The 135656-nt window shown below is 57.6% G+C and overlaps 8 protein-coding genes across 10 annotated transcripts; 4 read left to right on the forward strand and 4 right to left on the reverse strand.

Moving 5' to 3' along the window:
• Nucleotides 1–21422: 21422 nt before the first annotated feature.
• CRYBA4 (crystallin beta A4) lies at nucleotides 21423–22584 on the reverse strand. The gene is made up of 5 exons (XM_066199889.1): nucleotides 22546–22584; nucleotides 22318–22436; nucleotides 21982–22123; nucleotides 21736–21878; nucleotides 21423–21570 (listed from the first exon to the last, which is right to left on the reverse strand). The coding sequence occupies exons 1-5, from the start codon at nucleotides 22582–22584 to the stop codon at nucleotides 21423–21425; spliced, it is 591 nt and encodes a 196-aa protein (XP_066055986.1).
• A 4253-nt stretch (nucleotides 22585–26837) lies between these two features.
• On the forward strand, nucleotides 26838–30286 carry CRYBB1 (crystallin beta B1). The gene is made up of 5 exons (XM_066199661.1): nucleotides 26838–26978; nucleotides 27752–27870; nucleotides 29445–29577; nucleotides 29704–29846; nucleotides 30103–30286. Exons 1-5 carry the CDS (start codon nucleotides 26838–26840, stop codon nucleotides 30281–30283), a joined length of 717 nt encoding a protein of 238 aa, XP_066055758.1. The 3' UTR covers nucleotides 30284–30286.
• Nucleotides 30287–37685: 7399 nt separating this feature from the next.
• Nucleotides 37686–46412, forward strand: TPST2 (tyrosylprotein sulfotransferase 2). The gene is given in 8 exon segments (XM_066199944.1): nucleotides 37686–37827; nucleotides 38998–39063; nucleotides 41943–42381; nucleotides 42383–42846; nucleotides 44307–44505; nucleotides 45202–45252; nucleotides 45367–45415; nucleotides 46217–46412. Coding segments are annotated over 5 exon segments (1116 nt in total). The 5' UTR covers nucleotides 37686–37827; nucleotides 38998–39063; nucleotides 41943–42009; the 3' UTR covers nucleotides 45397–45415; nucleotides 46217–46412.
• A 523-nt stretch (nucleotides 46413–46935) lies between these two features.
• TFIP11 (tuftelin interacting protein 11) lies at nucleotides 46936–56147 on the forward strand. Its single transcript, XM_066199532.1, has 12 exons — nucleotides 46936–47283; nucleotides 47689–47842; nucleotides 48536–48692; nucleotides 48988–49115; nucleotides 49568–49720; nucleotides 50428–50937; nucleotides 51740–51846; nucleotides 52079–52247; nucleotides 52438–52681; nucleotides 53261–53403; nucleotides 53876–54041; nucleotides 54658–56147. The coding sequence occupies exons 1-12, from the start codon at nucleotides 47087–47089 to the stop codon at nucleotides 55011–55013; spliced, it is 2484 nt and encodes an 827-aa protein (XP_066055629.1). The 5' UTR covers nucleotides 46936–47086; the 3' UTR covers nucleotides 55014–56147.
• On the reverse strand, nucleotides 56090–57934 carry SRRD (SRR1 domain containing). Its single transcript, XM_066199536.1, has 7 exons — nucleotides 57789–57934; nucleotides 57668–57708; nucleotides 57451–57587; nucleotides 57277–57375; nucleotides 57033–57187; nucleotides 56767–56812; nucleotides 56090–56484 (listed from the first exon to the last, which is right to left on the reverse strand). The coding sequence occupies exons 1-7, from the start codon at nucleotides 57932–57934 to the stop codon at nucleotides 56278–56280; spliced, it is 831 nt and encodes a 276-aa protein (XP_066055633.1). The 3' UTR covers nucleotides 56090–56277.
• A 104-nt stretch (nucleotides 57935–58038) lies between these two features.
• HPS4 (HPS4 biogenesis of lysosomal organelles complex 3 subunit 2) lies at nucleotides 58039–71161 on the forward strand. Of its 2 annotated transcripts, XM_066199534.1 has the most exons (14): nucleotides 58039–58100; nucleotides 58876–58966; nucleotides 59639–59782; nucleotides 60766–60873; nucleotides 61261–61377; nucleotides 61501–61595; nucleotides 62832–62904; nucleotides 63598–63631; nucleotides 64179–64275; nucleotides 64602–64963; nucleotides 65087–65481; nucleotides 67798–67930; nucleotides 68217–68325; nucleotides 69906–71161. In XM_066199534.1, exons 1-14 carry the CDS (start codon nucleotides 58066–58068, stop codon nucleotides 70075–70077), a joined length of 1965 nt encoding a protein of 654 aa, XP_066055631.1. In that variant the 5' UTR covers nucleotides 58039–58065; the 3' UTR covers nucleotides 70078–71161. The 2 variants fall into 2 exon arrangements, with proteins under 2 accessions (XP_066055631.1, XP_066055630.1); XM_066199533.1 differs by having other exon boundaries at nucleotides 64602–65481.
• A 2023-nt stretch (nucleotides 71162–73184) lies between these two features.
• ASPHD2 (aspartate beta-hydroxylase domain containing 2) lies at nucleotides 73185–81343 on the reverse strand. Its single transcript, XM_066199624.1, has 4 exons — nucleotides 81265–81343; nucleotides 77809–78871; nucleotides 75472–75585; nucleotides 73185–74602 (listed from the first exon to the last, which is right to left on the reverse strand). Exons 2-4 carry the CDS (start codon nucleotides 78686–78688, stop codon nucleotides 74493–74495), a joined length of 1104 nt encoding a protein of 367 aa, XP_066055721.1. The 5' UTR covers nucleotides 78689–78871; nucleotides 81265–81343; the 3' UTR covers nucleotides 73185–74492.
• A 3768-nt stretch (nucleotides 81344–85111) lies between these two features.
• SEZ6L (seizure related 6 homolog like) lies at nucleotides 85112–121364 on the reverse strand. 2 transcript variants are annotated; one of them, XM_066199782.1, is made up of 17 exons: nucleotides 121241–121364; nucleotides 99413–100156; nucleotides 98639–98772; nucleotides 95146–95338; nucleotides 94449–94634; nucleotides 93919–94084; nucleotides 92742–92908; nucleotides 92038–92232; nucleotides 91814–91952; nucleotides 89953–90149; nucleotides 88633–88827; nucleotides 88261–88452; nucleotides 87830–88024; nucleotides 87476–87508; nucleotides 87240–87351; nucleotides 86977–87079; nucleotides 85112–86698 (listed from the first exon to the last, which is right to left on the reverse strand). In XM_066199782.1, the coding sequence occupies exons 1-17, from the start codon at nucleotides 121308–121310 to the stop codon at nucleotides 86669–86671; spliced, it is 3051 nt and encodes a 1016-aa protein (XP_066055879.1). In that variant the 5' UTR covers nucleotides 121311–121364; the 3' UTR covers nucleotides 85112–86668. The 2 variants fall into 2 exon arrangements, with proteins under 2 accessions (XP_066055879.1, XP_066055878.1); XM_066199781.1 differs by having other exon boundaries at nucleotides 87240–87354.
• Nucleotides 121365–135656: the final 14292 nt, after the last annotated feature.

A 135656-nucleotide genomic window follows, 5' to 3' on the forward strand; every position in this document is an offset into this window, starting at 1 on the left:
TACCATGGCAGAAGCAGCAAAGGTCTCCCTCCCTGCCCCCTCTCTCAGGCCCTCATCATCCTCTCAGCCTGAAACTGAGCCGAGTTGGGGATTAAACCCTGGGGAGAGCTGGCCGTGCCCTGCTGTGCCCTCGCTGTGCAGGAGGGGTGGGGGAACATCCCTGGTACAGCTCTGCAGCCATGAGGAGCTGCAGGGTTTTTACCAGATCCCCCAGCTCTGTAAAATAGGATCCATGGGCACTGCCAGGGGCTCGTGCCAGCGCTGACCGGAGGGGAGGGAGCCGTGACATTGCCGGGAATGGTTTTTTCTCCATCTGAATTTGTGCGGCCTGTCCTCTAATCATTTGTACGTTATCCATCATCCCCTGCCTCCCGTCCCTGCTGTCGCACAGCTCCAGGCAATCCATCTTACAGTTAAAAAATTGTCTCTCTTACACAGGGGCTTTCAAACAAGACAAATAGAAAGAATAAGATCTGGTATTGAGATGCTGTGTACAGGGTGAGATACATAAAGCGGCGGGTAAAAGATCCCATCTGATTGTCGGGAGCAGATCTACGGCGCTGTCAGCATGGCATGGTCCCTCCACAGGGGACAGGAAGGATTCAGACTCCTCTCTGTCACAGTCCCGGGGATCCAAGCAGGGTTTGGACTCAGCTGAATGGCACCATCTCCTCTCTGGTACAGTCCTGGGGATCCAAGCAGCCCCACCAACGCCGGCATGGGAACCATGCAGTCACTCAGCCATCCTCAGGGCTAAATCTGGCACCCTGGCACAGAGCCTGGCACTGAGTCCTCCTGTCTGACCTCCTAATCCTCTGGGATTGAGGCCATTGCTGCTGCTGTGCCTGTGACACCCCTCAGGGGTGTGGATTGGTTGGTTCAGGTTGTGTCGGGCAGCAGAGGCAGGAGGGCAGGGCCTGGAGCTGTGCCAGAGCCAGGTGGGAACTGGGACACAGGCAACAGCACAGACCTGGCTGCTGGGGTAGAACCAACCTGCTCCTGCTGCCTGTAGAGGTGGCCCTGCCCTGTGCTAAACTATTCCTGAAGAGGCTGAGTGCTGCCTTCAGAAAGTCACTCTGATTCCCACTTCCCCAGGCAGAACACTCCTGGCTGGCCAATGCCACGGGCAGCGGCGCCCTTTGGTGAAGTGGCTGTGCCACGCTGTGTGTGCCAGGCTGACGGGAATCTGTGCCACAGCCTGCGTGTGATTCCATCCATTATCACGTTATTAAGATGCTGATGAGCCCATGATCACCCCAGGGAAGAAAAAGTTGGGAGATGGTGCCTGCCAAGCACCCCCAAGACCCAAAGGTTTTGTGCTCAAACACTCCTGCTTTAGGCAGGGTGGAAAAATCCCGGCTCAGAGCCTCCCAGTGCATGTGCACACTCAGGGTGCTGAAGAATCAAGATGAAACAGCCGACCTTCCCCTCCCAGGCTGGCTCCTGGGGGTTTGGGTGCCCAGGGAGTCACAGTGGGAGCCATGCCAGTGCTGGTCCTGGGCTGTGCCGGTGGCAGGGGAGTGATGACACTGCGGCTCTGTGGCCATGCAGAGCTCGCTTCTTCCTTGCTCCCTAATGAGACCAAATAAATTTACGTGGTGCTACATCCCCCCCCCCCCCCCCCTCGCTGAGGCAAAGGCATCTGACGGTGGTTTAGACAACCCCAAGCCGCCACGCTCCGAGCTGCCTGCATTTTTATGAGCTGACTTGTTATATGGGGTGGAAGTATGCAAAATATGTCAAGCCCAAGCAGAGATTTGAATCAAAATGACTCTAATTACTTGTAATAATTTTTTGTATTCCAACATAAAACAATGTTAAAAAAAAATCCATTACAATAGTTAAAAGACAAATCATTTAGTGAGTCCCTCACTTTATCGCTTTATTAGACAATTTCCTTTGCCACATTTGGAACATGAGGCTGGGTGATTGCCCAGGGCTATTCCAGTGCAGGCAGCACTGACAGAGAGTTCATCCTGTCATTAGTCAAACACCATCACTGCAGGACCAACGGCCTTGTCAAATTAGACACCTTCTCCAGGCGTCAGTGTGGCACCAAATTGGGAGGAAAATTGGGTTCTCTCCCTTCTCTCCTCCCTTTCTTCATCTCTAAAATAAGCCAGTTTGATTCTTCCTTTGGGTGAGCCCCAGCGTGGGACGTGTGAGCAGGGATGGACCCAATTTACTGTCACTGGTGTGATCCCTGGGGATTCTGTGCAGCTGGGAGCTGATGTGGGCGAGAGGAAGAAATTCTCCACTAAGAGGAAGAAATTCTTTACTTTGCACCAGATCAATTTACTCCAAGCCCTGTCTAGCCTGGCCTGGCTGGGCTGGGATGGGACAGCCACAGCTTCTTTGGACACCCTGTGCCAGGCCCTCACTGCCCTCTGAACTTCTTCCCAACATCAAATCTAAACCTTTCCTCTTTTCATCTAACACCATCCCCTCTTTTCCTATCACTACCTGCCCGTGCCACTCTCCATCTCTTCTGCAAGCTCCTTTAGGCACTGGAATGCCTGGAAAACCACAGGGGGGGACTCTGTGTCAGACCTGGGGCAGGACCCACAACAGCAGCACCTTCCTGGGGTCGGGCACCCTCCCTGCGCCCCGGGGGCTGCTCGGGGGATGTCACCCCGATGTCGCACGGGGCAGGACGGTGGGGACAGAGCTGTCCCGCGGTGACCCCGAGCCGCCAGCGCGTGTCGGCGCCGCCACCCCGGCCGTGGCTTTGGGCAGATGAAGCAAGTTGCTCATTGCCTGTGACATAATTTAGATGAATGGGGTGGGTAATCCATCAGGCAGAGCCCCGCGCAGCCGGGGGGGATCCCATTACCTTACACGTGTTAACAGCCCAACTCCTTTGTACAAACAACAAAGTGGCGCTCCTGAAAAGCCCCGATTTCCCCTCATTGTCTGCGGGAGGAGCGGCGGGGCGGCGGTGATGGATGGAGGCGCTGGCGGGGCGGGACGCGGCCGTGCCGCGGGGGAAGAGGGACACCGTGTGGGGACACACCGCGACACCTGCGGGAGGCAGAGCAGCGGGATCTGGTGCGAGGGTCTGGAAGCCCGGAGCCAGCCGAGGATTGCTGGGAATAGCGCGCTGTGAGAAGGTGCTAATCCTTCCACAAGGAGGAAGGGGATGTGGTTGGAGAAAGAACAGCAAGGAGGGGGGACAGCACTTTCCGGGACAAACATCCTTGTTCTGGCTCCTGGAGACAAGCACAGGAGAAGGAATTGGGTCGAGAAGCAGCAGGGACTGCAGAGGGGAGAACTTTTAGCTCTCTACAACTCCCTGGAAAGGGGCTTAGAGCCATGTGGGGGTCGGGCTCTTCTCCCTACAACAAAAGACAGGAGAAGGGGAAGGAGCCTCAGGAAGAATTTCTTCATGGAAAGGTGGCTGGGCATTGGAAGGGGGTGGTGGTGTTCCCATCCCTGGAGGGGTTCAGAAAACGCGTTGGACGGGGACAGAGGTCTTGGGGACAGAGGTTAGTGGTGAGCAGGGTGGTGGGCCTGGGCTGATGGTTGGATTTGATGATCTTGATGACCTTTCCCGGGCACCCCAGCTCACAGGGACTCCCAGACTGGCACCCCTGGGCACCCCTGCTCGTGGAAACACCCCCAAACATCCCAGCTGAAACCATCTCCAGGAGCTGAGGCCTCTCTGGGGTCTCAGGGCAATGTGATCCCTGTGCCAACAAAGGATGCTTCCCCCGTGCCAAGCCTTCATCCTGTGAAAGGTCATCTCCATCAGGAGAGCCCTTAAAACCAGCCTAAAAAGCCATTTCTTGCTCCTCAACTCCCCACCAGGAGCATTATCCCTTAATTGCAGCATTTATCCAGACTTATTCTGTATATCTCCCAATAATGAGTATTTTAGAGATGTAATTATTGCTGTCATAAATGTAATAGTGACAAAACAAGAATTGAAATAGTGGCAATGAGAATAATTCACCATTGCAATTAATACTGCCCCGCTTAGTTAATATGTCACCGCTTCCAATAAATGCTGTCATTATCCCATTACTAATTCCGTGGTATAATAATTATTGAGGTCATAATTAAGTGTCTGTAGTCATCATGGGGTTGGGATGGGTGTGAGGACACATAGAATTCACAGGATCTTTGCTTTCCCAGTATGCCCAGGGGGCAGCTGGGCATTCCAGGAAAACGTGAACCATGGGATAGGATGGCAAGAGACTGGGAATTGCTGGGTGAGGCTGGATTGATTCTCAGCTTGACTTGTTGCTCCCAATGGATCTTTAAAGCATCTGGTGCTGCCAATATCATCAATTCTTCCATTTTTTTTAACTTTTTTTTTTTTTTTGGTATGGAAACATCGATATGATCCCTGTTGCTGCTCCACCCCCTTTCCCACCCTTTCCTTTCATCCCTCAGCCAAGTGCATTTCCTACCCAGCACAGGTACTTCACGTTAACTCAACTTTTACTGGAGTTCAACTCAATTTTCCTCAGATTAAATAAAATTTCCAAGTGTCACTCAGCAGCCAACGATCAGTGGGAAGGGGGTGGATTTTTCTAACCCTATCTCTGGTCCAATTACAATTTTTAATCTATATGTAGATAATGGTGAAGAAAACCCCTGTAGAAATGTCAGGAGTGAGGAGGTTATTAGCTGAGTTTTAATTACTGTCTATCATTTGGAGAAAACCACGGTGCCCTGAGAAATTGGGTGACAGCTCTGGCTGTAAGGATTTTAGGTGGGTTTCAAAGGCAGGTGGGTTTCAGCAGAGGTGTTGGGGGGGGGGGTGTCCTTCCAGGTGGGCAGCACCGATGCCAGCAGGTTTTTAATGTCTCCTGTCAGCTCCCCACCCCTGCAGCATGTCCCAGTCCCACACACAACCCTGATAGCTGGGAAATCCTGGAATGGCCTGGGTTGGAAAGGGCCTTAAAGCTCATCCAGTGCCACCCCCTGCCATGAGCAGGGACACCTTCCACTGTCCCAGGGTGCTCCAAGCCCTGTCCAGCCTGGCCTGGGACTCCTCCAGGGATCCAGGGGCAGCCACAGCTTCCCTGGGCACCCTGTGCCAGGGCCTCACTACACTCACAGGGAAGAATTTTTTCCTAAAATCTGGAGCTGGAAGGGACCCACAAGGATCATCAATACAGCTGCTGGCCCTGTTCAGGACACTCTCAAGGATCCCACCAGCAGCACAGGTAGAGCAGACGGAGCAGTTAGAACACGGCACCAGAGGGGAAAACCTCACTGGGGCCCAAATGTCTCCCAGGTTTTATTCACCAAAGTAAGGGCTAAATCCAGCTCTGGGGGTACAGAGACCTGGCTGGGGCAGGAGCCCATTGCCAGGAGCACAGGGGAGCTGTGCCCAGACCTTGCACTGTGACTCCCCACTCCCTGTATTCCATCCCTGGGTGTCCCCTCGGAGCACGGGGTGACACAAGAGGTGAGTGTGGCCATCCCTGCAGCTCCAGACCCTGCTCCTCCACCTCCCAGGAGCTCTGGTGTAAATAACCAAGAGTTACAGGCTGTGATCTGCCACCAGCTCTGCTCATGTGCCTCCTGCTGGAATGATGTCTGTGTTAGAGCCGACCCAAATGCCAGCGGAGATAATTCCACCCTGCAATGAGCTGTTTATTGGCTGATGGATACAACCCTGTCAGGAAGGGGGATCCCCACAGCCCTGCCAGCCCCTGCCTGGGGACAGGAGCGTGGGACAGGAGCCGGAGCATCCCCTGATATCCCTCAGCAGCACTGGCAGCCCAGCCCCAGGTGAGGAGTGGAATGAGATGGGCTTCAAGATCCCTTCCAACCCAAACCAGTCTGGAATTCCATGGTTCTGTGATTTATGAGAAGCACCCCAGTGGCCAAGCACCCACTGGCACCTCCGCCAGCCAGCACAGGTGGCTCAGCTGGTGCTCAGGAAGTCAAGAACCCTCCAGGAATTCCCCAACCACAGCCTCCATGGTGTTAAGTCCCATTTTTCTCTAAATCCAGCACAAATGACCACGTGCACGCTGCCCTGAGCCTCATGGGACAGCAAGTGCCCAGAGGGGTCAGGAACCTGCTGCCACCCGGCCACCTGCCATTGTCATGGAAATCCTGACGCCCTTCTGCGCTTCCTGAAATTAAAATGTGCCTCCGCTATAAGTTGTTATCAAAAATAGAAGCATTTTATCTATCTTTAGTGCAGAACACAGATTGCATGGAGACATTCAATTTGGAGTCAATTTAAATTTCAATTGTCTGTGAAATCTAAATCAATAGGCTATAGTTCAATGGTGCTTTAATAAAACAGGACATAACGGAGGAATCATTAGGGATTACATATGATAAGAGATGGAAAACAGAGTCTGGGTAATGGTGGAGGAGCCATTAGAGAATTACCTCAAGCATTTGCAAGTAAACCAACAGCCTCCTTCTCCTCCTGAGACTAACGAGAAGACTTAATTGTGCTGCAGCAGCTAAAAATACATCTCTGTCAGCCCTGGGATTGGTGGGTGGGTTACAGAGAAGTACAAACACCAGGATGTTCTATGGCTCCTCGGTGTGGGTTGGACACCTCCAGCCACTTCTGTCCCCATTGCCACCCCTTGCCCCCCTGCCCACGTCACTGCATTGTTCCCAGGCTGTGTCAGAGCTGTGACTCCCCTCCACATCCCCCACGGTGTCATCACTGTCCCCATTAACAGGGAGCTAACGAGGGTCTGGACAGCTCTGGACACCTGAGCAGGAGTTCCAGAGTTCCGGTGACAAATTTTCCCCTGATTGATGTGGATGGTCCATCACAGAGAAGCTCCCAAACAGCTTTATATAGCTTTTATTTGCATTTAATAATAATTCCCTTTTGCTTAGCTCATTGTGAATTATCCCGATCAGACTGAAGAGGAGATTGGATTTCATCAGCCTCAGCTTCCTGGATGAGGGAATCACCTGCACAGAAATGACATTCAGGGGTGTGCAAGGACTGAACCATCACACAATCTCCATCCCTGCAATCCCCTTCCCTGCAATCCCCATCCCTCAGTCCCCATCCATGTGGAGCAGCTCCATGGCCTTGGGAAGGCTCCAAGCTCCAGGGGCAGAGAGCTCTGCAGAGCAAGGAAGGGCCAGATTTCCCTGTTTTACCCCAATCTGATAAGGACAACCCCTCAACTCAAGGTAAATAATTTCAATAACGAGCCACGCAAAGTTAAGGGGTGCTAGAAAATTGTTTCCACAACCTTTGGTTAACCTGCAGTAACAGCTGGTGGAGTGTGGATAAATAAAACTATTCTGTGGAGGAGACAGGAAAAATTGGTTTGATTTTAAAGGACACTGCCTGGCTCCTGCAGTGCTGTGGCATCCCAGGAAATATTGCGTGGTGGCGGCTGCGCGTCGTGTTTAATACTCAGGGATGCAGCCATGAGAGCAATACATCTGCTGCCTCCTGACAGCTGCAAAGCTGGGCTGGGTTTTAACAGCAGCTTTTCTCTTGGAAGGAAAATTCTGGGAGGGATGCAGATGGGGAAAAAAAAGAAAAAAAAAGCCCTTTGGAATAGTCAGGATGTGTGCTGCCAGGGAGGGGTGAAGGGGTTTGGGTTCTTGGGGGCACAAAGGGGCCTCGGGGTGGGGGCTGCCACACTCTGCCCTTCCAGCCATCCCATCCTTCCCCCACCCTCTGGCACTGCTACCCACAACAGCCCCAGGAAATGCATCCCCTGGAAAAACCCGCTATAAAATGCAAATAATCCCCATCACCCTTTTCGTAAGAAGAGCTCCTGGCCCGGCTTGGAGCCAGAGAAATTCTTTCCTCCTCCTGAAAATCCAAGTGTCTCAGCACTTCCAGCCTGCTGGGGAGGACCCGGGAGCCTACTAAAGAGGAGGCTTTAAGCCTTGCCATTAAGAATTCCAAGAGATCCGCTGGGCAGCATGGAAATGCAAGAAATACTACAATGCCAGTGCTAAAACCTAATGAGAAATGGAACAAGCTGAGACAGAAGCTTAACAAGAAATACTGGACAAGTCCCCTAAGAAAAACTACAGGCAGCAGCAGCAAGGAGCTGCCAGTCGACTCTGCAGCTGTATTGATCCAGGCCAGAGAAATAGGGGGAGGCCTTTGGAAAGTAGATAAACAGGGAGATATACAGCAGGAGAGGGCCAGAACTGATGAAAACAGGAGAAAATGCAGCTTAAATCAAAGGGCAAATACATGGAAAGAGAAAAGGCAATAGGATTTGTGTTCATGGCTAAAGAGGAGAGTTGTGGGGCGGTGATCCACCCTGGGTAATTGAAAAGAAATGGAAAATGGAGCTCAGGATAAATATTTTCTTCAGAGAAAGTGGACTGAAAGCTTAAAATAGGCCATTATTAATATCAGCCTGAACCTGGGGAGAATACGCATGGAGGGGGTTGTGGGTGAGGGATGTGGAGTGAAAGTGAGGGATCAGGGTGTAGAACAGCTTCTCCCTTCCCAAGGTGCCCCATCTCTGAGCTGGGCTGGGGCCAGCTGGGAAAGTCTCCTCTGGCTGAGGACAAGGCTGAGGATCTCCTTCCTCACCTGCTCAACAGCAGTGGCCTTGTGGCCCTGCCCCAGGCTGTGTGCACAGATCCCGGCCTGCCCTGCAGCTCCACAGCAGCTCCTGGGGCAGGGATGGGATGAGAAAGGGATGGTGTGGGGTAGGGATGGTGCAGGACAGGGATGGTGTAGGGCTGGGATTTTGTCCAGCAGGGACACAGGATCCTCTGCCCACCCTGGGGCAGGAGATGGGCACATAGTCTTGTCCCTGACCCCTCTAACCATGCAGGGGGACACAGCTGGCTCTGGTGACCAGACTCCAAAGTTGGGTTCCAGGGCTCAGGACCGACTAGAGGATCCCTGTCCCTCATTCAGGGACACACGGGGCCAAGGGGACACAATGCCAGTAGCTGCCTCCTCCAGCTCCCAGCCCCTGGTGGCACCAAGCAGGGAGCCTGCACACAAATTCTCCACCTCCTGCCTCCTAAATCTCCCCTGTCTGTGCCTGCTGCAAGAAGCTCTCTCCAGCAGGCAGGAAATACGGGCTGGCTGCGGGAATTTGCAGCCACCCAGCTCTCTTCATCAGCGCCAGGCAGGGCAGGGGGCTCTGTGCAGGGGGGTGAGGGGCCATGGCACAGGGTCTGGGAGGCTCAGCCTGGCACCTTGCACACCTTTCCCAGGAGAATGGCATGCAGCCAGCTCTGCCTGCTGTCCCAAAGATAGGTCTCCCACCTCACCTGGCTGCATGCAGAGGGTTCTGAGCCCCAGCTGGGCTGGATCTGGCTGATGGAGGCCCTTGACATCCCAGAGGGTGCAGCCCATCCATCCCTATCCCAGAAGGGGTTTTGGGGTGTGTCTCAGCAGCCACCCCCACCGGGGGTCTGTGTACCAGGAGGGATGCACCCCCCAGGCCCCTCGGCTCTCCATCCCTGTGCACGGTTGCCATGGCAATGAGGGATGAAGACTCCGTGGCGTTCCTCCACACGGCCACGGCCGCTGCTGAAATACTCAGAGTTAACTACCAGGGAGCCACCAGTGTGCTCTGTGCCAAGTGTTGTCCCCAGCCCATGGCTTGTCCTCCGTGGCACTGCGCTGTCCCCAGCACTGTGGGCTGTCCCCAAACCTGGCCCACACCAGAGCCAGCATCATCAGGCTGGTCCCATCACTCCTAAACATCGCCAAACCTCCACACACCCTCTGCCAGAGAGCCGAGGCATCTCCCACATCTTAAAAAAAAAAAAAAAAAAAAAAAGGTAATTAAATGGAAAGGTCGCTCTTATTTATTCTTTTGTCACACAACCCCCGAGCTACCAAGTAGTGAAATTAAGTCTTGGAGTGTTTAATGAAGGATCAGGGAAAACAGTTCATCAGTTCAAACAGCCGTTCCCGGGGCAAAGGCACCACACGGAGCGGGGCTGCTCCGCTGGGCTCTGCGGGGGAACTCGGGAAGCTGCCCCGGGGCACCGGGCAGGGCTGGGCACCGGCAGCGCCGCGGCCGCAGCCCGATGCTTTCCCTGTTATACTCACAGGGGAAGGATTTTTTTTAATAGGGCCCCATGGAGACATCAGAGCAATTTTCAAGGAGGTTTGAAGCCACCGGGAAGCTTATTAGATCCGTTCTGCAGAGTTAATTTGATGTTGGTAATCAGCGAGCAAGTTAAGCAGTTAAGGAGATGGTGGCTGCTGAAGGGTTGGGCTGTTTAGCCGCCTTGTAAGCAGTGGTTACTAATGAGAGGCTCATGAATATGGATGAGGGATGATTACAGCATGGAAAGGGCAGTCGGCAAGCCATAAACCTAATTTTAATCTTTTTATTATCAAAGTCACGTTATTAATAATAGACTTTACCTTGAGACTGAGCTGCATCAGGCGATTCCTGCGCTCAGCAATGCCCAGCACCAGGCCCTGTGAGGGGACAAGGATGGGACACATCCCGGTGTGATGAACCGCCATGATCTCTTCCATCAGCACAGGATGGACCACCAGGGACCCTCACCCACCCTCCTCCCCGGAGTGGTGCTTGGAGAGGGACACTGAGACCTCCCTGTCCCTCTCCCTGCCCCAAGCACAGCAGCTCTGTCCCACCAGCCATGAGTGTCATCACTGCCACCATGGGGGTGGCACATCACAGCTGGGCACTGTCCCTTATTCCTGGCAAAGGACAGTCCTAATTGTCTCCGTGTCTAATTAGTTGTAATTATTTTCTTATGGCACCACTGATACGGGCACCCGTGTAACGAGGCAGCAGCTCCTGTGCGAAATGCTGAAGCAAGGGATGTAGAACATGTTAAAAGATATTAATCTACAAATGAAAATGATTTTAATTGGATTCTGCTTTTGGGGTCGGGTCACTGCTCCATTTTCAATCAGAGTTGTCCAGTCAGCAAAGCAGCGGCACAGCCCTTTCATAGGGAAACGGCGAGTGGCTCGCAGAGGTTAATAGGAATGTTGGAAAATAAATAGGTTATTGATTGATAATAACAATAAGCTGACTCCAGTCCTACCTTGGTGACCTTCCCTCACCCAACTTAGAGAAAACTCAGTTAGCATCTAATTATGGATCGCCTCACAATCCCACATATTAATGAGAGTGTGGCAGCCCAGGCCTGGAGCTGCTCCCGGTGGAAGGAAGAGTCCAAACACAGTTGATCCTAGAGAAATCAGGATCTGGGACCCCTTGGCATGATATGGAATCACAGAATGGTTTGGGCTGGGAAGGACCTCAAAGCCCATCCACTGCCACCCCTTGCCATGGGCAGGGACACCTTCCACTATCCCAGGTTGCTCCAAGCCCTGTCCAACCTGGCCTTGGATACTTCCAGGGATGGGAAGATTTTTACTTCACCACCCTCACAGGGAAGATTTTTTTTCCCGACACTCAATCTAAACCTGCTCTCCGTCATTTGAAAGTTTTATCCTGGTGCCCAACCAAGCTCCAGCCTGTGCCTTGTTCTGCAGGGTGGAAGAGGGAAGGAGGGTGGCTCAGAGCTCTGTAACTGATACTTTAATTGCTTCAAGACCTGCCAGGATGTACTGCCTTCAGCTCCAGCTTCACTCAGTGTTCTGCATGTGACTTGGGCCTGCTTGCTGCAAGATATGGAATAGACAGAGCTAGCTGGGAAAAAAAGAGGGTTGCAGACGATGGGCACGGATGGAGGTAAGGAGGCTTTTCCCTGCCCAAGGTGAGCAGGCGCACTGACTGCCCCGGGCACCTGCTCACCGGCCCCACAGGGAGGTGCTGGCAGGGTGTGATGGTGGGTGTTGCCCGCAAGTAGCGAGTAAGGTGGACCAAACATCAGCTCTGTCCGTGTGAGGTGCTGGGGGCAGCAAACACTTGATGCTTCCCGGGATAAAGCTCCAGGATCTGAGAAAAACCTGGATAAGGGTGTGACTGTGGTGAGCACAGCTGCATTTATCCTCCTGGCTGAAAGGGAGGGAGGGTGGAATGGAATACCTGTGGGCGGGGTTTTAGCATCCTATTTGCACAATGGGAGCAGAGACACTGAACCTCCCCGTGCAGTGAGGGGCAGCCGGGACTTGGGCAGAGCTGTGGACATGGATCTGCTCCCTGGGCTGGCTCCCTGCCTGCTTCTCTGACTCCCTCGGCAGCTCCATGGCCAGCACTGGGGCATTTGGGAAAGATGCTCGGAGCATTCACAATCTCTCCGGCAAAGCCCTTCCCTCCGTGGCAGAGAGCCCCGCGCTCGCAGCCGCTCGCCAAAACGCTTCGGATCCATTTCACAGAACCGCGGCGCAATTTGATGTAAATGAACATCATTTCCCCTGCTCGTACGCGTTCCCTGTCAGCACGGGCCGGGGGCACTCGCTGTGACACGTCAAAATGCCAGGAAAATAAACTCGGCAGTTTTGGCTGCTGCCCTCCCGCTCCGCAGGGATCGGCCGGGAGGGGACGGAGCCGGGACATCTCCCCACACCCGGGGCTGTCCAGCCTCCCCCTCCGGAGAAAGGCAGGCGGGAGCCGTGTCCTGCTCACTGTGACCATCGCATCCCAGGCTGGAATGGTTTGCGGTGGAAAGGCGCTCAAAGTTCATTCGTTCCATTTCCCGGCCGTGGGCAGGGACACCTTCCACTCTGGCGGGCTGCTCCAAGCCCCGTCCAGCCTGGCCTTGGATACTTCCAGGGATGCAGCCGGGCTTTCCTGGAGCACGAGCTCCACCTGCCGCCGCCCTCCGAGCCCGCCCCGGTACCGGCGGGTGCCCCTCGCCCCCCGCAGCCCCCTCCGCGCTCCCGCGGGGCTGTCCCGGCTGAGCGCCCCGTGGGCTCCGTGCCCGCCCTGCTCCCCTCGATGATCGCTGCCAGCGCTGGGCGATGGCACCGCGCCCCCAGAGCCACCACCCGGAGGTCCCCGGGGCGGACCCCCTCCTGAGCCCCGCGGGGCCCTGTCCGGCACGAAGCCCCTTCTCCCCACCGCCCACCCAGGGCCCCTCCCGGTCCTGCCACACCCCCGGTGACCCCGGTCCCCCCGCAGGATGAGATGGCCACGGTGAGAAGGGCCTGTCCTGGCCCCCCCCCACCCCCATGGGAGCTGGGGCACCCCCAGCCCAGCCTCACACGGTTCCCCCGGCCCCCCACACCGCACAAAGACAAAAGACAGAGAGGTGGTTGCACACTTGCCATGTTCACAGTAGACATTACAGGCAGTGGGGACATCCTCAGGGCTGTGGGGATGTCCTCGGGGCTGTGGTGACTTATGAAACTCCTGGCCAGTGCCCAGCCCCATCGTGGTTGTGCCCACAGAGCAGGGACAGTCCTGACCAGCTTGGGCTGGAGCACCCTGGGCGGGACAGTGCACCCAGGGCTGGACCTCTGCCCGTGTCACTGCTGGGGCGCCCTGGCCCTATGTCCACAACCACAGCTGAAGGGGGGTCTGCACATTTTGCCCCTCTCCAGACAGCTCTGGGGACACCAGCAAAGAGGGATGGCAGACAGAGAGATCAATTCCTGCCGGCCATGGGAACTGGGGAGCAGGGACAAGGAGCCCTGAGGTGCAGGAGCAGAGCAAAGGAGCAACCTGGTTGCTTGGTGGAGCCTCGCTGCCCTCCTGCCCTGCTCTGAGGGGGGAGCAGCCTCCCACAGGCACTGGTGGCCTGTCCCCACTGAGGGGCCTGTGCAGGGTGACCCTTGCCAACTGCGTCCTCTGGGACATTGAGGTCACTTGTGGTCCCACGATTCCCCTGGGTGACCAGCCTGGGGAGGTCCCTCCCCTGTGCAGGGGGGCTGCTCTGGAGCAGAAAGAGGGCGTCTGTGGGCCAGGGTAGAGAGTCCCTCACAGTGGTGGGCTCTGACAATTCCACCCCAGTGCTTGTGGTGCTCCTGCCCTGTGCAGCAGCCCTGAACCTGATTTGTCCTACTGTCCCATTCCTGTGCTCCCCACTCTGCCCACAGCAGGGCCCTGTCTCCCCCTTCCATCAAACACAGGAGCATCAGCCCAAAAACCCACCCGGGTGCCAGCCGTGTGGAGGAAGGGCAGGTGGGGGATTAGTGGAGTAAGGTGGAGGTTGGACAGACACGGAACTGTGTGGGGAGGGGACCCCCGTCAGCCTGAGAGAGACCCCCCAGCTAAAGGAGTAGGCTGGGGTTAGTGCACAACAGGGATGCCCCAGGGAGGTGGCAGTGCCATGGGGCCCACCCAGGAGGCTCCATCCGGCTCTGCCTTCCAAGGCAGGCAGGAGAGCTGCCCTAGGGTGACAGTGACATCAACCAGTGACAGCAGGTGGTCTGGGGAAGCCCTCGACATGGGAGCAGTGAGCACAAGGCAAAGCCAAGAGAGAGGAGTCAGAGCTGGACCCTGTCTGGACCTGCTCCCCTGACAGAGCTGCCATGACCCTTTGGTTGAGGGGGGCCATGTCCCCCCCCAGCAGCCACAGCCTGGGATGTCCTCATGAGCCAGCCTGTCCCTGCCAGCAGCACAGGGCCACCATCCTCTGCTGGCACACAGGGCTTGGCTCTGTCCCAGTGGTCATGGCAGCCCTGAATGCTATTGGTGCTTTGCCATGTGCCAAACCCTCACCAGAGGGCCAGGGCCTGGATCCTTCACCCTGGCAGGATGCCTGCAGAGGCTGGGGACACTCGTCTGGCTGACAGAGGGACAGAAAGCAAAGCCCAGGCTGTGCCCCCATCACCCCTGTGACACCCAGTGCCCACCCCTGCCCTTGGCTGGGGCCAGGGGACCCTGCAGGTACCAACCCGGTGGTGACACAGAGCTGAGTTAGTCAGGGCCACGCTGCCAGCCATGGCTTCTACATGCACCAGGCACAAGATAAACTGTGGAGAGACAAAGGGGGTGAAGAGAGGAGCCCAGGAGCACCAATGCTGGGAGCAGCACGAGAGCATTCCCCATGACAGGTGACCTGGGGGCTTAGGAGAGCCCCAAGCTCAGGCTCGTGGCTGAGCTTCACTCTGTGGCTGAATCTCTTTGCAAACTGGGTTTGCTGGGCCTCTACAGCCATAACTGGTCATGATTAATGGGTTTGTACTGTTCTGTTGCCACTCATCCTCTTTTCCTCATTGTGCCACGTGAAATTTGTTGGCAAATGGGCCAAGAGGGAAATATTCAAAGTGCCCCAGCCTGAGCAACTTCTTTGCCACGGTACCAAATGGGAGCCAGGGATGCTCAGCAGCACAAAATCGGATGCTGCAGGTGAGTAAGTCCAGGAGGAGCCACTGTCACTTGTCATGGCAAACAGCACCCGAGAGGCAAAGTGCAAAGAGAGTTGTTAGTAGCAAGAGAGAAACAGTCAGGGAGGATTAGTACAGTGGGAACAGAAGTACAGGTTAGTAACAGAAGCAGGGCACTGGTCTGCCTTAGAGGACACACACACTGGAAGAGAAATGAAGAGAAAAGCAGCAATGGTTAGTTTGTTTAATTCAGTTCAGGAATGTGTTAGTAACAGAGATCTACTGGCTTAAAAAGGAACTGAAAAGCTTCTGCTGATAAAACCGTTTTAGGCTCCTAGTCAGCAACAGGCTCCACAGGCAGAGCTGGGCAGGGCGTGTGGGGAGCAACCCTCTCCTCGTGCTGCGAAGGGCTGCCCGGGGAAAGGGCTGCTGGACCCTCTCCTGCCCAGGACTGGGCTGCTGGTCCCCTCTGCTGCCCAGGGCAGACAGTGCTGGTCCCCTCTCCTGCCCAGGACTGGGGCTGCCTGCACAGGCAGGAGGTGCTCCACACCACTCCCGCCCAGTTCTGGGCAGCCAGTCGTCTCTCCTGCCCACAGCCAGGGCTGTCCCTGCCTGTCCCTGCCTGTGCAGCCTGGCACTGACACCCGGCACTTCCAAACCCCTTTTCCAGCTTTTCTGTTCCCCTTTAAAGGCAGCGCTGCTGCCGTGGTTAGTGGGAGCGAGGCGAGGCCGCTGTGGGTTAGTAGGGCATGCGCTGGGCTGGTTAGTGGGTTAGTCCGTGTGCCAGGGGCTGTGGCAGCCCCAGGGAGGGCACAGGGGTCCCAGCAGGTTAGTAGGTTAATATTGGCAGCATGCAGAGCCAGGCCCATCAGCAGCAGGGCTCTGGCTCACGAGAGCAGGAGGCGTTTTTGGGCTTTGACATTTGGGAAGGTGTTAGTGGAGGGTTTAGCCGGTGTAACAGAACCAGTCTCTGAATGAAATGCTCAGCAGGCATCTGCCCCTCTGATCCCTGCCAGGGAGGTACCAAAGGCCCCAGCAGTGTCCCCTCACAGCATATACTTCCCACCCCTGGGGCTGGGAAAAGTGAGAGACAGGAAGCATGAAGGACACAGTCCCAGCAGTGCCTAAAGGACTCTAAAGGAGCTGGAAGAAGCAGAGAAGGAGGGGGTGAAAGAATCGCTGGCAGTGTCTGGGGTAAGGCTCCAGGCAGCTCTGCAAGAGCAGAGCTCCAGCAGAGACCACGACAGCTGCTCCAGGTCTGCACCAAGCTCCCACTGCACGTGCAGGGAGGAGGAGGTCCAGCAGGGAAAACCACCCTGGAGCAGAAGAAAGGTGGCCCACAGCTTACCTCCTCCCCTCTCTGCCTCTCCATGGGGCTGAGCAGTGCACCAAGGGCTGCAGGAACACTGTGCCTCAAGATACAGGGCTGGACCAGGAAAGCCTCTGCCCTGTGTCCCTTTGGGTCACCTCCTCCCACAACACAAGCTCCTCTAGTCCCCAGGAGGACACTTCTCCAGTTTGGACTTCAAGGCTGTAACACCTGCCATGAGCTGTGTCTGCCCTCAGCCCCCAGCCCACTGCACCCCCTGCCCTTCTGCCTGTGTAGGGACATGGGCCTGAGTGGCTGCCTGGGGAGGACATGGTCCCACCTGCTAATGGGGCCACTGCAGGGGCCGTGGGAGGAGGATTCACTGCCCATGTTCCTCCCCGAACTCCAGCATGCTCCACAAACCAGGTGTTTCTCCCAGGGGAGCAGAGGGAGGGTCCGGCCAAGACATGGCACCTCCAGAACAGAAAGCACCAGGACTTCACCAACAGCCAGAGGGAAGGACAGGATCAGTGGGGACAAACAGTCCCTCTGGCCATCATAAGGAGCTGGCACAACTGTCCCCCACTCCTTTTTCCTTTTCCCTCCTCCTACACTGTGCCCAGGGAAGGGGACAGGCCTAGGGGAGGAGCAGCAGGAGGCAAGGACACCCCAGCACCTTTGCAGGAAAACCACGTGCATGCGCAGCCCTGTGTCCTCAGGTGTCACCACCGCTGTCTCCTGGACTTCGTCCCCCGCAGTAGCCGGGCTGGTGGCTCCACACCGGGGCTGTGGGTACCAGGGTGCTCTGCTGGGGCCAGCCTGGCTCTGGCATCATGTGTTGGTCATCATGGGGGCACTTGAGCCTGGCTCCCCTCTGGACATGGTCAGTCTGGTTAGGCAGGAGCTGGGGCCATGCCCCTGGGGTGGTGGCACTGAGGAGCAGAGATGCTGTGAGACCCTGAGCTGTGGCAGCCACCCCCTCCCCACTGCTGGGCACAGGTGAGGGACACATCCTCTCATGCAGGTGGCCCTGGGGATGGTGTGAATCCCTGAACCCTGCTGGGGCCTGGGGACAGTCCTCCAGGGGATGGGGCCCTGAGGAGGAAGGCTGGTCCTGACTGCCCAGAACCCTCCCTGCTCGCGAGGGGTGGAAGAGCATGGGGCTGGCACTGCCCATGTCCCCTTCCCGGAGTCCTACCTGTGGTCTCCAGCTACAGGAGTGCTGTGCAATGTCCCCTGTTCCACGTGGCTTTGTGCCATGGAGGCAGCGAGGGGACTGTGTGAACAGACCTCAGGTCAGTCATTAGTAGCTGCAAAAGAAACAACCAACGCAGCAAGGGAGAGAAACAGGGCACCGTCCTCAGGCACAGCCCAGCCAAGCTGGCAGGAGCCTGGCAGGAGGGTTGGGCACGGACCTTCCTGTCCCTGTCCCCTTGCAGAGTGGAGGAGCTGAACCAGGCACAAGGGGGCATCGGAACCACCACACCAGAGATGGTGGCAATGCCCCAAACTGTCCCTGCCTGTTGCTGGAACACTCGTGCTGGAGGCAGGGACTGACTGCCACTGCCACTTCTGCTGCCCCCTCTGCCCCTGCCATGTGGTGAAGCTGTGTCACTGGGACCCTGTGGTCCCACAGGCATTGGTTAAACTGGGGTGACTGGCGGTCACCCTGCAGTTGGTGCTGCTCCATCTCCTCGGGGATTTGGGGACACATGACCTGCGTCAGCAGCCAGCCCATGTTGTGGCCTGCCCTGCCCTGCCCTGCCCTGCCTTGCCCTGCCCTGCCCGCCTGGGCAAACCAGGAGGGCAGCAGGTCCCGGGGGAGCGGGGCCGTGATGACTTTGCAGTTCAGCTGCGGAGCCGCTCCTGCTTCCTGCAGTTCATTGTCACCACAGGCCGCGGGTGCTGCCGACAGGACGGTCCCTCCCATGGGGACAGCATGTCCAGGCGACATTTGCAACCCAGCTGCGGCGAGGCCGAGCAGCGGGAATGAGCTGCAGAGATGCCACAGAGCATCTGGCAAATGGATTCCCCGCCTGGATCCGAGCGGGACGTGCCTGTGATGGGGCAGGAGGGACGTGACGGTGGCAGGATGGCCTCTCGGGGCTGGGAATGAAGCACATCCCAGGAGACAGGGAGGGAAAAACGATTTTGGGCTGTCAGGACTCACCTTAACACTCGCCTTGAGGCGCGAGCTTGAGCTGCCCCTGCCACACGCGTGGGTGGCACATACAGTGGCCATGAGGGATTGGGAACCCGAATTAAATGGGGGCTAAACCCCCTCCTCGAGTGAGGAGGGAGGGAGAGGAGCACAAGCTCCACTGCAGGCAGGAGCAGGAAGATGAGGGCACAGCAGGCATGGCAGAGATGATCTCTGGGATGTGGCATCCGGGCACCCTGACCCCCCAGATCCCAGCGGGATAGCCAGACCCCCCAACCCTGTGCCCTGCCAGCGCTGCTCGACCCTCGCTGCCACCCAGCAGAGACCAGGCTCTGGCACAGCCCAGGCTCCGGTGCTGCTGCAGTGGTGCCGCTGCCTTTGTCTGCAGCTCTGGGGGTGGGCAGTCCGGCAGAAGGGGGGTGCAAGGGTGTGAATGGCTCCTTGAAAACCCACAAAGCCTAAAAATCTGATTATTTCTGGGCTCCTCCTGGCTTCCCGGGCAGGACCAACCCGCGCACACAAAAGGCTGCGAGACAATGAGGGAGAGAAAATGGCTCCGCAAGAAGAGCATCTGCCAGGTTAACTCTGAGGGGGAGGAAGGGCTGTGCCCAGGGGCTGCTGGCCCCAGCCTCGCCTCTAACCCCCGCTTAGGAACATCAGCTTTAGGAGAAAAGGGGGGCTTCGAGACAAAGCAGTAAAACAGCATTTTGGCTACAAAATCCTCCCAGGAGCATTGAAAATCAGGCAAGAATCCATTTACCTGCCAGGAGCCCTATTCTTGATGAGGATTCTGAAAAAAGAAAAAAAATACAAACAAGCGGTGCAGCAGTTAGTTCTGATTTGGGCCGGGCGATGTCCGAGGGGGGGGCCTGGCTACCCAGTGCTGCCTCCGGATCGGGATCACCGGGATCGCCCGCCAGGCCGGGATGTGGCCGGGAACACGCTGCGGGATGCGCGGCCGCTCCTGCCCTAACAAAGGGAGGGGGCCCGGGCTGCCCCGGCCTGGCAACCCCGGGGGAAGGGGTAGGGGTCCTGCCGGGGGGGAGGCTGTCGTGGGATTATTTATAACCAGGGAATAATATATTGAGAAGGGGAGTATTTTATGGGCATGGAGAGGAGGGAGCAGCCGCGTCCGCCAGCTCCGCACCTTCCGGAGCGATGCCCGTAGAAACCCCCGAGTCTCAGGGCGACGTCGCCCCCCACACCCGCCCGGAGGTGGGGGCGGCTCCCGGGCTCCCCGCGCCCCCAGACCCCGCCGGCGCCTCATCCCTGTCCGCAGGGAGCGGAGCCATGTCCGCGGTGTGTTACCTGCTCCCGGGGAGCCGGGCTGAGGCTGGGGGGCGCCGGTTCCGCTCGCTCCTGCTCTCCGCGCCGCTCCTTTGTGCTGGAGCTTTCCCAGAGCATCCCTGAGGAAGAGGCGGCCAAGCAAACTCCTCCTCCAGCAGCCCCCGGCCCCCCCCGGCCCTACCTACGGCGCAGGAGGATGCTGCAACTCGCATTAAATTTTAATGCTGGAAATGCGGCCGAGCCACCTTTTCCCCGCACCGCTCCCGCACCGCTCCCTCATCGCTCCCGCATCACTCCCCGCGCCACTCCCGCACCATCCCCGCACCGCACCCGCTGCGGGAGACGCTGGGGACTATTTTGCCACGACAGTCGCTGCAAAGGCCACTGTCACCCCCCTGCCATCGTGTCACGGGCTCCCCACAGCCACGGATGTGACCCAGGGGACACGGGACGAGGGGCACAGGGCAGGGGGTGGCGGGGACACACCCCTGGGAACACGGTGGGCAGGATGAGGCCGAGTTCGGTGGGGACGGGTGGCAGACAGACCAGCCCGGCTTGGGGACACAGCCGTGTCTGAGGACAGCCTCCCCGCCGTGCCGGGGACAGCTCCCCTCCCGTCCGGGGGTTGTGACAGCGCTGTGCAGCTGCTGGGCTCCCGCATTGTTCTCCAAGTCCCCGCCGGCTCCTCGGGGACCCCTGGTCTCGCCGCCAGCTGCCCACCGTGCCTGGCCATGTGCTGGCCCCACTCCCGGACCCCGCGTGCCCCCAGGGCTCCGAAGCTGCGCAGGAACAGGGGGGTTCCCAGGACGGGGGTCCCCCCCAGCTGAGGCCGTGGAGGTGACGGGAAGCTCCGCTGCTCGGGTCTCCCTGGCTGCCGGCCCCGGATGGGTTTGCCCTGGGGCGCAGCAGAGTTTCACTCAGCCCATCCCAAAACTTTTTGTTTCTTCTTCTATTTTGCCTATTTAATTGTGAATTCCTGCGGAGAGAATCCCTTGCTGGGCAGCATTCCCTCCGCTGGTGGCCTTGCTGCTGCAAATGTCATGGATGGGACATTTTCACCACATCAAACCTTTTCTCCAGAGCTCTTCTGAAATTAGGAATTTTTTCCAGAGCAGTCTTTCCCTGCTGCGTTTCCAGCTTCGGCTGCACACTGGGTGTGCGGGAGTGAGGGATGGGTGCTGGGATGAGTGCAGGGGTGTGTACAGGTGTGTGAGAGCGCTGGGATGGGTACAGGGTGTGCATGGATGCGGGAGTAGGTGCACACTTGCTTGATCTTAGAGCTCCTTTCAGGTGCTGGAAGAGCAGATGGTGTCCGTGGGGTGGTGGGGGTCCTGCAGAGCCCCTGCAGCCGGGCAGAGAAACTCCCCTCCACCTCATCCCTGCCCCCGCAGAGCCGCGCTCTGCCCCCGGGAGTGGCGTCACTCCCGGCCACGCACCCCCATGGCCCCATCCCCAACTGCCAGCGCCGCCTTGGACATCTGAGCCTTTATTGAGCTTTGTCCCCGCGGCCCCGCGGGACAGTCGGAGCCCGGGGCTCGGCGGCTCCGGCACCGCGGTCACTGTTGGACCCTGCGGATGGACTGGACCTGGCCCGTCTGCGCGTGGGACCCCCACTCCCGCACGTGCTTGTACTCGCCCGCGGGACTGTCGCTCTCCAGGAGGTACTGGAAGCCCCGGTACCCCGGGTACTGCGAGCAGACCCACCTGCGACAGAGAGCAGAGAGCGGCGGTGGCTCGGGGCTGGGGGCACCGCGCATCCCCCGCTCTGCGGGCGCCGGGCAGCGGGAGGGTCCCGGCAGCTGCCGGAGCATCCTCGGCTCTGCTGCGTGCCCCGGCGGTCCCGGCAGGCTGCAAGCCCCGGGTACTCACGCGCCGGAGCGGACAAGGAAGGAGCCCACGGTGCTGCTGCCCCAGCCCAGGGCGGGCAGCGAGGGGCAGTCGTCGCTCATCTCTGCCCGCTTGCCCTGGAAGTTCTCCTGCTCAAAGAGCATCAGCCTGCTCCGTCCGTGGTCCTGCGGCCGAGACGGGCACGGCTTTGGCACTGCCACCCTGCCCGTGGCCAGTGGTGGGCTCCGGGGGCCGGCCCGCGGGGGGAGCCGGGGCAGGGGCACTCACGGCGCAGGCGATGGGGCGGAAGGAGCACATCCTCTCCACGTGGTAGGCGTTGCTGCCGCTCCACGCCTCCCAGCACGGGTACTCGCCGCGCTCCAGCACGAACTGCTGCCCCTGGAAGCCGCAGTGCTCGAAGCCTGCCCACCTGCCGGGGCGGGAGGGGTGAGACCCCCGGGGTGCCCACCGCCCCACTCACAGCCGGGCTGTGCTCGCTGCACCCAGCGGCGCCCAGAGGAGGCAGCTCGGGTAGCAAAAGGCACTGGAGGCCTCCAACCCCCCTTGCTGTCCGTGGGGTCCCGCAGCACCGCGGGGTGGCAGTGCCCCGGGACCCCCACTCACGCCCCGCTCTCGATCTTGCAGGAGCGCACGGTGCTGAAGCCGTGCTCCGAGGTGCTGTAGCAGTCGGTGGTGAACTCGTGCTTCTTGCCCTGAAAGAAAGGCTCATCCCACACCACCATCTGGGGGGAATAGAGGGAGTCAGGGGGCTCTGGGGGTGCCAAGGCCCCGAGCAGCCCCATCCCAGGGTGTTCACGGGGCATGGTGCTGGTCCTGCCCAGGCTCCCGTACCTTCCAGAGACCGGAGGATTTCTTGCAGCGGTGGGTCATGGTGGGTCTGCCAGAGCACAGGGGAAGGGGACAGTTAAAGCTGCCTCTCTGCCCAGACAAAAATGACCTCAGGAGTCCATGCACACCGCTTCACCAGCAGTGTGGGGGACAACAGAGGGGTTACTCTGTGCTGGAGCAGATGAAGAGCTCTATGGCTCTGTCTGCACAGCCGGAGCTGCCACCAGGGCCATGTGGAGCAGCGGGCACCTGGCCCAGTGGGCACCTGGCCCTGGCAGACATCCCTGCCCGTGCCCAGGGAAACTCCTCCTCCCACTGGCAGCTCCCTGAGCCAAAGCCCCAGTGCTGGCAGCCGGTGCAGGCAGGGCCGTGTTGAGCTGGGAGCGCTGCAGAGGCGGCTGTGTGCCCACACTGAGCATCAACACCCTGCCACAGCCAGGGACAGCCCCCAGTCCCCTGAGCCCCAACCCCCCACCACTGCTCCCTGTGCAGAGGAGAGGTGTAGCCCCGGATCTTGGATGCTCCTCCACCTGCTCCTGCAGCTGCTCACTCCCAGGCCCCAGCCATGGGCACGGGGCAGCTGACCCAGGCTCCAGCGCTTACCTGGGGTGAGGCACTGGTGCCCAGGGAAGTGACATGTCCAGCAGCCTCCAGCTGGGTTTTTATAGCCTCCAGATAGAGACAGAGCCCAGGGGAGCATTACTGAAACCCCTAACTCAGCACATGGTGGGGAGGAGGGACCGGGCAGAACAAAGGCGCCGTGTCAGAGACGCTGATGAGCCGGGATGTCGAGCTGGCCCACCGGGCACAGGCTCTGACCCCCACCCCACAGCTCCAGAGCCGGGGCATCACCCCCAGGCTCTGCCAGCGCTTCTGCCATGTGCCCTCCCTGGCGTGGGGCTGGGTTGGGGCTGTGTCCCAGCTCTGTCAGCACTGTCCCTGCCCCCAGGCAGCACTGCCTGCACTGGGGGCGTGGGGAGGTTTCCTCACCCGTTTCTGGGAAGTGGGAGGAAGGACACGTCTCCTCTTGCTCTCCCTGCAAGGGCAGAGCAGCTCTCCCCAAAATCCGGGGCAGCTCGTTGCAGGTTGGGCACACAACAGCCATGGACACCATAAGAAATGGGGACCAGGGGCATGGAATGTGGTGGTGGGGGGTTGAAAAGGCATGGGAGGGACTGGAGGTGCAGATCATGACTTGGGAAGAGCTGCAGCAGCCTCCTGCCTCTGTGCACTGGAAAGATTCTGCTGCCACCACATTTTGGGGACCTAAACACCTCCCAGTTTTGCTCACAGTGACCCACACACCTCACAAATCATCCTGGGGTGATGCCAGGGCTCCAAAGGCCCAGCAGAGGCACCCACCCAGCCTGCTCCTCAGAGAGGGCAGCAGGCCATGGAGGCTCCTGAGCCCAATGGGAAAACCAGTGTTCCCAGGGAGTGCTGCGTTTTGGGACAGAATTTGCCAGAAAACTGCCAGGAGGCTGAGCCAGAGTCCCGCTCATGCAGCTGCAGCAGCCCTGTGAGCCCCGGGCACCCTGGGGGAGGCAGAGCAGGGCAGCTGGGGAGGCTCAGCACAACCGGCTGCCCCAGGGCACAGCAGGGCTGCACGGGCTGTCCCTGCCACCTGCAACCCCAGCAAAAGCCCTCTTGGCACTGGCACAATTTGTCCCCGGCCTCTCACTGTGGCCTGAGCTAAACTCAGCTTGTGCTGGCCACCAGCACAGTGACCACCATTCGCTCGTTGTCCACTCCATGTCCTGGCAGCAGGACATGGTCATCGCAGCCCAAGCTGTGCCCCCCACAGTGCCACTCAGTGCCAGGCAGGGATGTAGCAGCAGGAGATCCGTGGGCAGTGGGACTCACCAGGGCAGAACAAACCCTGGTGCCCGTGCCCTCCCTGGCCACGCTGTGCCAGCTCTGGCCATCTGCTGCTGGGGCAACTCTTTGCTGTGCTGGAGCTGTGCATCCCACAGGCTCACCCATGCCAGGGAGGGACGGTGGAGTGAGGGGCTTCACAGGGCACAGGGTCCATGGCAGAGATTTTGTGTCTGGGGGGCTCGGGAATGGGCAAGGATCAATCCCTGATGTCAGCCTTGCCACAGCACTGGCTCAGGGAAACCCACTGGGATGCTGAATGCTCAGTAATGAGCAAAGCGGCCATCAGAGCAGAGCTCAGCCCCTCCGAGCTGGTTTTCCTATGCCCAGGTTCAAAGGTGTTGGGGATTGGGAGAGGAAGCAGAGTGAGGAGCAGGGGGTGGGTGAGACCTGCTGATTAATGCCCAGGAGACACAGGGGAGGCAGCACAGGGAGAACACCCACGCTGGCTCTGGGAGGAGGAGAGGGCAGGTTAAATTAGAAATCTGGATAAAAACCATGGAAACGAGCGCAAATTGAAATCATGCATCATAAAACACTGCCTGGAATCAAGGTGAGACCCATACTGGGCCAGTGCCCGGGGTAACAGGGCAGCAGACCCCGCACCCAGCCGTGTCACGGGCACTGCACACCTCCTGAAAAACCTCGGGAAAAGAAGGGATCAATACATCCTTTTTGTTCGGGGTTTTGCGCAATAACCCAGAGGGTGCAGCCGGGATCCCACCACTGCTGGGTGACGCATGAGAGGAACAAAAGAGGAGGGCAGCACACGGGGCTCTGAGCCCTCTGCCCGCACGCCCTCGGGTGAGGCACGGCCAGTGCTGGATGCTGCGGGAAGCTGCGGGTGTTGGACACGGGTGTGGAGGTGCAGAAGAGCTGATCAGAGGCCCAGAGAGACTCAGGGGAAGGTCCCCCCGAGGTGCCATGGGGTGAGGGAGATGTGGCACCAGAGGCTGAGCTGTTGCGGGGACTGGGGCCAGTGTGGCCCCAACTAGCCACCCCACGACCCCCCTGTGGCAGTCAGGCAAAGCTGATTCCCCAAAACCATGAGTGTGGTGGTGGCAGAACCAGGGGTGGTACAGGGTGACTGAAGCACGGGAAAAATCGGTTAAAAAGTAAAGGAAGAGCACTGACAGTGAGCAGGGACGTTCCCAAGGTAGAACAAACACTATTTTCAGGCACTCAGGTGGTTCGGAAAGTATCAGCTTCAATTACACATCGTTTGGAAAAAACCCTAACTCCTGAAGCATTTCAGAACGCTCAGGTCTCCCCTTCTGGCATCTCCAGGGCAGCACCGCCGGCGCTCGCGGGCACGGAGTGATGTTCAAAGCGAGAGTGTTTGGAGGGGAGAAAGGGGCACAGCGCGGCTGCAGGCCGGGCACGGTGGGGCAGCGGCCGGGGAGCGGGGTGTCACCGCGGGCCCGGGGCCGGGGCGCTGGGCACGGGAGGTGTTCCTGTGCCGGTGCCGGCGCCGGCCGGGCCGTGCCAGGGCTATATATGCCCTGCCGGGGCGGCCGCACGCGGGTCAGCGGGTGCCGGGCGCGCTGCAAAGTGGCACGGTCAGGTCTTCTGTTGTGCCGGGGGCACAAAGGAAAGTGCTGGGTTCAGCGGCTGGGCACGGGGCCGGGGAGAGGCTTCCAGCTCGCCCAGCGCTTTGCAGGATGTGATGACTGGGCGGCCGCGCAGACACTGATGAGCTGGCAGTTCCTTTGTGCGCCCGCCCGGGGGTCTGCCCTTGCCAGGCTATAAAGTGGGGGCCTCGCGGCGCCCCGAAACACAAGCCCGCTCACTCCAACAAGAAGCAGCAGCTGCCCAGGTAAGAGGACAAAGTCCCCGGGCACCGGGCTGCAGCCGGACCCGAGGTGGGGAGAGGGAAACTCAGGGTCTGAGTGTAGCCACAGCTGTGGTGGTCACGTCTGGGAGCGCCTCTGTGCTCAGCATCCCACCACCCTCCACTCCCCGGGGAGCTGCTGGTGACACTCACCTGCGGGGCCACAGCAGGGTGCCAGCTGCAGGGCCTCAGCAGACCAGGGCTGTCCCCTTCCCACCCCTCATATGCTGCCCCACTGCCTCCTGGGCTTCCCAGGTGCACCCCGTCTGGGATTGCCCTGGTGCCTGGCACAGCATCAGGCCCCATCCCAGGGCACCCCCAGTGCTGGGACCATGCTCAGGTCTCTCCTGACCACAGAAGGAGCATGTGGACTCCCGGACCTCCTGTGATCCCCCTGGTGAAGGCAGGACCCCTGCCTGTGCCTGCTGGAGAACCTTCCAGCAGCTCCTTTCCTGGCCCTGCCCACCCACCCCATTGAGAGTCCCCATCCAGATGTTACCACTCCTGGGGTGGGTTGTGGGTGCCCACATCCATGCCTCCCTCTAACCTGCTGCTGGTGCCCTGTCACAGACTTGAGCCCACCACCGCGATGTCTGAGACCACAAAACCCGCTGCTCCCGGCCAGGCTGCGGATGAGAAGGAGAAGGCAGCTCCTGCACCAACTCCATCCCTCGACCCTGCTCCTGTCGCAAACAGCAAGGGCGAGGAGCCCTCCCCAGAAGCCTTCAGGGTAAGCCCTGGGGCTCCCCACGCGCAGGGACACGCTCCGGGCTGAGGGACAAGGGCAGCACCTCTGGAGCAGGAGGAGATTGTTCCAGGGGGAAGGAGTGTGGAGGTGTGGGTGATGCCATCCCTGCTCTGTCCCTCTGACAGCAGGCATGGGATTTTGTAGGAGGAACAGTCTGAAGGTCCCTTGGCCAGGACAGCTTGTTGGGGACCACAGGCTTTGGAAGTGCTCTCCCCTGGGTTGTGGTGTCAGGGCTGGCTGCTGCCACCTGCTCCCTCTGGTCATGTCTTGCATGCAGGGGTGCTGTGGGGAGGCGGAGGGGACACTAGGGGTGACAGGGCCAGCACTGAATTGCCACGGTGATGCCAGGTCAGCATGCCATTGCAGCAGGGTTGGCATGGGGGGAAAGTGATGCCAGGGATCTGGTGACACCATGCCAGGCTGAGAAGGCCACAGTGCAGACAGAGCACCTGGAGAAGCAGCTCCTTCCCACCAGGGTGGGCACCGGCAGCAGCAAAACAGGGGCAGGATGGGGCCATCTTGGAGCAGGAGCAACTGTTGGGGGGAGCCTTCCAGTGCTCAGCCTGTGCTGGGCATGCCCGTGAACAGAGCCCAGCTCAGCACGGGTGGGCATCAGATCCGAGAAGGGGCAGAAAGGCTTGGAGAGGGGAGGGGGACACATGGAGCAGTGGGCTCAGGCATGCAGGGTCACACAGCACCAGCCTGCCCTCCCTGAGCATGCCTGTCCTCATCCAACCCTTTCCTTGCACCTCCAGATCATTGTCTTCGACCAGGAGAACTTCCAGGGCAGGCAGATGGAGTTCACTGCCGAGTGCCTGAACCTGGCTGACCGTGGCTTCGACCGGGTGCGCAGTGTCATTGTCACCTCTGGACCGTAAGTGACCCCAGCCATGGAGAGGGCCATGTCCCTGGGGATATTCCCGGTGGGTGGGGACAGCCCTGGGGGCACCCTGGGCACAATGTGATGTGCAGGGGCATTTCCCTGCCGCCTGGGCAGAGCACAGCGGGGCCAGCACGGGAGCAGGGCAGGTATCCCGGATTTCCTTCGAGGAGGATGGGAGGGCCAGGTGGATGGGAAGGATGCCAGGGCCACATGCAAAGAAATGGCACCAGAGGCGAAGCCAAGGGCTGAGGAAAGGTGTCCATCATTTCAGCCTCTTGGAGCTGTCCATGGAATACAAGAGACCTGCAGATTTTTGATAAGTCAAGGTGAAATGAGGTGGGATCCTTGGACCAGGCTGGAGCAGGCAGGGATGGGCAGGGACAAGCACACGCCTGCACCCAGGCAGCCCAGCAGCAACAAGGGGGCTGGGCAGGTCTCAAAGCTGTGGGAACAGTTGACACAGGCAGGGACAAAAACGATCCCCAAAGCAGATAACTGAGCAGACGGATGATCTCCATGTTGAAAGAGCATCCCACCGTGCCGTGCCTGGCTGGAAACAGCATGCCCAGGAATGCAGGGGGGTTGGTAGTGCTGTGGGGAGGATGCACAGGACATGGCTTGTCCTGACAGCATCCCTGAGGGACCGGGAGGGTGACCTGCAATGACACCATGCAGCACCCATGACTTTTTTATTAGGAACCCAGAATATCCAAATCCTCTTGAAACAAATGGGGGATGGAGCAGCCTGGAAGGAGCTCAGATGTGATACCTGGGAAGCTGCACTAGACATAGAAAGGGTGAAATTGGGAGAACAGAGAACTTGGGTGTCATTTGGGTCCTTAAAAGCTTCTTGCGAGTCACCGATGGGACTCGGCACCCAAAAATGTGCTGAGGGAAAGATGAAAGCAAAACAACCAAGCTGAGCTTTAGCAGTGAGCTAGAGACTGTGCAGCCTGGGGTACCTGAACACATCTCCTGCCAGCAGGAAAAACCCTGCTGGCATCTGCAGGAAGAGCTGTTTCTGCAGGGAAAAGGGAAGCAGCAAATGCAGGACTACTGTGGTGCTGGGGGCTTCTGAAGCCCCACACCCATGACATTCCCAGCACTGCAGCACCTCGTGGCTCTGCTAAAGAGGTGACATTGCAGTTGAATGAGGCCCATGCCTGGCAGTGGGACGGGTGCCAGTGCTGGCTGCTGCTGGAGCAGTGAGGCGTGCCAGGATTACACAGCCTGGGCAGGAGGGACAACAGAGTCCTGAGCTGACTCTGCGGGGTCATCAGCTGTGCCGGGATCCTGCTGCTCCCCAGCTGAGGAAGAGGAGCACTGTGAGTGCTGGTGCCTGCTGCAGGTTTAGACGCTCACACACCAGTGAGCTTCCAGCTGGGAGTCCATGGATCAGCATTGGCTCTGCACAGGCCACAGTGCCTGGGCTGGGAGAAAGGTGGGAACAGGGTGGTGGGGCCACAGCCTTTTTGGAGACCCCTCTACTGTCCTGCAAGCTGGCTGAGCAGGAAGGGAAAAGCCGGGTGGCACTTGACCCATTCTTTGCCCACCCCTCTCCCCAGCTGGGTGGCCTACGAGCAGGCCAACATGCGTGGGGAGATGTTCATCCTGGAGAAGGGCGAGTACCCTCGCTGGGACACCTGGTCCAGCAGCTACCGGAGCGACTGCTTCATGTCCATGCGTCCCATCAAAATGGTGAGTGCTCAGGAGCAGAGAGCCCTGGTGGGGTCTGCTTAGGGCTGGGCTGTGCTGCTCGATGCCTCGCTGCAGCAAAGCTCCAGAACTTTGGCTGCACTGCCCAGCATCCTCTGTCTTCCCCAGGAGGCTGAGGACCACAAAATCTCCCTCTACGAGTCTGCTGACTTCAAGGGCAACAAGATGGAAATCCAGGAGGACGACGTGCCCAGCCTCTGGGCTTATGGCTTCTGCGACCGCGTGGGCAGCGTGCAGGTGCCCAGTGGAACGTAAGCTGGGCTGCAGCGGTGGCTGCCTCATGCCAGACTCCCTGTCCTCCCCAAGTGGCTGCCGTGGGCTCTCAGGCAGACAGAAAGCTCTGCATGGCTGGTTTTGGTGGCATGTTGGTTTGGTGGCATGGCTTTTTTGGGTGGTGTGCCTGTTTTGGGTGGTGTGCCTGTTTCTGGTGGTGTAACCTGTCCCGCACCGGCCCCCTGAGCTCACACCCGACCCCGCTCAGGTGTCCTGTGTTTGCTTTCCCTGCAGTTGGGTCGGGTACCAGTACCCTGGCTACAGAGGCTACCAGTACCTCTTTGAGACCGGAGACTTCCGACACTGGAATGAGTGGTCTGCCTTCCAGCCCCAGATCCAGTCCATCCGCCGCATCCGGGACATGCAGTGGGACCAGAAGGGCACCTTTGTCACCCCCGACGCGCCCTCCGACTGAGCGTGCCGCCTGCTAGCTACGAGTCCCGGGCCCCATGGGGCACCCCCGCCTCCCCTCGCGCTCGCCTGCCCAGCACTTTCCTTGTACATTGCACATTCCCTGGATGTACTCTACCTTGTGAGGCAAATTAAAAAAAAACCAGAAGATTAGAACTGCTCGGGGGTCGGTGGTGCATGAATACGGCTTCGCTTGCCCGGGGTGTGCCAGCCTTGCGCTGGAGCCGGGTGGGACACAGCAGAGGGTGGTTTTGCCAGGGAATTGGAGGAAGTCCCCGCCCTGGGGCTGGGACACAGGAGACCCTCGGTGTGGGAGAAGAGGGTGGCAGAGGCCCTGCAGCCAGACCCCAAGATCCCCCGTGGTGATTCTCTGAGCTGGGGGCTCAGGGTGCCCCGGGAGCGGCGGAATCAGGGCGGGCTCCTGGCTCTGCCCCCACCTGCGGGATCCGGGGGGCTGTGAGGGGTCCCGGGGTCCTGCCGGTGGGATCCACCTGGGCACTAATCAACAGCCGAAATTGCAGTCAATCAAAGACCAATTCACTTTCAAGGAGGTTTTTTTTTCCCCTCGGATGCTGTCCCTCCCCACCGGGCACTTCTCTGCGGCCTCATCCCCCCTTCCTCATCCCTTTGCCTCCCAGTGGGGCACCTCGGGCGGCACTTCCCTGCGCTCCCACACCGCTAATTAGCGACGGCGGTGATTAATTACAGCGATAGCAGTGACGGCAGCGCTGCCGGGCGCTGCACACAGGCACATCGAGACCGGGGCGGGGACCGGGGATAACGGTGAGGCCGCGGGCAGCGCGGCGCGGAGCGCTCCTGACAACTCGCGGGGACGGCTGCGCGGCCGCGGCCGGTACCGGCACGGGCAACAGCACCGGCACGGGAACGGGCACGAGCAGGGACACGGACACGGGGAGGGACACGGGGTCGGTGCGGGCTCGGTCCCCCCGGTGCCGCCCGGTGCCCAGCGCGCGCGGCGCACGCGCGGAGCGGCGGGCGGGGATCCCGGCCCCGCGTGCGCGTGACGTCGCCGCGTCTCGCGCCGCTCCGGGCCGGCGGCGGCCCCGGTGAGTGCGGGGAGGGAGCGGGGGAGCGGCCCGGCACGGCCCGGGTACCGCCTGTGCCCCTGCCGCTTGTCCCCCCCAGCCGCGCCGGCTGGCAGGTGACAGCGGCCGGGCCGCGCGGCGGGCGGCGCCTGGTACCGGCGGGCGCTGCCCGGTACCGGCTCGGGGCTCGGTGGGTGGCGCGGGCGAAGCGAACGGGGAGCGGAGCGGCGGGGGATGCTCGGTGCGCAGTGCGGGAGATGCGCGGTGCGCGGCGCCGGGGACGCCGGGCGGTGATGCGGGATCGGAACGGTGCAGGGTGCTCGGTGCTGGGGACACAACGGCGCTGGGTGTGCGGTGCTGGGGGCACAGAGCGGTCCTCGGTGCTGCGTGTTCGGTGCAGAGTGCTCAGAGTAGTGCTGGGTGGCCGGTACAGGATGCTCGGTGCAGGATGCTTAGGGCAGGATGCTCAGTGCTGGGTTCACGAGTGATGATGGGCGCAGGATGCTTAGGGCAGGATGCTCAGTGCTGGGTTCACGAGTGATGCTGGGCGCAGGATGCTCAGGGCAGGATGCTCAGTGCTGGGTTCACGAGTGATGCTGGGCGCAGGATGCTTAGGGCAGGATGGTCAGTGCTGAGTTCACGAGTGATGCTGGGCGCAGGATGCTTAGGACAGGATGCTCAGTGCTGGGTTCACGAGTGATGCTGGGCGCAGGATGCTCAGGGCAGGATGCTCAGTGCTGAGTTCACGAGTGGTGCTGGGCGCAGGATGCTCAGGGCAGGATGCTCAGTGCTGGGTTCATGAGTGGTGCTGGGTGCAGGGTGCTCCATGCAGTGCAGGGTCTGCTGAGCTGGCCACAGAATGCTCAGTGCACAGAACACAGTGCAGGATGCATGGCAGGTGGGACAAGGTGCTCACCCCAGGGTGCTCCTCGTACTTTTGTCCTCCCATTCTGCTCTTTGGCACATGGTCTCCTCTCCCATGGCTCCCATGGCTCCCCTCTGGCAGCCCAGCACCAAGTCGTGCCCCCATAACCTGAGCACTGCCATACACAGAGGCACCCATGGGCTGGGGCTGTCCATCCGTCCAGGTGTCCAGAGCTCAGCCAGGGTTGGAACTGCCCTCCTATACCAGGATGAGCGTGGTGGCCTGGGCAGGTGGGTGCCCAGTGAGAGGCTGTGCCTGCAGGTCTCGGGCAGTGTCAGCCTCTGCTGAGGCTCAAGAGGTGTTGGCAGCACCGAGGTCGGGGTGGCTGTGGGTCCCCCCTTGGCACAGGGTGCAGATGGGCTCCTGAGCAGCTGCGTTGGCACTTGGCAGCCCACCCAAAGCACTGGCATTCCCCTGGCAGTGCCCATCTCTTACTCGGCTGTGCCCTGTGTGGCAGGGATGTAGCATCCACGCTTTGTCCAGCTCAAGTTCCTTGGGACTCGTGTCTGGAGTTGCTGGCAGCAGGGCTGGCAGTGTGAGCTGGGCTGCCCTCCTCTGCAGGCAGGGAATGGTTTGCATCACAGAGGCCTTTGCTCTGTCCCTCGCTGTGTTTGTTTGCATGCTCGGGCTCTGTCCAAAAATCATCTCACAGCTTGAAACCCCTTCAGACGCCTCCCTCTGCCAGGCCCCGCCAGCTGCTTGGACTCGGTTTCGGGAGGCGAGTCCCCCCCTCAGCACAGCCATGCTGCTCCCTCTTCCCCGGGCACTGGGCAACGGTGAGTGAGGAGATCCCGATGATTGGTGCTAACAGGTTTCCAGATTTGCCGTGTGTTTGGTGGGAATGCTGCAGGGTGCTCGTGGGGAGCTGTCAAGTGCCAGCACGGGCGCCTGCAAGCGGGGTTTGCCATCGCGTGCCGGTGGCAGCTGGTGCCCCGAGGCTGCTGCATGTGGCACCGCAGGAGCAGCTGTGCTGCAGAGCCCAAAGGGAGCCCAGGGTCTGTGCAGAGTCACACGAGAGAGGCAGCCCGGAATTTGGGGGACAGCAGCTGAACTGGGCACTGTGCGGGTCCTGCCCACAGCAGCTGGCACTGGGGGGATTCACTGGGGGGGGATGTGGTAGGCTGGGGCCTGGGGTCTCTGCGGGACGCTGGTGGGCTCACCAGCATGGGCAGGCTCGTGCCACTGCCGTCCTCTGCCTGTAGGTTTTACAAACTGTATTAGTAATTTCTGTCGCTATTTTAAGGAGATTTTTTCCAAAGGCAGTTTGCATTAAGGGTACGCTGAGCCTTTGGGGATGTGTGGGATGGCAGGAGCGCTGTTAAAACGCGGGGACTGTCAAGAAGATTTTTGGAGAGAGAAAACAAACCCCCAGCAGGTGGTTTTATTTGGCACCGTGCAGATGCGCCTTGTGATGAATTTGAGATGCCTTGAGGAACCTCAGCCTCATGCCTCAGCCGAGCACGTTTCCCTCCAGATTCCACAGGCAGCAGGCACACAGAACCCAGGAGAAGCTTGCCTTGGTGTTGGCTGCCTGCTTTGGTTCACTCTGTTTTCCAAGCCTTTAGTGCCCTGTCTGCCTCCAGAATTCCTCCAGGAATTCTCTCAAAGATTTCCTCTCCTGAGGTGAACAATGCCTTTTTTTTCCCTCCCTTTTCATCCCCAGTCCATGCTGTGGTGCCTCACAGTGTGGGTGCAGGCAGGAGGGTGGCCCTGTGCGGGAGCCTCTTGTCCCCTCCAAGGGACAGCAAACAAGAGCAGCAGCAGGGGTTGCTCAACACACAGCGCTCGGAAGTTGAAGCAAGCGACTGCTTCCCACCGTGCATTCCCAGGCAGTGACCCCAGACTGAGACTGGGGGCTCTGAAGGGGCTGTGAAGCATCCAGGTGCTTCTCCACGGAGAAATGACCACAGGCATGTTGTCTCTGGAGCCACAGGCTGCTGTGCTGGGGCAGGGGAAGCTTTTCTAGTGCTCCTGTTCCTGCTCAGGATCCTGTGGTGCGAGTGCCTGTTGCTGGCAGTGGCTGAGCTGCCACCCCCGTGGGCAGCTGTGCTCACAGCTGGCTGCAGGCCAGCGTGGCCAGGTGGCACTCAGGGCACAGGCACAGGCCTTGGTGGCCCAGTGTTTGCAGAGGCCAGTGGCAGCAGGGGAGGAGCAGGGCTCCCAGCTGGGCCCGTGCAGACAGGAAGGCGCTCGGATGTGCGGTGCAGGGTTGCTGTGGCTGATGAGGCAGCCGTGGCGCAGGCTCGGAAGGACCCGATTCCGTTTCTTCCATCTGTGGTTTCACAAGGGCTTCTCCCGTGCCAGGGCTTGGGGGTGGTCACTGCCCATCCTCGCTGGGGCTGGAGTGGGAGGATGCAAACTCTCACATTGCTGAAGCGGGTGCTGATACTTCCCAGAGTTTCTGGCTTTGTGGAGTCGCCAAAGGCTTGCTGGTATGGCATGCGTTGTGCCAAGCGTGGCTGGGCATTGCTGGGCATCCTGTGCTCGGGACTGTGTTCCTGAGGGAAGCTGCAGGAAACGGGACAAGAATGAGCAGAGGAGCTGGGGAAGATGGGGAGGTGCAGCAGTGTCCCCTCTCCCCTCCCTGCCTGCCGGGTGAGCAGTGGCACCTCTGTCCTAGCTGCCCTGCCCTGCCCTCAAGCAGTGCCTCCAGGCCTGCTGCTGCTGCTGCTGCATGGGGAAATAAAACACTTTGATTTTTGTTTCTTAAGCAAATTTGAGGTTTTGGGGTTTGTCTTGCAGAAACAACTTTTTATTTGCAGATCCTGATCTTTATGCGTGCAAGAATGGAGCTTGTTGAGACGTAGGGTTTGGCGTGTGGATTGGGAAAATATTTTTTGAAGATACTTTGTGTTTTTTCTAGCAGTTCCTCTGACTTCTCTTTCTCCCTGTTGTATGGCAGGCTCTGACCACCCACATTCCTGCAGGGAATGTTCGTGCAGTTTTGTGAGGAAAGAGCTGTGCTTGCATCAAGCGTGGTTAGCAAACAGAGGGGCTGCAACCCCCAGCTCCCCTTGCCCGGTGCCCCCCTGACATACCCTGGACATGGGGTGAGAGTTGGAGGAACCTGGTCAGAGGCATGGAGAGTAATCACAGAATCATCATAGAATTATAGAATGGTTTGGGTTGGAAAAGATCTCAAAGATCTTCTGGTTCCAGCCCCTTTCCATGGGCAGGGACACTTTCCACTAGACCAGGTTGCTCAGACCTCCATCCAAGCCTGGCCATGGACACTTCCAGGGATGGGGCAGCCACAGCTTCCCTGGGCAGGAGGAGCTGGGGGAGAGCTCAGTGCTTTCCCAGAGCCCCATCCTCCAGCAGGACAGCGGAGTCACTGTCAGGGCACAAGAAGAGCCAACGTGGCAGTGTCACCGTCAGTGGCACCTGTGCTGGCTTTGCCTTTGTCCCCCTGAGGCAGCAACTGCAGATTAATTAAGGAAGGGTGAAGCTCTGTGGGTTAATTAAAAGTCAGGAGCTCCCTCTGAAGTGCAGAGCTCGTGTCCCATTTCAGCACAAGCACGTCTGACGTGCCAGAGCCTTGCTTTGGTGTGGTGCCAGGTGCCAGGGAGGGGGTAGGTGCTTCCACCCCTGTGTGCTGCCAGCAGCTTTCCCCTTGGGCATTCCATAATTAATTTGCCACCCTGAGCTGAAGGCTGTACTCCTGCGAGGTTGGCAGGGTGAATTCTGAGCTTTCCATCTTGGGAAGATAAAACACCGTCGCGGTGCTTGGAACAAGGGACGGACAGAGGGGACTTACTGTAAATTGGTGGGATTTTTATTGTTTGAGGAACACTGTACCATTGAGCAGGATAATAAAATATTTTGCTAATCGTAACAGCCTTGAGGTGATAAACCAACAGTCTGTTTGTGCTGTGCAATGTCTGTGGATTCTCTGCGGATGTGATTTAGAGCCTGCTGGAGCTGGCTGGCACACAGTGCCCGTAGCCCTGGCTGGGCTCTCTGGGATGCAGGGCAGGGATGCTCGGCTGGAATGGGTGGTGTGGCTCAGGGCTCACACCTTGCAGCTTTTCTGAGCTAGAAAGTGTTTGAAGCTGGCACACTCCGTCTTAATCCTCAGGGCAGCAGGTTCTCCTGGTTTATTTTTCTAGGTCCTCGGCAGTGAGAATTAATTCTCCTTTGCCCCCTGAGCCTGGTGGGTGCTAAGATGCAGCTGCAGCAGCCTCTGTGTGTGGTTTAGGTGCTGAGGTGGCTGCTTGAACACTCATCCCTGGACGCTTTTGACTGTTAGTTTTCGCTGGGATGATGGCGGCGGTGCAAGTGTAAACCACAGGGGCTGTCCGTGCTGTTTGGGGACTTTCCAAGGGACACAGAACTCCGAAGTGCTCCAGACCACAGGTGTTTTTGCCAGGATTGGTCGTGTTTTCACTGGAGTTGGCCTCTGTTCTAGTGGATGCCCTGGGTTCATGACCTGCAGTGCAGCTTCAGTTTTAGTCACCAAACCCGTCCTGCTCTCAGCGGTCCTGCTCTCGCCACGTGGTGGCTGACAGCAGCTTCTTTTTTGTTGTGGGGTTTCTTTTTTGGAGTGCAGCAGCTTAATTTTCATATCTTCTCTCCGAGGCTCAGGGCCATGGCTCCCCTGCAGCAGAGGTACATGCAGAGCCCCTGTCCCCCCCCCACAGGGGTGGGTGGGTTGGACCCTGTTCCCTGTGGGATCGATCCCGGTCTGGGCAGTGCTGGGGTGGAGGAGCACGAGGATTGTGCAATAGGGCTGATGCTGCACTCAGTGACCACAGCCGCCCTTGTGGTGCCTCTGTGGGCTCCTGGTGGAGATTGGTGCTGGCCCCATACCCCATGCTCACTGCATTCCAATCCTGCTAAAAGAGATACTTGGGAAATGTTTGGAAATGTGCCGTACAAGTAGCCAGCAGGAGCATCCAGGAGGAGCAGAGCTGCCATCAGCAGTGCCAGCATTGGACTGAGCTCAGGTTGAGATGAAGCGGTGGCCCTCAGGCAAGCTGTGTTTATTTTTGTAAATGAACTGGAGACTATCAATTCAGTAATTAAATATTGCTGATTTGTAAAGATGTGAGTTGGATATGTTGGGACATTTCTTGCTGACCACAGTTTCTGCTGCTGTTCTGCCACAAGGGTGCCTGCAGATCCTCATCCTTTTATTAAGCACCAACAAATTGAGCTCAAATTTTCCAGGCCACACCTACGTCTTTTGGGGAGGCTGCACTTTATGACCACTGTTTCTGGGAATGGTTTAAAGAAAAATGCAGCTTTTGATCCTATGGGGCTTCTCATAGAAACTGTTTTTGTGGTTGTTTGTAACGCTTCAGCAAATGGTGTTTCCTCACTGCTGAGGGTGCTGTGCCAGCACGGGGGCTGTTCTGGGGGTGGTTTTTACCCGTTCCCAGTGCAGGTGTCAAGGTCAGGGGTTTCACTGTTTCACTCAGGGGTTTTGGTTGGGGTTTTGGTCGGAGCTGTTGTTGGAGCCCAGCTGGTGGTGACGCCCTGCACAGCATCAGGAAGGAAGTCACAAACAAGTGCGTGTCCGTATGTCTGTCCGTGTGTCTGTGCACGGGGAAGAGCTGGAGCCATTTCTGGAGCAGGGTGAGTCGGGTGGGTTGTTAAACCACCTCTGTCCCTGCACCTCAGCACTGCAGAAGCACATCCAGGGATGTGGCAGCTGCAGCCTGGTCAGGAGCGGGAATCCTGCGGTCCATGGAGGCTAGGCTGAGCAGGAAGCCTCTCAGGGAAGCGCCTGCACTGCGGATAAGCCCTTGCAGAGTTCATGCTGGGTGGAGTTTCCCTCTGGTTTCTCCTTAGTGCTGAGGCGGAGGGGCCGGTGACACGCGATGGCACGAGGAGAGACTCGGGTGGCTGGAATAGCCATTAGTGTCACTACTGGAAATGTTCTCAGCAACATCCTGTGGGGCCAGGACCTGCTGTGCAGCCAGGGGCAGCTGACTGGAAATGTCCCAGCAACAGTGACCCCAAGATGGTCCCACGTCGTGATCCTGGGAGCAGAGTGACATCCCGTGATCCTGCTGGGTCCTGGCCCCTCGGCAGGCTCTGCTCCCAGACTTTCCTCAGGATGCTCTGTGCTTGCAGGATGGCTTCAGCCAGGGCTGCTGGGCTCCCTGGCATGGAGCAGTCCTTGTGGATACAGGTGCTGTGTGCTTGTGGGAAACCCAGTGTCCAGGGGTTTGGTTCCCAACCTGGAGGCATTTCCATGCTGTGAGTGGCTGATGCTTGGCAGGTGTTGAGGCTGGAGAGAGCTTTGTTCCTTGGGCTGGAGCCAGGAGGTCCTGCCAGGCCTGCAGGTCCTCTGGGCTCTGTTTCCTTTCACTGCCACTGATTTGGGGGCTCTGGTCATCGTCTGACTTGTGGCTGATTTCAGCATTTGCAGCGGGCGAGTCTGGAGCTGCTTCCTCTGGTCAAGGCTGTTGTGCCGGTCGGTGTGTGCTGGAATTGTGCCCAGTTGATTGTCATCCCCTGGGCTTTAATCATCCCGGCTGCTTGGGTCTCCCTGACGCCTCTCCCTTCCAGGAGGCTGCATTTCCTAAAAGAGCAGCTGCCATCCTGCTTCCCTCTGTGTGTCCTGGCTTGGCTGTGCTCTGTGAGCAGCACTGACCATGAGCTGGGACCATCAGCTCCTCCAGGAGCACCTTTCCCTGGGGTTCAGAGGAGGCTGTGGGCAGGAGGGGAAGGTGTTGAGGAGGAGAGCAGATGCCTGTGCTAAATAAACAAATTAATACTGTGACTTCTCTTCCCCATCAGGTGTTTTGGTGGCCACGGGTTCAGCATGAAGCTCAACTAGCAGCACAATGACCGTACGGGGGAAAGGTAAGAGCAAGGAGCTGGATGTGTGGTTCTCCTGGGATGCTGGGTGGCTACTGCACATCTGTCTGATGATGTTGCACATCTGTCCACACCACCACTGGTGCCCCCTTGAGCCTGTGTTGCTTTTACAAGCTGGCAGGACACAGTGTCAACTTTGTTCATGCTCAAGTCCCATCAGGGAATAGGGAAGACTTGCTGCCTGTAGGACCTCTTGTCACTCCGCTGTCACTTCCCTGCCGGTTCCCATCCTCCCCCATTCTCTGGGTGCCAGCCTTGCCCTGATGCTGGCCAGGGGCAGAGCCCCTGGCCCTGGGTCACATCCCTGTCCTGCCGTGTCCAAGCTCTCTAATTCCTGCTGGAGTGGGAAGCTCTCAGAGCCAGCTTGGGCATCTGAAGGGGTGTTGTCTCTGGAAGGGCTGTCTCTGCTCAGACAGCCCTGCACCTAATTACACCATGATTCCAGCACAGTGTCTGCTGGGGAGGAAATGACCCATCCATCTTCCCTCACAGACTAATGAGGCCCATAAATTGTAGGAAATTCTCAGTGGAGAATTGCACAAAAGAGTGGAGAACCAGCTGGGCCGTTTGTGGTTGCCCTGGCCCAAGGCCAGACACGCTCTGGATGTTGTTCAGCCCTCCCAGCACTCTGAGGTGATCCCAGGATGATCCCAACAGAGAGGTTTGTCGCATTCCAGCCCTCCCAGGGCCAGGGGCTGCCATGCAAGGGCAGAGCCAGAGTCCAGAGCTCAGCAGTGGGGAGAAGCCATGCTCCTGTGGGCACCTGCCTTTCCCACTCCCCACACAGAGTGGGACCTTTCCTATGCTGGTGGCATTGGGTGGGAGCAGTGGGGGCTGTGTCCTGCCTGCTGGACAGGCAGGGTGGTCCCCAGGGACTCACAGAATCCCAGGATCATTCAGGTTGGAAAAGCCCTCCCAGACCATCCAGCCTAAGTCCAACCTGTGCCCAGTCCCCACCTTGTCACCAGCTCAGGGCACTGAGTGCCATGTTCAAACATTCCATTCTAGGGATGGGGACTCCACCACCACCCTGGGCAGCCCCTTCCAAGGCCTGACCACTCTTTTCATGAGGAAATTCCTCCTGATGTCCGACCTGAACCTCCCCTGGCACAGCCGCCCTCCCATCACACACAATATGAGAGTCCCTTTGTTCCCTCCGCAGCTCAGCCGGAGCTGCTGGAGCATCTCGGTGGGAACTGCTCCCTGTCAGCTGGTTCTCCTGGAGAACAGAGCACTTCTGTGCTCCAGCCTCCTTTCACGATGCAGCCTTTGCTGCTAATTAGCCTGTCTTGGTCTGCATCGCCCTAATTATTCCAGTTGGCCCTAAACCCTGCCTGCTCCTCTGCCATCCATTGAAATGGGTCTTGGGGCATTTGCAATTATTTTGGGGCGAGCATTTGAATATATTTACATGACTGAAACAGATGAAGATAGCAGGAAGGAGCAGCACTTGTCTTGTTAATGGCTCTGACCCTGCTTGGTGCCACAAAAATGCCAGAGCTGTTGGGTGTCCCTCTGATCTACATCCCAACAAATCCACCCACTTTATCTCATACCTGGGGATGCAGTTGAGGCTGTTTAGCTTTGTTTTGTTACCAAGCAGCTGGTCAGGGTGGACCAGGGAGTAAAAAGCCACAAAAATACTTTTGGTAGTGATGTTGCCATGCTGCTGGGTTGGGGAAGGGCATCCCTGGGCTGGCAGAGGGGCACTGCCTGGGCAGGAGTGGATAAAAGCCGGTGGGTGGATGGCAGCAGTCCGGGATGGTGCAGTGGGATGTCAGGGACTGAAAGGGGGGAGCATGGTGAGTCCCTGAGTGCCTGGCAGGAAGGGCAGGAGCAGGGAAGCTGCCCAGCTCCAGGCTCTCTCCTGCCTGCTCCCTGCTCCGCATGGGCTGCTGCACAATGTGTTCCTTCGTGGAGGGGAGAAAACCCATTTCTGGAGCAGCTCTTTGGCCTCCGTCAGCAAAACAGAATCCATGGACGGCCCGTTCCTTCCACTCCATTCAGCTCCTGCCCCAGCCTCATAATCACAAAGAACTGGAAATCCCGGGGTGAGCCCAGGGGAGGATTGCAAAACCTGCACTCGCAACTGGGGCGGACGGGGGGAGGGGGCGGGAAGCGGTGCCAGCATTCCCGGGAGTCCCTCCGGGCACGCAGCTGAGCTGGGCACTCGCAGAGGCTGTAGCCTTCCTGCTGGATGTCCTGCCGAGCCGTGGAAAACCCCAGAAAGTCTCGGTGCCAGATGGAGTTTCACGGATTTCTCCGTCAGGTCAGTTTCCGAGGCAGGGCAGGGTGGTGAACGCTGCGTGTGGCTGTTCGCTCTCAGATAGCTGAACTTGTCAGTGTTTCTTTCTAACGGTTTCTCCTGACTCAGACCCTTAAAGCTGGCATGAGAGGCTTTTGTTTTTCTCTCATTTCAGCTTCCCCCTCCCCTGTGACCGCAGAGTTAAACTAAACAAAATGTAGGGAGGATGCAGGTGGCTGAGAGGTGAGCAGTGCTGGAGTGCTGGCTTGGGTTTGGGAGGAATAACCACACTGAGGGTCTGGGCTTTATCTAGGACAAAACAGGCTCTCTGTAAAGATTTTGTTTTAAGGACTCCCTGAGTGTACAGGGCCCCTCCTCTCCAAAACGTTCCTGGAGCTTTGCTCCAGCCATAAACCTGTGTTTCTGGGAGCACAAACAGTGCAGAAATTCTCTCTTTGGGTGTGCACCTAGGCAGACTTTAATTACCTGCTGGGTGTAAGGCACCAAGCCTGGGAGGTGCTGATAAGCGAAGGAGGTGATGAAATGTTGGGATGGTGTCAGCATCCCATCGGAGCAGGGCTGGCCCCGCTGCTGCTCTGACAGCGCTGTTCTCTTGCAGATGCCCGTGGGGTTGGACACTCGCTAGCAGAGAGCTGAAGCCCCCAGCCTGTGCCCAGGAGAGCAGGATGCGGGTCACCACGCGCAGGGTGCTGCTGCTGGTGGGCTCGGTGGCGGCCCTGATGGCGACCCTGCACCTCGGGCAGCAGGTCCTGGAGTGCCAGCAGGTCCTGAGCGAGAGGAGGCACAGGCTGATGAGGCCCGAGAACGAGGAGCTGGTGATGGTGGACGCCAACCACGTGGAGTACCGGTACAGCAAGGACATGCCCCTGATCTTCATCGGCGGCGTCCCCCGCAGCGGCACCACGCTGATGAGGGCCATGCTGGACGCCCACCCCGAGGTGCGCTGCGGGGAGGAGACCCGCATCATCCCCCGCGTGCTGGCCATGCGCCAGGCCTGGTCCAAGTCCGGCCGCGAGAAGATGCGCCTGGACGAGGCGGGGGGTGACGGACCAGGTGCTGGACGCGGCCATGCAGGCCTTCATCCTGGAAGTGATCGCCAAGCACGGCGAGCCCGCCAGGTATCTGTGCAACAAGGACCCCTTCACGCTCAAGTCCTCCGTGTACCTGTCCCGGCTGTTCCCCAACTCCAAGTTCCTGCTGATGGTGCGGGACGGGCGCGCCTCGGTGCACTCCATGATCACACGTAAGGTGACGATCGCCGGCTTCGACCTCAACAGCTACCGGGACTGCCTGACCAAGTGGAACAAGGCCATCGAGGTGATGTATTCCCAGTGCCTGGAGATCGGCCGCGCGCGCTGCCTGCCCGTCTACTATGAGCAGCTGGTGCTGCACCCCGAGCAGTCCATGCACAACATCATGAGGTTCCTGGACATCTCCTGGAGCGACACGGTGCTGCACCACGAGGAGCTCATCGGGAAGCCCGGCGGGGTGTCCCTTTCCAAGTGAGTCTCGGCTCCTTCCTCAGCTTTTTCAAGGAGTATTTTCATTAGGCAAAGCAGGCTAAAGCTGGGGGCAGAGCCGCGTTGCTGGGGTTTGCGTGTGATTTTTTTGTGTGTGATTTTGGGGGAGGAGAGACGGCACACTGTACTGCGGTGGAGTTTGTGTTCCTGAGTAAGAGATGGCTTTAATGCTCCCAATCTGCTGTATTCCACAGAACAGCTTGTCAAGCAAGGATTTCAGGAGCAGGTGACTGTTTAATCGCTCTTGACACTGCAGAAATTATTTCAGTCTCTAATTTGCAAAGGGCTGCTTGCTCTGAAACGTGAGCTCTTTAATGCCTCTTTCTCCACCCGTCCTCAGATGCCTCCTTGGTGTGATTAGTTGTGCTGTTAATGATGATGAGCTGCAGTTCTTGCCAGGTCTGGGGCTGGTATTGCAGAATAAAAACAATACCTGCTCAGTGGGGGCACACCCAACACTCCCTGCTGGCCTCCCCATGTGCGGGGGACATTTACCTTCTCCCACTTTCTTTTCCTCTTTTTTTGCTGTTTCTTTTCTAAATGGAAGCTTAAGTCAGCCTTAGTAAAATTTAATCAGCTGTGTGAGGGAATTATCCAAGTCTCCGTATCAGTTATTGATGTCCCAGTGGTGAGGGCACAGGAGCCACGGGGGATGTGCAGCTGCTCCAGTTTTCCAGGATGCCCTGGGCATGCAGCTGGCTCTGCTTCCTTGTTTGCTCAGAGTAAATTGGTCCAGGTTACTTAGATCAGGTTTTGAATATTCATAGGGGTCACCGGGTGTATCTGTGCTACAGCCCACACATCTTATATTGTTTTCCTCTGATAAGCGGAGGTGTCCTGGTGAAAACTCCTGTCCCAGTGCAGGATGGATCCCTCCTGTAGGAAAAGAGGAAGCAGCCTCAAGTTGCCAGTGGAGGTTTAGGTTGGATAATGAGGAAAATTCCTTCCCTGAAAGGATAGTTAAGCATTGGAACAGAACAGTGGTAGAGTCACCGTCCCTGAAGGAATTTAAAAGCTGTGTGGATGTGGCAGCTGGGGACATGGGTCAGTGGTGGCCTTGGCAGTGCTGGGGGATTGGTTGGACTCACTGGTCTTAGAGGGCTTTTCCAACCTTAATGAGTCCATGATTCCAAACAGGAGAGCCCAGCCTCTGGAGCTGTGGAACCCCCTGCCGGGGTCTGCTTCCCCAGAGCAGGGCAGTGAGGGACAGAAGCTGTGGGTACCCCATCCAAGGAAGTGCCCAAGGCCAGGTGGGACAGGACTTGGAGCAGGCTGGGATAGTGGAAGGTGTCTGTGCCCGTGGCAGGGAGTGGGACGGGATGGGATTTAAGGTCCTGTCCTGTGGTTCTCTGTGGAGGTGGCAGTGAGTTGTGTGTGAGCCCAGCACTTGCATGAAATCCAACCATTGTGTCTTTTGGTTTTTTCTCCTTTTTTTTCCCCAGGATAGAGAGGTCAACAGACCAGGTGATCAAGCCGGTGAACATGGAGGCGTTATCCAAATGGATCGGGCACATCCCGGGGGATGTGCTGCAGGACATGGCCCACATCGCTCCCATGCTCGCCAGGCTCGGCTACGACCCCTACGCCAACCCCCCCAACTACGGCCACCCCGACCCCCTGGTTGTCAACAACACGCACAGAGTGAGTGCCACTGCCGTGGGGGGACAGGCCTCCGGAGCAAGGGAAGCTCCTGAACTAGATAGGGGTAGAGCAAGGGGAAACAGACTCACACAGGGAAAACAGAGTCACAGAATTCCAGAGTCATTCTGGTTGGAAAAGGCTTCCCAGAGCCATCGAGTCCAACCTGTGCCTGATCCCCACCTTGTCACCAGCCCAGAGCACTGAGGGCCACATCAGACACGTTCCTTGGGCACCTCCAGGGATGGGGACTCCACCACCTCCTTGGGCAGTTCCAATGCCTGACCACCCTTTCCATGAAGAAATTCCTCCTGATGTCCAACCTGACCCTCCCCTGGCACAGCTTGAGGCTGTTCCCTCTCATCCTGTCCCTGTTCCCTGGGAGCAGAGCCTGACCCCCCTGGCTGTCCCCTCCTGTCAGAGAGCTTTGCAGAGCCACAAGGTCTCCCCTGAGCCTCCTTTTCCCCAGGCTGAGCCCCTTTCCTAGCTCCCTTAGCTGCTCTTGGTGCTCCAGCCCCTTCCCCAGCTCTGTTCCCTTCCCTGGACACACTCCAACTCCTCGACTGTCTTAGAGAGAGGGACCCAGAGCAGGACAGACCACTCAAGGTGCAGCCTGGGAAGGTTGGGAATGGCTGGCAGCAGTGACCCAGAGGTGATTGCACTGCCCCGGGGGATGACTCTAGGTTCTCTTTCCCACAGGTTTTAAAGGGGGATTATAAAACACCGGCCAATCTCAAAGGTCACCTGCAGGTAAGAGCTGGGCGTACCCTGAGGGTTTGGGACACACCAGGGTGGCTGGTCCCTGCTCCCTTCCCTGGGGAATACTGGCTCAGAGCTGACCCTTCTTTTTTGGGGCTCTTCCAGGTGACTCAGAACACGTCATCTTCTCACTAAGAAAATTAATGATTTCCAGGTAAGACCCTGTTTATTTAACTTTGGCATTTGGGCAAATCTGCCTGGGTTGCTCCGGGACCGGCACTTGGTTTGTGTGATTTCTGTGGATCAGCTGGGGTTCCGGGCACACTCCTCGTGCCAGGGATCCTTCACAGTCGCCTCAGATCTTACCACACAATGCTGCTGTGTGGGACCATTTGTAAGGAATTCTTTTCCTGAGCTCTGGGAACAGGATTAAAGCTGCAAAATAAAACTCAGCCGCTTGGGAGGGTTTTTGCAGCCCGTCCCCGCGGGCAGCTGGGACACATGGAATGTGTGGATGAGCTGAGCTGCTCCCCAGCTGCCTCCAAGGACGTGCCATGGACCTGAGGAAGGGGATAGAAAACAAAGGAAAACATGATGGAAAACAAAGCTGCTGCCTTGGGCTTCTGCACCAGAGACAACTGTTGACATGTTGGATGTTCTTCCTCCATGCTAAAGCACAAAATATCATTCTTAGTACTAAAACTAATCCTTTAAGAGCAAGTTTCTGTCTACAAGCAGATGGTTGGGCTAGAAAAAGATCAGAAGCACTGAGGGAAGATCGGGAATTGTTTCCCCCCTGTCCTGGGCTGAAAATTGGTTCCTTTCTGGCCATTTTTTTTGTGTCGCGGGGGCTTTAAACCCTCAGTCGGGAATTCCTGTGCTAGTCTGAGGGGATCGTGCTCCCGAGGGGATCCTGTTCCTTCCAGGATCCTGTTCCTTAGGGGGTCCTATCCCTGAGGGCATCCTGTCCCTGAGGGCATCCTGCCCCTGAGGTTCTGTGTTTTGTCTCTTGCAGAACGCTGCCAATGGCCTGTTGTTGCCCGAGAAGGAAAGAGTGTGCAGTGGGCCCGTGGAAATCGGTTCTCCAAGCATATTGCTTGCTCCTACTGTTGCCAAATGACTGCGCTCCAGGAATGTATTTGCATTTATTTGCAAAGGCCAAACGTGCTCCACGGCGGGAACGTCCCCGGCCTCTCCCAGCGCTCCGTGGGGAACGCAGCTGTGGAAATCCGGACATGGGGGGGGGGGAGCGGGCGGGAGGAGATTCCCGATGCCGTGGCTGGAGGACTCCGTACATCGCGTTTGTGTCTCTGTGATGTGTTCCCCGTTCCCGGTGTGGGGAACAGCCCTCCCATCCCTGCCGTTCCGTATTCCTGGGATCGGGAAGAGCCACCCTGGTCCCGCTGTTCCCAGTTCCCAGGGTCAGGAACAGCCCCCCTGGCCCTGCAGAGCCTTTTGTGGTGCGTGTGCCCTCCTCCCCACCCCGTCCCCGACCCTGCAGAGGCTATTGCAGAGTTAATATATGGCCCCCCTCTACCCCCGGTGTCGGACACCATTAAAGTGTTGATTTGATATTTAATATTTTAATTATTAATCGCGCGGGCTCCGCCCCCTTTACCCCGCCGGGCCACAGGGCGGCGCTCCGCTCCTGGGGACTCTATGGTTTGGGGGCGGGGCTTAAGCGCCACGGGAAGCGGACCGGAAGTGAAGGGGCGCATCCGGTGTGGTGGCGGGGCCGGGGTTGGTGCTGGGGCTCCTCAGCGGGCCGGGGGTTCTGGGTGAGGAGTCCCTCAGCGGGCCAGGGATCCCGGCGGTGCCCGGGTCAGGAGTTCTTGAGCGGGCCGGGGATCCCTGAGCAGGGCCGGGGGGTCCCGGCGGTGCCACCATGTCGATGTCGCACCTGTACGGCACGGACGGAGACGATGGCGTTGAGATGGAGAGCTTCGAGGTGTCGGACTGGGACCTGCAGAACGAATTCAACCCGCACCGGCAGCGGCACCGCCAGACCAAGGAGGAGGCGACCTACGGCGTGTGGGCCGAGCGCGATTCGGACGAGGAGCGGCCCAGCTTCGGCGGCAAGCGGTACGGCCGGGCTGGGACCCCCGGCCCGCTCAGGGACTCCGGGAGCTGCTCCGGCTGCGGAGTTTCCTCGTTCCCCGCAGCTTCCCCCCGTTCCCCGCAGCTTCCCCCCCTTCCCCGCAGCTTCCCCCCGTTCCCTGGGCCTTTCCCGGCTGTGGACACCCACCCGAGCAGCCTATCCCGGGTCGGGGCTGCCCTGGGGTCCCCCTCAGCTGTAGAGATTTTCCCTGTGCTCGCAGCGTGGGGTGGGGGGAGGATGGGGATAGGGAGGATGTTTAACCCCTAAAAGCAGGGTTAAACAGCTCGACGGTCTTTGATATCCCGTTTTGGGGGGGGGTTGTAAAGCCCAGCAGCCCCCAGGGTCCCGCAGGAATGTGCCCTGGAGCAGAATTCCCTCTCGTTTTGCAGCTCCAGGGATTACTCGGCCCCCGTGAGCTTTGTCAGTGCCGGGCTGAGGAAGGCGGCGGCCGAGGAGCTCTCGGATGAGGACTCGGATGACGATGAGAAGCCTGTGAAGCAGGAGGAGATTCCCAAGGAGTTTGTGCCCAAGAAGTTAAAAACAGTGAGTTCTCCAGGAAATTTACTGTTCTCTGTTTTATATTTATGAAACTCAGGCTGTGGGGGAGGGCAGTGAAACTGTAACAGAACACTAAAAAAGGGAGAAATAATTAAACCAGGGGCCTAGATGTGTCATTAGGGGAAGTGTTTGCTCTGGATTCTGAATCGTTGATACAAATAAATTGATAAAACAAAAATCAGAGTAATAAATCATTGGTACAACTGTACGTTGATATAATGATTGTGGATCCCTGGGAATCAGTCCTTTCATTTTTCTCAATATTCTGTTTGGTCAGTGGAGGTTTAAAGAAGAGAATTCCTGTGGTTTCCTGCCTTTCAGAGACTTTATTTTTGTACTTTCACAGAACATCCAGGCATGTTATAGATTAAAATTCAAACCCTTATTTTCAGTTAAAACCAGAAAGAATCAGGAATCAGCTTCAGCTAAATCTGATGGTGGAACCTGAGAACTGCCAGGTTGTCACCCAGAGTTTTTCAGGATTTTCCTTTCCCATTTGAGGAATTTCAGGAATTTCCATAGGTGCTTCATGGATACACAAGCAAGGTTCCAATGAGCTGGGCAGTGTGGGGACAGCAGAATCCTGTTTGGGAAGAACCTTCTGAGGAGCGTTCTGCAGACTTTTTGGTTTTTTGAAGCCTCATGGCTGCAGGTTTTTTCTGTGTTTGTTTTTGACAGGGTGGAAATTTCAAGCCCAGCCAGAAAGGCTTCATAGGGGGCTCCAAGTCCTTTGTGGATTTTGGCAGCTGGGAGAGACACACAAAAGGAATTGGGCAGAAGCTTCTCCAGAAGATGGGATATGTCCCTGGAAGAGGTCTGGGGAAGAATGCTCAAGGTACTGTCAGTGTGTTTGGTGGTTTATTATTAGCTAGGGATTTGGAGGAGAGGTTGGATTCCTTAAAGAACTGCCAGGTGGCTTAAACTTCCTTCTGTGGTTGGGAGTAAGGCTGTGCCTTGGCAGTTTGGTGTGTGCTGGGATGAAGTGATTTTATAGGGAACTGGTGATGTTGGATGGAGGCAGTGCCAGGGAGGTGTTGGTGCTGATCTGGTAACTCATAGGGAAAGCCTGGCTGTTCTGCTCTCTCCCAGCTCACAAACTGCTCCTCCTGACCCCATTCCCATCCTGCCAGGAATCATCAATCCCATCGAGGCCAAGCAAAGGAAAGGCAAAGGTGCCGTGGGAGCTTACGGCTCCGAGAGGACCACGCAGTCCTTGCAGGACTTCCCTGTGGTGGACTCAGAAGAGGAAACTGAGGAGGTATTTCTGGGGTTCTTGCTGCTTCCCTGCTGTGCTGTGTATACAGTTTTCTTAATTTCTGTGTCAGAGAAAACTGTTTGGGCTCGTTTTAGATAAGATGCCAAACACAGAGTACATTTAGGCAGATCTTTCTTATCACTGTAATGTTCTGTGTTGTTTCTGGCTCACTCTATTTCAGCAGCTTTGCTAGAATCCCTCCTTTGAAGAGTCTCCCACATAAATAGTCTTTGTCTTCTGTTTAAATAAAAAAAGACCAGAGACATCCTGTTCATTTAATCCATAGGGTGGATGACTGGCCTACAGCATCCAAGCTGGTTTGGCATGTGCTTTTCCACTTCCCAGTTATTTTCTGTACAAATTCCTTGTTGACCTGATGGTTTTTTCCCTGTAAAGAGAGGCAGATTTGGGGTGTGACAAAGAGCAGCCACCACAACTCTGCTGTTTTTGTCCAGGAATTTCAGAAGGAGCTCAGCCAGTGGCGGAAGGATCCGAATGGAGGCAAGAAAAAGCCCAAGTACAGCTACAAGACAGTGGAAGAGCTGAAAGCTAAGGGCAGGATCAGCAAGCAGCTTGCAGCCCCTCAGAAGGAGCTCTCCCAGGTCAAGGTGAGGTTGATAAGCCAAGAAGTGACCCCTGAGGAGCAGTTTGGGCCCTTTGGTGTCACCAGCACATTTTAGCCACGAGTAACCTCAGTAAAGCCAGTCCTAGGAACTGCCTGTGCAGCCTCATGGAACTCATCCCTGAGCCATGTAATAGCTCTGTGTCACCTGGATGTGGTGACAGATTAAATGTGAGTGTGTGTAGGGGGTTAATTGCTATTTCAGTTAAATTGTTTCACGTTTGTCATAATCAACACTTGCCCACTTCTGAAAGCACAGTTGTCCCTTCTGGGATGGTTTGAACCATCATCTACCTCAAAGGGACAGTAAGGGATTTGTCTGGTGTGCACTCGATAAAATTATGAATCTGAAATTAAAGTGTTTTTATAAAATGATACATGTTCTAAGTGAAATAACTAGTAGTGTAACTAATGGCGAGATCACTGCTTGTAGAATCATTCAGTGAAACTGGGGTGAGATGAGATTCTTCTGGCTCTGATTCCAGATTGTCTCTTATTTGTTCTAACTGCTCACGTCTGAAGAAGGCCATTGGGGAGGCAATCCCCTCATTCAAACACAGTGTACATCAGCAGCCTCCTAGAGTAATCAAGGTCCTTGGAAATCTCCAGATTTCAGTTTGGAGTCAGCGGTTTTCTCCTTTTTTGATGATGCAAGAGTTCTTTGTGAGAGAGTTCCTTGTTGTTTGCCGGCAGGTGATTGATATGACGGGCCGGGAGCAGAAGGTTTATTACAGCTACAGTCAGATCAGCCACAAGCACAACATCCCAGATGACAGCCCCCAGCAGCCCTTGGGCAAGGACTCCAAGCCCCAGGGCTTTGCCCTGCCCGAGCTGGAGCACAACCTGCAGCTGCTCATCGACATCACGGAGCAGGAGATCATCCAGAGCGACCGGCAGCTGCAGTACGAGAGGGACATGGTGGTCAACCTGAGCCACGAGATCCAGAAGATGGCTGAGGTGCTGTCCCACGAGGAGAAGGCCATCAGCAACCTCAGCAAGGTGCTGGACATGGTGGAGGAGTGTGAGAGGCGGATGCAGCCAGGCTGTGAGAATCCCCTCACCTTGGATGAGTGTGCAAAGATCTTTGAGACCCTGCAGGACAAGTACTACGAGGAGTACAGGATGTCGGACAGGGTGGACCTGGCAGTGGCCATAGTTTATCCTCTGATGAAGGAATACTTCAAGAACTGGGATCCCCTCAAGGTATGTGTTGGTCTGAGTTATCTGCAGTTCTCACTTGATGGCTCCAGTAATCTTTGTTGCCTTGTCACAAGTGTCCTGGTCTAGTGGGAGGTGTCCCTGCCCATGATAAGAGGTGGAATGAGATGAGCTTTAAGGTCCCTTCAAATCAAAACCAGTCTGGGATTCTGAGATTCTAAATTCCTGATCAGTCTGGAGAGAAAGAAGAGACAAAATAAAACCCTGTACTGTCTCCACTCTCAGATATTTGCTGGGTAAAAATTTAGGAGTTTGTGAGGTTGAAAGCAATCCCTTTTATGAGTGTTAGGGATGAAAAATCTGGTGAAAAACAAATCTCCAGCTGTTGTTTTTTAGCAAAAGCAGGAGAGATTTGTCTGTCAGGTGTCAGAGATGCACAGTCTGTTCTCAGTGCCATATAAGCTGGGGTAGAGTCTGGGTTTCTCTGTACACCTGGAGAAGTTCAGACTGTCCTCTTCTCTCCTTGGAGGTGTATTAATACCATAAGGTGGGTTTTTTCATTGGCAGGACTTAACTGAAAGTCATTTAAGAAATGATGGACATGGCACTCAGTGCTCTGGGCTGGTGACAAGGTGGGGAGAGGTCACAGGTTGGGCTCAGTGGTCTGGGAGTTCTTTCTGACTTCAGTGATTGTGGGATTTTGGAATTAAGACTGCAAGCTCCTGGCTTGCCCTGAGAGAAGGTGAGAAGGCTGGCTGTGCTCAGCACACCATCAGCCTGCTCTGTGCAGAGCCCAGCTGGAATTAATGGAAAAGGATAAGGACCATTTGTGCCCTGTCATTCCCAGGACTGTACATACGGCACAGAGATCATAGCCAAGTGGAAGAGCCTCCTGGAAAATGATCAGCTGTTATCCCACAGTGGGCAGGACCTGTCAACAGATGCTTTTCACAGGTAAAGAACAAATTATTTGTACTTTGTGCAGCATCTTCCTGTGCTGCTTCCTCGAGGATGGAAAAGGGCAGACACAAGGGAGCTTTTCCCAAGGATTCCCTCGTTGGGCCTGTTAAATCCAGTTTGCAGCTACAGAAAAGAAGCAGCTTTAACTAACAGCTCTCATTTGGTTTATTTAGGCCCAGGATGTAGCTTTGAGCTTCACTTAGATTTATTTGGAGTTTTTTCCCAGACTGATGTGGGAGATCTGGATGCCGTACGTCAGAAACATCGTGGCGCGGTGGCAGCCGAGGAACTGTGGATCCATGGTGGATTTCTTGGATAGCTGGGTGAACGTTGTTCCTGTGTGGATTCTGGATAACATTCTGGATCAGCTCATCTTCCCCAAGCTGCAGAAGGAGGTGAGAGGAGAGGGCTGGGGAGAGCAGAGCCATACTCTGAACCCGTGTTTGAATTCCAGCTGGAATTCAAACCGGTGTGCAGCCTCTGCTGATGGATTGAGGAGTCGGGGGCTGCATCACAGTCCTTTGTGCTTCAAATAAACTTGCTGCTGATGGCTGGACTCAGTTATCTTTGCTGTTGTGCCCCAAGGTGGAGAGCTGGAATCCTCTGACAGACACGGTGCCCATCCACTCGTGGATCCATCCCTGGCTGCCGCTGATGCAGGCACGGCTGGAGCCGCTGTACTCGCCCATCCGCAACAAGCTGGCCAACGCCCTGCAGAAGTGGCACCCCAGCGACTCCTCTGCCAAGCTCATCCTCCAGCCCTGGAAGGATGTCTTCACTCCTGGCTCCTGGGAGGCTTTCATGGTCAAGAACATCGTGCCTAAACTTGGTGAGACGATAGGCAGTGCTGGGTTTTGGGAATCTGCTGGTGGCACCTTCCCCCTGACACCAAGGAAGGATCCTTGGGTGCCAGTGTTACATCAGAGATTGTTGTTAGTGAGGTTGGACCAAGCTTGCCTCTTGATTTTCTGCTACCAGTCCTGTGCAGAGGCAGAAATATGAGGAATTACTGGTTATTGTCCTGCTTTTCTGTCTTACTTTTTATAAATCATCCATCTCCAGCCAGTAGGAATATCTGAGAGCTGTCAGGTAGGACCACATTGTAAGACGTCTCTCTGTTACTCCTGAATTCCTTGGTCTGTTCTAATGTTTCACCGTGAGTTTTGTAATGCAAAGTGGCTCAATGGTTAAAAAATAGTCAAGTGTTTTTAGTTTCTCAGTTCTGGCAGCAAATTGTAATCACTGGAGTGGAAATGCACCATTTTATGGCAGGATCAGACAAAAATCCCCACTGTCCCTTAGGATAACAAAAAGGTGCTGCTCAAGTTCTGTGTATTGGTAGTGAACGAGGTCAGGGCACTGATAAAACTGAGTGAGGCTCTTTTCTAACTGTCCTCTCCTTTCCCAGGGATGTGTCTGAATGAGCTCATCATCAACCCTCACCAGCAGCACATGGATGCCTTTTACTGGGTGATCGACTGGGAGGGGATGATTTCTGTCTCCAGCCTAGTTGGGCTTCTGGAGAAACACTTCTTCCCAAAGTGGCTGCAGGTGAGACACTGAGGGCTGAGGAAAGAGTTTTGATTAACTGGGGAGTGTTTTAGTGATTCCTGCCCAGGAATTGCTACCCTGGTGCTGAACTGGCCTGGTTCCCACTCTCAGCTCAGTAGTCGTTGGAACAGTTCCTCCTTTTACTGACACTCAGTAATAAACCAAGTGGTAAATTATGCCAGGAGAGATTCAGGTTGGACATCAGGAGGAATTTCCTCAGGGAAAGGGTGGCCAGGCACTGAAAGGGGTTGCCCAGGGAGGTGATGGAGTGCCCATCCTTGGAGATGTCCAAAGTATGCCTGGATGTGTCACTCAGTGCTCTGGGCTGATAGATAAGGGGCTGATTGGTCTCACATTGGACTCAATACTCCTGGAGTCTTTTCCATGTTAAATGGCTCTGGATTCTGTGGCAGAGAGGCCTCTCCTGCACAAACATCCCTGTGCTGCCTTTCACCTGTCCCTTGCTCTGCAGGTGCTCTGCTCTTGGCTCAGTAACAGCCCCAACTACGAAGAGATCACCAAGTGGTACCTGGGCTGGAAGTCCATGTTCTCAGACCAGGTGCTGGCACATCCCTCCATCAAAGACAAGTTCAATGAAGCCCTTGACATCATGAACCGGGCTGTGTCCTCCAGCGTGGGTAGGTGGCTCATGGGGGTGGCTCTGCTGCTCTGGGCTGGCAGCACAGTCACGTGTGGCTCCTGGGAGGCCGATTGGGGCATGGCCCTGCTGGCAGCATGGCAGCAGCTCCCATGAGCAGTGAGATTCAGTGGGCTGTGCCTTGCTCTTCCTTAAAGAACACCTCTGAGATGCTGCTTAATAGTTCTGGACTGCACTGAAGCAGGAACAGATTTTTGGTGGCTTCCTGGGCCATTGAACAGCTGATCCTCTTCCAGTCAGTCAGACATCATCCTTTAGGGCTTGACTTCTAAAGCTGTCATTATTGGGTATTTTTTTCTTTATGGTGAGATACCGGTTCTTTTCCGTATCTTTACAGCAATTCCCTCCCACATGACTCTCCCTAAGACTTAAAACTGATTGTTGGGAATTCACTGGAAGTTACACTGTATAAAAGAGAGAGGGAGCAGCACCTGAAATTTGCCCTCTTTCCAAAACCGCAAACTCCCTTTCTGAGCCCAAACTCAGAACACCACACTCTAAGTCTTGCTTGACTGGCTTTCCTGGATGGAGCTGCTTCCCTCTGGGAACAGCTCAGGACCTAGAGAGAACAGTGCTCTCCCTGTTTTTTCCCCCAGGTGGGTACATGCAGCCGGGCGCCCGGGAGAACATCGCCTACCTGACGCACACGGAGCGGCGCAAGGACTTCCAGTACGAGGCCATGCAGGAGCGGCGCGAGGCCGAGAACATGGCGCAGCGCGGCATTGGCGCCGCCGCCGGCTCCGTGCCCATGAACTTCAAGGACCTCATCCAGACCAAGGCCGAGGAGCACAACATCGTCTTCATGCCTGTCATCGGAAAGAGGCACGAGGGCAAGCAGCTGTACACCTTCGGCAGGATCGTCATCTACATCGACAGGGGCGTGGTGTTCGTGCAAGGGGAGAAGACCTGGGTGCCCACCTCGCTGCAGAGCCTCATTGACATGGCCAAGTGAGGTCTCTGTGCAAGGAGAGACCACCCTGGGTGCCCACCTTGCTCATTGACATGGCCAAGTGAAGCCTCTGTGCAAGGAGAGACCAGCCTGGGTGCCCACCTTGCTCATTGACATGGCCAAGTGAAGCCTCTGTGCAAGGAGAGACCACCCTGGGTGCCCACCTTGCTCATTGACATGGCCAAGTGAGGTCTCTGTGCAAGGAGAGACCACCCTGGGTGCCCACCTTGCTCATTGACATGGCCAAGTGAAGCCTCTGTGCAAGGAGAGACCAGCCTGGGTGCCCACCTTGCTGCAGAGCCTCATCAGCGTGGCCAAGTGAGGCCCTGCTGGGGACAGTCATCACCCAGGAGCAGCCTCTGGGTAACAGAATAAACAAGTTCCAGGTTTGTAAATAGTGACACCGGAGCTGGATGCTCAGGATGGTTTTATTGGAAGAGCTGTTCAGGCAGTGGTAAGAGGATGGAGGGCCAGACTTCCCGACCTGGGAACCCAGGCTAAGAGAGAACAAGCAGTGCTGACACTTGTAATTGCCACCTGGGACAGAGGTTTACCAGCAGGTTAGGAGGGATCACATTCTCTGCTCCAACTGAGTGAGGGCTGGCGTAGCTGAGTCCCCTGAGTCTCAGTGACAGATGTCACAGCTTATGCTGACAGTGAGTTACTGTACCCACAACATCCCTCACACAGTGGGCTCCTCTGCACACAGCCAGGACCAGTCCTAACTCTCTCTGCTGTGGGACTGCAGTGGTTAAGAGCACAGAGGTGAGGGAAGGAACCCTAAGGCTTTTTTTTTTTCCTGGAGGAAGACCTGGTTATTCTCAGGACTGATCACGAGCTGATCTCAGCAGAAATGAGATCTGGGAGCTTTTTCCAAGCATGCACTGGGAACCAGATCCCAGCAACTCCCACTACAACCACCTCAGATAATTTCTCCTTCCTGATGCTTTGAAATGTGTGTAGGACATGCAAAGGCCTTGAATTGTTATGGAAGGGGAGGGAATCAAAGAGCAGTCACTGCAGTGTGGATGGTTCTCAAGGCTGGTTTTGGTGGAATTAGTTTGCTGTAGTTCAGTGAGTGTAAGTCAAAGCTCAGCTTTACTTTTTTATTAAATAAGATACAAAAATGTCCCATCACCTCAGCATTCAGGTGCTGCCATTTTTGACACAGCCTGATGCCACTTTTTGCTACTTGAGCTCTGTGTCAGCTGCACAGAAGCTTCCATGGGAAGAGATGTGGATCCCAGCCCTGCCACTACAGGGATGGTCAGGACTTGGCAGTGGCTCCCTCCCCCTTCCTGATGATCTCCAGGTCCTCACAGTCTTGGTACATTGGCTCCTCCACGAAGTCCCACACCCCAGGGGAGAGCTCCTGCAGTTTATCCAAGGGAAACCAGTGCACAGAGGTGTCATTGAAGGTGTCCAGGTAGCGGGGGTGACTGGGGAGGGCCACTTCCTCCACTCCTTTCAAGACCTAAAGATCATTTGGGGGGAAAGTTACAGACAATGCAGAAGCCCTTTCCTGCAAAGCTGAGCCAGTGAGGATGAGAATGGTGTTACATTACCCTCAGCCCCTGTGTGCAGGATGTTCTGCAGATGTTCAACAATCCTAAAGTGATTACCTTTTATATTACAGTGTTTAGGAAAAAGGTTTTAAAAATAACCCCCCCTCTTCTTTCAAATGGCAATTTCATTTCCTTTCTTATTAAAAAGTTTGTTGTCAACATGGAACAACGTTAAAACTGTTGCCTCATACCTTTGCTATGTAAGAATAATCTCTCTCCAAGATTCTGGACAGCAATCTGCAATAACAGAAGATGTCCACGTTAGACACAATGTTCCTGTGGATTTAGACAGGTTTTCTGCATGGGGGTGGGACAGAGGAGAGGGCTCATGACTGAAAACTTTATGGCAATGAAAATGTGCAAAACCGGGAAATTGTTGTTGGAAGCAATAAAGTAGTGGGACAGAGAAGAGGAAGGCAGGGTGGGAGGCACTGAGCCTGCCCGGGTCTGTCCAGACCTCTCCTCGATTCCTCGGAAGCTGTTCCCGATGATGACCAGCTTGGAGAGCGCCGCTGGGCTCCAGTTGCTCCACAGCAGGTTGTTGTACAGGGCCTTCCCGCAGTGCACCATGTAGAACACCGTGGCCTCGCCCTCCACGTCGTGTTTCCCCTCCTGCCCGGGAACGGCCGAGCCCGTCACGGCCGAGCCCTGTCCGCGGGCCCCCGCCGATCCCGGGCAGTCCGTTCCGGCCGTCTCCTCACCTCATTCTCCGGGAGCAGGCACAGCCCCAGCGCTCGCAGCACCGCCGCCTCCCTCGCCGAGAAGGCCGGGTCGAACAGGGCGCAGCGGTCGGGCGGCACCTGCGGGGACAGCGCGGCGTCAGCGGGGACCGGCCCGGCTCTGACCCCGCTGCTCCCCCCGGCCCCGGTGCTCACCCGCAGCTCGTCCAGCAGCAGCAGCAGGAAGGCGAGCTGGTACCGCGCGGCGGGGCAGCGCCCGAACCGGCCCAGCCCGTAGCACACGCAGCGGGCCGGCGGCTCCGCGGGGCCGCTCAGCGGGGTCCGCACGGCTCCTGCGGGCGGCGGGGTCAGCGCGGCGGTGCCGGGGCTCGCTGTCCCCGCTGTGCCCGCACCCCCCGCTCCCCGCACTCACCGGCGCTCGCCGCCCAGAAGCCGGAGCTCAGCAGATCGTCCCTGCGGGGAGAGCGCGGCGTTAGCGGGGCCCGGCGGAGCCCAGCGGGGAGCGGACACACGGACCGGGGCCGGGCACTCACCGCGCCTCTCGCAGCCGCCGCAGCACCGCTTCGGTTCCGGGACCGCCTTCCCCTTCCTCCTCATCATTCTCCTCCTCCTCGCCCCTGCCCCGCCGTCCCCGCCGCCGCCGAGCGCGCCCCGCTCGCCACCCGCCCGCCGCCGCCATGCGCGCGGTCACGTGCGCGGTCACGGGACCGGGGGCGCGCCCGGAACCGGCGGCGGGAGCGAGCGGGGGGATCCCGGAGCATCCCGGAACCGCCCGGAGCATCCCCGACCCTGCCGGAGCCTCCCGCAGCCATGGCCCGCCCCGCCGCGCCCGGCCCCGCGCCATGGTGAGCCCCTTCCCCGCCCCGAGCCCGCTCCCCGCCCGCCGCTGTCCCTGGAAGCACCTTCGGCCCTTTGCTGATTGCTGTCCCCGGTCGTGGGTGAGGTCTGGCAGCCCCCGGGGCTCAGCTGCTCGGTGCCTGTCCGTGGGTCACTGCAGGGCCGGGGAGGGGCGGTCCGGGAACGGATCCAGCCTCCCGCTCCTGGCCCGGCAGCAGCGCGGGTTCCTCGGTGCCGCCTTGGAGCCAGCCTTTGCTCCAGACCTGGGCTGGTCCTACGGGAAAACTCCCGCACGAAGCTCGTTCCGAGCTTGTGACGAGGTGCTGACTGACAGGACGGGAGGAAAAGTGTTCCTGAATACGTGCATTCCAGAAATTATGAGCAGAATGGGATCACATCTTCAGAGGGGACCCCGCTGTCTCCTACTCCTCGAGAGCTCTTGGGTACAGGCAGCATCTGGAAGCTGTTTACGATGCATATGGATAATGCTTTTCAATTGTTATCCCGTGTGCTGAGGGTACAAAATCTCACAAATCCACTTCTCCTTCTGGGTGTCTGAGAGGTGGAGTTATAGAACCTACTTTAAAATCACAAAAGTGGTCAAATTTAGTCGTGAGGGACCTTTTTGGTGCTGCTTTTGAGTGTAAACTCGATGTGATTGTGCAAAGAATCAGGTCTCTCCATTTGCAATAACCTTTTGTTGCTCTTCCGAAGAAATAGAAGGGAGAGGGGGAAGGGTAACGGTTTTCAAATACACAATCATTTCTGCCAATGTTTTTTTAGGTGGAATTACTTTTTCCTTTATGATGGCTCAAAAGTGAAGGAGGAAGGGGATCCTACAAGTGCTGGGATATGTTATTTTTACCCTTCCCAGGTAACGTCTGCTTTATTTCAGTACCTGCAAAGGGGATGCTGATGATTCTGGATTGGGAGGGGTCGGGCTTCCAGGTGATTTGGATTAATCCTTACTTAGTAGTCACAAAAGTTTTAAGAAATTTTTAAAGAAATCCCAATTATCTATTAGTTCCAGGTGGAGCAGGGCTGGGCTCGGGGCACAGCAATGGGGTTACACTCTGCTCCCTCCCTGAAGAATGGGCCAGCACAGCCCAGGTCTGTCCTGGTGATGTGAATAAACACTCACAAGGGATGAAAACTCCTCTCCATAAGTCCCAGGCCCTTGTGCTGCCTGGAAAAAGCAATCCAATTATTTTTCTCCCAGAAATCTGCCTGTTCTACTGCATTTGATTTATAGAATCCCAGAGGTGTCAAGGTTGGAATAAACCTTTAAAATCAAGTCCAGCCATGAACCCAACACCTTTTTCACCACTAAACCACTGCAGTGGGCACACACCCACACATTTTCTGAACATTTCTAGGGATAATGACTCCACCACTGCCCTGGGCAGCCTGTGCCAATGCCTGACAACCCTTTCTGCAAATTGACTTGAAACGATAATTACTTTTTATTTATACCTGAAAACAGCAGTGATTTTTTTTTTTTCCGGAGTCCTTTTAATGGGAAGTTAAATCCTTTGCTCCCTGGCAGACCATCCCAGAGCAGCAGGAGCTGCTGTGTGGGCAGATGGCCGGGGTTGTTCGCTGCCTCACCGAGATCTCTGGGGCTCCTCCCAGCCTAGTCCGCCTCAGGAAGCTCAAGTTTGCCGTGGTGGTGGATGGAGACTTTCTGTGGGTGAGTTCAGGAGCTCTGGAGCAGTCACTGAGTGAAAACAGCCAGGGGCTGAAGGACTGGATCAGACAAAGAGGGCTTATTTTTCAGCCTGTGGGGTGCAGCCAGAGAGAGCTGGGGAGGGTCATTGCAATGCACAAATTTCATTGTTTTCTGTGGCCTGGCAGTTGCTTCAGCGTCCTGCAAAAAAATTTTAAGTAGCTTATTTCTGTGTCTACACCCGAATGGATTTCTTAAGATGTTCCTGGCTGGAAACAGAATCCCAAAATCTCAGACTGGTTTGGGTTGGAAGGGACCTTAAAGCTCATCCAGTTCCACCTCCTGTCATGGGCAGGGACACCTTCCACTATCCCAGGCTGCTCCAAGTCCTGTCCAACCTGGCCTTGGACACTTCCAGGGATCCAGGGGCATAACAGGGTTCCGTGTGATGCAGTTTGTAAGGACACAGTCACTGTTTGGTAGTCTGATTCTTCCTTCCTTCTAGCCCCCAAAGCTTTGTCAGTGTCCCAGACATTTAGTGTATAAGGAGCAGCATGTGGCAGTTGTGACAGAAGTGCCCCAAACCACCCCCTGGGAACTGGGCTGAGGCAAGTCAGCCCCATTTAATTGGCACTGCTGCTTCTGTTTCAGCAACTCAAAAACCAAATGGAGCATCATCATAATATAAATAATGAGTTAGTTTGACTATTTTGAAGTGCTTAGTTCCAGGAAAATGTTCTTTAGCTATTAAAGCATCAAGTTAGGTCATCTAACGTGGGAAGTGAGTGTGTCTGAAGCGCTGCATTTCTGATATTTATTTATCCTGTCTGTGCCAGGGCTTTCGTGTGGGCATGTTTGCATTTCCTTTTCCTGTGGCTGTGATCCCAAGGGGTGTTTGCCTGTACAGAGTTGCCTGTCCTTGTGTGAAAGTGATGAGAGTTGTTCTCACTTGTCATGCCCGAGTTCTGCCAGGCAACGTTCACCATCCTTTGCTGTGTCTGCTGCAGGTTCTGGGCTGTGCTGTGGAGCTGCCAGACGTGAGCTGCCGGCGGCTCCTGGAGCAGCTCATGGGGCTCTTCACCTTCTACCAGGGCCCCGTGCGTGGTGCATACACGGTAAGGAGGGACTGGGGACATGGGGACACAGTAACGAGGGACTGGGACATGGTAGAGGGGGACTGGGGACATGGTGACTTTTGGGGAGGTTTCAACACTTCCCATGGTGTCCCAGCTCTGCAGTGTTGCCTTCCTCCTGCCAAGGGTCATGCATCCAAGAAGTGGGACCTGGAAAAGTGAGCAGGTCATCCCCTCCTTTGCTTCGAGGTCCTGTGGGGTTCTGCTGAAGCTTTCCCAGATGTTCACCCTAAACAGTTTCCCTTCAGGATTTTTTCCCAGCCTTTCCTGACCTTATGCTGGCAGGCCCTGTCTCTCATGGATTGCATCTGCCATCCTGTGTGCATGGACACTTTGTAGTGACAGTGTGGGGTTTTTTGTCACCCGCAGGCATTTTCCCAGGAGGAGCTGAGCAGGGAGTGGGACAGGTACGTTGAACACATCCAAAACAACACCAGTGACCTCCACAGGATTTTCAATTCTCTCTGGCATCTGGACAAAACCAAGGTAAGAGCCTGTCCTCTGCAGTGCCTGGCTCTAGAGCTGCCCCAGTGCCACTGTGTTTGTTTATTTGCTGCTTTGAGGTTTCCCAGGGTTGTGTGGCCTCATGCCCTGGTTCTCCCTGTCCAGGTGGATCCCCTGCTTTTGCTGAAGGCAGCTCTCATCCTGCAGACGTGCCAGCGCTCTCCCCATGTCCTGGCAGGCTGCATCCTCTACAAAGGCTTGTAAGTGCCCAGGAGTTCTCTGGAGGGTTAAATCCGCCCCTTTCCAGGGCTCGGATCCTGGAGTGCATGCAGGGAGCAGAGCAAGGGCTCGAGGGCTGCTCTTAGTTGTTGGCAGGGACATCAGAGCTTCAGGCCAGGCAGTTCCTGTCTGTCTGTGTGTCACTGAGACTGAGTGGTTTGTGGAGTCATGGGATCATGGAATGGCTTGGATTGGAAGGGATCTTAAATCCCATCCTGTTCCACCCCCTGCCATGGGCAGGGGCACTTTCCACTAACCCAGGTTGCTCCAAATCTCATCCACTCTGTCCTTTTACACTTCCAGGGATCCAGGGGCAGCCACAGCTTCTCTGTGCTATCTGTGCCAGGGCCTCACCACCCTCACAGGGAAGAATTCCTTCCTAATATCTCATTAACCCTGCCCTCTGCCAGTTTGAATCCTTTGCCCCTCTGTCTTGTCACTTGAGGCCCTTGTGAACAGTCTCCCCAAGGTTATTTGTGCTTATCACCATGAAGGAGTTCAAGACTTGGGTTTTAGTAGAAATCTGCTGGTTTTGAAACTCAGCAGGATGTGAGGACTGAATTTCTGAGGCTTTTTCTGGGGAAGTCACCAAGGAAAAGGGAGATGAGTGGATGTTGTGCTTTCCCAGCAGTGTTCCCTCTGCAGATGTGCAGTTCAGGGCAGGTGTGTCTGTGAGTCCTGGGTTTATCTGACCTGCTGGCCAGGACCACTGTCTGTACTGACAGGAAGTGCACAGGGGGATGAGCCAGGATTCCCATGAGAAATTCCAGCTTCTTTCAATCAAACATGACTGAATGACTTCAAGGAAAGTCTCCAAGGTGGCCTTGAAAGACAGGAGGTGGGGAATTCTGAGAATTCCTTGGCAGCAGCACTCAAGTGCCATTTTTCTTTGGCATGAATTGTTCCAGTGTTACCTTTTATGAGCACTGGAAATGTGCCACAGGGAGAGCATCTGCCAGGGAGTGACCTCATAGCTGCAGGCAGGACACTGGAGTGAGTCACTGCAGCACCTGAGAGTGCAGGGACCTGGACATTTGACTTGAGGAGGGACTTGGGAGCCTTGTCCTGCACCAGGGTGGGTCACCTTGTGTCTCTGGTCTGTCTGGTAGAGATATTTTGTCACCAAGTGTCATCAGAGTTCTCTGAACCGATGATCTGTAAGTTCCCTCTCAAGCCAAACCATTCCATGCTTCTCTGACTTTCCTTTGTCCTTTCAGGATTGTGAGCACCCAGCTGCCACCTGCACTCACTGCCAAAGTCCTCCTGCAGGGCAGCGAGTCCCCAGGCCAGGTATGGTTCTGAACACATTCCCTGCAAGCAGATTCCTGTAAGGATGTAGTGTGGGAGCTCTTGTCACACAGATCTGGCATTTGTCACCACAGAGAAGAACAAATATTGATGCTGATGCTTAAAGCTTTTATTAGTTATGATTGAAAAAGGTTCCAAGGCTTCTGCACTAGGAATTAGGGTTTGTTTTTTTTTCCAGTCTTTAACTTACTAAATTTGTGAGTTTTCATTTATGTGATGTTTTGACTGGCTTTTTACACAAGTTTTGGTATTTACTGAGAAATCCACCAAATGAATGTCTGAAAGGGACAAACAGCAGTTTTCATTTGCTTTAAAACTTGTCAAAAGTTATTATTTGTGTGATCAAGATCATCTATAAAAAAGCCATCATTATGTAGATATGAAAGCAGCCTTTGCTATTCTTCTGCTTGAATGAAGGGAGTTTCTGTGCACTGAGCAGGTGGTGATGATAAATCTGGGCTCTGTCCTGACTTTTAGCTGTAGTTTGGTTCTTGGGAAGATCCCTTTGGCTTTGAGAGCTCCCTAAGGACCAAAACCCGTCCCAGCACCAAACAGTCCCAGCATTTGCTGGGGATTGGTGGGGGTCTTCTGCGGCCTTGGGGGACTGGGGGGGTGACAGAGGTGTCCTGGTGTCCCTCATTCATCCACAGAGCTGATTCTTGGCTTTTGTTGCAGAGCAAGCCCGGAGCTGAGGAGCCACAGGAGCCTGGTGAGCATCCATCCTATGGGCTGCCTTCCCTGTATGGGAGCACGAGCTGGTTCTCTGGGATTCACATCCAAGCTGTGCTGGGTCCTGGAGTATCTCCAAAATATCCCAGAGGGTGTTGCTGCCACCAGCCAGCCTGTGCTGTGTGATCAGAACCAGCTCCTTCTGCTGGGTTTGCTCTTTTTGGGTTTTATTCCAGTTCTGCAGATTCCCAGCCATGCCTGCCTTAATTCCAGTTCCCCATGTGGCCGCTTGGCCACTGCCAGGCCCTGACAACAGATGGCTGGTGCTTGCAGTCCAAACCTCCAGCCATCCCCTCTCAGCATCAGTATGGAGATGATCTGCCAGGCTGGAAACACTGAGGGGAAATTTATCCATGTCAGGCATGAAGGGTATGAGCAGGATGGGAAAAGGCTGCCCAGCTCAGCTGGGATGCAGGATCATGGCAGGCCTGCAGCTCCTGCAGAAACCTTTGGACTGATGAGGTTTGGTTTCTGTTTTTAAGCTGGGACATGTTTGTTGAATCCTCACCCCTCCCTTGCTCTTGCAGACTCTGTGCTGCCGCCGGGCGTCCGAATCATCCCGGTGTTCCTGACAGGACAGGAGCTCTCCATGCTCAGGGACTTCCCAGTGGAGTGGATGGCCAGGTAGGAAAGCAGCCTGGCCCAGAGGCAGGATTTGCAGCAGAATTCCCGTGTCCATATCCCTGCTGTGAGCAGCCTGGAGCAGAGCTGCTTGCCCAGACCACAGCACTGCTTTGTGGACAAGGGAGGGACATTCCCAGGAGCCTGCCGTGTAAGATTCCCAGGCTTTTCACCTGTGTTAGACCTCAGCCCATCCTTTCCCCACGTCTCTTTGTAGCAGGGGATGGATCAGGCATTGATCAGTGCCAGGAGCCAGCGGGGTTATCAGCTAGGGGATAACTCCACACAGATCCTGCTCAGTGTTTAATCCAGTTGTCATCTCCCACTAGGTCACCCGTGTCCCCAGCAGGCCCCAGAGGAGAGGAGAGTGCTCTCTGCTCCCAGGCAGTTCCAGAATCAACAGGAGCTCATGAAAATCAAGCCCTGGATGGAATCTCTGGGCAGGAGTCCCATGAGGATGCTTCAGGCACACCCACCCTGGGAGATGCTGTGCAGCTGGGCAGCCCTGCAAGTCCTCTGATGGACTTCTCTGGAATGGGAGCCAGCACAAGGAATTCTCCAGCTGCAAACCTGAGTGGCGTGGGCAGTGAAAGCTCAGAGCTCAGCAGGAAAACATCCTTTCCCCCAGAGACTGACACAGAGCAGCTCCCAAGCCCATCCTCACTCCAGACTGAGTGTGCCTGGACTACAGGTCCATACCTGGAAGGCTTTTCCTTTCCCAACCCTTACTCCTGGGAGCAAGAGAGCCAGGACAAGGGGGAATCCCCTGTGGATTCTGATGTTGGTCACTGTGCTCCCCGAAATTCCCTTTCAGTCAGCCACAGTCCAGCTGCTCCCTCTCCTGCCCCGGAGCTGAGCAGAAGAAAATCCAGTGAGCAGAACAAGCCATGGACTGTGAGGCAGGACCGTGTGTCTGGAGGAAGTGACAGTACGGCTGGTGACCACGTGTGGGGCTTGGATTGTCCTGGATACGGACAGCTCCGGAGCAGGAGGCAGCTGCTCATCCCAGGGCTTCAGGAAACTCTGCCCAGTGACCCTGCAGGGGACAGGCCATGTCCCAGCAGCGAGGACAGCAGCTGGCACAGGCTGGGTGGCAGAGGGGGCGAGCCAGCCCAGCTGAGCCTCTACGTTCACTGCATCCAGGGCTTGGTGCTGTCGCTGCTGGCTGAGGAGCAGCTGCGCCAGGACCGCAGCGCCGTGGAGGATGTGGTGAGTGGGAAAGCTCTGCCCCACTGCAGCTGCACTGGCGGGGGGCACAGCTGAGGGAGGGAGCGTTGAATGATGCTCCCCGTCCCTCCATCACCTGCTCCGAGCTGTGCCGGGCTCGGCAGCCGCGGCTGCGTGGGAGCTGTCGGAGCGGGGACAGCCGCGTCTCACAGGCGGCTCCCGGTGCTGCTGTTGTCTGGCAGTGCCGGCACCGGAGCAGAGCGTGTGGGTGTGACAGACAGCCGCGGGCTGCCAGGGGCCCGCGCTGGAGCTGGGATTCGCTGGGGATCCCCCGGCGGTTCGGCACTTTTGGGGGAAGCGAGGTTGGTTCTGTGAAACCCCCGCCCTGCGCGTCACCGCCTCTCCCTCGGGGAGCACCGCGGGCGCGGCGGGCGGCAGGTCCCGGAGAGGTTCCCTTGGCTCGGGGAGCCTCCAGGTGCTCCCTGGGGCTCGGGAGAGGGATGCCACGTGGGCACTGCACACCAGAGTAATCCCAAATTTCCCAGTGGTGAGGTTTGGGTGCCCAGGCTCCCCTGTGAGCAGAGCTAATGGGGTTGCAGGGGCAGGATGTGCCAGCCCCCCATCTTTCCCGGGAAGCATCAGCTGCAGAGCTGCTGCATGGCCTCTGCCTCCCTACCAGCAGCTGAGTCAAAGCTGCAGAGCCCTGTTTGATATGCCAGTTGCCATAGGAACAACCTAATTTCCTTACCCAGCCAGACTGGAAGGTGGAGGGAAGCTCAGACTAATGCAGAGCCTCAAAGTTGCTCCTTCCCCTCAGAGCTGTGGGACACCTGGGGCCCCTGGAGCTGGGGAATGTCTGCTCTGCACAGCAGGGCTGATGTGCCTGAGTTGGGATTGCTGCCAAATCAGCTGAGCCTGGAGGTGCAGCCAGGGCCCTTTGCACCAGACATGGCACTTTGTCCCCTTTCTGCTCGTCTGGAACAGCAGGGGGGAGGCAGGCAGGTGGGAATTATCATGCTGGGGAGAGGAATCCCTATTGCACAGGGATGGCACAGTCCATTTTCCTTCATGTCTTGCCCTGGGGCTGACAAGCTCTCAATTCCATTCAGGTTCCTCTTTTCCCAAACGGGCTGCTTCCGTCTCACATACCCTTGTTTTGGATCTCACCAAAACTGCACTGTCACATAGCTTGGATTTCAGCTGTGGCTGGGCTCTTCTGCTGCACCTTCCCGTGGGTGCAGGTATGATATCTCTCAGGAGAGGTGCCCTGCATGTCCCACAGTCCCAGGAGGAAGAGCAGTGTCTGAGGAGGTGCAGCTGGGCTCTGCTGCTGGTGGATTTGAGGCACAACCTCAGCTTGTCCATCCCTTTGTTTATCTGTAGGTTAAAAATGACCCTCAGCTCTCAGGGAAGTCAAAGCTGGGTTATAATTAATGTTTTTTTGAATGCTTTGAGGCCCCCAAATTACACCAAAGAAGGGTAAAATATGCTGCTTGTGCAGCTGCAAGCCTCTGGGAGGGCGGGTTCCATCCCAGACCTTCTCTGTGGAGTGGGAGGCTCTTGGCCTCGCCTCCTGCTGCTCTTTAGGTCTTATCCCTCCTTTTCACTGCACAGAGAGGAAAATCTGTGCCGTGACAGGGGTCAAGGGTAGGCCAGGCACTGCAGTCCTGCTGAACAAAGGCTTGATCCTCTCCCCAGTAGGGGAAAGCGCATTGGCAGGATGAGGATTATGGAGTTAATCTTCCCAGGAGTGGTGGAGTACCCCTGCCTGTGCCCTGCCTGTGCCCAGGGAGCCTCAGCATGATCAGGGCCTCTGGGCTACTGAAAATCCATCCAGAACAGCAGCTTGGCATTCATTCAGTGCTTTGTTGTGTGTGTTTGTGCTGCCCGGTGTAAGCAAAGGAATGTCCCTTGCTGGGGCTGTAAATCATGTGAAATGAGCCCTGGAGAGTAATGGTTGATGGTGAATTAATGAGGCTTTGCATTTTCCTGTAATTAGTAGCATCAGGTGGCTTAATGGCTGATTTTCAGGTTGGAGGGCCCTTTTGTGAGTCACAGAAGCCCAGACTGGTTTGGGTTGGGAGGGACCTCAAAGCCCATCCTGTTCCAACCTCTGCCATGGGCAGGGACAGCTCCCGGTGGCCCAGGTTGCTCAGAGCCCCATCACTGCCTTGGGAGCTCTGTGACTTGTCTGCTTCCCTCTGTGCCCAAATTTCTCAGCCATTCTAGGTGGGAGCCTGGACAGCAGAGTGAGGAGGGGTCGGGTCCTTCTGTCACCCAAACTCCCTTCAGCACTTCCTTGAAGGCCAGGTGAGACACAGGTGAGGCTTTTAGCTTTTCCTTTCCCTCTGCCTGCAGTACCACAGCAGCCTGGCCTCCCTAAATGGCCTCGAGGTTCACCTGAGGGAGACTCTGCCCAAGGACTCCTCGGCCTCAGCCAGGGCAAACTACAGCTTCACACACTATGACTGTATCCAGAATGTCCTCACAGGTGAGCCTTCATCTTCAGGGACTGCAGGAGGGAAGAGTGAGGAGAATGGGGTTTATGGGAACCTTTTCTCACACCTCAGACACCTTCTCAGGAGCATTTCTCAGCAGAGCTCCCACCACAGAGCCCAGATCAAAAGCCATGTTGGGGGAGCATTGTCTCTTGGGATTGAGGGTGTCCCCAGGCTGTTCTGCAGCTGTCCAGGGTCTGTGGTGAGCTCCAGAGCCTTTTCCTGCTCAGTGAACACTGCAGAGTGGGTTTTTAACACCCCCTTTCTCCTGTTGTGCAGCCAACCTGCCCCACGCCCTCGGGCCCCTGGACCGGCACTTCCTGAGGGCGGCCACACTCATCCACTCCGACTTCAGCCAGCTCCCTACAGCCTCAGAAGTGATCATCAGGTAAGGGGTGCTCACAACCCACCTGTCCCAGTCTCAGGGGTGGTCACAGAAGGGTAGAACCCTTTTCCTGGCTGGGTTTTGACACAGGTTGTGACCACACCCAAGGACCAGTCGCATTTGCTTTGACTTGTGGGTTCCTTCATGCTCTGCCTGGATGTTGAGAGGCTGCAGTGGCACCAGGAGGGTGGACTGAGGGCACAGCCGAGTGGTGCCATGGCTTGGATTAAGATGCAACAGTCACACAACTGCCGGTTCCTGGCACCATAAGGTTCTAAGGCGCAGTTTTAAATTTAGCTGTTCCTAATAAATTTGTGTCTCGGCAGGGAGCCAAAGGCGCCCAGAATTGGCAGCCTAGATATTGTTTTCTTGCACGGCTTATTGGGTTGGAAACACGCTGTGATGTGCATGGCAAACTCAATTGTGATGCACCAGGCAGGATGGTTTTATCATAGCCAGAGCCCTTCCCAAAATCCAGAGCTTTTCCTCACATCCAGATCCCTTCCCCAGGCCACAGCTGAAGTGGACACCCCTTTCCTCAACTGAGCTGGGAGTGCACAGATTCCACCCACCTGGTCCTGCTTGTTTGTCCAAAACATGATGAAATAAAGATGCTCCTGGGAATTACACAGTTTCACTGCTCTGGCACCGCTTGCCAAGGGAATGTGAATCACACACTTCAGTGCTGGAGAACTCCTTGTTTAGCATGAGCTTCTCTGGCTCCTTAAATCCAATCCTAAACTGACTGGCTAAGCTGGCGTGTTCCCTGTTACCCCGAAAAAAGCAACTCCATGTGTGAATCAGCCTGAGTAACAAGATGACTAAAACTGCTTTCTTTTATGGAGAGTTGTCACAGAAGGGTGTCAGCAAACATAGCAGTTGCTGCTTTCCTTCTTTGAGGAGGAATCCAGGGTCCTTGGCTTTGCTCCCTGCCAGCCCTCCTGCAGGGAATACTCAGGGAGGGGGGATCCTTAGCCTTAATTAGTGTTTTTAATCACAGCTTTGGTGGTGACTGAATCTGACTCTTGTCTGAGCTTCATCACACCTGTGACTGAACACAGGTTCCTGCTGCGAGGTGCTGTGCTGGGATTTGGTTGTGGCCAGCAGCAGTGGGGGAGGAGGAAAGTTGGGCACGAGGAGTGTTCCAGGCTTGTGGTGTCCTGGGCTGGGCTGGGCTGGCAGCAAGGGGAATCTTTGGAGCGTGGCCATACACGGAATCTCAGAATCATTAAGTTTGGAAAAGCCCTCCAAGACCATCGTGTCCAACCTGTGACCAGTCCCCACCTTGTCACCCAGTCCAGAGCACTGAGTTGGACTCAGTCACAGGTTGAATTTGATGGTCTTGGAGGTCTTTTCCAAACTAAATGATTTTGTGATATCCCACTTTCCCTTTTAAGGATGCCAGCACCCTTTAGAAATAGAATCTGGTTCCCTGTGGCCTTCAGGGGTTTGGTGCCTGTTCAGCTCCACGTTCCCGTGCTGAGACACCTGAAAGTCCCTCTCAAAACTTGGGAGCCCAGTGCCCAGGTGTGAATCTTGCTCAGAGCTGTCAGTCTGACCCCTGCCTTTCCCTGCCCCTCCAGGAACGCCTCCACAGCCGTGTATGCCTGCCGAAATCCCGTCATGGAGACCTACTTCCAGCAGCTGGGAGCTCCACTCCGCAACTCAGGCGTCCCCAACCCACATGACAGTGCCTTCAGCCTGCCCAGCAAGGCCAAGCAGAAGCTGCTGAAGCATGGGGTGAACCTGCTGTGAGCTGCTGTGCTCAGACAACGGCTCAGCCCTGCGGAATGTTCATCTCTAGTAAGGAAAATCTCAGCTGTTTGTGCCGACAGAGGCAGGAGGCCCTGCCCTGCCTCTGTGGGGTCTCCAGCCTGCCTGGCCCTGAGGAAGAGACACTCCTTGCCCTGTCCTGCAGCACGTTTTGGGCCAGTTCAGGTGTCACTGACAGCATTTACCAAAGACTGAGGACAGAACAGAGCGTCTTGGGGCACTTTACAGGGACCCCTTGGTGCTCTGCAGACGCCCACGTGCCTTGATCTGAGGGAAAGCCTCACCTTGTTCTGGGTTACACAGCCCCCAGGCAGTGCTGGCTTTCAGAGATGTCAGTCAGCCACTATCTGTGCCTGCACTTGCCCTGGTCAGACTTTGGCTTTATTTATATCCCTTAATCCATGGGAATGATCCTGCCATGACCTAGTGCCTTACCTTGGTTAGCAGTGCCAGCCTGTTCTCACATGGGAGCAGAACAATCCCACTAAAGAGCTCACAATCCCCCTCTGGGTGCTCCCAGGAGGTTTTTACACCACAGGTGACTCTAGAGGGATGTCCCTGTCCCTCCACACCTCCCTGGTCAGTGATGGTCCAGCCCAGCCCTGCCCTCCTTGTGCCCACCTGGCCCTGCAGCCTCCCAGGGGCTGGGGGGTGGTGGTGGTGGTGGTGGTGGTGGTGTGAGTGTCCCTCAGCCTTGTGCTCCCTCCGTCCTGCTGCAGGACCTCACTTCGCTGCTCTTACTGCACTGTTTGCCTACAATCTGCAGACCCCGAGGTTGCCTCTTAGCTGACTGTGCTGGTTTTTTAGGGATCAAAGAGGTCTTGTATCCCCTCAGCAGCTGTTTCTCTTCCTGCTCTGACAGTGTCCCCAGTCAGTGGTGGCCGAGGGAGCCCGTGGTGGTGGCTGCTTAGGCTGAGGGATGGATACCTGTGTTTGGCTGGGCTGGAACCTGCTGCTGGTGCAGACACACCCCTCAGTGTGACTCTGCAAATAAAGAAGTCTCCAAGGCTCATCCCAGCACTGTGTGTCAGCAGCCAGAGTCACGTTGTTGTCATGTTTGTGGTTCCTGGGGTGATGGGCTGGGCTGTGGGAGCTGTTCCCTGTTTGGCCCCGTGCCAAGGGTGGTTCCTGCAGTGGTGGGGTTGAACAGGCAGAGCCTGTTGGTTCAATCATTCCTGCAGAGCAGCTGCTTGGAAGCTTCCTTGGAAGCTTGTGACTGGTGTCACAAGAGATAGTGAGCAGAGGCATGAACGTGGGGAGGTGCTGGGCAGGCTTGCGCCAGCGTCAGAGCTGGGCACAGGAAGGTCATCACTGCCACAGCTTCTGGTCCCACTCCAGCACAGAGAGTCCCCAAGGTCGCTCTGCCATCCCAGGGCTGCTCCACAGACATTGCTGGGAATTTCAGAGGACTCCAGAGGATGAGCCAGCTGCTTGCTCAGGGGTGGCTGAGCACAAATGCCACCCCATCTTCCAGCCCTGGCAGCTGAGGAGGTGTTTCAGCAGGAGCAGAGTCGTGTGGCACTGCTCCCATCCAGGCATGGAAGGACTGTCTCCATGGGAAGCCTGAGCTGGAGCCACCCTGGTGACCTCCTGCTTCAGTGACATCTGTGTGGAAGATGGCACAAGGTAAGGTGCTGCTTCCCTGGTGACTTCCCTTCACACTTCCCCTGGGTGATGGACAAACTGCTCTGGTTGTGGAGGGAGCACAGGGAACGTCATGAGGAAGAACATCAGGGAGGCGGGGTGGGAGAAGGCAGGAGGGATGAGGGTTGTGTGCTCTGGGATCCCTGCTCAGCTGAGGCAAGGAACCCCTCTGGGACATGCTGCTCAGCCTGTCCCTTCTGTGCCCTCAGCAGATCTGGGTTCCCTCTGCAATTCCCAGGAGAGAAAGCCTTGGAGCACCAGGAGCAGCTCCAGCCTGCTCTGCTCCCCGGGGAGATCTGCCTGGATCCTGCCTGGGTGCTTGGGAAGTGGTTGTGTGCTCTAGCAGGAAACACAGAGAAGTGGAAGGAAAAGCCTGAGGGGGACAGGAGGGAGATTTGGCACAGCAGCAAAGCACAAACTGGATGGATGCTCCTGCCTGCTGCCGTCAAGGATCTCCTGCTGCAATCTGCTGAGCCGTCTGCCGGCCAGGAACAGCTGGGCTGGCTCTGCTCCTTCAGCTGCTCAGGCTGCATCTGCCCACCCAGCCCCTGCCAGCCCACCCAGCCCTGTGCTGGTCAGGAGGGAACAGCACACAGAGAGCTCCTGGCCCACAGGGTGATGCCTGTGCTGAAAAGAATGCTTTAAAGTGGGGCATTTTGAGCATCAGGGGATGAGGAGCTGCTGGGCCTTTCTGAGTGCTGCCAGGGAAGGGCTTTGGGGAGCAATTTCTGCCCTGCCAAGCTGGCTTTGTGCTACAGGGGGTGAGGCATTGGTTTTCAGGCAGTTGGGGGGGGGGGGGATTTGAGCAGCACCCTCTGCCCTGGAGCTGCTCCTGGGAAGCTGCTGCCTTTGATGCATCCGTGCAGGCAGCTGGAAGCAATTCCTGAAATGGTTTGTGGATGCTCTGGTAAGGCTGATGGCTTCTGTGGGGCCCGAGGAGCTTTGGGCCTGCAGCTGCCCCTGGGGGTGGGTGGGGACGGTCTCTGCTGCCCTGGGCCAGGCAGTGGGGCTGGAACCCACAGCTGTCCCCCACCGGCAGGCTGGGGGAGATGCTCCCTGTGCTCCTTGGCAGCCTGGGCTCCACTGACATCACAGAATTCCAGAATGGTTTGGGTTGGAAAGGACCTCAAATATCCATTTGCAAGTCCCTGCCGTGGGCAAGAACTCATCCACTAGACCAGGCTGCTCAGGGCTCCATCCAACCTGGCCAAATGCAGGCCTGGGAGGCTGTAACTGGTCAGGACAGAGTTTCCATGGATTAGGTATTTTAGAGCTCTACCCTCACTCACTGTATCACTGGCAAACAGGCCCGTGCCCTCTCCCACCCTGCAGCTCCTGCTCTTTCCAGGCCACTTCTTCCCACCAGCAGCTGGATAAGCAGGACCCAACCCCACGGTGTTTGCTTGACCCTGGAGTCGTTAGAGCAGCAGGCAAAGCCCTTTCTGTTTTCAGCACAACTGTTTATTGATAATCTTTGCTTATCCACTGTATGAATGTTACCAACCTTCGGACAGAGCCAGCCTGCTTCCCCAGGGCCTGTGTCCAGGTAGCCAATGCGTGTAGAAATCATGCACTTCAGGTAGTCTGTAACAAGACGGGTGTAAAAAATATCTCAGATGTACTTGAAATCTCTGCCTTGTCTTGCAATCGAATCACTGAAAAGTCTGTAAAGAAGTTGTTGGGGGACAGGGCTGGTCCCTCTTGGGCAGAGCAGAGCTGTGAGCATCCACCACACACTGTGCTTTGGGGGCGGGTGTTTTAAACCAGCCCCCAGACCCCAAACAGACCCTGGTGCTGGGGGACTTCAGGAAAAGCGTGGTGGTCCCTGGGTGGGCAGGACCCCAGGGTGGGAGCTCATTGCTCAGGCTGTAGAATTAACCCCCCTTGGGAGCCTCTCCTGTGGTGGTGTCAGGTCCATAGGAGCTGCTGCTGCGTGTGCCTGCCCTGGCTCGAGGAAAGGAGAAGATGGAGCAGCAGAAGGAATGGTGACCTCCTTTCTTCCTACGGACAGACAAAACCCCCATTCTCTGTTCCCAAAAAGCATCCCTGCCCCTGCAGGGCCTCCCATCTGGAGCTGGGAGAACTGAGGGTTGCAGATAGAGCAAAGGAAGGGATTTGGGCAATTGCTAACACCCTTGGTCAGACTGAAGAGCACGACTGTGTGTGCTGTTCCCTCAGCAGGGTGGAGGTCGGGGCTCCTGCCTTGCTGGGCTGGCGGTGGACTCTGCTCCCTGCCTGGGTGACAAAAGGGGTTTCTGAGGGCACATGGAGAAGGAAGCAGGAGCCCCAGGAGGGCTCTTTGTGGGCAGAGCTGTGCCCTGCCCGCCCCATCTGACCCAGCCTGGGGGGAGCACAGTGCCCATGGCAGCCCCCAGTGTCCGTCTGTCCGTCCATCCGGGCAGGGCAGGCTGGTTGGCTGTTATGGCGCGTGTGTGCTGTTCCTTTGATGACCACGAGAAAAATTTTACATTACATTCAAACGAGCACCCTTGGGTTTGTTACTCTACTTCTGAACACCGCAAAACACAGTAGCAACAGAACACGAAGGAGCAGGGAGGGGCAGCGAGCCCCGGTGGGGCCGAGGCGCCGGCGCTTGGAAAAGAATCCCTGAAGCCAACGATGGAGGAAGGAGATGGGCGCGGATACACGTCACAGTTTCCATTTACAAGACCCCCCGGGAGGGAGCACCGAGGCCCTGCGCCGGGACAGGCCTCGGCCGAGCTGCCCTAAACCCACCAGGCCGGGCAGCGCCGTCATCGTCCCGGTGCGAAGATGAAGTCGAGGGCTTGGCGCTCGGCCGCCGCCACGTTGGGATGCCACAGGTCCACCATGAACACCACGCGGGGACCTTCCTCCGGGGCACCTGGGGGGACAGAAACGCAGGGCGAGGGTGAGGAGGGACAACCCCAGTAAAGGCTGCTTACTGGGAACTCAGGACCACGGGGCAGGCTCCTCCCTGCCAGGCACACGGAGGATTCCTGAGGCAGGGCCTCCTTGCAGCTGCATCCTGGATCTGTGCAGGGAATGGCTGCTGCGCCACTCCAGCCTCCCTGGCCCTGCATGGAGCTGTGCTTCCCGATCCCACAGCAGGTTCGATGTGGAAGCAACAGCTTTTGTTCTCCCGCTCTCCCCGCACACTCCCCTGTGTCGAGCAGCTCTGCCTGATGCTTTTATGCCACAGGCGACTAATGCCGGGTAATCCGGGAGAGCTGGAGCGGAACAGCCTCCGTCAGTCAGCGGTGGAGGGAGGAACAATCCAGAGGGCGTGAGGCTGTTCCCCAGCCTGGGAGACAAAGGCGCCGCTGGCACGTCAACACCGAGCTGCAACAGGGCCACAGGAGGCCGAGGCCATGGCATCACAGCCAGAGCTGCCCTGCAGAGCTCGGCAAGGAAGGAAGCTGAGCTGCTACAGCAGGGAGAGGGTCACCAGGCTGGGCTGAGGGTGCTGTGACAGCACCATGAGCAAGCCATGGGCTGGCTGAGGGGGCTCCAGGGCCGTGCCAGGACACCCCAGCACCCTGAGGCAGAGGGAGAGTGGTCATGGGGAGCCTTGCCATGCCAGGGACAAGGGTTGCTCCCACCTGGGGCAGGCCAGGGCAGCAGAAACCTGAGCCCCACAGGACACAGAGAATCCAGCCCTGCTGGGCCAGGAGAGGGGACTGGGCACCCCCAACTTGTCCCCAGTCCCTGACACGAGAGGGGACACCACACAGCGCCACACACTGAACTCACCTTCGTGGAACGCCGTGTGCAGGAAGGAGTCGTCGAAGAGCAGGCACCGGCCCTCAGCCCAGCACTGGGGCTCGCCCCCCACCACCAGTTCGCAGTTGCTGGGCGTCTTCAGACCTTCAGGCACAAAGAGAGAGGATAGGGAGGGTCAGGCTGGGTTCCCTGTGGTGGGGCAGCAGGGAGCAAACTGAGCTCTGTGTGAGCCCCACGCTGCTGCTGAGGGGATGTTCCCCCGCAGGGAGTGACCTGAACCCCCAGCCTGGAGCAGCTCAGCCCCTGCCCACTCCCTGTCTGCTCCCTCCTGCCCTTTCACCATCCCCAACAAGCTCAGAACGGCAGGCACTGCTTTCATATTTGGAACAGCTTCCCAGTCCCCAGAGCCCATGGCCCCGAGGTGTGCACAGGGAGCCAGGCTCCTGGGATATTTTCCAACTTCAGGACCAAAGGCAGATCCTTCCTGCTCCTTCCTCTAGCCCTGCAGCAATGACCCTGCCCCAGGCAAGGCTAGGGAAGCAGGAATTGTACTGGGGCTGGAAAATGGGCTCAACTGTGGCTCTGTCACAAGCTCCCCATGGACCTGCCCTGACCTTTGGTCCCCACCCAAGGTGCTGCCTCAGGGTGACCCACAGGGCTGCAAGGACAGAAATCCAGGTGGGTCACAAAACCCTCAAAGGGAAGCAGCTCTGTGAGGGCCACATGAAGGACAATCATAGAAATAAAATGGGTCTTTTCCTAAAATACCAGCACAAGCCAAGGCAGTTTGACGGGAGTTGATCCCGTCACCTCCTGCACCAGGACTGTCGCCCCTGGCAGTGCTGGGGATGCTGGAGCTGCTGCAGAGCCATCCTGCCCCGAAGATGCGGCCGTGGCAGAGAAAGGGGTCAGGGCTCACGTGGCTCCCGAACGGTAACGATGCAGCAAATGAGCAGGACGGATCCAAGAGCGATGCCAAACCCAGTGAGCGCAGCAGGGACTCCCAGCTGCCCGGCAAAGCTGGGACTACAAAGCTGCTGTTTCAAAGGCTGCAAAACCCAAAGCCATTTCCCTGCACAACAACCTCAGCTGGAGATGCTGGAACAGGGAAGCTGAGCTGCTGGGGGTTGTGGGGAGGGAGCAGCTTGCAGACCTTCCATCCCACCCACACCCTCAGGATGCTGCCCTGGCCCATGGATACTGCCTGTGCCTGGAGTAAATCCTCGGAGTGACTCGCCCCACTGATGGCAGTGCTGGCTTTGCAGATCCAGCTGCCTGAAAGGGCAGGTTGTGTCTTAAACACATCCATGCCCTGGGCACAGCAAGAGCTGCATTCCCAACACCAAGGTAGGGGTGCCAGTGTTCCCTGGGCCCAGTGCAGAGTCCCAGCAGAAGGACAAGTGAATGACCCACATCATTCCTCTGCCCAGAGCATGTGTGCTCCAGCTGTGCTCACCTGAGCCCACTCAGACATCACTGGTTCCTCCCAGCCCCTCAGGAGAGGAGCACATCCCCCAAACGCCCCAGAGAGAGGGGTCAGTGACAGGCTTCCTCCTGGCACCAGCAAGGGCAGGTCCCAGCTGCCCAGCATCTCCCGGGATCAGCTCTGAAAACGATTCCCATTCCAAACAAATGGCCAGCGCTGCCTGGGTGTGTTTACCCGAGCTGTTGGCTGAACAGGCGCGGTTGGTGCTTGCCAGCCGGGCCCGTGCGGTGCCTCCCCCGGCACGGTCGGTGCGGTGCCAGCCCGGCCATCTGTGCCGCGTGGGCTCTCCCCGTCCCTGCCCGCCGAGCGGGGAGCACGGTGCCACCAACCCGGCGCCTGACCTACTGCAGGAGACACCCCAGGACCACCCCCCCGCTCTCACTTGCAGCTTTGCAAACCCCAAAGCAGCATCTCTGCTCCTGTTCACCCATGTCCCATGCAGAGCACCCGAGATTGCAGGAAAGGGGAGTTGTCAGTGGCACAACACCGTCCTGGAGCAGGGCCCCAGGCTGCCCCACATCCTGGGATGGGACAGGGACCTGCCTGCAGAGAGGGGGATGTTCAGAGACCCCTATGTAAAATCAACCCTGTATCACACACTAGCAAGAGTCCATGGCCAGGATCAGCAGGAGGAGGTGAAACACTCCTGCTGCTGATGTGGAGACCCTGGTGGTGTCAGCTACCCAGGGACTGAGCAGCAGCCTCTCCTCAGGAGGCCAGCACCACCAAAGCCCCCAAAACCTCCCTCAGGCCAAAGCACAGCAGGTGTCTGAGCCCCAAGCGCATGGGGTACCAGAGCCTTTTTTGGGGCTCCTGCACCCCTGCATGGCCACAGCCCTCTGCACCCTCCCGACACAGGAACCACGGTGCTGGACACTCACCAAGGTGGCAGCGGATGCGGATGTTGGTGGGCCCGTAGTGCTCGGCGATGACGGTGCCCGGGCTCAGCACAGAGATGCAGGCGTTCCCAAAGACATTGTTGCCAATGCAGGTGCGGAGGCTCCCGAGCAAGCGGTACGTCCGTGGGCATCTCCGGCAGTTCCTGGGCACGCACATGCCCTGGTTCACCAGGTAGAAGGTGAACCACTCCCCGCTGGGCGTGCTGTTCATTTTCCATCCTTGCGGGAGGCTGCAGTTTGAGAACGCCTTGTACAGGGTCTCAAACTCGCACAGGATGGTCTGGAAGTTGCGCTCCAGCAACTCCACATCGTGCTTTTGAGTGTCCCGGGAGAAGTAGGGCGTGGTGGGCAAGTCAGGCAGGAAGAAGACTTCTGGCTTCTGGATGGAGGGCCGGCTGTTGAGGTAGCGGCCCTGCTCACGGATGCCCTTGTGGATCCTGCCCATGCCGGACCAGGAGTAGCGCTTGGCGTACTCCTGCAGGTTGTGGTAGAGTTTCTGGTTGAGGCCGTCGTGGTGCGAGCAGCGCACACACTCGGGCGACTGGCAGTACACAAACCCGTTCTGCACCCCGTTGGCCTCGGCGCTCTGCATCAGCGCGTTCACTGTGGTGTAGGCACGGGGCTGCTCCCGTCCCACGTGGTAGCAGTACCACACAAAGAGGACCAGCAGGCAGGCGACGGCCACCAGGGCCGTGGCGTCGCAGTCACGGAAAGACTGGATGCCGGTGGCGATGAAATCCCGGAGTCCGTCCAGGGACCAGCTCCAGTCCATCAGCCACTCCAAAGACATGGTGGTGGTGCAGGGAGCACGCAGCGGGGCCCGGAGGTCACTGCTCGTGGGGCTCAGGGGCACCCACACCATGCAGTCGGGCCGGGGCGCGGCAGGAAGGGGCTGCCATGGGCGGCGGCTCTGCCCTGTGCTCCCGGGAGCTCTGCATTGGCAGCGGGGCCCGGCAGCACCCCTGGGTCAGCAGCCACGTGGCTGGAGGGTCCCCATCGGTGCTTCTGGGCCCATCATCCTGAAAGGCCGTGCTGGAGGGAGGTTCTGGGGAGAGAAACCCAGAGGTGTTAGGGAGAGGGCTGCCCCATGGGGTCCCTGCTGGGGTCAGTGCACAGGACACAGCCGGAGCTGTGTGCTGGGACTCTGTGGGGCACTGGCTCTCAGGGAGGGGATGGTGGATAAGGAGTCCAACATCAGCCCGTGCTGAGTAAATCCCACAGCGCTCCCAACAGCATCTTCCACAAATACCCAAATAAAAGGCAGTGGGGAGACCCAGACCCCATCTCCCACAGCCCCAGTGACCATCTCCCCTGCTGCTCGTCCTACAGCTTCTCTCCTAAGTTGCTGCCTTATCGTGTCTGAAATCTGGCTGCTAAGTGAGTATACACCAAGAGTAAACACTTCACTGCCCTATCTGGCGGCACATCAGCTTATCCCCTCCATCTGACGGCTCTGAAGTGATTCTCCCTCCAGAGACTGAGCTGTGGGAGAGCCCAGAGCTCAGCCAGCACATGGCCACAGGGCCAGCACATGGCCACGGGAGCAGGTCGAGATGGTGGCAACAGGGGCAGGTCAGGCTGGCTTGTTTGATTTCACCAGCTCATCAGTAAGAGCACTGACTCTAAGTAGCAGGATGGGATTATGAGCCAGGGAAGCCATCCAAACCCTCTCCAGCCCTTCCTGCCAAGGTCCTGCAGCCTCTCAACGTGCATTTCCTTATCAATGGTGATAGAGATGGGCTGCAGATGGGATCTGACCCTACAGCAGGGACCGTGCTGCAGGGCAGGAGACCTGGGATTCAGGCAGTGTCACACCCTGGGGAGGAACACCCACACACCCGAACTCCCTCCACCCTATTTCCTTGTAGCATGCTGTCTGCGTGCCCCATCCTGGGATCTGCAGTCCACGTGGCATGTCACAGCCTCCCGGGAATCTCAAGATAACTTTCCTCCATCTCCACTGCTGGCATCCCTCCAGACACTCCCGCTTCTCCCGCCCAGGCCTCGCTTCCTGGGGTGCAACCACAGAGTAGGTCCCAGGGGTGTCCCCCGAGGCTGGCACAACCCCCATGCACCCTGCAGGACTGGAGCATGTCAGGGAAGGAGCAGAGCCCTGGGTGATGTGCATTCCTCACCCTGGGTGGCTCCTGCCCTACAAGGGGAACTGCTCAGGCACAGCAGCCACGCTCAGTCAGAGCCGATGGTAACACGAAGGCACAGAGGGAACAGAGCTGGGAGGTCCAACAGCCTCGGGGTCCCCAGGTCAAAGTCACACCCTGCAAGGGTGGCACAGCAAAAACACGGCCCCAGTACTGCCCCAGGGATGCAGGCAACACCTCAGATCAGGGCAAACCATCAGAAAAGCAAGAAATCCAATCCCCCATGCCCACATGCTGCCTGCCTGACCCCAGCGAGCCCCGTGCTGCAGAGCCCTGGGGTTCTCTGGGCACAGTCTCTGTGGGACCAGCCCAGGAGCTGCCAGCACAGACACCCCACTGCAAACCTGACCAAACCCACCTCCACAAGGGCTGTGCCAGTGCTGGGGCAGGGCCCCAAACACTGGCACTGCTCCCATGGGACACACACACCGCGTGGCTGCGGCCGTGTGAGGCACCCAGTGGGTGCTGTCACCTCCCAGCTACAGCCCTGCACTGAGACAGGTCACATCCAGCACCCCTGGCCTGAGATCCCAGAAAAGGCTCCTCAGCTAATGACAATGGCAGAGCCATTCCAGGGAGCGGAGATCGATTCCACGTTGCACTGAAGTTGTGCAGGACGTGGAAGCGAGCACCGTGCCAGCAGCAGCTGTGTTACATAAGGAAGGCAGAGGCTTCGATGCAGCACAAAGTTGCATCTCGGTGGCTCCGTGGTGGCCCCGGCATCTCCTGGAGGCAGCGGATTCCACTCAGCCCGGCCAGGGTCCCCGGGCCGTGGGCCTGCAGTGACGGGGACGCGTGGCGGGGATGTCCTCGGCTCCACACGGCTGGTGTCGCCTTAGGGAGCAGCACGAGGAGCAGGAGCCTTGGGGTGAGGCGGGATGCCGGCTGCCACTCCGGAACCAGAGCAGCGCTCCCTTCACCCTCTCCTGAGCACGCCACCCCGCCGGTGCCACCAGAGTAAGTGTCACCCCACGCGCTGCTCTCACCCAGTGTGACGGTGTCACTCGGCGTGGCGGCGTCAGCGGGTGTCACCGGTGTGGCCGCATCACCCGGCGCGGCAATGGCACGGCCGTGCCGATATCCCATCACCCGGCACGCCGGTGGCACCTGCCGCCGCGCTGTCACCCGGCGCGGCCGTGCCGCCCGCCCGAAGCCGAGCCCCGACCCCGGCCGGGGGGCTGGGGATGGGGTTCGGGCTGCGCCCCCTCCGCGGGCCCCGCTGCCGCCCCGCGCCCCCGCGGCCCCCCCGCGATGCGCTGCGGAGCGCTGCGGTACCGACCTGCCGCCCGCGCCGGGCCGTGCGGGGCCGTGCGGGGCCGCGCTCCCTCCGCGCCGCTCCGCCGCCGCCGCGGACCACAACTCCCAGCAGCCCGGGCAGGAGGGGCCGCGCCGCCCCCGCCGGGACCGCGCCGGGCGGCAGCTGCGGCCCCGGCCCCGCACAGCCCGCCCGCCCCCGCGCCCGCCCCGCGCCGCGCCCGCCCCCGCCCCGCGCTCCCGCCCCGCGCCGCCGGGAGGGGCCCGGAGGGGCGGGGGAGCCGCGGGGTTGCGGCACTCGGGAGGGGTCCCGGGGATGGAGGGGGCGATGGTCCCCAAGGGAGCGCCCATCCCGGCAGCGGGCACCCCCGGGATGCGGGGACACGGTCCCGGGGACGCGGGGGTTGGGTGGCGGCGGCGGCGCGGGAGGTGCGGGGGCACCGGGGGTGCAGCGGGACGCGCAGGGACAGTGACTCCAAGGATTTAGGCGCCGGGGGCTGCAGCACTCTGGGGATGCTGGTCCCAGGGGTGGGAGCACGCAGGGATGCAGCCACCAAGGGAATGGGGACTGGCTCCAGGGACACAGGCTGTTAGGGATGCAGCAGTTGGGATGTGCAGGATTCTGGCTCCAGGGATGCAGGAACACAGGGGTTCAGAGAGCAGGGGGTACTGGCTCCGGGGATTCCGGCCCCTTGTGCTGCAGCCCTCGGGCTGCAGGGGTTGCTTGTATCCAAGAATAAATGCATCTGGCATGCAGGGGACAGGAGCTCCCAGCGAGGCAATGCCCACGATGCAGGCAGCCAGGAAATGCCTCAGCGAGGATGGGAGGGTGTGCTGCAGAGCCAGGGATGGGGGGAGACTGTTCCCAGGTCGGAGCGTCCCTTTACAACTCTTAAGTGCTAGTGGAGAAACTGTTGTGAGTCCTCCTGCTTGCCTTTTTCCTCCCCAGCCCATTTCCTGTTCCCCATGGCCGATGTTGTCAGTGCCGGGAGCCCCAGGGGATCCGGTGCTCCGGCCCTCCCTCCTCCATTGCCCAGGTGCCGGGTGAGGGGCTGAGCTGAGCTGCCCGCAGGCAGATCCCGAGTCCAAGCAGAGCCCTGGCCGTGCTGGCCCGCCCTGCCCTGTGGAGCCGTGTGGGACCTGTGCCACTGCCCCTGGCACAAGGAAAGCCCTGCCTTATTTTGCAGATTTTGCCATCCGTTGCCCACGCATCCTCCCCTGGCACTGCTCAGGCTGGGCTCTGGAAGTGGAAGCAGAGCTGTCCTGCACAGCCTCTCGTGTGTGTGTGTGCTTCCTCTGAGCAGCTTCATCCCTGGCAGTCCTAAAACGTGCTTTGTTTCCTACCCTGGCACATTTTTTTGCCTCCTGCCTGCTCCTGCCTCTTCCCCCTGCTCCCACCAGCACATTCCCCAGCCCAGTGTGCTGCTGCAGGGCCCCACCAGCATTGTGTGTTGCAGGGTGAAAGGAACAGGAGTTTTTTCCACCCTGCTCCTTCCCAGGCCCCCAGCCTCAGCCACAGCTCCTGCTCCTGGCAGACAGCGCATCCTTCTGTCAGCACTCACAGGCTCTGGGCTCTCCCCTCCTTTCTCCTCTGCCTTCTGAGCTCTCTGCTGCCTCTGGACCAGCCCCTGCTCCCCAGCTCTACCACTCATCTCTTCCCTGTAGATCAGCCTGGATTTCTGGCAGGGTTCCGGAGAGGGACTTTGGGTGAGGGTGTGGAGCAACAGGACAAGGAGGACTGGCTTGAAGCTGAGAAGAGGTTTAGATGGCATATTGAAAATAAATTCTTCTCTAGGAGTGTGGTGAGGCCCTGGCACAGGGTGCCCAGAGAAGCTGTGGCTACTCCATCCCTGAAAGTGTTCAAGGCCAGGTAGGACAGGGCTGGGAGCAACCTGGGATAGTGGAAAGTGTCCCTGCCCATGGCAAGGGGGTGGAACTGGATAGGCTTTAAAGGTCCTTTCCAACCCAAACCAATGATTCCATGATTCTGTGATTCCTCAGCACAGGGAGGGCCCCTCCAGGAGCACTGTCCCAGCTCCAGCCTAAACATTCCAGGAAATCCCAGCCCTGGCAGAACACAAGCACAGTTTTGGCAACAGCTGAGGGGAGGACACTGGCAGTGTCTGCCCCAGGAGCACATCTCAGGAAAAGGGAGAAGGAACCACTGGAGCCAGGAGGCTGCCCAGAGACTGGGCTCCTGCCAGGGTGTCGCTGGCAGAGCTGTGCCAAGTGCATCCCAGGGCTTTTCCCAGCCTTCTGGGCTGGACACGGATGCTGTGCCTGACCTGGGCCGGGCAGGGATGCTGTTGCCTCACCAGCCTCCGATGCAGCTTGCAAGGAATCAAGGGGTCGCTGCTGCTCCATCCCTGACCTCAGGGGTCTCTGAGCCGTGTGGCTGCCCCGCTGTGCCCCCTGCCCGGCCCCAGGCAGGGGGAGGCCGTTGTGGCCGAAGCTGCTGGGCCCAGACAAAGCTCCATCCGCAGCACAACGCCTGAGGCCAGAGATTGGCTCCGGCTTTACGTCACCGAGGAGGAACGGCAGCATCAAGGGCTTTTTTTTTTTTTTTTTCCTTCCCCTTCATTTTAATTCTCTTGCAATCTCTGTCCAAAAATAACCCAAGCTCCCTCCCCCAGGAATGCTCTTCATCAGAGCCTTGGCTCCCTCGCCCCCTGTGCATTAGCCTGGCAGCTGCTGAGCAAAGCCATTATCGATGTAACCTTGGTTAAAAGCACGTTTGGGGAGGGCAGCGCTGTTGCGTTGTTTTGGGCGTGGGGGTGCTTAGACAGATGGGAGGCCCCAGGTTTCCTCGGCCGGGCATTTCCCCGGGTGTGGGGTGGGCTGAGCATCCCCCTCCCTCCCCGCTGCCAGGGACACTTGGGACCGCTGGCATCAGGGAATGCTGTTCCAGCTGGGCTGTCCCGGTGGCGCTGCTCCGTGGCGAGGTGACAGTCACCACGCTGCCACCACGCTCTCAGGCAGGGCCGTGCTCAGGGTGTCCCGCAGGCACCCGGGGTCCCCTCGCAGGACCTTGCCCTGCCCACAACTGGAGGAAAACTTCGTGGGGGCTCGTTTCTGCCCCCATCAGAGCAGCTGAGCCCGGAGAGGCTCCCAGGGAAGGAGGGGGGCACCCTTTTCCCACCCACGCCCGGGATCCTCCCAAGCTGTGCCTGCCTGCTCCGTGTGGGATGCAGCCGAGTGCAGGTGAGGCAGCCCCCTTTTGCCCCCCCCCCCCAAGATTTCCCTGTAGTTTTGGGGTGCTGCCCTGCCCCAGCTCCCATAGGAGCTGCCAGGTGACAGCCACAGGTTGTTGGGCTGCTGATGGGTGAGCAGGGCACAGGCAGGATGGGTCCCCACAGACCCCTTGCCCAATGGGGTTGGGTTACCAGGGCTCCCCAAAACTTTCTGTGTGCCCCCCGTGACATGGCCAAGGGTCTCCAGTGGGGTCCCAGTGCCTCGGGCCAGCACCCAGACCCCCACCCACTTTGTGAGACGTCACTGGGCTGGGCTGGCACGGGAAGGGACAATGCTGAGTTCAGAGAGGGAGTCAGCACTGGCTCCTGTGGGGTGATCCACAGAGGGGAGATGTCCCCAGGGCCGTGCCAGGTCACCGCATGTCCCAGCAGGGCTCAGATGCCTCCAACCCACAGGAACTGGGGGCACTGTGAGGCTGCACCAAGGCAGGACCAGGCACTCAGAGCCAAGCCAGTGGCACTGGGCCACCATCCCACAGCAGGGCATGCAGAGTGCCCGGCCCTCACTCTGCCCCGCATGGCTGCAGCCTGCGGCCAGAGTCTCTGCAAACTGATTTCAGACATTTAAAAACACACAACAATTGTTATCGAGGTTATACGGAACGCTAGAGCTTCCCACGGAACTACTTTATCATGTTCAAAAATATTTAATCCCAGCAATTTTCACATTGTTCTTATAAAAACAGACATGTATGAAGGGAAATGAAATGCTTCGTACATTTTTTGGCACATTTTTTTTTCTCTTTTTCTTTTTTTTTCCTCTTTTTTTTTTTCTTTTCAACCGTTACAAATTACAAACACACATTCGTTGTTTGGAAAGGAAAACCCCTAAATCTCAGCTGTACACCGCAGAACTGCACCAACCACCCCGAGCTCACCCAGCCTCCCGCGCTTCCGATTGTTCTACAAGGACAAAAGAAGGACACCAGCAGCCAAGGACGTGGCGGTGGCTTCGCTGCCCTCCCCAGGGGCTGGCTGGGGTACAGCAGGGACAGGGTGGCCCTTTGAGGTCCGTGTCCCCAGCGCTGGGTGGCTCTGGCAGGGTTGATGCAGTGAAGGAATGCAGGGGACGGCAAGGGTGGGACTGAGGGGCTGATTTCTGCCTGTTCTGCTCCCCACAGAGCTCCTGCGCTGAAGCCTCCGCACATCCCACCTGCCTCTTCTTCCAAACACCTCCACCTTCATCCCCTGCCCGGCTGTGGGTGTGGATCCGGGAGGTGCGGGGTGGGCGGCGCAGCACAACCCGCCCCAGGCCCCTCCTGCAGCAGGAGCCAGGGAGCCCAGCCCATCCTGCTTACCCTGAGATGCTGCCAGGGGGCAAAGAGCGACCTCCGGCCACGCCGGCTCGGGGTGTTCCTGGCGGGGTGTCGGGAAGTGCTGCTGGAGAGGAACAACAGGCAGAGAGCAGAGAGGCACCAGCTGGGAGCGCTGCTCACCCCAGGGTGGCTCCCAGGGCTCCCAGCTGTGCTGGGCAGGCGGCTGGCTGGCACTGGTTGGTGCTTCTCCACAGAGCATCACCCCGGAGTCCTGGATTGCTGCATCTCCACATCCAAAGCCAAGTGGGAAAAGAAAGCAGCACGTACCACGTGTGTGCCGTCCCTGCTCCCTGGCTGGCAGCTCTCCTGAGCCCTGCAGCGAGGACAATCCCTGTGCCAGTGCCCCCTGAGCCCCCCGGGGCAGGGTCCCGCTTTGGGGAGCCGGGAGCTGCGGGATGGGACCCTGTGGGGGGACCCTGCGCTACCTCAGCTCCCAGCAATCAACCGCAGGCTCTTGCAATGGAGACATCTTTAATTTTTAACAACATCAGAACCGCAAAAAAATCCCCCCTTGCGTCTGTGCGGGCAGTGCCGAGGGACGCTCCGCCACGGAGGGGGACATTCTGCCATGGAAGGGGACACAGCAGTGCCCCCCCCCCGTGCCCCCCTGGCCTCACCAGGACCCAGCTCTGCCCCGGCTCCCGCTGCTGCCTGTGCCCAGGGCTGGGCAGCACACCTATCGCAGTTTAAATAGAATAAATACAGTGAAGAAAACAGTAAAATCTTCAATAGAGAGGCAAAAGGAAAGACAACAGCAGGTCCGGGGGTCCAACCAAACTCCACGTGGTCTCTGGATTAGTTACTGAGGAAGTTCTATGAGAGCACATTAAGTTCGCTGCTGGAGACTCTCTTACCGCTGTCCTTATATCGAAACCTCGTATTCTCGTGTTTCCTGCAAGCAAGGAAAAGCCAGTTGAGGGCAGCAGCTGCATTTCAAGATCACCTCCCCATTCCCAGGCAGCAAGAGAGATCCTGGGCGTTGTTATGTTCCCGGGGGAGTGATGCCCTGGCAGCCAGGACCCCTCAGCCCGCTGTGCCTCCCAACCCACACGGCTGGACTCGTGCCCCATGGCTCAGTGCTCCCGCAGAGCCTGCCTGGACTCATCCCGTGCCCAACCAGCCAAGGCCCTCAGGAGTGTCCCTAGCGAGGACAGGCACAGCAGGACTCACCCCTGTCTCATAAATCGGGTTGTCAAACTCCGTTTCTACCGTGATCTGGCTGTAGGGGTGCGAGTACATGAGGGGCAGGCGGAGGCTGGAGTAGTACCGACACCTGCGGGGAGAGGCGGAGTCACGGCTGCACGGAGTGATTCCAGATTCCACATCCCCTCATCCCGGCTCCTCCCAGCGCCCCGGGCACCACAGAGCACTCCCAGGGGGCTGATCCAGCCCTGGCCGTGCCCCCTGCTCTGTGCCAGCCCCTGCAGCCCCACCTGGTGAGATAGATGTACGCTCCTCCCAGCAGCAGGGAGATGATCAGCACCGGGATGAAGATGGCCAAGGCCATATTTCCCCCCTCGAGCGACGTCTCTGCAGCAGCTTCTGCTACTGAAAGGACAAGGTCTATTATGTTGGTATTTGCAGGCACCGTGCGATCCCCTCTCCGCCTCTCCCCCTCCTCCCAGGCTCCTCCAGGATCCTGTGCATCCAGGAAACCCACGTCACTCACCTTCCAGAGCGTGTTCAAAGCTGTCTTGGTTCACTGGAAGAGAGATGGAGAGTTACTGGTCTGTAGCTGGGTTTCACTGGGTGCTGGCAGCTATTGCCTGCTGGGAACCCCAAACCTGGGATCCCCTGCCCCATTTAGTCCCAAACCACACTGCAAACTCCCAGTTTTTAATAAGCTCTTGTGGCCAGGACTGAGCAGGCTGGGCTGAGCAGAGCCCAGACCCAGAGAAGCTCCAGGTCTCAGCTGAGTTCAGCTCGCAGCTGGGGATGCAGCCAGACCAAGGCCCCTGGGCTGTCCCAGGTTGGGGACAGAGGTGTTTGCTGTCCCCTTGCCCCCCATCCCCTTCCCTGTTACCTTTGCAGATGGGCAGGGGGCCGCTCCAGTGGGATGGCTGGCCCAGGATGCATTTGATGGTCACCTCCCCCATGAGTTCAAAGCCCTCATAGCACATGAAGGTCAGGGACTCTCCTGGCAGGTAGAGGCGCTTATAAAGAATTTGGTACCCGTTTTCTGGCAGTCCTGGGTTGTCACAGGCCAGCGACTCCTCAGCTGAAAGGGAGTGAAACACACCCAGGGTGAGCCCAGGGCTTGGGCTGCCGAGGGAGAGAAGGAGCCTGGGGGCAGTGTGGAAGCACCCAAACTCTCACCCCACTCTGCTCCCAGGTAGCTCAAGGATCTGCACCACCCCCACAGCTGGGCAGGGTCTTGGCTGCAGGGAAGTGCCACTCAGGACCCCCAGAGAGGACGTGGACTGTTGGGGAGCAGGAGAGACTGCCCGGACTTACAGACACAGTGCGGGAGCCGCGAGGTCCAAATGGGGGTCCCGGTCTCGCGGCTGTAGCAGGTGAGCAGGGAGCTGCCCTCCAGCACAAAGCCGGGGTTGCAGGTGTACTGGATGGTGGTGCCCACCAGCAGCACCGGGTCCGAGATGAGGCGGGTGGAGTGCTCCACCTCCCCCGGGTCCGTGCAGTACATAACTGGGGAGAGAGGATGGCTGAGAGGGGAACCCCTTGGAGCTGGGAGTCCCTCAGACCTGGGAGCACCTCAGATTTGGGAGCCCCTCAGAGCTGGGAGTCCCTCAGAGCCCCTCGGAGAGGGACTGGTGCTGTTACAGGGTGTGGGACGGGGACAGCAACACCTTCCTGTGGGGCACTTACTCTTTTCACAGAAAGGAGGGTCGCTGCTCCAGCTGAGGTCCCACTGGCAGGTGAGGGTGTCACTGCCCACGATGTCATAGCCCGGGTCACACTGGTAGGTGATCTTGGCCCCTCTCACCAGCTCTGTGTGTGACGTGGTCTTCCAGCCGTTCTGGATCTCGGGCAGGTCAGAGCAGGAGTCGTTGCGGGACACCTCTGCGGCCAAGAGCAATTCTGGCTGTCACCCACTCAGCAGGACCCTGTCACAGCCCTCCCCAGAGCCACCCCAGCTGGACACACGGCTCTTCCTAAGGGCCTGTCCCTCCCCACAGCTCCCCAGCCCCGTGCTCCGCAAATGGCACAGCTGGGCTGTGGGCAGCATCCCCTGGGCGCAGGGAAAGGGCAGCAGGGGGGAACATGGGCTCTTTGAAGCCTCCCCAGCCCTGACCCTACAGGCAGGCAGAGGACTGGGCTGGTGAAAATGGGGCAGTGTCTGTGCTGGGGTCAGGATAACCTGGGAACACCAAGCTCAGCTCCAGCTGTGGGTGCAGGAGAAGTGCCAGCACCACGGTCACAGCACAGCTGGTTTGCTCACGGGAGGATTTGTTCCCTGCTTCCTCCAGGCTGGTTTGCTCAGGTGAGAGGTTGTGTCCTGCTCTCCCCAGCCCCGTGTGCTGCAGAGAACTGAGGAGGGCCCTGCAGCCTCCCAGGTGCTCTGCAGTGCAGCTCGCTCTGTTTTTCATAGCCAGGGCTGACAGCAGAGCAAGGAAAACATGCCTGGAAGGAGCCTGGCACGGGAAGCAGGGTGGGGCAGAGGCAGCCAGAGGCCACAGGCAGCCATGGGGATGGAATGCCCTTCCCAGTCCTTGTCCCTGCCGTGGGCACCCACAGCCCCAGCCTGGCAGGCTCGGCTGCCCTGAAGGACAATGCAACAGACATCTCCAGGTGCAATCTGAGCCACTCTGGGGCAGCGATGGGAACATCCATCCCAGGAGCCCACCCAGTGACTGGCTCCAGTGACCACCCCTGCCATCAGCTCACACCTGACAGGGTCAGGGGGGATCCTGTATCCCCATTTCCAGCAATTTCTTCCCCTGTGGCCCACACCTCTGGGCTAACAGGGACCTTGTTGTCAGCCTGAAGGAGGGGAGACATACAGGGACACCTCAGAAGTGACTGACCCAGAGACCTGCAGCTGGGCTGGGGGTTCTGCAGGAGGTTCAGGGTGGGATGTGAAGGGGGTGCTGGTGCCTCAGTGACTCCCTGCTTCCAGACCCTGCAGCTGGACAGTCTGGGCTGGCTGTGTGTCACATCCTCGCACCAGCACCCTGCTCCCCGTACCTATGTAGTTCATGATGAATCCCTGCCCCTTCCCAAAGATGAGGCCAGCAGGGTCCGAGTGGAACTGGATGGTGAGGTCGGGGCTGGAGGAGTAGAGCTTCTGGGGGCCGCTGCTGCCCACGTACTGCCCCAGGATGCGGGCGGAGAGCTCGTCCCCGTCGTAGATGGTGAGAATGTCGCTGTTGGTGATGTTCAGGCTGAGAGGAGAGTTTGGTTAGACAGCAGCGTGTGCCGGGAGCCCAGACAGGACGGGCTCAAGGGGCAGCCAGGTGACCTCTCTCCGGGTCACGTCCCTTCGGGGGGTTCGAGGGCGGGCGGTGCCGGTGGCTCCCGGGACCCCGCGCTTGGAAGTGCCGGTCCCGGCAGAGCCGCGCTTGTCCCCGCGGCCACCAGAGCGCAGTGGCGGCCCGCGGATGACGGGGACGGCCGGGGACGCCGGGCAGGGATGGCTGCAGCCTCCGTCCAGCCCGGGAATGCGGCTGCCCTGGAGCCGAAGCGGCTGGGGGTGCAGCGCTGCTCTCCCCCCGCTCCAAGGCCAAGGGCAGGGGGTGGATGCACACTCCGGGGGACACACAGCTCTGGTGTCGGGAGGGTTCTCTGGGTGCCCGGGGCTGGCAGCGTGGGTGAACGATCACATCGACCCCAAGGGTGGGCAATGACTCCCCTTCCCCCTCGCTGTCCTGCCGTGTCCACGCCCCAGCAGGGCTCCGCAGGGCTGGGAGCACAGCCGGGACCAGTGCCCTGCTGCCGGGTGGCAGAGAAGGGACTGGGGCAGGGACAGCTCTCCTCCCCTCCTCTGGGGGGAAGACGGCCAGAGGAGAGCACCAGGATACTCCCAGCCACACAGGAGATGCCTGAGCTTATCCCCGAACGTTTTATTAGGAATGTTCTTGGAGGGAGCCCAGCTAATCCCCATGGCAAGCTGACATTTGTAGTAAATCTCTGCTTTCTGTCAAACACGATTTTCTCAGTGACATTTATGCCTGATGACTCCAAATCACTTGGCCTCCAGTTCTGCTCAGCCCAAGCACCCACAGAGCTGGGAGAGGTGTGCTGGGAGCTCCCACTCGGGATTTTATGGGGAGCTTTAAAATCTTTATGACTCTAAGCCTCTACTTGAAACATGTCCTCCTCTTGAAAACCCAAAATAGCATCAAAGGAGGCTCCTGCTGCAGCAGCAGCATTACCATGCCAAAAGCTCTCAGCCTGGCATTGGAACCCACTCACCTCTGACCCCAGCATGTTCAGCCTGGGCTTGCTGGGTGGCTCTGCTCCCTCAGTGTCTGCATTTCACATCCAGCCCAAAGATTGAGCTGTTTCCATCTCATGGATGCCTCCAGGCTCTCCTAACCCCACATGACCCAACTTCTGACGTGCTGGGTGTCACCCCAGTAGCAGATGGCCACGTGCTGCTGTGGCTCCCCGTGGAGAATTCCAAAGCCACTGGAGCGGCAATTATCTGCTGCCATGGATTGTGTAACGGTGCTTTGAACTCAGGGAGCACCACTCAGTCTTGCCCAGGGTGCCAAGTGCATCAAAGGGGATTACGGAAGCTCTGAGGGGAAGAACAGGACATGGCAAGACTCTTCCCTGTAAGTGGTGAGGCCCTGGCACAGGCTGCCCAGAGAAGCTGTGGCTGCTCCATCACTGGAAGTGTCCAAGGCCAGGTTGGAAGGACCTTGGAGGAACCTGGGATAGTGGAAGGTGTCCCTGCCCACGGGAGATCAGCTTTAAGGTCCCTCCTGCCCAAACTGTCCTGGGATTCTGTGATTCCACAGTGGAGGCGAGGGGAGCAGGATACTGCAGCAAAATGAAGCGAGCACTGCTGGGGCAGAGACAGACACTGAGCTGAGCTACTCACAGCTGGATGTCCAGGAAGAGCCGCTTCTCCTCACCCACATGGATCCTCCAGATGCAATCCTCCCCCTCTGTGTAGGGCTCCGGCCAGTTGGGGGACAGGATCACCCCAGCCACGGCAGTCAGCTCCCCTCCACAGGTGGCTGTGGGGGCAAGGGGTAGGGAGGACTCAAGGGGGGCCCAGGAGTGCTCACCCCACACCCAGCAGCGCCCACGGGCAGGACTGACCTCGGCACAGCGGCTCCGTGTCGTTCCAGTAGGGGTCCCTCATGTTGATGCACTCGATGACAGCAGGGCCCTGCTCCAGGGAGTGCCCGGGGTCACAGGTGAACTCCACGGTGGTGCCCAGGTTGTAGGTGGGGTCGGAGGTGGTGAAGTTCCCGTTCTGGATGTAGGGCTCGTAGCAGTGGCCCCGCTCAAAGGCTGGAAGAGATCCTTTGTTAGCCATAGGGACATGGAGTTTCTCCCTTCTCGCTGAGCTTCCCTGGGTGACCCCCAGGCCCTGCTGCTGTCCCCATGAGAACTTGACCCCTGCATCCCCACCTGCATGGATGACCTCTTCCACGGAGTGTTTTACAGGCAATTAGGATTAACAACAATTTATCTGTTCCGAGCCACGCAGGCCTAACCAAACCCCACCCCCACGGTGGATCAGCACCAGGGATGTGCTCGGGGCACTGCATGTTTCCCAAGCTGGGCATGCCAAGCCATCCACCCTGGGATTGCTGCGTGTTACTGAGCCTGCTCAGGGCCACAGGGCTCCGATCCTGCAGTGGGCCCCACTTAAATGACAATGGGAGATACATAGGGGCACCAGCCTGGGGACAGCCAGGACCCTTCCTGCAGCCATGTGTCTGTACGCGCCCCCTGGGGCTGGGTGTCCTGGCCGAGCTGGGCCCTGCCCTCATGTCCCCAGCATGGGGACACAGTACCTTCAAAGCGGATGTTGAAGGCCGTGGTGGCCGAGGGCTCCTGGGCGAGGAAGTCGATCCTGATGGAGGAGCCGTCGCTGATGACGCCCTCGAAGGGGACGCTGTCGGCACGCAGGGAGTCGTAGAGCACGGCCGAGCGGTTGGTGTCCCCGCTGTACACCACCATCCTGCGGGGACACGGGACAGTGTCACACGGGACTGTCCCTGAGTCCCGCCCAGACTGAGGGCCTGAGAGATTTTAGCCTGCTAGAAGCTGCTAACCTTCTCCCAAGGGAAAATTTCTCAAGAAAGCTTTTTCTCAAAATGATCTTGGTAAACAAGTATCCTTTCTCAAAACAATCTTTGTCCAGCTGGTGTTTTGCTGTTTCTCTAGTTTAACCAATGGCATTAGAGAGGTGTCGTTCCTAAACACCAATCATGTTAAGTCTGTATGGGAACACCTTATAAAAGGTAGTAAGGATTTAGAAAATAAAGCCTTCTTTTTTATGCTCTTCACCTTCTGAAATATTTGGAGTCTTTTGTGTCCTACAGCGACACCCAGACACAATGGGGGTGAGGTGGAGCAGCTGGGACAAGCTGGGAGCTTCCAGGTTTTGGTATATTCTGGGCCTTTCTCTCCAGAGAGACATGGAGTGTGTCCAGGGAAGGGAACAGAGCTGGGGAAGGGGCTGGAGCACCAGGAGTGGCTGAGGAGCTGGGGAAGGGGCTCAGCCTGGAGAAAAGGAGGCTCAGGGGGAACCTCGTGGCTCTGCACAGCTCCCTGACCAGGAGGGAGCAGCCAGGGAGGGTAGTGCTCTGCTCCTAGGGAACAAGGCATAGGATGAGAGGAAATGGCTTGTGTCAGGGAAGGTTTAGACTGGATATCAGGGAAAATTTCTTCCCCAAAAGGGCTGACAAGAATTGAAACAGGCTGCTGGGGGCAGTGGTTGAGTTCCCACCCCTGGAGGGGTTTCACAGTCATGTAAATGTGGAGACATGATTTAGTGGTGGCCTTAGCAGTGCTGGGGGACAGTTGAACTCAATAACTTCAGAGGGCTTTCCCAACCCAAATAATTCCATTTTTTCTATATTCAGTGCCCAGCAAATGGCCCTGCTCCCCACCCCATGCAGAAGAAGACCCCTGGAGCCCCCTGGAAGCTCTCTGCAGTCCCAGGGCTGTGGGGAAACAGCTCCTCACCTGTCCTTCTCAGTCAGCAGGAGCTTCTCAAAGTGCAGGTGCAGCTTCTGGCCCGGGGGGGCCCCGATGGCCCACACACAGTACATGCTGCCAGACTGGTTCCCACTGTAGCTGGGGGACAGCACGCGGCCGATGGTGGCATTGTGGATTGTCCCTCCACAGGGAGCTGCAACACAGAGCACAGCCCCGCTGGGATGGGCACAGGGACAGTGGCATTTGTGCTTCCCCTCTGCACAGCTCTCCTCAGAGTCCTCAGTGCACAAACCTCTGCTTTGTTCTGTCTGTGCATATTTATACTCAGACAAATGCATATTTATATTCACACACACACATAAAATCCTTATTTCCTTTCCCTTTGCTGCCTAATGAGGGGACAGATGCTGCTGTCCCTGCCTGACCACCTGTGGCTCCTCAGGCATTGCCCTCACCCCCTCCCAGGACCACACTCCTCTCATGGGGCAAAGAAAGGGACTGATGTTTTCCCCAGTGGAGCCCAGTTTTCCCCCTCTGGGGCTGGGATGTGCAGGTACCTGAGCAGATGGGCTCGGGGCTGCTCCAGTGGGGCCGGGATGCGTTGATGCAGGTCAGCATGCGGGGGCCCTGCAGCTCGTAGCCCAGGTGACAGTGGAAGTGAGCAATGCCACCCGAGTGCAGATCCATCACCGTCACGTCCCCGAAGTCAGGTCTCCGTGGGAAGTTGCAGCTCAGCATAAACACTGGAACAGGCACACATGGGGAGCTCAGGGCTCAGCTGCTCCCAGCCACCCCGTGGGGACGTGCTGGATGTGCCCACGTGTCACACAGACCAGCAGCAGAGCACCCCCAACCCCCCGCTGCCGCTGCTTCCCCCCACCTGTTACTGCTCTTGCCCAGACCCAGTTTCTATTTTAAAAATAATTTGCTGGAACTCATTTATTTTTTAAAGCTCTTCGAGGTAAAAAATAGACTGGCAGTGTGAGTGTGTGCAGGAGGAGCTGCTGCACGGGGACAGAAACGGGGCAAGGCGGGTGTGAGAGGCACAGCCAGCACTGGGGCTGGGGACATCAGGGACACTGAAACCTCTACCCTGGGCACAACACCTCAACCCACCCCAGCCGATGCTCTGGGCACAGGGAGGTGGTGAAACAGGAACGTGGCTGATCTGTGGGGGCACAGCCCATTGGTTTGACCCTGCAGACAAGAGGGACTGACCCCAAACCCCCCTACCCACGCTGGGGGCACACCCACCCTGGTAGTGGAGCTGGAAGGTCCCCACCACGTCGTCCTGGAAGGTGCGGAAGTAGACGGAGATGGTGTTGGTGGGGCTGCGGATCACCTGCCCTTCCACCAGGAGGGTCTGGTTGGCCAAGACCACCAGGGCATCGCCGTCCACGCCACGGATGGACAGCACCTCCCCGTCTGACAGGTTCACGCTCTTCACCTGCGGGGAGCAGAGACCTGTGAGCCCTCAGTGGTCACATCCCAGCCCCGTCACATCCCAGCCCTGTCACACAGACCCACAGAGCATCACTGTGCTGCAAACAAAACCAGGGTTTGGTGCTCACCACCCACCTCCGTGCACCAGGAAACCTCCCCCAGGATCCCTCACCCAGCCCGGAGAGCGCTTGGGGAGCCACACACAGCAAGTGCATCTAATGAGTGGGTTCCAAAAAGGCTTTAATTATTATTTGGAAATAGCTGAGCAGTAACCTCACATTTACATTTCACGTCCATTTAGCTTAATAAATGGGCTCATATTTCAGCAGAAAGATGCTCATCAGACCGTTTGTTTCCCTGAGTGTGCGAGGCCCGGGGCTCTATATTTAGCACCAGCCCAGCCGTGATTGGGAGCGCTCCCGACGATGTTGTGACTGGAGGGATTGGTGGCTGTTGTCACTGCCGTGCCCACCTCCCCCTGGCACACAGGGCTGGGATGTGCCCTGCTCCATGGGCACTGCACCGAGTCACCCTCAGCCCTCAACATCCTGAGCCCGCTCCTGAAGGAAAATCCCTGGAAAAGCCCGTTCCTCGCTGCAAAGCTGGATTGTCATCCCCAGGCTGGTTCAGAGCATGCCTGGGTTCACCCCAGCCTGTGTTTCAGTCCAAGAGGAGTTGATTTTGCCTTATTTTTCCAGCTGGGTCCTGGCAGGAAAAAGCATTGTCTGTAGCACGGGCCATGTGCAGTTCTGACCCACAGCCTGCCCTGGGTCATTTCTTCTTTTCCAGATACTGTCCCGAAAATGTTCCTCCCCAGCATGGCCAGCACACACTGTGGCTGGTGGGACGGCTCAGATCTCATTATTAATAAATGGGACGAATTAAGTGTAATTTGGGCAAATTATTTGGAGTCTGGGGATCCAAGTGGGCTCCATACGATGCCAACGATTTCCCGCAGCTCCCACTGGGACAGAGCTTTGCTTCTCCAGCTGGGTCTGGATCCCTGCGAAGAATTTTTCCAAGGTGTTCCTGACAGATTTTGTTCTGCAATCGCTTGAAGTCAAACCTGTTCCCCAGCTGGCTCCCTCCAGTGCTGGTGGCACCACGCACATGACACAGAGCCAAATCACTCCAGGAAACTGGGAAGGGGATTCAGGGGAGCAGCTGGAGCAGGCAGAGCTCTGCAGAAGGGAAGAAGCTATGCTGGGAAGGATCAGTGCTGGGTGTCACGGGACACACACACACACACACTCTGCTCCACCATCAGCCGCCCCTCGGTAAAGCCAGGGGAGCGGGGTGTCACCACAAGTGCCATTCCCTGTGCCAGCACCAGGCTGGCATTCCCAGAGGAGCCTGGAGGAACCAGAGGGTGCAGACGCTGCCGTGGCCCCGCGCCAGGCACCGTCAGCCCTGCGAGAGGGACCATATGTGCGAGCTCCTGCCAGGGGCTGGGAGCACGGGCTTCAATCACAGCCTGCACCGACAGCAGCTCCTCCAGAGCCTTGGGAAGGCAGGAGGGATCCTCGAGTCGGGCTGCCAGCCTCGCTCACTCACCCACTGGAAAACCTCTTAAGGGAAATTCTATTTCCTGCCAAGAAGATTCAGGAATTTTAAAAATAAATATAATTCCGTGAAGCGTTCGGAGAGCTGGCTGCTCCCCGCTCCCAGGGCTGCCATGGCACAGGCAGGGACACAGCTCTCCCTGGAATGCTGTGAGGGGTGCAGGGAGGGGCGGTGGGCTCAGCAGGGACCCTGAGCTCTCACACAGCTCCCAGCCTTTCCCAGGACCGTGCCTGACATCCAGGCTTTGTACCCACTCCTCCCCAAAGGCAGATTTCCCCTGCAGGGAATGAGGGTCTGGCTCCAAAGGAAGTGGAGGGTCCCTGTGTCCTCCTGCACGGCTCCTGCAGGAGCAGTTTTGGGCCGGGCTGGACTATCCTGCAGGCATTCCTGCCACCACCAGGCTGTCCCACAGCCCCTGCAGGGGGTCCTGTCCCAGGGGCTTCTCTCTGCTCCTGTGGATGACCTTAATGAGATTCCCAGGGTAAGGGGCAGCACTTCCCTGCTACAGGAGCCGGGAATCAAACCCAAACCCCTCCAATGGGACCCCATACCCCACACCTCGGGTTATCCAGCATCTTCCCTTTGGAATTCACCTCCGAGCCCTGAGCCCGTGGTGCTGCAGCACAGGGCACGGCCAGCTGCAGATGGGGCCATGCTCCACCAGCACCGACCTGCTGTTGTGATTTAATTTGTCTGAAATGCTCCGAAGCACCAGCAAAGCAAAATGCAAAGCTTGGGGGGGTGGAGAGGCCAATTTTATGCTCCATTAAAACCTCAGCTCGCAACGGAGTGAGGTCAGGAGTGGTGTCACCTGATGGATTATGGACAGAGGCGAATTTACAGCAGAGCAGCCTGTCTTTAGCACCCCGTGGATCTGAGGAGACAGTTGCTGTGTCCAGTTACTTTTCCACTGCCAGGGAAAAGTGGCTGAGCTGCTCAGACTCTCCAGTGCTCACCCTGCACCACTGCTGCTCCCAAGGCAACCTCCCCAACAGGGCTGGCAGCCACGGTGGCCTTGTGCCCTGGGGGCCACCCCCTGCCTGGGGACAGCGGGGACAATCCTGCTGGAACTCTTGCTCCTTTTAATGCACACTTTAAATCACACAAATTCAAAGTGAGGGTGCAAATGGTGACATGGAGAAAACACAAGAAGAAAGGATTGCAGGGAGCATGGAGACCCTGGGCTGGTTTGACCTGGAGAGTTTTTGGAATGTGCAGAGGCCCCTGCTCTGCTTGCAGCTTCACCAGGCTGAGGGATGCTCATTTTGGGGGGAGCTGATGGTGCAATGGTGCAAATCAGCCTGGGTGAGACCCCCTGCTCTGACGGGTGGGCATTTGCTGGGCACTTGCACCAGCCAGAGAAGGAACCTGGGCTGCCCTCCTGGGCTTCCTGCACCCTCCGAGCCACCCAAACCCCTCCCAGCAAATGGGGGCTGCAGAGGGCAGGGGGCTGGTGGCCCCTTCCCAACAAGTGGCTTTTTAACAACCTGCTGCCAGCGCCTCTCGGTTAAATTAATCGCGTGACATTTAAAGAGTTTGATCATCGCTGACATTCAGGATGTTCCAGCTCCCTCACAGAGTTCATTTATTACAAGGCCTTCAGAAAAATCTAATTTTTTTTTTCCCTGGAAAGGGGTATTTTATCGAGTGAAGGTGCCCAGGGCAGGGGTGCCCAAGGCTTGGGGTCATTTTCTGCAGTGCCCAGTGGGTCTGGCTGTGGGGATCCCCCCTCCAGGCTCACCTGGAGCTCGACGCCGTAGCCGGTGTAGACGGTGACGTTGTAGGTGCACTGCAGGTACCCGTGCAGGGGCAGAGGGGGGTAATCCGTGGAGTCAATGTAGCCCTCAGGGTCATGGAAGCTCATGCTGCAGAGCACTGAGGGGACACATAGCAGAGTCACACTGAGGACACTTCCCTCCTACACCCCAAAACCCTGCACCCAAGTCTCTGCCCCATTAGTGGTCCCACGGAATTACAGAATCCCAGAGTGATTTGGGTTGGAAGGGGCATTAAAACCCAACCCTTGCCATAGGCAGGAACATCTTCCACTAGACCAGGGTGCTCTAAGCCTCATCCAACCTGGCCTTGAACACTTCCAGGGGTCCGGGGCAGCCATAGCTTCTCTGGGCACCCTGTGCCAGGACCTCACCACCATTACAGGGAAAAATTTCTTCCCAGTCTCCCATCCAGCCCTGCCCTCTGGCAGTAGGAAGCCATTCCCCCTTCTCCTGATGCTCCAGGCACTTGTCTAAATTCCCTCTGCAGTTCTCTTGAAACCCCTTTAGCAACTGGAAGGAGCTCTAAGTTCTTCCTGGAGCCTTCTCCCAGCTCTCCCAGCTCTCCTTTCCTCACTGGACAAGTGTCTCATCCCTCCAAACATAAAGTACACGAAGAACAGAAGATTTTAGGCAGCCCCCAGACCCGGGTGCTGGCCTGATTTTGGGGGGGGCTGGCTAAACACAGGCATGCTCCCCACCAGCACCACAGCCCCGTGCCCATGCTCAGCTCAGCTCACCCGGGGTGGGCTCTGTGGTTGTGACAGTGGTGGTGATGATGGTGGACGTGGTGGTTTCCTGGCTCTCCTCGGACGCAGAGCCGTGCACATCCCTCTCCGCGCTGTTTGTTGGGATAACGGCAGCACCAGCAGGAGCCACAGTTGGAGCCTCTCTCACATCCCCTGTGCTGTCAGGGAAGGGCTGGAGGAGAGCTGGGGGCAGGGTGGAAGGGGAGATCTGCAGCGTGGGGCGGCTGGTGGTGGCCTGGTCCCCCCAGGGCAGCTCGGGGGGGCTCCGCTCCGTGTCCTCTGCTGGCACCCGCAGCCCTGGGGCGGCCGTGGGGAGCCTGGAGCTCCGTGGGCTGGCTGGAGAGGCAGTCCCAGGGGGCCCTGCCAGGGTGGGCTTCAGCCTTGGATGCTTCCTTCCCGTGTTTACTTGCTTTAGAGTCGGTGGCTTTTTCTTAACAGGGGAAGTTTGCTTGGCATCAGGTCTGGGGGCAGCGGTGGCCGTGGGCAGGAGTCGTGTTGTCTCCTCCGCTGGCGCAGCACCATCCTCTGGGGCCGGCAGGAGGTTGAGGGCAGTGCCCTTCCCAAGCTCCCCAACTGCAGGGCCTGAACCCACGGCATGCCCAAAATCCTCAGCTGCACCAGTCAAACCCGTGCCGTGCCCGAGCTCCGCGGCTCCACCGCCCGTCTTCTGCCCCGGCTCATCCGCAGCGAGAGGCTCCGGGCTGGCCGGCACCAGCGCTGCCCCCGATCCGCTGTCTGCAAAAAAAAAACAGGGAAAAGTGGGATTTGGGCAAAGCTGGGCACGAAATTAGAGCTGTGCTGCCGGCGTGAAATCAGCCCCCCCCCGGGAAGCTGTGGCTGCAGGAACACCCACCACTTCCCAAAGAAGGAACGAACGGCCCCCACAGCACAACACACCCGCCTCGGCAGAGCCCCCTCAGGCACCGGTGTGGTGGGCAAATCCAACCCAACATTTGCTGGGAACAGGAATGGGCAGGAAGGAGAGAGTGGCCGGGGGTAATTGCATAAATACAGATTTATCCACCACCCTGGGGTGGCCGGGCTGTGATCCACGGGTTGGAATTCGCCGTGAGCTCCTTGAGACGCCGCAAAGAGCTCCGAGAGCCCGAGAGTCAACGTTTTCCATGGAAACAGCAGTTGCCAGGGAAAGCACTTAATGTACGGTACTTAAAGACCGTAATTCCAGCCCCCTCATGTCCCTTGGGAGGGTTTGGAGCCCCTGGAACGGAGGGTCCCTGTCCCTCTGTGGGCATGGGAGGTCTGCAATCGCCCAGCCCCACTGCTGGCCTGGAGCTGCCCAGGCTCGTGTTCCCGTTTGAGGCTGCACATCAAGGCTCTGAATGAGCCCTAGAGCAGCTCGAGGTGCTGTGACATGCCCGTGGTGGCAGCCAGGATGTGTGGCCACCACATCACAGCACCAACTCTCCATGGGATGGGGGCTGGAGCAGCAGCCAGGGTTTCCTTCCCAAGCAGACTCCAGATAAACCTCGGCTCACCTCGGTAGTACAGGTGCTGTAAACAAAAGCACAACTCTCGTGTTACGTTTAACTTGATGTTTTCTGTTTCAAATTCTGCTAATTACGGTGGGACTTGAATGAAAAGGGGGGGGGGGGGGGGAAATGGAGCCTTTGTATGTGAATCCTGAAGCACAGGGACACTGCTGGGTGACACTGCCCAGGGGGCCCGAGGGAGGGCACAAGCAGCCTGTGCAGAGGGACTGAGCAGCGCTGAAAACTGACTTTGCTCCATCTTCTGGAAAATAGAAGCAGTTTCTGGCATGAACCAAAGACAAGGAACGCAACAGGGAAAGGCAAAAGCTGGTGAATTAGCCTGAAGGATGGAGCTGCCAAAACTCTGGCAGTCCCCACACTGCTCCTCAGTCCTGGAGAGTCCTTGGACATTCTGCTGGTGCCTGGGCTGGTCCTTTGCCCCTGGGACAGCCAGGGACAGAGCTGTGCCTGCCCCAAACCACTGCACCTGCTGCAGCCACCAGCAAACCTGTCCCGGCCACCCCCCGAGGGCTTCCTGGCGTCTCCTGCTGTTTGCCACAAGTTAAAACATTAATTCTTTAATTAGCAAGTGGTTCAGCAAATCCATCACCGATTCCCTGAGCACATTAGGAGACATTTCACACACATCTTCTGCAGCATCAGTTTGTGTCAGCTCTGAATAACCTCCCCCTAGGAAGGTCGGGTGCCTCAGTATCCCCACACTTCTGGGGGGCAGACCAGGAACTTCCACACCCTCTGCTTGTTTCTCAGTGTCTCTGCTTCCCTCTCCATCCCACCCTGGGCCATCCATGGGCACCCTGCCACGGGCTGATGGGGGGAAATGTCCCCAAGGCTGTGCCAGTGGCAGCTCTCCTTCTCTGAGAAGTTTTGCAGGGTTCTTGTGTGCTCTTCTCTTCCTCTCCCATCCCAAGCCCCGGAGGAGCAGTCGGTGGTTGCCCTCCCATGGCCCAGGTGACAACTTTAGGGCTCTGCAGCAGAAGGTTTTGTCCATGATGGGAGAAGATGGGACTCTCAGACAGAGGGGAGGAAACACAGCCCTGGGAGGGGTGGGGGCTCACTGGCTGGTAGGACACGGTGGGGACATGCTGGGACATGCTAGGACATGCTGGGACGGGCTCACAGTAGCACAGTCAAGGATCCCAAGTGCTTAAAGCCCAGAGTTCCCAAAAACACCAATCCAGGATCCCCGGGTTATTTGTCATATGAACCCTAGTTCTTAATGGATTGTGCCTTTAAACCATATTTTATGCTTTTGGAAAGCTGACTAATTCCTTATTAGATCCTTTGCCAGGATGCATTTACTGGATTCTGTCCTTAACAAAGCATGAAATAAAACACTCTGTAAAGCGACTCCTTAATGAGACACTAAACATGCCGCAGTTTGTAAAGGGCAAATGCGCATTCCAGGGAAGAGGAGAGGGCGGAACACAGCCAGGCTGGAGCAGGGGAGGGGGAGGCACAGAGCTCTGGCATCCGGGATCAATAAGGGCTTATTCTGCATTATCAGAAGGAGACTTGATTGTCGATCTCAGCTGCTGATTGATCACCACCCCCAAACCCGAGCTGTGCTCCAGCACCCCCCTGGGCTGCCAGAGCCTGCTCCTCCCCACAGACTTCGGTGCCGCCCCACAGACCCCACAGACCCCACAGCCCCGGGGTAGCCCCCTGCCCACTCATTCCTGCTTTTGGGGAGCAGAACTGAGTATCCTCATCCTTAAGGAAGGATTGCAGTGGGTTTCCATGTTTGCAGGGCCAGGGTGGGCTGTGGTAAGATCCTTTCCACACTGATCTGAATTCCAACAGGGTTCTGCCACCTCATGGCCACATAGGACCGTCCCCAGCTGCCCAAACCCATCCTGCTCTGCAGAAGCGCTCAATCCAGAGCTGCTGGAAGAGAAATGGTCACGTTTGACCTTGATCTAATCTGCCAGAGCAGCTCTGGAGGAAAGAAACGCTGTTGAGATGCACCAGGGGTTTATCTTGTATCTCCATCAGGAGCTCTCCACGGGCGGTTCAGCACTGGAAACCCTTCTCCAAATCCATGGAAACCTCCGTGGTGGCCCTGCAGCCCTCGCTACCCCCGGGTGCGGCACCGGGGGCTCTGTGCTCGGCACGGCAGCGTGGGCACAGCAGCTGCTCCTCCCGCAGGACGGGCCAGGCGGGGCCGGGACAGTTCGGAGCACCGAGTGACCTTAAGGCAGAACGACAGCTCGTCTGCAGGTCTATTCTGGGCTGTGCCTGGATACGGGGTGTGTGCAAACACCGCGCAGGGGGCTGGGCTCCGGGGAGGGTGTCTCCAACCCGCCTCAGCCCCCGCGGTTTATACTTAGCCAAGGAGGAAGCGCCGGTGCCGAGCCTGGGCTGTGTGTGGGAGCAGCCAGCAGGGCACAGCCCCATCCCAGGGCTGGGCTGGTGGCTCTGGAGAGGCAGCAGGACAGGAGGGGCGGCAGCGCAGCGGCTCCTGGAGCATCTCTTCTCACCCAGACACGGCACTGGGTGTTTGCGGGGCGCCAATCACCCACCCACCTGAGCAGCAGCAGCAGCACAGAGGCACCGAAATCAACCTCCCCAACCCCAAAGCTTCATCCCCATGTGAGAGGGTCCTCAGGACCCCCAGCCAGGCCCGTGTCCTGTGGGCAGCCGTGGCCAACACGCGAGTGCTGCTCCAGAGGTGCCACGGCACCAGGAGAACCTGATTGCCAAGATACCTCAGCCAGAGGGGCTTAGAGGAATTAGAGAGCTGCAAATGCCTGATAAAAGGATGCTGGGATAATCACAAAGGCCTCATTTTGCTGCTGTGCTCCTGAAAGAGCCGAGGCAGGAGCAGCCGTATCACGGCTCCCATTACTAATGCCGATGGTATCGTCCTGAGCACTGGCTCCAGGGAGGGCAGCTGGATTGCTCCAGCTCAGGAATCCCTGTCCAGAAGGGTTTAGGATCTGAATGTAGCAGAAATGAATAAAGCTGATCCAGGCACTATTAGTGGTGGTGTTCAGCTCTGCCTGTGTGATGGGCTCAGAAGCATTCATGGGTGCTGGGCTGGGCTATTCCTGCCTGGAACTGCTGCTGGCATCATCTCCAAGCCTTTTTGGAGAGCTGGGATTTATCCTGCACTGCCCAGCACCCTATGCACACAGGCTGAGCCCCTGGAGTTCCCCATTCCCACAGGAGGGTTGGCAGAAGCTGCCATGCACCACCACGGAAGGTGGGAACAGTCTTGCTGGGGATGAGTTAATCCAGGGCTGATCCAGATCTTGGATAAATCAGGGAGGTCGAGGCCAGGTCCTGGTGCAATCCTTCATCACTGTGGGGCTGGGAGGATGGGAAGGGGCACCCCGGGCACCTTCTTCTCTCCTGCCTCTTCCCACACTATCCTCCAGCACGTGCAACACACATTTCATCCCCAGGGAGGAAAACAGACAGTTTGGGTGGGAAGGGGTGTCTGAGGAAAAGCAGGTTGTGTCCATCAAATCACTTGGCTGTGATCGGCTTCAGATTTTAAAAGCTTTTGGCCTTGAGTCTTGAAGAGCAGAACGACCTTAATTGAAACAATCTTTCACTTCCCGAACATCCCCGCGGGCGGATGCAGCCTCGAAGGCCGCCTGCCTCCACAAGCAGGAGACGAGAATCCCAGGTTTTCCCGCAGTCACGGTTCCAGCAGATTCAGTTTTTCCAACAGGAAAGAAAAGGACTTTTCCTCAAGAGCATCCTGTCAGCTCGCTCCTCTAAGCAAATAAACCCGTGGCAATCCGATCCGGGTGAGTCATCCCCGTGGGAGCTCCGGGAAGCGCAGCTGGAGCAGGGGCTGCCTGCGGCACCGCGAGTTTGGGAACCGCTTTCCTGGCAAAGGTGACACAGGGACGGGAGGGCCGGGCATGGATTTCAGCCCGACGTTCCCACCGCTGCTGGAGAAAACAGAAGGACGTTCTCCTCTCTGGCACAAGGGTGAAGGAGAGGTGGCGGTCCCTGGGTCCTGCCCGATGTGGGTGACAGCCTGGAAATGCTGGGAAATTTCCAGTGGGAAAACCTGGACTGTTCCATGGAGCAGTTAATGGGAGATAATCCAGAGGAAAAGAGATGCCCAGCTTTTGCTCAGGAAGACAGTGCAGCAGAGGCCAAGAAAGTTTGGAGCTGTTTTCCTCCCATTCCAGGGGACACCTGGCTGTCCCTCCTGGGCTGTCCCTTTGCACCACCTCCTCTGCAGGGCACGTGTGACCAACACCTTGTTGATTTGCTGCTGCTCTGGACTCAGGCTGGGATGCGGCTGGGTGCTGGGATTCCTGGGGCAGGAAAGGGTCAGGACACTTCTCTTTCCATTCCCATGAATCTCCCAATGCCACAGAGACTCCGCTGGCCCTGGGGAGCTTCGGATCTGCTTTAAAATGCTGTTAAATTGCCCGTGTGCAGGGGTTTATTTATGCTCATAGGACTGTGGTCTGAATATTTCATTTTAAAATTTACATCTGTGTCACTCGAGATGCTCAAATAAGGTTGCCATGGAAACCCCTCATTACTGGGTGAGGATGCTGGCAGTGGTGCCCAGCCCCAGGAGCCGTGGCTGGGAAGGACCAGGCTGTGCCCCCTCTGCCCACCCAGCTCCCACATCCAACAGCAAACCCATCTCTGCTGGGAAGGGCAGAGAGGAGAGAGCTGTGGAATCACCGAGTCCTGGCACAGGTTTGAGCTGGAAGGGACCTTAAACATCACCTCATCCACCACCTGTGCCATGGGCAGGGACACCTTCTACTGAACTAAGTCGCTCCAAGCCCTGGCCAGCCTGGCCTTGGGCACTTCCAGGGATGGGACGGAGGAATTTCAGCAGCTCCAGCTGCCTGAGCTGAGGGGCTCAGGGACCTGATGTGCTGGCAGGGGACACGGGGCTGGGACATGACCCAGAGAGCACCAGACATCCATACTTGGTCCCAGTGCTGTGATGACACAGGAGGAAATGCCCCTGAACTGCCCATGGGCAAAGGGGTTCCTGGTCCAGGTGGGAACAGCAAATTTGGGCTCCACATGGGGACTGCTGCAGGACTGCTGCAGGTGCGGGCAATATTCCAACAGCAAAACCCTCCTGCAAACCTGCTTTGGTGGCAAATCGATCCTGTTTGTGCCTCACTGGAGAATCCACGCTGCCTGTGCCTGGCTCGGGAGCAAGGACACCACGAGGAATAGGGGAATTAAACTCACAAACCTCTCCCCCCTCTCCCTGTGCTCGGGAGGAGCTGGAACTGCTCTAACGATCCACACAGCCCTGACAGATGCCGGGAAATTACACACTTCTCCGAGCTAGGAGAAAAATGGATTTTCCTCCCCACTGCTGCTTCATGGAGCTGGAATCAATGAGACTTTGCTCTGGCCACGCCAGCTCCCCAAAGGCACCTGTGGCTTTGGGGACACCTGCCCATGGTGGCCTGGCTCCACAATCTGTGTGTCTCCAGCCCTGGCACCCTTCACTGCAGCATCACCCCCAGCATGGCCCAAATCCCCAGGGATGAGCCCAGCTCAGGCTGGGAATTGCCCAGCTCCTTCCCGAAAGAATGTGGGAGGAGCAGCAGCAGCAGCAGCTCAGGAGGAAGAGGAATTTAAGAGGCTCATCCAATTGTGGAGGAATCAGGAGATTTGCAGCATGGAAGTGATCCAACCTGTCCCGTGCTGGCTGGATCCCACTGTACCCCCAGCTCATGGGGGCAGGAATTATCCTGATATTCCCAGCTGGTGGGGACCAGGGAGCAGGGGAGCAAAGCCTTTAGAGAGAGTGGGACTTTGATGCAGGTGATAATTTGAGTTTAGCACGGGGTTTTATGATACCAAGTGTAAGAAAGGCACATCGGTGCCTTGTGGCAGGCACAGACCCAGCTGAAAGGAATTAACAGGCTGGGTTCAAGGGGGAATTAATTTCTTTGGAAGTTCATTAGGAAAAAAAACTTTAAAGATCATCCAGTCCCACCCTTTGCCATGGGCAGGGACACCTTCCACTATCCCAGGTTGCTCCAAGCCCCATCCAACCTGGCCTTGGACACTTCAGGGAAGGGGCAGCCAGAGGGATGAAGGAGAGGAAGAAGATCCCTCCTGTGCCTCTCCTGGGCTCCCCAGCTGGAGTGTTCACTCCTTAGGGCCCACCTGGGGAGAGGAAATCGAGTGTTTTGGCAGCTTTTCAGGCTACAAATTGAAGAGGGGGAAGAGAAGCTCCTTCTTTCTTCACCAATCATCCAGCCCAGCCGTCTACATCAGGGCATAAAATTAAATGGGTTCCTAAAGAGAGAGTATATTTAGCTACAAAACTCCGTTCTAGTCAGCTCTCTGCAGCTAAAATAATTAATCTCCCATCACTGTTAAGATGCAGCGGAGCAGATCTGGAGAAGCGAGGGCTGGGATTAACCCTTTGTGAGCAGGTCAGCCCTGTGAGAGCAGCTCCTGCTCCGCTCCTGCTGCGATGCCAGGGGAGATCCTGGGAGTTCCTGGGGACTCCTGGGGGTCCTGCCTGGCTGGCTCTGCTCAGCTCTGTCCCCTGCCATGCCAGCCCGCTCAGTGCCAGTGCTGCAGGAGCCAAGGGCTTGGCAGGGGGGCTGTGCCCTCGCACTGCCTCTTGGGTGATGGAGGGGACCCAGGAGGGACGCAGGAGCCCTGGCAGGGATGCAGGAGTGGGTTCAGCCAAACTCCCTGCTCCTGGGGACACTGGGAAACACTTACTGGACACACAGCCCTGAAACATCTGGAGAGACAAAGTTTGGTCTGGTTACAACCGCTGGCTCTTCCTGTGTCTGGCCATAAATCATTGCTGGGCTCACTCCCAGGCAGTTACATCCATGGAATATGTGGCTATTCCCCACCTCCCCTCTTGTCCCACCCGTCTGCAGCACCTTCACGGCTCGGTTTGATTTGATTTCCACCCCAGATCTGGAAATATGAGGTGACAACGTGACATTGGAGGTGCAGGTGAGCAGAGCAGCCTCACAGCTTGGCTCTGCTGGCTGGAGCAGCCACAGAATCCAGCCTGAGCTCCCCTGCAGCAACTGGGGGAGAGCGGAGCTGCCTCTGCTAAATCTGTTTGGCAGCTCTTTATATTTCTTTCACAGGATGTAACAGGAATCACAGCGTGGCTCCAGTCCAGACTGCCAAGAGAGGAGCAGGGACTGGCAGCACCTCAGGGAACGTCACTTGTCCCCTGTGTCAGCAGGACAGGATGTGGCCTCAGCACTGCTGCCCATGGCTGCTCTCCTCTGTGGGTTTGTCCAGGGATACCCCAAAAGATTTTTTTATTTTTATTTTTTTTTTTTAGTGCCCTAAAAGCTGCCCTGCAGCATCTCAAGGCAGGATTTGAAGCCCATCAGGTCCTGGCCACCTTGCCAAGGTGGAGAGGTGTCTCAGAGCAATGAGGGTGGCACAGGTGACATCTGGCACGGGGCACACACGGAGTTTTCTGCTCTCCCCACAGACTCCTCCAGGCTGTTCCCACCTGGGGATGCAGCTGCAGGGATCACACAGGGCAGACAACAGAGCTGGAGCTGCCCAGGATGAGGGAATGGAACAATCGGGATTCCCCACACCCCAGGCTGTGCCTCAGTCCCCTGCGCCTCCCAGCCCCTGTGCAGGGCCCGTTTCTCCCTCCTGGGGACCAAGTGGGGTCTCAGCTCTGCCTGCTGGGACAACGTGTCAGGACAGGCACTGGGATCAGTGTGTCCCAAACTGCAGGGGGAATCTTTTTTCCAGGCAATGATTTTCTTCACATTTTCTCCCCTCACTGAGACCACATAGGAACCGTGCAGGAACTGGTGCTGCCTGGTGCTGCCTGGTGCTGCCTGATGCCCTTGAAAAGACCCTGCTGCCTGCTCTGAAACGATGCAGCTCTGGTGCCTAATGATTCCTGACAGCTGGGGAAGGGCCCTGCTGCTGGCAATCGGGAAGGCAGGGACAGGGAGGGTTACTGATGGCTGTGGTTATTACAGTTATTGGGCTCCATCGATCACGGGCTGTGCACTGAGGCTCGAAGGAACTGGGGCACAGCCCAGCGCTCCCCATTCCCATTCCCATTCCCATTCCCATTCCCATTCCCATTCCCATTCCCATTCCCATTCCTGCTGCCAGTCCTATGGGCCCTGGCACAGCTCAGGACTGCCTGGGATGGCTGAGAGATGGGGCACACTGGGCTCCCAAATGCTCTTCCACAGCCTGGAATGGTGCCAGATGTGATCAGAGAACCACAGAATCCAGGAAGATTTGGGTTGGATGGATCTTAAATCCACCCAGTTCCTCCCTGTGCCATGGGCAGGGACACCTGGCACAGAGCAGTTTGCTTCAATCCCAGTCCAGCCTGGCCTTGGTGCAGGTTGTCACCCCCTTCATTCCTTGGTTTTTCCTTCTAAAAAACCCAACATCCCGCATTTCATTGCTGAACTCTTTTTATGTCAGGCCAGTTTTGGGGGGTGGCAGCAGAGCAGCTCCACTGGCACATCCTGCCAGCAACTCCGTATGGGAACTGCAACCCCCAGCACATCCCAGTGTCCAGCCCTCAGATGTGCCCCTGCACTGGCTCACTCCTCCAGGAACAAACCCCTTTCCAGGCAAGATATGGCTGAAATTCAATTTTTAACTTTTTAAATTTTTTTTTTTCACTAAAACCAGAGCTGTTCTGGGGGGCAGAGCAGCAGTTGGAGGCTGGCACAGGCTTGTCCCTCTCCATGTCCCAGACCCTGAGACCACCCAGCCCCACCCTGGGCCCATCCCCGGGCTGCTGCTGGTGCTGCTCAGCTCTCACAACATTCCCAGCGATGCTGGTTTTTATATAATTAATTGTCAGCTGTATCAGCCATCAGTGATTTGTGTTTTAAAGATGGCCTGGCAGAACTAATTCCATCGCTGCACGATGCTGTGCTGGATGATGATAACCCATGTACAGCTTCTCCCACGGAGCCTCATGACGAGCTGCTGCACTTTATTTTAATTAATACAGATAGCAAATATATTTTCATTAGCCATCAGGATGTCAGGAGAGAAGCAGGGTCCTCCTCCATGGTGAGCGGCAGCTTCGGTCCTGGGGATGGGTGCAGTGCCCAGCCCTGCTGAGTCCCCTGCTCCAGCCACCTCCTCATCTCCCCGCATCCCTCCACGTCCTCCTGTATCCCTCCTCATCCATCTGCATCCCTGCACATCCATCTGCATCCCTCCTCATCTTCCTGCATCCCTCCACATCCACGTGCTCCCACACAGCACCAGCTGGGCAGGCTCAGGGCAGAGTTTCCTCCCATCCAGTCTGGGTGGAACCATCCACCCCTGAAAACCATGTTTTTGGGAGGATTAGAAGCTGATTTAGCCCCGCTGCTCCATGCAGGGTGAGAGCTCCCATCCAAAGCTCTCCTCCCTCTCCAGCGCAGGAGGACACACAATTAGCAGGCACGTTCATAATTTCTCAGATTTGGAACAATTAAACTGGCTCCCTGGTACTTCTGACGAAAGCAGCCCCTTGTTCCCCGGGGAAGGAACAGCCTTCCTTGACCTCTGCTCTATTATTCTGTATGATTGATCTGAATTCTATCAGAAGGGATAATAACAGGCTTTGGTGGTGGGGGGAGGAGGGGCAAGAACACTGGGAACAGAGAGGACAAGGCTTTGCTGAGGGCTGCTGTGCCCAGCTAATGATTTTGACACTCTGTGGGACACCCAGACCCCTCTTCGTGCCCAGTGCAGCACCCACAAAGTCCCTGGATTCCCCAAAAGTGAGGAATAAAAGGCTAAAAGGATATCATAAACAAGCAAAGAGGACTTGGTGGCCAGAGGCAGGGACCTGCTCTGTAGGTCATGTCCCACCTGTGTCACCTGCCCTGGCGGGGGGTGTGTCACCTTCCCCTGTGCCCATGGGGCGTTGATGCCACCACCTTTACCTTGGGAACAGCTCCAAGGCTGCTGATGGAAAGGCATCTCCCCTGTGAGGCACTAGCCAATGTCACCTTCCTCTACCCCCAAAAATTCCCTGAACATCAAAATCAGAAACCCACACATGGAAGGGGTGGGCTGGCTGTTCCTGAATCGCAGCTGGGTTGAGTTAAGAGAAAGCCCCTAAATCTCACCCCTGGAGGGTGGTTGGTACCCCCAGCTCTGCCTTGGGGGGTGTTTAGGGGAGGAGCTGGTCCTGCTGCAAGCACTGCACTTTGTCTTGGGCAGGTTTTTGGTCTGTCGCTGCTGGCTGGGCAGATTTCCTCCTGGTGATATTTTTGACCCACCCTGGTGATGGGGAAATGTGGTGAGGAAGAGCCTGGCTCTTCTCCCCAGCAGGTAATGAATGGGCCAATTATACAAACCCGTGTGTCACCCGCCTGGGATGAAGGGTTTGTCGCTGCTGCCATTGTTTATGTTCCTAGAGGGTAATCATAATTTTTAATGTCCTTTTGATAGCGGTGTAGTGTGATTAAAACAGGCACATCTGAGACATAAATCTGGGTTTAAGCACTGCCTTTTTGACACAACAGTGTTGAGCAGATCGGGTTGAAGGGTTCTAGGCTGCCTGTGGCAAACCGCCCCGTGGTCCAGCACCATCCTGGACATCACCCTGAAGGGACGGTCACATCGTGCCCCGGGAGCTTGGCAGGGACCCCGAGGGGCAGCAGAGCCTGGAGCAGCAGCTGGATGGAGGCAGGAGGCACCAGGCTGGGGCTGTTGGCTCCGGAAAAACACAACAGCTGATTTCCTGGGATCAGGAGGAGCGCAACATAAACTTGTCACACGGATTTTCCAGGAGAGAAAGCTCTGGGCTGGAGCTGGGGATGGTGCTGAGGGACTGAGGAAGGAATTTTCAGAGCTGACCCCCTGTTTGAGGTGACTCTGACTCCGGGCAGGCTCCTGCCCCTGCTGCTCGCTGGGGTTTCTTGCTTGGATCAGAGATGTAACGCTGAATAATTTAAGAAAGGCTTTGCTCCTGAGGCCAGTTTGGTGCATGTGGAGTGGAAATGTGGAAAAATCCAGCCCTCCCCCATGGAAGCTTGAGCGGATACCTGAGCCACTGAAGGAGATGATGTCTGTGTGACTCAGTTCAGTTTCGTGCCCTTGGGTGACAGCGTGCCCATGAGGACAATGAGTCACCATCACCCTGTGCTGCATCCCAAGAGTGGATGCAGGGCTGGAGCCCCTCTGGAGCCAGGCTGGGGGAGCTGGGGGTGCTCACCTGGAGAAGAGAAGGCTCCAGAGTGACCTCAGAGCCCCTTCCAGTGCCTAATGGGGCTCCAGGAGAGCTCAAAAGGAACTTGGGACAAGGGATGGGGTGACAGTACAAGAGGGAATGGTTTCCCACTGCCAGAGGGCAGGGTTAGATGGGATTGTGGGAAGGAATTCTTCCCTGTGATCGTGATGATGCCCTGGCACAGGGTGCCCAGAGAAGCTGTGGCTGCCCCTGGATCCCTGGAAGTGTCCAAGGCCAGGTGGGATGGGGCTTAGAGCACCCTGGTCTAGTGGAAGATGTCCCTGCCCATGGCAAGGAGTGGAAAAAACCAGGCTTTAAGGTGCCTTCCAACCCAAACCCTTCCATGATTCCGTGCTGAGCTGTTCAGGATACCTGAGGTGGGTCCGAGGGAGGAGACGTGGGGATCCTGCTGGGACCAGAGCCCGGTGATGCTGGGGAACAACTGCGGGGCCCGCACCTTCCCCTTCCCTTCCTCCCACTGGAGGAATGGAACCACTTTCGAATTTAGATCTCGTAAAAGACGTTTTGCAGTGGAAAAACTGAAAAGCTCTTCCCCTGGGGAGCGGGCTACAGCGGCAAGGACTCTTGTTTTGCTGCACCCTTCCCTCCCTACCTTTCCTAATGAATTCCAAGAAAGCCTCAATGCATTCCTAAATGGGAACACAGCCTGTGTCCTTCACAGTCATCTCCACAACAAAGCCAGCCATCTCGCCGCTGGCAGCCACGGGTTCCTCTGTGAGCTGGAAACAAAAGCTGAAAGGGAGCCTTTCTAGTTGCGATTAGAAAGCTTGAGAAGTTTGGCTTTTGCTGGTTATTGCCTCACTGATTTCATCTCCGTGGCAGCTCTGGACCCCTCAGGGGACAGAAGAGCAGCCCCAGTCCCTCGCCGATCCCGCTGCGGGAGCCGTGCGCCCAGAAGAAGCAGGGATTGGGAATTTCTCTGTGCCTTTAGGATGCTGCGCTGGGTTTGGACACGGGTTTGTCCTCAAGGAAGGAGCAGCGCCGTGGCCCGGCAGGTGCCAGAGAGCTCGGCTTCCCCCAGGAGGGGACAGCGGCACCAGCAGCGTTCCCCTCTGCCTGAGGACATCCCTGATCCCTGCACCCATCAGCGCCCAAATGGCCCCAGCGGTGCCAGTTTTTGTCCCAAATCCGTCTCCCAGCCACATCCAAGCCGAGGGGACACAGGCGCTCCTCCCCCCAGGACACGCAGCCTCCCGGGGCTTTCTCCGAGCAGTGAGGGGTGCGGAGGAACGGAATTAATTTTTTTTTTTTCCCCCAGAAAAGAAATAGATGAGGAAGAGCGATTATCGGGGAGATTTTCTTCGGGGGAAATTCTGGCACGAAGACAAACTGCAATATCTCAGCGCGGGCTGGGCGCTGAGTCTTGGATAAAAATAAAGCAGGAGGCGGCAGCACCTTCCCGATGACATTAACTCCATTCATCTCCCGCTGCCGCCGCCGCCGCCAGCGTGCTCAGGCATTAGGAGTTACGTTTTCCTCCACTATTTCTCAAATATATTTATGCTGGGAGATGTTTGTGGAGGTACATCCTGTGCCTGGGGCAGAGGATTAATTCCAAACTGTCACCTCGCTTTTTGATGGGTTTGTAAATTCTGTTCTGTTGATTTGCACTCGCAGTAAATTGATAAAATCCTCTTTCCAAAAACCTAATTCACCATTTAGGGCTCACCAGGGTTTTAGACCTCATTGGCTCACATATTTATGTAAATATAGTGTCCAGCAGCAATTTAAAAACTGCTGCGTGGATAATGTGGATGGATAAGGAGTGAAGGGAGACACGTTGTCTGGTGGGGGCTGTGTGCCCTGGAAAGGAGCCTGTCCTTGCCTTGGGGCCCCAGATTTTGGGGTGGCTTTGCTGTGGGTGGCTGTTTTGGGCGGTGTTGCTCCAGGATCTGACCCCTGCACCAGAACTGATTAACCCTGACAGTGCTGGGAATAGTCTGAGCTCTCCAAGGATGGCATTGGATGTGTCCAAGAGGACTTTGCCAAGAACTCCTGCTGAGGGCAGGGATGTGCTGGTGTACTGGGAGCACTGGGAGCTCTTAAGACTCGTGCCAGTGTAGTCTGTCAGTTTAGGGACTCGGTATCTTTGCAAATGGAAGTTCAAGACTGTCAGGAAAAGCCTGGGGTTTTTTACTGAAATTGCATTTAAATCAGCATCAGGAGATGCAAGCCCCGTTCCTGTGCAGCCCCATCATCATGGAAGAGATGCGGGGTGGTAGAGGGGACATCAGCAGTGATGTCCTCAGTATTGTCCCCCAGCCACCACTCTACCCGAGATGAAGCATCTCATCCACAAAATGTTGCCATGCTCCATTAATCCACCCAAAAATGTCAGATGGAGATTCTCTCCTGAATTTTAAATATTTCCAGCTGTTCTGACTAGCTCTGAAATCGCCCCGAAATGACCGCTTTCCAGAACATTCCCTCACTCCCCTGTGCTGTTCCCGAGCCTGTTCCCTGTTCCTGGCCTGCTGTGCCCCAGCCCCACATGGCAGTGCCAGGTCCTCACAGTGCTTCCTGTGCCCTTGGGCTGGAGCACACCACTGAGTGTCCCCTGCAGGCCCTGGGGACCACGTTTGTTGTCCCCTCCCGGGGGTCCCCCTGCAGAGCCGCCCTCCCTGGGGTGCTCCCAGCCCTTCAGCTCCTGACTTTGGCACATCCCACCCCGGTGTGCAAGACAGAGAGACGGGCCGAGACGTGAGAAACCTCCTTGCCGAGCAGATGACGCCGCTCTGGGTTCCATCCCACAGTTATCCCTTCTGTCGTGCTCGAGTTTTTTGGATGCCTTTGCACTTGGCACCAAATTTCCTTCCTAGACTAAAGCTTTGCACTTGGAATGGTGCCTTTGGAGCCGGGCTGAGTGGCCAGGCTGCTCATCCGATCCCTCTGCACTGCCAGCAGCTTGGATTGCGTTTCCATGAAGTCTCCTTGCACCTCCCTGCTGCAGCCATCTGTCCTGGGGTGCCAATGCCTTGTACACACCCCTGTGGAGCAGGCACAGAGCCAGGCCCCTGCCCAGCCTCATGGGCTCACTGGGGGCTGAACACCTACTGCAGTTCATGGAGGAAAAGGGAGAAAGTTCTGGACAAATCCGTGCTTGCCCCTGCTCAACGCAGACCTGGGAATCCAGGCAGATCCAGTCCTCACTGTGCATCAGGAAAGCTCCAGGCTCAGCCAGAGCTCGGGGCTGGTCAGCTGCTGCTCTGGCCTCCTCCCAGAGAAAGGAAAGGGAGGAAAAAGGAATAAAAGAGAGATGTCTGAGTCGGGGCTGTGCCCTGGGAGCGGGCCAGCTGCAGCTGCACCACTGCCGGGAGCTCCAGTAAGCAAAAAGATGGAACAGAGGGGAAATGAGCTCCTCAGCACCCTGGGAACACTGTCCCCCCTGGCTGGGGACAGCCCTGAGCCACCACAGGACAGAGCACTGCAGGTCCCCATCCCAGGGGGGCTGGATCCAGGTGCTCACTCCCCAGGAGCAGGACCCTGGGTTGTATCCCTGGTTTAGAGCTCAGTGAGGTTTCCACAGCTGTGACAGGGTGACACTAATTCCCAGCAGCAGGCTTCAAAGGGCTCCTTATCTCACATCCCTGACATCCAACAAAGACACTGGGGCAGGAATGGTGTCTTCTCTCCAGTGCCAGAGGAAGCTGCCTGCCAGACACAGCCTCCACCTCCACAGCTCCTGGCAGACCCTCCCTGACATCCTCTGCTATTTGGGGGGTCCTAGGGCTGTCCCAGGTCACATGCACTGATTGTGGCTGCCCAAGAGTCCCCCAGCCTCAGGGACCACGGATGTACATCCAAGTCAGAGATAACCAACACTTGCACTTGGTTCTGAGCCAGTGCCACAGGCTCTGCTGGAAACCCACAGCACGTCCCTCTGTGGGAGATGAGTCTCCCCTGCTCCTAGCTTTGCCCCTTCAGTCCCAGACTCCTGTTGGCTCCTCCAGCCACCCAGCTCCATGGTTCTCCTCTGATTTTGGAAATCCTTACGGTTGAAATCCAAGACATAACAGAGCTGAGCAGCAGAGGTTCATTTGTGTCCCCAGTCTTCCCAGCAGCGCTGCTGACCCTGTGGATGTGCTGGGTTGGCACTGGATGGACGCTGGGGGCGCCCACCAAAGCTGCTCCATCACTCCCATGGGAGACATTCCTCCATGAACTTCCCACCCTGAGTCCTTCCCACAGGCTGCAGTCCACCATGGACTTCTCCAGTGCGGCTCCCTTCCACAAGGTCTGTCCTTCAGGAATAGGATGCTCCAGCCTGGATCCCTTCCACGGGGTCATGAGTCCTGCCAGCAAACCTGCTCCAGTGTGGGCTCCTCTCTGCATGGATACACAAATCCTGCCAGAATCTTGCTCCAGCACGGGCTCCTCCATGGATTGCACGTGGATATCTGCTTCCCTGTGGATCCCCATGGGCTGCAAGGGCACAGCTGCCTCACCCTGGGCTGCACCACGGGCACCTGCAGCACCTCCTTCTCCTGCTCCTTCACTGACCTTGGTGTCTGCAGGGCTGCTCCTCTCACAGATTCTCACTCCTCTCTGTGGCTGCCGTTTCCATTGTGCAGGTATTTTTATCCGTGGATAGAGCAGGATGTGGAGAGAGCAGGATGCGGATAGAGCGGGACCAGCCCCATGGGACAGAGCAAGAACATCCTTAACAACTTGTCGGTTAACAAGCTGTGAAAGGAGACAGACAGCCAGGAGCTGGCAGCCTGTCCCCTGGAATGAAGGACACCTCCCCTCCCTGAGCACCTCGGCAGGAAAGGCTCGTGCTGCAGAGCCCTTCTCCTTCCCTTCCTGCTGGTTCCTGCAGGCTGAGCTCCCTGCCACTGCGTCGGGGCTGCAGGGAGAGCAGCTGAGACACCTGCACCAGGCGGATCTGCTCCCTGCATCCCATCAATCCAGCACCACTCACTCGTGCAGAGGCAGGAAAAGCGATCTGGTGAAGCAGGTCATTTTGGGAAGGGCTCTGGAAAGGCGTGGAACACAGCTACGAGCAGCAGCTGAAGGGCAGCAGCCTGAGCCAGAGTTCAAACATGCTCTCACCCCACGAGCCTTCCTCACTCCGCCCTTTGCCCCCTGGTTTGGGGTGCACCAGCCTGAGGATGGCAGATTCCCTTCCCCACTGCCAGGGGCTGGCACCAGCTGCACTCCAAGGTTTCTGCTGGCAACGTTGGCTTTGGCTCCACATTCTGCCCTGCCCTTGTTCTACCTGTCCAGGTGCTGCCCTTGGTCCCCAGGCTCCAGTGTGGCTTATCCCAGTGCTCACCCTGCTGAAATCCTGACAAGGGCAGAGGGCCGGGTGCTGGTGGGGTGCCGGTGTCCCCTTGCCCCTCTCATGACTGGACAGGCACATCCCCACCTTGCAGAGCACCCTGTGCCTGGCAACTCAGGTGGTTAAAGACACACACACAACTCTCACCACCACAACATCCAGCAATTTCATACCCCTGACAAGAGAGTAAATCCATCCTGATGGACTGGAAAATTGGAAAGCCGGTGCTCATGCCGTGTTTCCTACCGACATCTCCAAGCTCCTGAAAGATGCACTCGGTGGCAGCCCCGGTTCCAGCCGTGTCGCTCACGTCATGCTAATTAAAATAGAGGCTGTGTTTTGTAACAGGATTTCCTTGGAGCCTATTTCACTGCTCAGTAACCACTTTCAAATATTTGAAAAATAAAAATTGCATCAAGTAAATAACTTTTGGATTGCTCGCAGAAGGTTACTCTGGTTTGGGGTTTTTTTTTGTTCCCAAAGCCCACTGGAAGCAGCTGTGCTCATCGCAGTGACAGAGGATGGAAAATACACAGATTTCTGAGGCTGCTTGTAGTCTACATCAAAAGCTGTGTGTTATTTAATCAGACAAAGCCTATTTCATTAAAAAAAAAAACAACTGTCAGTACAAAATGGGATAACAAAGCAACCCCAGCACTTGGCACTGACCTGGAATACCCAGGGAACATCCCTGCCCACTGGCAGGATGGGCCATGCTCACCCCAGCCCATTTTGATGCCCATGTTACCTGCACAGCAATGCCCTGGCACTCCTCTGCCTCATCCATCACTCATTATCCATTAACTTCCGAACCCAGCACCGCCTGACTTCCAAGGGATGGATCACACACTTCCCTTTTTACATGGTTTGCTATTCCAAGATCTCTGCTGCCGGTTCTGGATGCCAAGGGAGCATATTCAGCTGACTCGGCGCAGCCTGGCTCCTCAGCCCTAAATCCTGCCACCAGATTCCTCAGTGAAGGAGAAGTTAAAAATGTACAGAAGGAAATGTCTGTGACACTGTGACATCCACAAAACTGCGCTTGAAATGGCATCTCTGTATATTCATAACGGCAAAAAAAAAAAAAATAGCGGAGGAGCAGAGAGACTAATTTCATTTACTCCTGATCCAGGCTCTCCTCGTCCTTTCTGCCAAGGAGGAGAGAAGGAAGAGGAGCCATTTGCCGTGCCCTTTGATAGCTGTCCATCAGACAAGCCCCTTTCTCGTTATCTGTGCTGGCAGCCCGGCTCTGTGCTGTTATCTCGTTGCTCGGGGTGCTGCCGCGAGAGCTCACCACGCACTTGTTGCAGCCCTCGCCGAGTTCACGCTCGGTTTTCCTTCCTGCCGGACACACCTGATCCTCTGGAAGCAGCCTCCCGTGGTGCTGCACTCACCCAGAGCTAGGGGGATCTCTGTCCTCGCTGTTGGGCTGTGACAGCCATCCCGGGAGTGCCCCAATGCCCCGAAGAAAAAAAGAGATGGTGCAGACTTTGGGGGTGCAGAGGAGCCCGAAGTTCAGCACCCCCAGCTGCATTTCTGCTCCTGGCACCTCAGCCTCGGGCAGAGTTTGCTGGTCTCATCACAGCCCATATTGGACACCCCAAATATGTTTAGCAACCCTGGGATCTCCCAGGGGTTCAGCTGTGCCCCTGCCATCCCCAGAGCCAAGGGCTGAGCCTGCATGGGCAGCACGGGCAGCGCTGCCCTCTCTGCACTCAGCTGCCCACACCCCCCGTGTTTGCATCACCCCAGGGTACAAATAAATGCCCCTGTCGGTGCCCACGTCCCTGGGATGCTGCTGCTGCTCCTGCATAGGCTGCCCGGAGCCTCCTGGCACAAGTCCCTGTGCAGGGACGTGCCTCTGCTGCCGGCTCTGCTCTGCTCTGCGCCGGTGGGTGGGTGCGAGCGGATGCCGAGAGCAGAGGAGAGGATTTCACACCTCCTATCTGGTGATCTAAACGGCTTCACCAGTGCACAGCACCCAAAGCCACCAGCCAAGCACCCGATGGGTGCAAGTCATGTGAAAATGTTGTTTGTTTTTTTTTTTCTTGGACGCACGAACGGAAAGAACAGCAGATGGAGCAGAGCAGTCTGTCTCTGCGGGGTCTAATCCTGGTTCCCCCCCCCCCCCCTCAGCTGGAGAACAGCAGGATTTGCTGCTCTGGGCCCTTGGCTGTGTCACCCTCCACACAGATGGACAAGATTCCCCCCCAGGCACGAGCAGAGCTGCCACGTCGCCACCGGCTCCAGGCTGCGTAGGCAGGAGTTGGGATTTTACTGCAATAATTCACCAAACCTTGTAAAGGGTCAACAATTTATCAGCTCCCTCTCTCTGCCAAGGAAAGAGGAATTCAGCACACTGTGTTCTTCCACCATGAGATTTATGGCAGATTGTGCCAAATCCTGTTCCCGGGAGCTGGACTGCCTGCTGATGCTCCCAGTGGGACTGGGGCAGCCCTCCTCCCCCAGCACACGAGGCAATGAGGGAGCTGAGAGCCCTCACTGGGCCTGTGCTTGCTGACTTTTCTTCCCAGCTCCCCCAGGCCCCCCGGGAGCCCGGGATCATCGCTGCTCTCACACAGAGCACCGACAGCCCAGAGCAGAGCGTTTGTGTAACACACCAGAGGAACGTGCCTCTCCGTGTCCCTGTGCTGGAACAGGGTGCCAGAGCTGGCATGGACTTTGCATCTGATTCCTCCACGTACACAGAGCACAAACCCATGCAGGTGAGGGAGAAATGCCACCCTCTACATCCATTGCTGTTCTGCTGCCCAGAAAGGATGGATTCTGTAAAACAATCCCTCTCTGGAGAGCCGGGTTTCGGACAGAGAAGTCAAAGTCATTTAACGCAATCTGACCACGAGAGCAGGGACTGGAGTGGGCAGACAGCACCGCACAGCACTCCTGACACCAGGAGCTGGTTGTGTTTGCTATAAACCCCCTGCCAGACCCGGAGGGCAGCCTCAGGCCCCGAGCACACTGCAGCACCAGCACACACCACACATCAGCCTCTCCCGTTCTCCCACCGAACAATCCGCACTGGGAACCCCACCCAGACGCACACTCGAGCCCGGCTGCCTCGTCCGGGCATCCCAGCAGTGCCAAGGGACTGGGCACAGGCACGGCTTCAGCCGTCTCCAAGCCCCACGCGAGTTTGCCATGACTTTGCCAAGTCACCCGCGAGCGCATCCCGGAGCCTATTCTTAGGTCTGGCATCGGGGCAGTGGGAGAGGGAGCGGGTCTGCGTGGGATCGGGGGACACGTGGAATGAACAGGCAGCCCCTGGGTAAACACTGACCCCCCACGGACACCTCCTGACCGAGACGGTGGGTCGGGAACACCAGTGAAGCGGAGGCTAAAGGGACACCGGGGGCTGGGGACACACGAAGGGCTGGGGACACACGGGGGCTGCTCTCCCTGCGGAAGGGAGGCGAAAGGTCCGGCACGGCTCCCGGGAGGCCGCGGCCCCGTCCGCGCTCGGCTCCCGGTGAGGACGCGGCTCCCGGAGCGCTCCCGGGCGGCGGGAGCTGTCCGCCCCGCGGTGCTGAGCGCCGCGTTCCGCCGGGCCCCGCCGCCGCTCCCGGTGCCGCTGCGCTTCCCCGCAATGCCAGAAGTTTCATCCCGGCCCGGGGTGCAGCAGAAACGGGGGTTGTCCCCGATCGGGGGCGGCACGGCCGGTTCCAGCAGCCCTTCCCGCTCCCACCGCCCCCTCCCCGGTCCCGGCTGCATCTCCCCTGGCCGGGCCGTGCCCCCTCCCCGGAGCCGGGAGGCGGCGGGCCCCGGGTTGCCCCGCAGCCCCGGCATCCCGCTCCGCCCCGCTCCGCCCCGCTTACCTGGGCGCGGGGCCGCGGGGGTGCCCAGCAGCAGCAGGGCGAGCAGGCAGAGCCCGCGGGGCCCCGGCATCCTGCGGCGGGCGCGGCGGAGCCTCCGCGCCGGGGCGAGCTGGGCGAGCCGAGCGGAGCGGAGCGGAGCCGAACCGAGCCGAGCCGATGCGATCCGAGCCGCTCCGCGCCGAGCGGGGCCGGGCCGGGCGGGGGCGGGCGCTGCCGGCGGAGCGGAGCGGCGCGGGGGCGCGGCGGAGGGCGGACCGGAGCCGAGAGCGCGGGGAGCGCGGAGCGGCGCGGAGCGAGCGGCGGGGGAGGGCGCCGGCGGCCGCCCCGGCCCCCGCGCAGCGCCGAGAGCTCCGGCCCCGCCCGCGGCTCCCCCCGCGCTCGCCCCGGCCCCAACAAGCAGCCCCGGTAGGGCTCCCGCAGCAGCACCGGGCACACGGTTGGCCGTGGTTTCTTCGGTTCTCTTCGGTTTCTTCCCGCTCCAGGAGTGCCGGTGCTCCCCGAGCCTGGGCAGTGCTCCCACTGCAGGCCCCCCATCAGCCTGTGCCCGGACTCTTGTCCCATCTCACTGTCCCTGGTCCCCAAGCTCCCTATAGCATCCAAAGCCCCTCTCAGCATCCCAACTCCGCTCAGCATCCCACCCCTACACCCAAAGCCCCCTCAGCACTCCAAGCCCCTCTCACTCCCTCCTCAAGCCTAGAGGTACTTCCCTCTCCTCTGGCTCCTCCAAATCAGGGAATAGGGCAGAGGTGCTGTGGGGAGGCTGCCACAGGCCCCATGGCTCCCTTGGGATGCTCCAGGACTTCTGGCCCTGCTGCTGGAGCCAGCAAAGCCTGCCTTGGAGGGAGCTGCAGCTGTGACCTGCCTGACCTCAGTGGGGTGGGAGCACTGGGCATACAAAAGCTCACAGTTTGTGGATGCTGCTTAGGGCCCCCTGTAATATTGGGCTGGCACCATGGCCATGGGTGAGCACTGGGGTACCCTCAGTCCTGTGGCAAAAGAAGCAGCTCTCAGGTGACCCCTGCTCAGGACGTGGCCCCAGAGCTCCTCAGCCTCTTTCCTGCAGGGGAATTGTGGCCTGGATGGCTCCCAGGGTCCTCCTGCCTGTCTTCCTGCCCAGGGCTCCCAGCAGGCCCCTCCTGAGCCCATAGAGCACTCGGTGCAATCTCACCGACTTTGAGAAGAACAGAAACAGAGGCTTCGTTCTCTTGCAATCCCAGCCCCTGCCCTGAAATGTTTACAGTGAATCCCCTCCCGGTGAGAGCGCCTGGTCCTCCCGGCCGCTCTGCCTGTCAAGTCAAATCGCCAGAGCAATGTCACGAGTGCACAACACCAGTGTCAAACCAGCGCGAGAGGCAGCCCAGCCTCTTCCCTGAAGAGCCAGTTGGTTGATGCTGCCATCTGAGAAGTCCCCCTGCTACCTTTGCGGGAGCGACTGCGCTGATCCCGTTACCTCAGCAACAACCACCGCACTCTGGTGTCACCGCCAGTGCCACCCCGCACAACACGCCGAGTCAAGGAACTGTCCAAACACGGGGACTGCTCCTGCTGCCGCTTTCCCTGCCGGCCTCTGCTGAGCTCCCTCCTGCCCCGGCGCTGCTGGAAGCGGAGGCAGCAGCCCGGGGATGCTAAGGAGCGGGCGGCAGGTCATTTGCATTCCCGGTGTCACTCCGAGCCGCTGCCAGCTGGGAGCAGTTGGGCAGCCGGCTCGAGAAGAACAAAATAAGAAAGAGAGAGAAAGCGGCGAGAGAGGTGCAGCGTGTTATTTAACACTGTCACTCTCATACCCAGTTGGGACTCGCCTGCTCAGAGGTTTAATTTGGTAGAACAAAGCTTCCCTGTGGCACGGCGAGCGCAGCCTGCACCACTCCCCCTCCAGCTCCGCTTCCCTCCCCACCTGCCTGCCGGTGCTAAAGATAAGAGTTGTCTCTCATTTAGCAGTTCTCCTTGAGTGATTTTTATTGTGCTCATCTGCATTGTAGTAAACTCCTCAGATAGCCAGATAATAACAGCAGCGCCATGGAAACAGGCAGGAAAAGAGACCAAACACTGTATTTGTGATGCAGAAATGCCCACGAAGTGGCAAAAGTTGTTAGTGATGGAGAGAGAATGGTGAGGCTCAAGCCTCAGCTGCTCAGCCAGGTTTAGGGGGTGCAGGTGGGCCCAGCTCCCAAGAGACTGCACCCCACGACTCCAGGGCATCACACCTGGGATCTGCTGCTGGGAATTGTGCTGCCTGGGGGTCTCACAGCAGTGCTGGGGTCCTCCTGTCCCTCCAACAGCTTTGCTGGGGACTCAGGTGAGCTGGGAGGAAGGAGTGTGTGCAGGGAGATGGGCTGGGACGAACCACAGCATGCACCGTGGCATGCACTCCCCAGAGCTGCTGCGATTTGAATCATTTCCCTCCCGCAGCCAGTGCTGAGGCCTAATGGGCTGTGAAATCTCCCCTGGAGAAACAGCGGGATGTGTGTGGGGGGAGAGAGGCAGCCTCGGTGCTCCCGGGATCTCCGTGCTCCTGCTGCTCCCTGAAACACGAGGGTCCTTCTACCTGCCACCCTGAAATCCCTGCAGCTGGAGCAGCTCCTGCAGCCCTGGCATGGCTGGGCACAGCTGGGCACGGCTGCATGCTCAGGCCAGCTCCACACCAGGAACAGCGCCGACAGGAGCGGGAAAAACGTGGCCTCTTGATCTCCTTCTGCAGGGCCAGAGATGTCTGCGTGGTCAGAAACCTGAGGGATTCCGAGAAATAAGACAAACATCTCCCGAGGCCACTTTATGGGCATTGCTCTAATTAGCACCGTGTTCATCGGCCATTACCTCAGACCTTTGATTAACAGTGGAGAAAATCAATAACTGCTCTAAAAACTCAGATAACTTTCGCAGCTAATTTTAATTTCACATTTTAATCTTGTATTAATGTCAATCTTAATTACCATAATTAAGTCAGATGTGACTTAGCAAGAGCAGCTTGGAGATAAGATGTTAAAGGCAGACGGTGCCTGTCTGGTGCTGCTCACTGCGGTTTGGGAAGGAGATGATGACAAGGAGTGGGGTGGTCCCACAGGGAGCACTTCCCTGTCCTTCCCGATGTCCCCAGCCTTGCCAGCTCCCTGCCTGGGGCCTGTCCCCTGCACTGCAGTGAGGCCCTGGCACCGCTCAGAGATGCTTTGCCTTTTGGCAAAGAGTTGCTTTTATTTGGGATGCCTGAGCCCCTCACACCTGGGGAGGTGACAGGGAGGTGACAGCCCCACGGCGTCGGCCATGCCTGCACTCCACTTGTCACGGCAGCTGAGATCCATGAGATCCAAACTGCCCAGAAAATCAATCCCTCATTTATTTCCGCCATGGTGCTGCTGCAGCCGCCGGTGCTGCCGCGTTTGCTCTGCAGTTGTGCCTATTGATCGCCGCCCACTCGCAGCTCCCCGAGGCCCCCGGGGCAGGGGCAGTGCTGCCAGGGGCTCCACCCAGCCTGGGACAACCCTGGGATACATCCACCTTGTGGGATCCTGCAGCACCTGCCCTGCAGCGGGCTGGGACAGACCCTGGGGCAGCTCCTGTCCCCCCACAGAGGTGCAGGAGGCACAGACCCCACCAGGACAGACCTCACTCCTGGCTCCAGATCTGTGTGAGCCATCCCAAAACACGCTGGGGAACCCGTTGAGGATGCAGTGGGGCTCCTGTGGGGGCACAGAGGGCATGCACGGGGTGCCAGGCTGCTGCCTCTCCTGCCCTCTGCTCACTCACGGGACCAGCCTCCTCCCTGCAGCTTCCTTGGGAAGCTGTCACCCCTCCTCCACAGTGCCCGGGGGGGCTTCAATGGCAGAAGGAAGTGGAAAAATAACCTCAGCTTTAGACTTGGAAGCAGAGGTGCCCCATAGTGCAGCTGAAAGGCGGCTCTGAGGAGCCGTCCCCAGGCTCCGCTGGCTGGGGGCACTGCTGGTGAGTGGCAATATTGTCCCAGGGCAGAAAAGGCCTTTGTCCCTCCGAGATGGCAGAGCCACTCCAGCCTTTGGCTTTGGGAACGGGGCTGATTCCCTGCTTTGCCTTCCAAACGCGGTGCTGAATGGGGGGTTTGAGCCAGAGGCCAGGCTGGGATCCAGCCCCTTTGAGCCAGTGCCGGCGGGCACAGCTGGGGGCCCGCTCAGGAGGGAAGTCCTTGTTCCTTGTCAACACAAGAAGACTTTGCACAGCTCAAAAATAGGCTCCCTGTTGCCCAGTGGGGCGTGGAGGGGGCTGAGGGAAACAAACCCACTGAGGGGAAGGCAGGCAGCAGCATCCCTGTGGAACTGGAGGGAAGGGACAGCCTGCCCCGGGGTGCTGTGTCCCCAGCATCACCTCTGCACCCCTCAGTGTCCCTGTGTGGGCCATGGGCTTCACAGTGTCACATCCCAGTGAGCCATCCCCCCATGGAGAAAAGGTTCTCCTTGTGCACCAGGATTGAAGCCTGGGAGCACCTACCTGAGCCCACAGCTCCTTAATTCCCCAGCCAGAAAGCAGGACATTGTTTTATGCTCCATGCATAATTCATAATTCAGAGCTTAATTAACTAAAGCTCCTCGTGGCAATGCCTGGAGAGGCTCCCACCAGCTCCAGGCACTTCCAGCCACTCCAGGCCAGGCTGCCAGGCTCCTTCCCAAGGCCATGGTGTTGCTCTGGTTGCTGTATCCGTGTCTCACTGCTGTGCTGTGATATCCCAAAAGTTTTCAAGATGTTTCTGTTGTGATTCTCAGCTCCAGCAGGATTTGCATCAGTCAAGGAGCAGCCAGTGGCTCCGTGGTCCCCCCATCCTCACGCATCCCCACAAAACCTGGAGAAATCTGCCTTCTACAAATCTGCCTTTCAGCTGGAAAATACCTGCTCTGGGGAGACTTTCCTACCTTGTCCTCCATTCTCTGCATCCATTCCAGAGTCAGTATTCCTGCCAGGACTGCTGGTGTTTACTCATTGCATCCCATATAAATTGCAAGAGAGATTACACTGATACATAAAACAGCATTTGTAAATCCAGGAGTGCACAGAACTGTTGTCCTCTCCTGCAATTCCTCCTTGAGGAATAACAAGAAGTTTTTATGAAGTGAGGCAGAGTGCAGCATGATTTTAGTGCTATCCTACTGCCTCTAGAGAGAGGGATTTCTTTGCCTCTGCATTATTCTACACTTGCTGTAATCCATTAATTGTCTTCAGGAAAATGCTCTGGCTTTCTCCCTCACACCAGTGCCTCCCCATGCATTTCAGAGTCCCCTGATCCAGGCAGGAGGGCTCGGAGCCAGTGCTCAGCACCCTGAGCCAGGCAGGAATGCCCGGGAAGGCTGGAGGTGTCTGCAGGACAGGATGAGCTGGATGCAGACCTTGGCCCTCAGCACTTAACCACAGGTAAATATTTTTCATTTGTCTGGCTCAAATGATTTCCCCGTGGGAACCATAAAAGCAGCCTGTGAGGAACTGATGCAATCAGCATTCCTCAGCGATGCTGATTGGGAACAATCCCTGAGTTGTTGGAGGCGCTGGAGAGAGGGGGTGAGCACCAACGGGTGGGAAGGGAAAGGAACAGGAAATAAGGGAAAAGAAGGAAATCACAGATTACAATCGGCACCAGTAACCATGGCACTGTGAATGCCAGGCTTTGTCCAACAGCTGATTGTGATCTTTGAGGGGATGATGCATTTGAGGGAGGGAGGGAGGGAGATATCCGATGGCTGCCGTGGGTTGTTGTGATGGATTGGATGTGGCACCAGGCACATTCTCCTGGAATCAGTGTGATGCAGTATCAGCACAGCGCATCCTAAGTGGGAATGAACTGGCTCATTGACAGATCCCCGGAACAGACAGATGAGGAGAATCATCCTTACAAGGAGGAATTAGTAATGAGCCCGCTCAGACCTGGCGTTTGCTCTGTCACTGCTTCGAGCTCCCACGGCCTGCAGGCAAACACCAAATCCCTGGAGATGCTGCACAAGCCGGGATCAGGGACTGGTTACCGGGAGCAGGGACGTGCAGTCACACAGCACAGCCCTGACCACAGCACTGAGTCAAGTATTCAGCTAAAGGCAGTCCAGCCACTCGCATCAACTCATTTCTGTGCCATCAAACAGGGGGGTTGGAGTGTCCCAGGGACGGGAAGGTCCCTCTGCAGTGGCTGAAGCATCGCTCAGGTCCCAGAAACCCCTTGCAGCTGGAGCAGGGAGCCGTTCTTTGCTCCCCCACAGCTCTGCAGAGGCAGTGGCAGACCCACTCAGCCCACTCCTGATGGTGTCTGTGGCCCGGCCAGCAAAGCCTTGGGCCAGCAGGGCCACACCTGCACCTCCCCTGCTTTGGACACCACCCAGGGACCAGAATCCATTAACTGGGTGGCACAAGGAGCAGGGCTGTGTCTCACATGAGAGGTGACAGCCCCCTCCCAGCCCCCCCTGTGTCCTCCCTAGTGCCACAGGCATGGCTTTCTCTGCAGAGGCTGCTTGCTCTCTTTGTGGGGGGAAAAAGGGATTTGTACTAAAGCTCTTTGCATGAAAAAATAAAATCCATACTGTGCTGCTTTGCTCTGCCCCGGCTCCCAAGCTGTGATGTTTCATTGATTAGCTTGTAAGAGCTTGGAGCAGAGCCCATGCTTTGCTGGGAGCATTTCCGCAGCTCCCGCAGGTGGAAAGCCATTAACCACCTCCAGCCTTGTCCCTCTGCCTCCTGGGAGACTTTGGGTGGAGGTTTTGGGGTTGTTTTAAGAGGAAAACCCCTAAAACAGTCCCCACACCGTGGCTGGGGTCCTCACACTCTGCCCTGGGCTGGGGACCTGGGTGGGTGTCCCCACGCACAGTGTCATCCCCCGGGGCAGAGCCACTGCCCATCCTCTGTGAGCTCCCATGGATACAGGGACAATAATTCCCAGGGATCCCTGACAAAAGAACAACATTTCACTCGTGCAGAGCTATTAGGGAGCTCGCTGGAACTTCCTGCTGCTGCTGCGTGTGTCAGCGTGATGAGAGGCCGGCAATAAACCCCCGGCGCTCCCCGAGGGCTGCTGGATAAACTCCTCTTCTGCAATAACGGTGCCTTGGCTGCCAGCACCTGCTCAGTGTCCTGAGAGCAGGGATTTGTGGCTCCTGATGCTCCCTACAGCCGGGCACAGCATCCAGCAGCTTCTCCTGGAGGGGCCCATCCCTGGATGCCAGAGCTCTGAGCTCCAGGCAGGATCCGGCTGTGGCTCTACCCAGGGGGTTGCTCTGAGTGTTTTGGGAGGGTGGGCAGAGATCCTGGCACGGTGCCACAGCAAGGCAGGGCTGGGGAGCGGAGGAGGAGGAGGAAGAGGAGGAGGAGGAGCACCAAGCAACATGTGTGGGGCGCTGGCAGAGCTCCAGCGTGGCAGCGTGTGCGTGCACACGGTGGGAGATGCAGCACAAGCTGCCGTGAGATTTCGGGATTGCAAACACGAGCCAGCCGCCAGGGAAGCGCTCCCCAGGGAGCACCGACCTCCCTGCCCAGGGCTGTGGCTGCTGCCTGTCCCCCTGCAGAGGCTTTGGTGAGTGTGCAGGGAATGGCCTTTGGTGGGAGAAGCCAGGGTTTCCTGCAGCTGCGGCATTCCTGGGAAGGTCCTGCCTCTCTGTGGGATACAGAGCCGCCAGCCCTGCCCTGCTGGCCACACATCCTCTGCCCACTTGTCCCATTGAGGCACCACCCCAGGATGGTTCTGACCACGGTTCCCATCCCACCCCAATCTGTGGGAGACATTTTCCAGTTGCAGACAACCAGTGTTTGAGGCACTGAGTTACTCTGTGTGTGAGCTGAGTGACATGAGCATGCCCCACAGCAGCTCAGCTCTCTGTGACCCCCAGGGAGATGCCCCTGTCCCCGTCCTGTCACTGGGAAATGGCACCAGAGCTCAGAGCTGCTCAGGCTGTGGCTCAGGCAGGGCTGGGAGAGTGGGAAGGAGCCTTGGTTGCAGGTTAAAGGAGGTCACTTCATTGCAGTCAGCACTGCTGAGATCCCCAAGCAGCCACGGGGTTAATGGAATAAACCAGGGAAATTTGTAAATCTCTCCCCAGCACCCAGGAGATCAGTTTTTGTTTTGTGCTTGCCAGTGGAAGCAAATCCTGCTCCACTCTCCCTGACCTGGCTGTTAGGATGACATAGTGAGGACCGGTTTTGATTCCCAGGAGGGTTTTATGCACCTGGGAAAAGCTCCTTGGGAAAGGTGCTGCAGCAGCCCCAGGTCCCCAAAATCTTGGTGGCCCTGAGCCCAACATGTGCCAGGGAGGGACATGGGACACACAGCCCAGCTGAGTGCAGGGAGGACACAACATCGTGGGGGATTTAATAGGGAAGAAGCCGCCTGGCAGCCCACACCTAGGTCTAATAATTTACTATAACTGCATTTATGGCAGACCGTAAAAATCTAAAACAAGGCTGGGAATTGTCAGAGAATCCCACACAGAGCTGAATTTTTGCATAATCAGAAATTCTGGAGCCACAGTTTTTAGGCTCCAGTGCTTTGCTCTGGAAACTCTGAGGGGTCCTACAGCCCTGGTGATGGGTGGTCTTCACTGATGAGGATCTCCAGTGGTCGTGTCCAATCTCAGTGATTTTGGGAGCCAGAGGATCACTCTGGAGAGCAGCCCCTCACCCTGCACCCTCCTGAGCACCCTCCCCAGCCTCTCCACAGGGACCAGCATTCCAAGGAATGCACAGAGGGGTTTTGTTTCTTGGGCCCAAGCTCTGCAGTCCCCTCCAGGTGGCACAGGGAGAACACGGTCTGTCCCTGGAGGGTGACATTAAGCACTGAGCTAATTCTGCCTCTGAGTGCTAACCCTGAGCCGTTATCACAATTACTCCCAGGGCCACTGGATGATACTTGGTAATTACGTGGCTCTTTCATCTGGGATCTCAGAGCACTTACTGATCAATTAATTACACTTTGCAGCAGGCTTTGGCCTCGGAGCCAGATGCAGATCAATAATCCCTCTCCTGAGATGAGGCTGGCTCTGAATGACACAGCCCTGCCAGCACAGGGCTCACCCAGCAGGATGGTGTCCAGGCTCTGGGGTGCCCAGGGAAGGTGCAGGATGAGGGTATGGAAAGCTCATGGGTGAGAATCAGAGAATTTCAGTTGGATAAGACCTTTAAGATCTTTGAGTCCAAGCCTTAACCAAGCCCAGGAGAGTCCTGGGCACTGCCAGCTCTTCCTCACCCTCCAAAGGCCTCAGTCCCCTGCTGTTGGAGACAGATGGGAGAAGGGAAGTGCCAACCAGCTCCTCCTGATCCTCACAGCCCCAGGACAAGCTGTTGACTTGGAGCTTTGGACACAACACCATTGGGAGGAGTCCTGGCAGGAGCCACATCATGAGCACGGGTCATAAATCTCCTCCCAGAGGGGAGCCTGGCTGCACCCAGGTCTGGATTTATAAGTATAAATAAGATGGAAAGCAGGAATTCCCCTCAGGGTATGCAGGGGTGGAAAATACGAGGTCTCCTGCCAAAAACTCTTCAGGTTTTTCATTGGTTACTGAAAGAGGAGAAAACTCATAGGGCTGGGGAGATGCTGGAAGAGGGAAGGATCTACAGGAGGCTTTGGGGGGAGACTGGGAGGGCAGAAAGCTGCCAAAAGCTGCAGGTCCATGGCAGCCCCATCCCTCCTGGAGTAGAGGCAGAGGAAGGATGAGTTCAGGTGAGGACAGTGGCAGGGTCGAGGATTAAGCCCAGCTGGGTCTGGGGGTCTCTGTGGTGTCAGGAGCCAGCCAAGGGCCAGCCATGCTGACAGCCCAAGGAGCAGAATTCTCACCTCTCATTACAACGACCTTTTCCTCACAGACTCGTCCTGTGTTGATCTAAATGACACGGCTGGGGAGAGTCATTGCTCTTATAAAAGATTTTCCATTGCATTTCCCCATTACCGACTCTCCAGAGATGCAAGAGTGGAAATCAGGGGTGTGGGGGCTGTCCCTGGGCAGAGTGTCAGAGCCACCTCACAGCTTGGAGCAAATCTGCAGCGATTGCAGCCCGTCCCTGCCAGAGAGCCGCGGGCTGCACCTTCCCTGTCCCAGCTCATTGCTGAAAATCGCCAGACGCAGGCGGAGAAACTCTTCCCCCCCTCCTCCCGCCGAGCCCCAGGGCTCAGCCGAGCTGCTCTCAGTCCTCTCCTGCTCGGCCAAAGAGCTGCGTCACTGCAGCCTGACATCCTCTCCCTCCTTCTCCTGGCGGTGTGTCCACGGTGTGTCCTCCCCGTGTCACCGGCTGGCAGAGCCAGGGCACCCAGCCCCTCTTCCCGACACCGGTGGGGACGGTGGCACATGGGAAAGGGGCCTGGGCTGGCAGCAGGGCAGGTTTTGTCACGCTGGGACAGTGGTCTGCACTCTTGGCTGTCCTTCCTTCCTTCCAGGCAACCTTTTCAGCCCAGATGGAGAGCGCCATACGGAGTTTTGTTTCCTTCCCAAAACACACGACACGTTTCCCTGCCTGTCTAACAAGGTGTCTGTGCCAGGCTGTGTGACACGGTGAGAGGCACAACCGGGGAATCATCCGCGGCCCTGAGCAGGGAGGGAGGGGGACACAGGGAAGCTCTGTCCCTCCACGCCCCACTGGACCACCCACTCCTTGTCACAGGGCAGGTTTGGGAGCTGAGGGCAGGTGTGGGACACAGCCAGGTTGAAAATTCTTGCTTCCACCTGGGGCTTGTTGCTGAGAGCTGCTAAAAAAAGCAGAGTTGCCCCTTCCAGGGCTGCTGCTGTGCAGGAGGCTGAGGATGGGGAGGGCTTTTACAAGGGTGTGCAGTGTTGGGCTAAGTGGGAATGGCCTTAAGCTGAAGAAGGGTATGTTTAGATTAAATATTAGGAATAAATTATTTTCTGTGACTGCTCAGAGAGCTGTGGGTGAGGGGGTGGCTGTGGGGATGTCCGGGCATTGGGACGAAGCAGTGCCAGCAGCGGGATAGAGGGATGAGCCATCAGCTGGGATTTCTCCAGCGCTTAAAAGCCTCCTTTGCATTCTGTGCCATGAAACACAGCCGTGATTTTTGCTTTACAAGTGTGATTGCTTATAACAGCATGAAATTACAGCCAGAGCTGGTCAGCCTGGCAGCAGATAAGCGGAGCTGGGAGGAAAGGTGGGTGGCAGCCCCTGATGAGCCACATCTCTGGGCTATCCCAGTGGGGAGCCCAGAGGAGATGGATGCTGCAGGGTAAGACCTGGTGGTGATGGAGGAGGTGGGTGGGCAGAAAGGATTAGCCAAGGGGTTCAAATTGGGAATAAACACGGGGCTGCCCTGTCCAGGGCATCCTCAGCCTCTCACTTGGGGACTCCAGTTCTGAGCACCCTGGGTGCCACTTCAACACTGCTCTGTCCAAGCTGACTCTCTGCTCACAGCCCTGTTCCACACCCCCCTTAATCCCTGTCATTCCTGGCGTTTTCCTCACTTTCATAAGCTTTTTTTACCTCTCTGAGGAAAAAGGTCTCCATTTACTCATCACTGCTCTAATTCCATTTGCGAGCTGTGGGTGTCAACGAGAGGTGGACCAGGGAAGGATTCCTGGCGGAACGAGCCTGTGTGTGCTGGGTGGGATTGATTTCACGGTGCAGACGCCACTCAGCAGCAGCCCCTGCCTGTCCTCCTGCCACGCACAGCGCTGTGGAAAATGCACTTACTCGCACATTAGACCGATTCTCTGAAGTTCAAGCCTTCCAGGTATTTCTGGTCCCTCTCAGTCTTGCCATCTGCTTTCATCCCACTGCCCCTGCCCCTCCCTGGTTCTGCTCTGCTTCCCGTGTTTGTCAGAGGGCAAACAAAGCAGCTGAGGGATGGCCCAGGGCTGGCAGTGCTGGGGGCTGGGAGCATTTTCCTGGCAACTGCGCTCTGCCAGCCTGACCTTTTCCAGGGATCAGCCCTGGACTGCTGCACGCAGATTTCCCTGTGGCACAGCAGCAGGACAGCCAGGAAAGGGGCCCATCCCAGTGTCTGGATCAGAGCTCTGTGCCCAGAAAGCCTCGAGCATCGTGGCATGGCAGCAGAGGCCTTCGTGGGATCGGCAGTGCTGGTGGTGGGACAGGGCTTGGGGGGTCAGGGCAGTGCTGCTCTGGGAAGCAGTTCATGCCTCTGCCTCTTCCTTAGACCCTGACAGCTCCCTGTGACTGATGGCTGAGTCTTTCACCCTGAACCAAGCTGACAGCTCCCAAAAATCCTGTTGATGGATGATCTCATTAAGCAGGGGTGCACTGCGAGGAGGGAGGGGAGCAGATGACTTACTGCCTTCACTGGGGGCTTTGCTGGCAGCCTGAGGACTGTTCATTTCCTCTTCCCCAAAGCCAGGGAAGCAGCAGGTGTGTTCATCACTGCAACATGGCCTGGGAGGTCCCTGAGGCACTGGGAGCAGATGCCAGACAGAGACTGGGGTGCTCCTTGCTGGTCCTTATCCAACGATCCATTTCCAGCTCTTGTGCCCAGAAGGGGCCAGTGGGATGACCCAAAGCAGTCAAGGAAGTCACGGGGCTGGAAATGTGCCTGCAGCCAGGGAAGACACCTCAGTGTGCTGGAGAGCCATTTCCACGCTCACCACTCATGGTTAGTTCATCCCCATGTGCTCACAGCGTGGATATCCAACGGGGTGATGATCCAGCAGAGGAATGGGAGGGATTTTGATTTTTCTTTCAGGGATCATGTTTATTTTCCTGACGTGCCTCAAGGAGTTCTGTGCAGCAGTGTAGAGCATGAACAGGCTCTCCCCAGGGGTGCCTGGGTGCAGTTTTGGCAGGGGATCAGGGACACAGGGACTGAGTGGAGATGGACTCTGCCTTCAGCACTGCTGAAGATGCTGGGATGCCCTGGGGCTCAAAGTTTAGTTTACCCAAGTTTGTTTGCTCTTGGAGTGAACAGTTAAAGGGAGAATGAGAGTTTGAGCAGGGGAAGGCTCCTGGCTGTATTAGAGGGGAGATTTGCAGAGCTGGCTGTGGGATCAAGGACTGCATTAGTATTGACTTCAGGTGTGGCAAGATTTCCTAACTCAGCACAAGGCTGTGCTGGACTCTGAACCTCACAGAGAGCTGGGCAGCGATAGCCCCTGCCTTGCAGGAGTGTTTGGGGTCTTGATTCATCAGTGTCTCCTCAACACCCCCATTCCCAGAGGGGAAGGATGCTCTGGCAGTGTGACCCACAGTCCTGGCTGCTGGTTGAGCATCAGGCACCAAGGTGGCATCTGAAACCAAACACTGTGCTGAGCAGGACCCCAGCTCCAGTCTCAGGGATGGAGGGAGATGATTGAGGAAGGCAGGGGGAATAAAGCTCCCATGTCCCCTCATCCTTCTGCTGCAGCTCTGCCCCGGCACAGAGGAAAGGCCTCATGCTGGGCTTCAGGCAGAAAGCAGGTGATGGTTATAAAGTCTTGTGTTGCTTGCAGGTATGAGCTATCCCAGGAAAAATGCAGGTTCTCTCCCCCTGTGGGCTCCTGAAGCTTTGAAATGCTCCTGCAAGTGAGAGAGCCAAAAGGAACGTGGAATCAGCACCATCTTCCCCCTGGAGTTGTTCTTCAGGCTTCACTTGGTGTCATAATGATCCAATCAATCCCGAGAGGCTCCGAATAATTATTAATTAAGGCAATGATTGGGTGATTTGGCCGTCATTGCAGCTGTCTTTCACAGGGAGAGAGAAAAGCCTGTTCCTTTCTTATTTTTCCCTAAAGCCTGACTCTGATGGCACGCGGCTGCTCTGCAGAACACAATGTAATAGCAGGGTGAGTCACAGCCAAGGATTTGTATTCAATATCGGTTCGGATTACATTAGCTTTGCCTAATGCCTGAGCAATAAAGTGCCTCTTCATTGTATAGCTGCAATTTATTTCGGTTCCTGGGTTGGTACAGAGCAAACATCCATCACGCAGCAACACGTGTGCCCTGCAAGGGGAGCAGGCTGAGGGATGCCGGCTCTGCCTCTCCTCCTGCTCCCGCCAGGAGCTCCTATTGTCATGGAATCCTGGAACAGTTTGGGTTGGAAGGGACTTTAAAGCCCATTCGTCCCACCCCCTGCCGTGGACAGGGGCACTTTCCACTGGAGCACGTTGCTCCAAGGCCTGTCCAACCTGCCCTTGGATATTTCCAGGGATGGGGAATCATCCATTTGTTCAGCCATAGAACCTGCTCAGGTGTCACACCAGAGCCCAGCTGAACACGGTGGCCCGTTCCCCCAGCAGGGTGTTATCCTGGGTGCTTTGCTCCAGGAGCAGATCCCTGAATCTCCTGGAGCAATCCACAGGTCCTGGAGCAGCATTCCAGCTCCTTTCCACGCTCCCTGCAGCCGCACTGAGCAAGGCTCTGGATCCTCCCGAGTCTCTGGGTGGACCCAGCAGGTCCCCGAGCTGTCTTGGTCACATCCCTGCCACACACGCTGCTTTTCCCCCTCCGCCAGCCTCTCCTCGATGCCTTTCCCACCCGTGCCGATGCTTTGGCAGAG

The sequence above is a fragment of the Chamaea fasciata genome, unplaced genomic scaffold, assembly GCF_029207755.1.
Source record: "Chamaea fasciata isolate MVZ Bird 193981 ecotype frontalis unplaced genomic scaffold, bChaFas1.0.hap1 SCAF_18, whole genome shotgun sequence".
In the NCBI taxonomy this organism is placed as follows: domain Eukaryota; kingdom Metazoa; phylum Chordata; class Aves; order Passeriformes; family Sylviidae; genus Chamaea; species Chamaea fasciata.

Bases quoted from the DNA above. Each gene is read 5' to 3' on its own strand.
- SRRD (XM_066199536.1), bottom strand. From the start codon at position 57,934: ATGGCGGCGGCGGGCGGGTGGCGAGCGGGGCGCGCTCGGCGGCGGCGG. The intron at 57,588-57,667 runs GTGAGTGCGGGG...CGCCGCCCGCAG, and splicing joins CTTCTGGGCGGCGAGCGCCG to GAGCCGTGCGGACCCCGCTG. The intron at 57,188-57,276 runs GTGAGGAGACGG...GTTCCCGGGCAG, and splicing joins GCCTGCTCCCGGAGAATGAG to GAGGGGAAACACGACGTGGA.
- CRYBA4 (XM_066199889.1), bottom strand. From the start codon at position 22,584: ATGACCCACCGCTGCAAGAAATCCTCCGGTCTCTGGAAG. The intron at 22,437-22,545 runs GTACGGGAGCCT...TATTCCCCCCAG, and splicing joins AATCCTCCGGTCTCTGGAAG to ATGGTGGTGTGGGATGAGCC. The intron at 22,124-22,317 runs GTGAGTGGGGGT...CCGCCCCGGCAG, and splicing joins TGCAAGATCGAGAGCGGGGC to GTGGGCAGGCTTCGAGCACT.
- HPS4 (XM_066199533.1), top strand. From the start codon at position 58,066: ATGGCCCGCCCCGCCGCGCCCGGCCCCGCGCCATG. The intron at 58,967-59,638 runs GTAACGTCTGCT...GCTCCCTGGCAG, and splicing joins GTTATTTTTACCCTTCCCAG to ACCATCCCAGAGCAGCAGGA. The intron at 62,905-63,597 runs GTATGGTTCTGA...CTTTTGTTGCAG, and splicing joins GCAGCGAGTCCCCAGGCCAG to AGCAAGCCCGGAGCTGAGGA.
- SEZ6L (XM_066199781.1), bottom strand. From the start codon at position 121,310: ATGCCGGGGCCCCGCGGGCTCTGCCTGCTCGCCCTGCTGCTGCTGGGC. The intron at 91,953-92,037 runs GTCAGTCCTGCC...TTGCCCCCACAG, and splicing joins CACGGAGCCGCTGTGCCGAG to CCACCTGTGGAGGGGAGCTG. The intron at 88,828-89,952 runs GTACGGGGAGCA...TCTTGGCCGCAG, and splicing joins ATTCATCATGAACTACATAG to AGGTGTCCCGCAACGACTCC.
- CRYBB1 (XM_066199661.1), top strand. From the start codon at position 26,838: ATGTCTGAGACCACAAAACCCGCTGCTCCCGGCCAGGCTGCGGATGAG. The intron at 26,979-27,751 runs GTAAGCCCTGGG...TTGCACCTCCAG, and splicing joins CCTCCCCAGAAGCCTTCAGG to ATCATTGTCTTCGACCAGGA. The intron at 27,871-29,444 runs GTAAGTGACCCC...CCCTCTCCCCAG, and splicing joins GTCATTGTCACCTCTGGACC to CTGGGTGGCCTACGAGCAGG.
- ASPHD2 (XM_066199624.1), bottom strand. From the start codon at position 78,688: ATGGTGTGGGTGCCCCTGAGCCCCACGAGCAGTGACCTCCGGGCCCCG. The intron at 75,586-77,808 runs GTGAGTGTCCAG...TTGTGCCTGAAG, and splicing joins CCGCATCCGCTGCCACCTTG to GTCTGAAGACGCCCAGCAAC. The intron at 74,603-75,471 runs GTGAGTTCAGTG...CTGTCCCCCCAG, and splicing joins GCACACGGCGTTCCACGAAG to GTGCCCCGGAGGAAGGTCCC.
- TFIP11 (XM_066199532.1), top strand. From the start codon at position 47,087: ATGTCGATGTCGCACCTGTACGGCACGGACGGAGACGATGGCGTTGAG. The intron at 47,284-47,688 runs GTACGGCCGGGC...CTCGTTTTGCAG, and splicing joins CCCAGCTTCGGCGGCAAGCG to CTCCAGGGATTACTCGGCCC. The intron at 51,847-52,078 runs GTAAAGAACAAA...GTTTTTTCCCAG, and splicing joins TCAACAGATGCTTTTCACAG to ACTGATGTGGGAGATCTGGA.